Source organism: Saccostrea echinata, unplaced genomic scaffold (assembly GCF_033153115.1).
Source record: "Saccostrea echinata isolate AGI-Se365-2 ecotype Australia unplaced genomic scaffold, CSIRO_AGI_Sech_v1 ptg000041l, whole genome shotgun sequence".
Taxonomy (NCBI): Eukaryota; Metazoa; Mollusca; class Bivalvia; order Ostreida; family Ostreidae; genus Saccostrea; species Saccostrea echinata.
This window is the reverse complement of record NW_026889790.1, coordinates 5251210-5395388: the sequence shown is the minus strand read 5'-3', so window position 1 is coordinate 5395388 and position 144179 is coordinate 5251210. Positions and strand designations below refer to the sequence as shown.

At 34.7% G+C, this 144179-nt stretch overlaps 3 protein-coding genes and 1 pseudogene across 5 annotated transcripts; 2 read left to right on the top strand and 2 right to left on the bottom strand.

The window, feature by feature from the left end:
- The first annotated feature begins 32637 nt into the window (after window positions 1–32637).
- LOC133200864 (uncharacterized) lies at window positions 32638–38675 on the top strand (annotated as a pseudogene).
- A 7482-nt stretch (window positions 38676–46157) lies between these two features.
- On the bottom strand, window positions 46158–73744 carry LOC133200875 (rho-associated protein kinase 2-like). Of its 2 annotated transcripts, XM_061336695.1 has the most exons (38): window positions 73327–73744; window positions 72401–72482; window positions 71380–71480; window positions 70559–70618; window positions 70387–70464; window positions 68745–68920; window positions 68046–68130; window positions 67322–67469; window positions 66934–67072; window positions 66623–66714; window positions 65998–66157; window positions 65863–65887; window positions 65763–65780; window positions 64886–64900; window positions 64542–64633; window positions 63707–63815; window positions 63320–63478; window positions 62824–62904; window positions 62276–62441; window positions 61737–61843; window positions 61272–61422; window positions 60509–60669; window positions 59827–59949; window positions 59639–59700; window positions 58866–58935; window positions 58153–58256; window positions 56292–56478; window positions 56035–56128; window positions 55705–55799; window positions 55199–55330; window positions 54622–54844; window positions 50381–50552; window positions 49810–49888; window positions 49499–49564; window positions 48580–48712; window positions 47805–47870; window positions 47366–47498; window positions 46158–46512 (listed from the first exon to the last, which is right to left on the bottom strand). In XM_061336695.1, the coding sequence occupies exons 1-38, from the start codon at window positions 73420–73422 to the stop codon at window positions 46410–46412; spliced, it is 4143 nt and encodes a 1380-aa protein (XP_061192679.1). In that variant the 5' UTR covers window positions 73423–73744; the 3' UTR covers window positions 46158–46409. The 2 variants fall into 2 exon arrangements, with proteins under 2 accessions (XP_061192679.1, XP_061192680.1); XM_061336696.1 differs by lacking the exon at window positions 65763–65780.
- A 4298-nt stretch (window positions 73745–78042) lies between these two features.
- On the top strand, window positions 78043–117434 carry LOC133200874 (dedicator of cytokinesis protein 7-like). 2 transcript variants are annotated; one of them, XM_061336693.1, is made up of 46 exons: window positions 78043–78156; window positions 78497–78587; window positions 79619–79794; window positions 79884–80070; window positions 80277–80492; window positions 80853–80938; window positions 81048–81114; window positions 81386–81535; window positions 81823–81888; window positions 82039–82213; window positions 82383–82582; window positions 83056–83149; window positions 83307–83469; window positions 83893–84010; window positions 84667–84882; window positions 86111–86212; window positions 91338–91421; window positions 92278–92494; window positions 94181–94342; window positions 95305–95457; window positions 96237–96322; window positions 96609–96704; window positions 96901–97044; window positions 97661–97774; window positions 98013–98326; window positions 98593–98899; window positions 99245–99421; window positions 104151–104324; window positions 106479–106629; window positions 107446–107539; window positions 108378–108477; window positions 108694–108825; window positions 109254–109406; window positions 109711–109869; window positions 110587–110763; window positions 110900–111016; window positions 111794–111934; window positions 112869–113000; window positions 113326–113460; window positions 114594–114683; window positions 115033–115123; window positions 115234–115379; window positions 115465–115608; window positions 116111–116220; window positions 116342–116497; window positions 116744–117434. In XM_061336693.1, exons 1-46 carry the CDS (start codon window positions 78107–78109, stop codon window positions 116796–116798), a joined length of 6468 nt encoding a protein of 2155 aa, XP_061192677.1. In that variant the 5' UTR covers window positions 78043–78106; the 3' UTR covers window positions 116799–117434. The 2 variants fall into 2 exon arrangements, with proteins under 2 accessions (XP_061192677.1, XP_061192678.1); XM_061336694.1 differs by lacking the exon at window positions 104151–104324.
- A 4693-nt stretch (window positions 117435–122127) lies between these two features.
- LOC133200977 (turripeptide Ici9.2-like) lies at window positions 122128–125131 on the bottom strand. Its single transcript, XM_061336789.1, has 3 exons — window positions 125064–125131; window positions 124229–124352; window positions 122128–122249 (listed from the first exon to the last, which is right to left on the bottom strand). The coding sequence occupies exons 1-3, from the start codon at window positions 125104–125106 to the stop codon at window positions 122168–122170; spliced, it is 249 nt and encodes an 82-aa protein (XP_061192773.1). The 5' UTR covers window positions 125107–125131; the 3' UTR covers window positions 122128–122167.
- Window positions 125132–144179: the final 19048 nt, after the last annotated feature.

Below are 144179 nucleotides of genomic sequence, written 5' to 3'. Positions count from 1 at the left end.
AAATAGAATGAACCCTCAACCCTTCCCGAACCCGGAAGTTAAAGGGTCAACCCTGAGTTAACCCTGATTTTTAGGATCCATTCAGGGTTATCACTTTAAACTTCATATCTGGTGTTTATATTCGGGTTTTAAGATGACTACATGATGGTTAATTGAATGAACCCTCAACCCTTCCCGAACCCGGAAGTTAAAGGGTCAACCCTGACTTAACCCTGATTTTTGGGATTTATCCAGGGTTATCCCTTTAAACTTCATATCTGGTGTTCATATTCGGGTTCTAAGTTAGGGAGATGATGTTAAATAGAATGAACCCTCAACCCTTCCCGAACCCGGAAGTTAAAGGGTCAACCCTGAGTTAACCCTGATTTTTAGGATCCATTCAGGGTTATCACTTTAAACTTCATATCTGGTGTTTATATTCGGGTTTTAAGATAACTACATGATGGTTAATTGAATGAACCCTCAACCCTTCCCGAACCCGGAAGTTAAAGGGTCAACCCTGACTTAACCCTGATTTTTAGGATTTATCCAGGGTTATCCCTTTAAACTTCATATCTGGTGTTCATATTCGGGTTCTAAGTTAGGGAGATGATGTTAAATAGAATGAACCCTCAACCCTTCCCGAACCCGGAAGTTAAAGGGTCAACCCTGACTTAACCCTTATTTTAAGGATTTATCCAGGGTTATCCCTTTAACCTTCATATCCGATGTTCATATTCCAGTTGTAAGTAAAGGAGATGGTGTTGAATCGAATGAACCCTCAACCCTTCCCGAACCCGGAAGTTAAAGGGTCAACCCTGAGTTAACCCTGATTTTTAGGGTCCATTCAGAGTTATCCCTTTAAACTTCATATCTGGTGTTTATATTTGGGTTGTAATATAAGTAGATGATGTTTAATCGAATGAACGCTTAAACCTTCCCGAACCCGGAATTTAAATGGATGAGTCCGAGTTAACCCTTTCTTGCAGTGTTCATCCAGTTTTATCTCCATAAACCTCATATCTGTTGTTCCGATTGGGGTTGAATGATAGTTATACAAAGTCCATTTGCATGAGTTTTTAAATCTATCCAAACGCGGAAGTGTAAGGAATAACCTTGATGTAGCCCTTTTTTCAGTCTTTGTTTTCTTGTGAATACTTTGTTCATCATTCTTAACTTCATATGTATTGTTGATATTCTTAAGTAATAATAATAGATAATGTTCAATTAAATGAGCCCTAAGAAATCTTAAATCCTTATGTTTTCAGATGTCTTATGTCTTCATATCTGCTTATTGTAATTGATTTTTAATATAATTAATTATCATAACAATTCTCTCCAGAAGCATGAAGTTCAAATTGTCACACAGAGTAAACCCTTATTGTAGAGATCATTCAGGTAATTTACTATCACATAATATCTAACCCAGACTTTGGTACATTTTCCTCATCTTTAGTCTTTCATATCTTAAGAGAGAGAAACTATTTTTGCTTACTCTTTGTGGCTTCTAGGAGTCCCTATCGAGGTCTATTACTGACATAAATTTGGTGTTTCAATTTCCTTTACTGTTACTTCTATTCATGACATGACAAGAAAAGACAACTCAGAGAGATGAAAAAATCCACTTTAATCTTTGTACATTAAATTATCAAGACATCAGCGCGGGTTAAAAGCTAGTGCAGTCCACTAATTATTTCATCACATAAAGCTTTCGCTGTGTATTGCGTGGTCTGCTGTAGACGCACTCGCAGGCTTTGTGTATAGGATGCCATCCGCAACAGGTGTGAAATGCTTAGGTCAACACTTTGAGCGCGCGCCGACTTTGAATAGGGTAAGCGCATAGTTTCACAGACAGTGGAAAAAAGAAGACGTGAAAAAGGTAGGCAAAATACTTCATCGTTAGGTTATTAAGATATTATTTAAAAATGAATATTACTGTTGCGAAATTGAAGTAGTATATAATGTAAAATTAACATACACGTGGAATCTTTAGCGAGACACAAATTTAGCAATATTTTACATAAGCTATTTGCATTTTTTGGCTATTTATTTCTCCTTATAAATCATTTTGTATTTGATAAAACAGAAAAACATAAATAATCTTCATTACACAGGAATAATCCAAAAATCAAACAAATATTGGAGCTCTGCTCAGAGTTAAATAGCATTTTAGGTGAATTTTTCTAGGTCCCATTAAATGTACATTTTTCCTGTATTTCTTAAAAATACAAGAAATAAAGTGAAATTAGGCTTTCTTTTCCTTCGTCTAAGTTAACCGTGCAAATATAAAGCAACAGATTTCTATTCGATACGCAATCGACAAAAATAAGGACAGGTCTGGTGTCGCGACATGTCCAAATTGACTTAAGTCGTTCTTAATTTGTTTTCTGTTACTTTTTAAGTACAATCTTTGGTTTTAATTACAACCCATGTTTTCACCCTTTCGAGCTACCTGCACTTTAAGAACTCTCTCATCGTCTTATTGTCCGTTTTCTTAGCTTTCCAACGACACCAAACTTGTCTAAATCCGATAATAAATAAGAGAGTTATGAGCTTCGGAAAATTCCACTCTTTCCTTTACTTTGACTTCTATCCATGACTTTCACTTTCACTTTCATTTGACCTAGATAGTGCATGACCTAGATAGTGCATCTTCGCTTTTTGCCTATACCCTAACCCTAACCCTAACCCTGTATATCTTGGGTATTACTCGGGTTTATCATGGGTTAAACCCAGATATATCCTTGATTATACCTGGGTAATACCCAGGTATATCCTGGGTTATACCCGGGTATATCCTGGGTTTAACCCTTGATTATCCTGGGTTAAACCCGGGTATATCTTGGGTTAAACCCAGGTATAACCCGGGTTAAACCCGGGTATACCTAGGGTATACCCGAGTACACTGGTGTGCATACTCAGCATCATTTGAAGTTTACTTAAATGACCTTAATTTCAATCAATATGTTCTTATTGTGTAATTAAAAGGAATATATCCTAATTAACCATTGAAAATACACTTTAAATTACCAGGTACTATTGAAGAACACAAAAAAATATACATAAACTTTGTCCTCTTAAACACAAAAAATTCATTATACTTCCGTAAATTTTTAATGCAAAAATAAGGCAAGATTATGCATTACTTCCTTAAAAAAGATGCCGTTGCTTACTCAAACAATACATGATAATTAGCAATTAAAAAAATCAAATGAAATATTACCTTACATCAAGAAAATCACCCATTAAAAACACAACAGTATATAAACGTCCAAATCGAAAGAAATTCTGCAAGAAAACACCTACTTTCACAATGAAATGATTGACAATCACGTGATAAAATAGGCGGAGTCCCGCAATCCCGCACCCGCAACACGTCAAAGTGCCCTTACCCTAACCCTGACCCTAACCCTAACCCTGACCCTGACCCTAACCCTGACCCTAACCCTGACCCTGACCCTAACCCTAACCCTGATTTTTAGGATTTATCCAGGGTTATCCCTTTAAACTTCATATCTGGTGTTCATATTCGGGTTCTAAGTTAGGGAGATGATGTTAAATAGAATGAACCCTCAACCCTTCCCGAACCCGGAAGTTAAAGGGTCAACCCTGAGTTAACCCTGATTTTTAGGGTCCATTCAGGGTTATCACTTTAAACTTCATATCTGGTGTTTATATTCGGGTTTTAAGATGACTACATGATGGTTAATTGAATGAACCCTCAACCCTTCCCGAACCCGGAAGTTAAAGGGTCAACCCTGACTTAACCCTGATTTTTGGGATTTATCCAGGGTTATCCCTTTAAACTTCATATCTGGTGTTCATATTCGGGTTCTAAGTTAGGGAGATGATGTTAAATAGAATGAACCCTCAACCCTTCCCGAACCCGGAAGTTAAAGGGTCAACCCTGAGTTAACCCTGATTTTTAGGATCCATTCAGGGTTATCACTTTAAACTTCATATCTGGTGTTTATATTCGGGTTTTAAGATAACTACATGATGGTTAATTGAATGAACCCTCAACCCTTCCCGAACCCGGAAGTTAAAGGGTCAACCCTGACTTAACCCTGATTTTTAGGATTTATCCAGGGTTATCCCTTTAAACTTCATATCTGGTGTTCATATTCGGGTTCTAAGTTAGGGAGATGATGTTAAATAGAATGAACCCTCAACCCTTCCCGAACCCGGAAGTTAAAGGGTCAACCCTGAGTTAACCCTGATTTTTAGGGTCCATTCAGGGTTATCCCTTTAAACTTCATATCTGGTGTTTATATTTGGGTTGTAATATAAGTAGATGATGTTTAATCGAATGAACGCTTAAACCTTCCCGAACCCGGAATTTAAATGGATGAGTCCGAGTTAACCCTTTCTTGCAGTGTTCATCCAGTTTTATCTCCATAAACCTCATATCTGTTGTTCCGATTGGGGTTGAATGATAGTTATACAAAGTCCATTTGCATGAGTTTTTAAATCTATCCAAACGCGGAAGTGTAAGGAATAACCTTGATGTAGCCCTTTTTTCAGTCTTTGTTTTCTTGTTAATACTTTGTTCATCATTCTTAACTTCATATGTACTGTTGATATTCTTAAGTAATAATAATAGATAATGTTCAATTAAATGAGCCCTAAGAAATCTTAAATCCTTATGTTTTCAGATGTCTTATGTCTTCATATCTGCTTATTGTAATTGATTTTTAATATAATTAATTATCATAACAATTCTCTCCAGAAGCATGAAGTTTAAATTGTCACACAGAGTAAACCCTTATTGTAGAGATCATTCAGGTAATTTACTATCACATAATATCTGGAAAAAGAATTTTTGGACCCAATTTAACAGACAAGTCAATGCAACCTAAAAATCAAAATTAAATTGTAATCCGAATATTTAATTCATGCACCTTTGCATTTTTTTTTGGTTTAAAATAAACAACTCTTTCATATAACAATCATTTATTTATTATTTTTCAATCTGTGCTTTGATCATTTTTTAATATTCCTTATTAAAAAGTACACAGCAATAGATACAATTCAGTGATTATCTTACAATCTTGCTGTCAAATGACAGAATGATCTGACAAAATACGAGAAAAAAATCAATTATGTCCATAATACAAGAACTGAAACAATTCACATTGATTTAGGTCAATTTAAGCCATTCATTTTTAACCTTGTCATTAAACAACCCATCATGAATTACATGTTTCATGTCTGATTATCTGTTTCGGAAAAGCTACAGAACCTTTCTTGTGTACAGGTATCATGGCTATCCAGCACTCCCATCCTCTTTCGTAAAACAATTGAAACCCTAAAGAGCTGCTGAAATTCATAAGCTCGCTTTTAGAATATTCTGTTACAGGTTTCTTTAAAGTGCTTCTAATCTCACGTAAACTGCCATTCTCATTCGGAAAGAGTGTTATATGTCTAACTGGCATTCGTATTCCATTTAAATTCTTCAGTTCAATAACACATCCATCAATATCAAAAGTGTACTGAAGCCAAACATCTCTTTCTGCTTCGTCAACTGTCACGCTTCTTACGAATACCCGTTTATCTCTTTTTAAGAATAACATGGGTGACTCGCTCACAGGATAATACCTAGTCGCTAAGTTCATGTTCTCCATCACAGTTTCCGCAAAAGTCTGCTCATCTTCCTCGGTATTCATCTTTAAATAAAAAAAAGTTCCAGTCATATTGATTCAATTTTATATACATTTAAATAAAGCTAACTTTACTTATCTAACATAATAGAAGGTCTCTTTAATCAGCTATATTAAAATGGTACCCTTTGCAGAAGATGTAAAATCCAGAAAAAAAATTTATATGCTGAAAATTGTACTAACAATATTAAAAGATCCTACTTCACAACGTTGGAAAGCAAAAAAATATGCTCTCATACTCATTAAGTAAAATAAATATGAATAAAGAGTAAAAAACCTGTAGAAAACCAAAGTAAACCCATCGTATACCTGGGTTTCACAATAATATTCACCCTGAAAACATAAGGATGTAAGATTTCTTAGGGCTCATTTAATTGAACATTATCTATTATTATTACTTAAGAATATCAACAATACATATGAAGTTAAGAATGATGAACAAAGTATTAACAAGAAAACAAAGACTGAAAAAAGGGCTACATCAAGGTTATTCCTTACACTTCCGCGTTTGGATAGATTTAAAAACTCATGCAAATGGACTTTGTATAACTATCATTCAACCCCAATCGGAACAACAGATATGAGGTTTATGGAGATAAAACTGGATGAACACTGCAAGAAAGGGTTAACTCGGACTCATCCATTTAAAGTCCGGGTTCGGGAAGGTTTAAGCGTTCATTCGATTAATTGTAATTGATTTTTAATATAATTAATTATCATAACAATTCTCTCCAGAAGCATGAAGTTCAAATTGTCACACAGAGTAAACCCTTATTGTAGAGATCATTCAGGTAATTTACTAAATACATTATACAAAAATACATTTAAATAAAGCTAACTTTACTTATCTAACATAATAGAAGGTCTCTTTAATCAGTTATATTAAAATGGTACCCTTTGCAGAAGATGTAAAATCCAGAAAAAAATTTATATGCTGAAAATTGTACTAACAATATTAAAAGATCCTACTTCACAATGTTGGAAAGCAAAAAAATATGCTCTCATACTCATTAAGTAAAATAAATATGAATAAAGAGTAAAAAACCTGTAGAAAACCAAAGTAAACCCATCGTATACCTAGGTTTCACAATAATATTCACCCTGTATCACGGCCAAGTTTTCCCTGGGTTATACCCGGGTTTAACATGGGTTAAACCCGTGTATATCTTGGGTTATACTCGGGTTTATCATGGGTTAAACCCAGATATATCCTTGATTATACCTGGGTAATACCCAGGTATATCCTGGGTTATACCCGGGTATATCCTGGGTTATACCCGGGTATATCCTGGGTTTAACCCTTGATTATCCTGGGTTAAACCCGGGTATATCTTGGGTTAAACCCAGGTATAACCCGGGTTAAACCCGGGTATAACCCGGGTTAAACCCGGGTATACCCTGGGTTAAACCCGGGTATACCCTGGGTAAAACCCGGGTATACCCTGGGTTAAACCCGGGTATACCTAGGGTATACCCGAGTACACTGGTGTGCATACTCAGCATCATTTGAAGTTTACTTAAATGACCTAAATTTCAATCAATATGTTCTTATTGTGTAATTAAAAGGAATATATCCTAATTAACCATTGAAAATACACTTTAAATTACCAGGTACTATTGAAGAACACAAAAAAATATACATAAACTTTGTCCTCTTAAACACAAAAAATTCATTATACTTCCGTAAATTTTTAATGCAAAAATAAGGCAAGATTATGCATTACTTCCTTAAAAAAGATGCCGTTGCTTACTCAAACAATACATGATAATTAGCAATTAAAAAAATCAAATGAAATATTACCTTACATCAAAAAAATCACCCATTAAAAACACAACAGTATATAAACGTCCAAATCGAAAGAAATTCTGCAAGAAAACACCTACTTTCACAATGAAATGATTGACAATCACGTGATAAAATAGGCGGAGTCCCGCAATCCCGCACCCGCAACACGTCAAAGTGCCCTTACCCTAACCCTAACCCTAACCCTAACCCTGACCCTAATCCTGACCCTGACCCTAACCCTGATTTTTAGGATTTATCCAGGGTTATCCCTTTAAACTTCATATCTGGTGTTCATATTCGGGTTCTAAGTTAGGGAGATGATGTTAAATAGAATGAATCCTCAACCCTTCCCGAACCCGGAAGTTAAAGGGTCAACCCTGAGTTAACCCTGATTTTTAGGGTCCATTCAGGGTTATCCCTTTAAACTTCATATCTGGTGTTTATATTCGGGTTTTAAGATAACTACATGATGGTTAATTGAATGAACCCTCAACCCTTCCCGAACCCGGAAGTTAAAGGGTCAACCCTGACTTAACCCTGATTTTTGGAATTTATCCAGGGTTATCCCTTTATACTTTATATCTGGTGTTCATATTCGGGTTCTAAGTTAGGGAGATGATGTTAAATAGAATGAACCCTCAACCCTTCCCGAACCCGGAAGTTAAAGGGTCAACCCTGAGTTAACCCTGATTTTTAGGGTCCATTCAGGGTTATCACTTTAAACTTCATATCTAGTGTTTATATTCGGGTTTTAAGATGATTACATGATGGTTAATTGAATAAACCCTCAACCCTTCCCGAACCCGGAAGTTAAAGGGTCAACCCTGACTTAACCCTGATTTTTAGGATTTATCCAGGGTTATCCCTTTAAACTTCATATCTGGTGTTCATATTCGGGTTCTAAGTTAGGGAGATGATGTTAAATAGAATGAACCCTCAACCCTTCCCGAACCCGGAAGTTAAAGGGTCAACCCTGAGTTAACCCTGATTTTTAGGGTCCATTCAGGGTTATCCCTTTAAACTTCATATCTGGTGTTTATATTTGGGTTGTAATATAAGTAGATGATGTTTAATCGAATGAACGCTTAAACCTTCCCGAACCCGGAATTTAAATGGATGAGTCCGAGTTAACCCTTTCTTGCAGTGTTCATCCAGTTTTATCTCCATAAACCTCATATCTGTTGTTCCGATTGGGGTTGAATGATAGTTATACAAAGTCCATTTGCATGAGTTTTTAAATCTATCCAAACGCGGAAGTGTAAGGAATAACCTTGATGTAGCCCTTTTTTCAGTCTTTGTTTTCTTGTTAATACTTTGTTCATCATTCTTAACTTCATATGTACTGTTGATATTCTTAAGTAATAATAATAGATAATGTTCAATTAAATGAGCCCTAAGAAATCTTAAATCCTTATGTTTTCAGATGTCTTATGTCTTCATATCTGCTTATTGTAATTGATTTTTAATATAATTAATTATCATAACAATTCTCTCCAGAAGCATGAAGTTTAAATTGTCACACAGAGTAAACCCTTATTGTAGAGATCATTCAGGTAATTTACTATCACATAATATCTGGAAAAAGAATTTTTGGACCCAATTTAACAGACAAGTCAATGCAACCTAAAAATCAAAATTAAATTGTAATCCGAATATTTAATTCATGCACCTTTGCATTTTTTTTTTGGTTTAAAATAAACAACTCTTTCATATAACAATCATTTATTTATTATTTTTCAATCTGTGCTTTGATCATTTTTTAATATTCCTTATTAAAAAGTACACAGCAATAGATACAATTCAGTGATTATCTTACAATCTTGCTGTCAAATGACAGAATGATCTGACAAAATACGAGAAAAAAATCAATTATGTCCATAATACAAGAACTGAAACAATTCACATTGATTTAGGTCAATTTAAGCCATTCATTTTTAACCTTGTCATTAAACAACCCATCATGAATTACATGTTTCATGTCTGATTATCTGTTTCGGAAAAGCTACAGAACCTTTCTTGTGTACAGGTATCATGGCTATCCAGCACTCCCATCCTCTTTCGTAAAACAATTGAAACCCTAAAGAGCTGCTGAAATTCATAAGCTCGCTTTTAGAATATTCTGTTACAGGTTTCTTTAAAGTGCTTCTAATCTCACGTAAACTGCCATTCTCATTCGGAAAGAGTGTTATATGTCTAACTGGCATTCGTATTCCATTTAAATTCTTCAGTTCAATAACACATCCATCAATATCAAAAGTGTACTGAAGCCAAACATCTCTTTCTGCTTCGTCAACTGTCACGCTTCTTACGAATACCCGTTTATCTCTTTTTAAGAATAACATGGGTGACTCGCTCACAGGATAATACCTAGTCGCTAAGTTCATGTTCTCCATCACAGTTTCCGCAAAAGTCTGCTCATCTTCCTCGGTATTCATCTTTAAATAAAAAAAAGTTCCAGTCATATTGATTCAATTTTATATACATTTAAATAAAGCTAACTTTACTTATCTAACATAATAGAAGGTCTCTTTAATCAGCTATATTAAAATGGTACCCTTTGCAGAAGATGTAAAATCCAGAAAAAAAAATTTATATGCTGAAAATTGTACTAACAATATTAAAAGATCCTACTTCACAACGTTGGAAAGCAAAAAAATATGCTCTCATACTCATTAAGTAAAATAAATATGAATAAAGAGTAAAAAACCTGTAGAAAACCAAAGTAAACCCATCGTATACCTGGGTTTCACAATAATATTCACCCTGAAAACATAAGGATGTAAGATTTCTTAGGGCTCATTTAATTGAACATTATCTATTATTATTACTTAAGAATATCAACAATACATATGAAGTTAAGAATGATGAACAAAGTATTAACAAGAAAACAAAGACTGAAAAAAGGGCTACATCAAGGTTATTCCTTACACTTCCGCGTTTGGATAGATTTAAAAACTCATGCAAATGGACTTTGTATAACTATCATTCAACCCCAATCGGAACAACAGATATGAGGTTTATGGAGATAAAACTGGATGAACACTGCAAGAAAGGGTTAACTCGGACTCATCCATTTAAAGTCCGGGTTCGGGAAGGTTTAAGCGTTCATTCGATTAATTGTAATTGATTTTTAATATAATTAATTATCATAACAATTCTCTCCAGAAGCATGAAGTTCAAATTGTCACACAGAGTAAACCCTTATTGTAGAGATCATTCAGGTAATTTACTATCACATAATATCTGGAAAAAGAATTTTTGGACCCAATTTAACAGAAAAGTCAATGCAACCTGAAAATCAAAATTAAATTGTAATCCGAATATTTAATTCATGCACCTTTGCATTTTTTTGGGTTTAAAATAAACAACTATTTCATATAACAATCATTTATTTATTATTTTTCAATCTGTGCTTTGATCATTTTTTAATATTCCTTATTAAAAAGTACACAGCAATAGATACAATTCAGTGATTATCTTACAATCTTGCTGTCAAATGACAGAATGATCTGACAAAATACGAGAAAAAAAATCAATTATGTCCATAATACAAGAACTGAAACAATTCACATTGATTTAGGTCAATTTAAGCCATTCATTTTTAACCTTGTCATTAAACAACCCATCATGAATTACATGTTTCATGTCTGATTATCTGTTTCGGAAAAGCTACAGAACCTTTCTTGTGTACAGGTATCATGGCTATCCAGCACTCCCATCCTCTTTCGTAAAACAATTGAAACCCTAAAGAGCTGCTGAAATTCATAAGCTCGCTTTTAGAATATTCTGTTACAGGTTTCTTTAAAGTGCTTCTAATCTCACGTAAACTGCCATTCTCATTCGGAAAGAGTGTTATATGTCTAACTGGCATTCGTATTCCATTTAAATTCTTCAGTTCAATAACACATCCATCAATATCAAAAGTGTACTGAAGCCAAACATCTCTTTCTGCTTCGTCAACTGTCACGCTTCTTACGAATACCCGTTTATCTCTTTTTAAGAATAACATGGGTGACTCGCTCACAGGATAATACCTAGTCGCTAAGTTCATGTTCTCCATCACAGTTTCCGCAAAAGTCTGCTCATCTTCCTCGGTATTCATCTTTAAATAAAAAAAAGTTCCAGTCATATTGATTCAATTTTATATACATTTAAATAAAGCTAACTTTACTTATCTAACATAATAGAAGGTCTCTTTAATCAGTTATATTAAAATGGTACCCTTTGCAGAAGATGTAAAATCCAGAAAAAAATTTATATGCTGAAAATTGTACTAACAATATTAAAAGATCCTACTTCACAATGTTGGAAAGCAAAAAAATATGCTCTCATACTCATTAAGTAAAATAAATATGAATAAAGAGTAAAAAACCTGTAGAAAACCAAAGTAAACCCATCGTATACCTAGGTTTCACAATAATATTCACCCTGTATCACGGCCAAGTTTTCCCTGGGTTATACCCGGGTTTAACATGGGTTAAACCCGTGTATATCTTGGGTTATACTCGGGTTTATCATGGGTTAAACCCAGATATATCCTTGATTATACCTGGGTAATACCCAGGTATATCCTGGGTTATACCCGGGTATATCCTGGGTTATACCCGGGTATATCCTGGGTTTAACCCTTGATTATCCTGGGTTAAACCCGGGTATATCTTGGGTTAAACCCAGGTATAACCCGGGTTAAACCCGGGTATAACCCGGGTTAAACCCGGGTATACCCTGGGTTAAACCCGGGTATACCCTGGGTAAAACCCGGGTATACCCTGGGTTAAACCCGGGTATACCTAGGGTATACCCGAGTACACTGGTTTGCATACTCAGCATCATTTGAAGTTTACTTAAATGACCTAAATTTCAATCAATATGTTCTTATTGTGTAATTAAAAGGAATATATCCTAATTAACCATTGAAAATACACTTTAAATTACCAGGTACTATTGAAGAACACAAAAAAATATACATAAACTTTGTCCTCTTAAACACAAAAAATTCATTATACTTCCGTAAATTTTTAATGCAAAAATAAGGCAAGATTATGCATTACTTCCTTAAAAAAGATGCCGTTGCTTACTCAAACAATACATGATAATTAGCAATTAAAAAAAATCAAATGAAATATTACCTTACATCAAAAAAATCACCCATTAAAAACACAACAGTATATAAACGTCCAAATCGAAAGAAATTCTGCAAGAAAACACCTACTTTCACAATGAAATGATTGACAATCACGTGATAAAATAGGCGGAGTCCCGCAATCCCGCACCCGCAACACGTCAAAGTGCCCTTACCCTAACCCTAACCCTAACCCTAACCCTAACCCTGACTAACCCTAACCCTAACCCCACTAACCCTACTAACCCTAACCCCACTAACCCTAACCCTGACCCTAACCCCCAATAACACTAACCCCATTAACCCTAACCCCACTAACCCTAACCCCACTAACCCTACTAACCCTAACCCCACTAACCCTAACCCCATTAACCCTAACCCCACTAACCCCACTAACCCTAACCCCGCTAACCCCACTAACCCTAACCCCACTAACCCCACTTACCCCACTAACCCTAACCCTAACCCTTACCCTAACACTAACCCTAACCATAACCCCCACTAACCCTGACTTTAACCCCCTGCAAACACTTACTTTTTGTTTTTTGCCCATATCTTTTGACAGACTGCTCCGATGTCAATGTTCTTGGTGTCGTTGGAAAGGTCTTGAAGAGCTCTTTACGCTGATGTCATGAACTTGTCGGTTGAGAGAGCACAAAGTAGAATTACAGGCGATTTTCTTTCATATGCTTGCAAACGGCAGAAGATCTTTATTTCGTTATGCATTTTCAAGATCTTAGGCTTGGCCGAAAGCTCTTGACAACATCTATCCATAGCCATAACGCTCAGAACAATTAGCCACTTTTCTTGAGGCTTTCTAGAGCAGATATTGCCTAGGTGTACCCACGCTGCATACACAGACATCTTTCAACCCTCGCAACTTTTTTTTTCGTTTTAAACCTTTAACAACCATCTTCGGATCGTTGACAGAACCTGCCAAGACCTTTCTAATAACACCAAGCGTTTGAAAATCGCATGAAAACTAAGAGAAATACGAACCTGTCAATTTGGCGTCAATTTGCCACCCCTTCTGAGCACTTTTTGGTCATTTCAGAGAGAGAAGGATTGAGGTAGGGATTTCAAGACCTACTTGACCTTTCATGGGAAGAGGAGTTCCCTTTCGACCCAAACTTTCGACTTCCGCCGACGTCGCCTTCCGGTCCATCCGGCGTTACAGCACATTTTCTTCAAATGCCCATAGGTTGCATGCCCTTGGAGATATGAGGCTGAGCTTTGGTATATGCATTCCTTGAAGTCTTCTTAATCTTTTGCGTACTGGTTTAGGGCCTTTATCTCGCACCCTTTCCGCGCTATCAGCCGGAAAAGAACTTAGCGCGGAACGCAAGTTTACCTCGTCTCCGAGCATAACCGCTTTTCTGGGCACTTGAAAAGTACTCACCGAGACCTCCTCAGCAACGTCCAGGTTGTCTGGAGCTGACCACAAAAAACCGTCCAACCCCTCTCTCAGATTTTCTAAGACTTTTGTATATTTTCCGCATGTTGAGTCATTAATATCTTTAGAGGGAGAAAGTATTTCTGCTAACTCTTTGCAGCTTCTAGGAGTCCCTATCGAAGTGTATTACTGACATAAATTTGGTGTTTCAGTTTCCTTTACTGTTACTTCTATTCATGACATGAAAAGAAAAGACAAATCAGACAGATGAAAAAATCCGCTTTAATCTTTGTACATTTCAATTATCAAGACATCAGCGCGGGTTAAAAACTAGTGCAGTCCACTAATTATTTTATCACATAAAGCTTTCGCTGTGTATAGCGTGGTCCGCTGTAGACGCACTCGCAGGCTTTGTGTATGCCATCCGCAACAGGTGTGAAATGCTTAGGTCAACACTTTGAGCGCGCGCTGACTTTTAATAGGGTAAGCGCATAGTTTCACAGACGGTGGAAAAAAGAAGACGTGAAAAAGGTAGACAAAATACTTCATCGCTAGGTTATTAAGATATTATTTAAAAATGAATATTAATTGTTGCGAAATTGAAGTTGTATATAATGTAGAATTAACATACAAGTGGAATCTTTAGCGAGACACCAATTTATCAATTTTTTTTAACCCCAGGGTTACATAGATATTTGCCTTTTTGGGCTATTTTTTTTTTCTCTCCTTATAAATCATTTTGTATTTGATGAAACAGAAAAACATAAATAATCTTCATGACACAGGAATAATCGAAAAATCAAACAAATATTGGACCTCTGCTCAGAGGTCGATAGCATTTTAGGTATTTTAGGTATTTTTGTATGTCCCATTAAATATACATTTTTCTTGTATTTCTTAAAAACACAAGAAATAAAAGTGAAATTAGGCTTTCTTTTCCTTCGTCTAAGTTAACCGTGCAATTATAAAGCAACAAATTTCTATTCGATACGTAATCGACAAAGATAAGGACATGTCTGATGTCGCGACATGTCGAAATCACTAAAGGCCTTCTGAATTTGTTGCGACATGATTTTTCGACTGACCGAGTGTTGCGAACAATTAAGAACATGTTGAATTTTGTTTATTCAATGCATTTCCTATTTTGTTTCTATTATATAAGGACATAAAGTTCACAAATTGATTAAAGTTACATTTTACACTTTCTAAACCCCAAAGTGAAATTTATATTTCCCTTTTTGGCTAATTTTTGCTTATTATTCAATTTATATTTGAAAGTAGAAGAAAATCAACCTTTATTTAATATGAATAACCTGAAATTAGAGAAAATATTTCACAGCTTCCCTCCAAATGACCTCTGCTCAGAGGTAAGCAGCATTGAAGGTGAAATTTTCTAAGTCCTTACAAAATTCCATTTTTCTTGTATTTCTTAAAAATACAGGGAATTTAACTAAGATTAAGCTTGTTTTTTCTTCATCTAAGTTAACCGTACAAATGTAAAGCAAAAAAAACTTCAGCTTGATACGTAATCGACAAAAATAGGGGCCAATCAGGAGTCGCGACATCTCGAAATTACTTAAGTGGCCCTTGTTCAGTTGCGACATGATTTTTCGACTAACCGAGTGTTGTGGACAGTTAGAATCAAGCTATATTTAGTTCATTCAACACATATTCTACTTTGTTGCTATTATAACAGTGCATAAAGTTCACAAAATATTTCAGTTACATTTTACACTTTCTAACCTCAGGTTTAAGAAAATTCATTTATACTGTATTTTTTAAAGAATACATGTAAATAAAACAAAATGAAGTTTGTCTCTTCTTTGTCTAAGTTAACCGTATAGGTATAAATAAAAATATTCAAGTTCTGTACGTAATCAACAGAAATAAGGACAAATCAGGTGTCGCGACATGTCGAAATCACTAAAATCATTCTTCGGAGGTTGCGACATCATTTTTCAACTAACCAAGTATTGCAAACAATTAGAAATATGATATACCTTGTTAAGTTCTCACATACTATACCTTTTTTCAATTTAGATAGCAAATAAAATTCAGAAAATGATTAAGTTACATTTTACACTTTCTGACCCCAGGGTTATAATATACATTCTCTTTTTGGCTATTTATTCTTATTACTCATTTCATATTTTATATTACAGGTAAATCAGCCTTCATTGAATATGAATAACCAGAAAGAAAAAAAAAAGAAAGAAATATTTGACGGCTTCCCTCCAAATGACCTCTGCTCAGAGGTAAGTAGCATTGAAGTTGAATTTTTCCAAGTCCCAACAATAGACATTTTTCTTGTATTTCTCTTATATATAGGGAATTACAGTGAAATTAGACTTCAATTTCCTTCGACTTACTTAACCGTACAAATATAAAGCAAAAAACATTTATTTCATACGTAATCGACAAAAATTAGGACATATCTGCTGTCGCGACATGTCGAAATCACTTCAGTCATTCTTGAATTGTTGCGACTTGATTTTTCGACTAACCCAGTATTGCAAACAGTTAGAAACATGTTATATTTTGTAAATTCAAGACATATTCTACTTTGTTTCACTTCAATCAGTACTTAAAGTTACTAAAATGATTATGTTACATTTTACACTTTCTAACCCCAGATTTAAGAAAATCCATTTCTATAGAATTATTTGGACAAATACAGGAAAATGAAGTAAAATTAAGTTTCTTTCTTCCTTGTCTAAGTTAACCGTACAAGTATGAAAAAAAAAATTAAAGTTCTGTACGTAATCAACCAAAATAACTACAAATCAGGAGTCACAACATGTCGATATCACTTCAGTCAATCTTTTTTAGCCCCGACATGATTTTTGCGACTAACTGAGTATTGCAAACAAATAGATGCATGTTACATTTTACACTTTCGAACCCCAGGGTTAGATATTTATTTTTGTACATTTTCTGCATGTTCAGTCATTAATATCTTTTGAGGGAGAAAGTATTTCTACTAACTCTTTGCAGCTTCTAGGAGTCCCGATCGGGGTGTATCACTGACACAAGTGCGGTTTGTCGATTGCATGCCATTCTCCAGATATGGGAGGTTGAAAATGGTCCAAAATTCTCAATTTCTCACTTTCTAAGCACAATCTTTGGTGTAAATTAAATGCCACCTCTTCTTCCTTTTCCTTGCACCTGGGTTTAATGCCTCTGACTCAGTCATGTTGTCCGTCTTCTTAGCTTTCCAACGACACCAAACTCGTCTTAATCCGATGATAAATAAGAAAGTTATGAGCTTCGGAAAATTCCACTATTTCCTTTCCTATTACTTCTATCCCTGACTTTCACTTTCACTTTCATTTGACCTAGATAGTTCATGACCTAGATAGTTCATCTTCGTTTTGTACCTATACCCTAACCCTAACCCTAACCCTGACCCTGACCCTGACCCTAACCCTAACCCTAACCCTAACCCTAACCCTGACCCTAACCCTAACCCTAACCCTAACCCACCCTAACCCTAACCCTGACCCTGACCCTGACCCTAACCCTAACCCTAACCCTAAACCCTAACCCTAACCCTAACCCTGACCCTAACCCTAACCCTAACCCTGACCCTAACCCTGGGTAAAACCCGGGTATACCTAGGGTATACCCGAGTACACTGGTGTGCATACTCAGCATCATTTGAAGTTTACTTAAATGACCTTAATTTCAATCAATATGTTCTTATTGTGTAATTAAAAGGAATATATCCTAATTAACCATTGAAAATACACTTTAAATTACCAGGTACTATTGAAGAACACAAAAAAATATACATAAACTTTGTCCTCTTAAACACAAAAAATTCATTATACTTCCGTAAATTTTTAATGCAAAAATAAGGCAAGATTATGCATTACTTCCTTAAAAAAGATGCCGTTGCTTACTCAAACAATACATGATAATTAGCAATTAAAAAAATCAAATGAAATATTACCTTACATCAAAAAAATCACCCATTAAAAACACAACAGTATATAAACGTCCAAATCGAAAGAAATTCTGCAAGAAAACACCTACTTTCACAATGAAATGATTGACAATCACGTGATAAAATAGGCGGAGTCCCGCAATCCCGCACCCGCACCACGTCAAAGTGCCCTTACCCTAACCCCCACTAAATCTAACCCCCACTAACCCTAACCCTAACCCTTACCCTTACACTAACCCTAACCCCCACTAACCCTGACTTTAACCCCCTGCAAACACTTACTTTTCGTTTTTTGCTCGTATCTTCTGACAGACTGCTCTGATGTCAACATTCTTGGTGTCGTTGGAAAGGTCTTGAAGAGCTCTTTACGCTGATGTCATGCATTTGTCGTTCTGGAGAGCACAAAGTAGAATAACAGGCGATTTTCTTTTATATGCTTGCAAACGGTAGAAGATCTTTATTTCGTTATGGATTTTCAAGTTCTTGGGCTTGTCACAAACCTCTTGACAACGTCTATCCATAGCCATAACGCTCAGAACAATTAGCCACTTTTCTTGAGGCTTTCAAGAGCAGATATTGCCTAGGTGTACCCACGCTGCATACACAGACATCTTTCAACCCTCGCAACTTTCTTCGTTTTTAACCTTTAACAACCATCTTCGGATCGTAGACAGAACTTGCCAAGACCTTTTCAATGACACCAAGAATTTGAAAATAGCCTGAAAACTAAGAGAGATACGGACCTTTCAATTTGGCGTCAATTTGCCACCCCTTCTGAGCAGTTTTTGGTCATCTCAGAAACAAGGATTGAGGTAAGGATTTCTAGACCTACTTGACCTTTTATGGAAAGAGGAGTTCCCTTTCGTCCCAAATTTTCGACTACCGCCGACGTCGCCTTCCGGTCCATCCGGCGTTACAGCACATTTTCTTCATATGCCCATAGGTTGCAAGCCCTTGGAGCACTGAGGCTGAACTTTGGTGTGTGGATTCCTTGAGCTCTACACAACTTTTGAAATACAAATCATTTGGGGGTCTAGCTCGCACCGTTTTCCAGTTACAAGTCGAAAAAGAACTTGGTGCAAAACGGAAATTCGCCTTCATTCCCAGCCAAATCCCTTTTCTCGGCACTTGAATAGCTCTCATTGAGTCTTCCTCAGCAACGTCCAGGTTGTCGAGATCTGACCACGATAACCCGTCCAACCCCTCTTTCAAATTTTCGAAGACTTTGGTACATTTTCCTCATCTTTAGTCTTTCATATCTTAAGAGAGAGAAACTATTTTTGCTTACTCTTTGTGGCTTCTAGGAGTCCCTATCGAGGTCTATTACTGACATAAATTTGGTGTTTCAATTTCCTTTACTGTTACTTCTATTCATGGCATGAAAAGAAAAGACAAATCAGAGAGATGAAAAAATCCACTTTAATCTTTGTACATTAAATTATCAAGACATCAGCGCGGGTTAAAAACTAGTGCAGTCCACTAATTATTTCATCACATAAAGCTTTCGCTGTGTATAGCGTGGTCCGCTGTAGACGCACTCGCAGGCTTTGTGTATGCCATCTGCAACAGGTGTGAAATGCTTAGGTCAACACTTTGAGCGCGCGCTGACTTTGAATAGGGTATGCGCATAGTTTCACAGACAGTGGAAAAAAGAAGACGTGAAAAAGGTAGGCAAAATACTTCATCGCTAGGTTATTAAGATATTATTTAGAAATGAATATTATTGTTGCGAAATTGAAGTTGTATATAATGTAAAATTAACATACAAGTGGAATCTTTAGCGAGACACAAATTAGCAATTTTTTTTTAACCCCAGGGTTACATAAGATATTTGTCTTTTTTGGCTATTTTTTTTTCTCCCTATAAATCATTTTGTATTTGATAAAACAGAAAAACATAAATAATCTTCATTGCACAGGAATAATCAGAAAATCAAACAAATATTGGACCTCTGCTCAGATGTAAATAGCATTTTAGGTGAATTTTTCTATGTCCCATTAAATGTACATTTTTCTTGTATTTCTTAAAAATACAAGAAATAAAAGTGAAAATAGGCTTTCTTTTCCTTCGTCTAAGTTAACCGTACAAATATAAAGCAACAAATTTCTATTCGATAAGTAATTGACAAAAATAAGGACATGTCTGGTGTCGCGACATGTCCAAATCACTTAAGTCGTTCTTAATTTGTTGCGACATGAGTTTACGACTAACCGAGCATTGCGAACAATTAGTAACGTGTTATGTTTTGTAGAGTTCTCACATACTATACATTGTTGCAATTAAATTAGAACATTTCAATTTCAAGATATTTCAAGTTGAAAACGGTCAACAAATCTCATTCTGTTACTTTTTAAGTACAATCTTTGGTTTTAATTACAACCCATGTTTTCACCCTTTCTGGCTACCTGCACTTTAAAAACTCTCTCACAGTCTAATTGTCCGTTTTCTTATCTTTCCAACGACACCAAACTCATCTAAATCCGATAGTAAATAAGAGAGTTATAAGCTTCGGAAAATTCCATCATTTCCTTTACTATGACTTCTATCCATGACTTTCACTTTCACTTTCATTTGGTTTGACCTAATTCCGTCATGACCTAATTCCGTCATCTTCGTTTTGTGCCTATACCCTAACACTAACCCTAACCCAACCCTAACCCTAACCCTAACCAAACCCCTAACCCCTAACCCTAACCCTAACCAAACCCTAACCCTAACCCTAATCCTATACATTCCCTATACATTCTCATGTAAACTTTTGATCGCCTCTTGTGGCCTCATCCTATTTCTGGGATTTTGACAAAAAGAATCTACACTGTGTAAGGAAGATTTCACAAATAAGTTTAAACTTTTCTGACTTTGTGGTTCTTGAGAAAAGTTTTGAAATTTTCAGTCAGTCTTTTCTCTTCTTCAAGAGGGCTTGACCCTTCATTTAAACAAACTTTAATCTCCTTCACACAAGGATACCTCAAGGCAGTTTTGGTTAATTTGGTCCAGCAGTTCTTGAGAAGAATATGTTATTGTAAAAACTTTACGACAAAGACAACAACCATGACGGAGATTTTGATCAGAAAAGCTTACTTGAGTCTTTAGCTCAGGTGAGATAATTCTAAAGAAAGGTGGTGAGTGGGCTGGAGTTATGGATGACCCTGGAGCACTTGCCAAACAAAATAATCAAAACATAGCCCTTCCTAAATTTTGGATGCATAAGATAAGTTTATATGTTGGAAAACTTTTTCCAAGTACCATGAGATTTGGTACTCAGCAAAGGGAGGGACTAAATCTACACGAGGGAAAAGTTAAACAACATACAAAATATAACATGTTTTACAATTATTCATGATTTTGATATCGCCTGTTTCACTGAAACTCATTTAGACAATAGTATATTAAATGATGATCTTCAAATCGAAGGATTTAACTGTATTATTCGCAAAGACAGGAATTCATTTGGGGGCGGTGTGATGATTTATCTATCAAATGCTATTTCTGCCTGTCGTCGGGAAGATTTAGAACCTACAAATATTGAATGTATATGGATTGAAATAGAAAACCCTACCTCTAACTATCTTCTGTGCTGTATATACCGCCCACCACACATTGAAAATTTTTTCTGGAGAAATTTTTCCTGGTCCATAGATAAAGCAGTCGAATTATCCAATCGAATAATAATTGTTGGTTACATTAACACAGATTTTTTAAACATTCCTCCTTCACACCGTATACACGACATCATCAACAACAATAACCTCACAAATAGAATCCATGAACCAACGAGAGTCACGAATACCACGCGAACACTTATTGACCCCATTTTAACAACACAAAACATTGAAGCAAATGATTCAGGTGTTCTATATATAGACTCTTTTATAAGTGATCACAAAGCAACCTACATATCAATTTCACAAAACTACAATATCAATCTTGCATATAAATGTAAAATATGGCAGTATAAAAATGCAGACATTGAAAAATTAAATAATTTAATTGAATCTTGTGATTGGAATGAGCTTATCTGTAATGCAGAAAACATAAACTCCGCTACTGAGCTTTTTTCTTCAAAATATTTGTCATATGTTCGTGAATGTATACCTGAACAAACAATTACTATAAGACCTAAAGACGAACCTTGGTTTGATTCCCTATTAAGAAAATTTATTAGAATACGAAATAGATTGCGAAATAAAGCGTTGAAAACTAAAAATTACTCTGACTGGGCTATCGTAAAATTAGGAATAAAGTTAATAATATGAAAAAGCATACGTTGTCAAATTACAATGACAATATTGATATACAAATCAACGATGCAAATAAAAATAACAACAAATTATACTGGAAGCTAATGAAAGAAGCTTTCTGCACTAAACTTTCATCAGATATACCGCCCATTCACTACATATCCGAAAGTGGAAATCATGCAACAGCATTTTCTGATCTAGAAAAGGTTGAAATACTAAACAACTATTTCTCGTCTATTTCTAATATAGATGACAATGGCAATGAATTACCGAAAAAATATTCATTATGTAATGATAGGCGAAGTGATACTGTGATTCAAGAACATGAAATAACTGATATAATATCCATACTTCCTGTAAACAAAGCTATAGGACCAGATTGCATAAGTCATAAAATGTTGAAAGCAACAATCCAGACTATTTCAAAACCATTATGCATTGGCGGATCCAGAAGGGGGGTTCTGGGGGTTGGAAACCCCCCCCCTTAATTTTTGCAGAGAGAGAGAAAGAGAGAGAGATTTCTGTAATATAGATAATTTAACGTCTAATATTTTGAATAAAATAAGTAGTCAATCTCTGCCCTTTCCGCTCGCTAGATAAAGTGTCCCGTATTCCATCCTCCATACCTTCAGAACCTTGGCTCCGGGCCCCGACCACCCACAAGTAACATGCAAGATTTCACTTTGATATCATTGGAAGATTCCAGCGAACTTCAGCTATGCCATTTTTGGACCATCTTCTGAAGTAACTAACTTTAAAAAGTATGAATAAAAAGTCATGAAAGGGAGCATTCATAAGAGACTATTATGGTGATATTTTAATCTATGAAGAGAAAGGTGTAAAATGCCCCAGTAGTATGCGGGGGGAGAGGGTTCACTTTTTCTGAGAATAATCTTTTGCTGTAGTTTTAATATGCAAGTTTTGATTTGGATGCTCCCCCATTTTGTTGTTCAAAATACGCAATTCAAGCATTTTAAATCAAAAAAGTGCGGAAAAGTAAGAGGAACCCCCCTCCCCTTACCCCGAAATAGGATGTAAGAATGTGGCGCACAGTTGTTGGGGGTTTTTTTTGGTTTTGTTTTTTGTTGTTGTTTTTTTTGTTGTTGTTGTTGTTTTTTAGCTTGTCAACTCTGTTCGGAGGTTGGCTCTTTTGATAAACCATTGCTACGGACTTGAAGTGCCTGTGGCGTAATTCTAAACATGAATGTTGGGGGCACCGACCTGGAACCCCCCCCCCCTTTCAAAAATTGCTGGATCCGCCCCTGTTATGTAAACTATATAACAGGTCTCTAAAAGAAAACGTTTTCCCATACCACTGGAAACTAGCTCATGTACTGTCTCTTTTCAAAAAAGACGACCCGTCTTTAATATCAAACTATAAACCAGTATCATTACTAAGTTGCGTAAGTAAAATTATGGAAAGAATAAATTTTAAGCATGTGTATAATTATTTTCATACAAATGATTTGTTCTACAAATACCAGGCAGGTTTTCTACCTGGTCACTCAACCGTTTATCAATTGCTAGAAACATACCACAGTATTGCTAAAAGTATTGATGAGGGAAAATCATGTCGTATGATATTTTGTGATTTATCAAAGGCTTTCGATAGAGTATGGCACAAGGGTCTTCTTTTTAAACTACAAACGTATGGAATTTCTGGCAATCTTTTTGAATGGTTTCAAAGTTACCTGAACAATCGAACTCAAAAAGTAATGTACAAAGATACTTTGTCTTCTAGCAAGGCTATTAATGCCGGGGTACCCCAAGGCTCAGTCCTTGGTCCCTTGTTATTTCTAATATACATAAATGATGCTTCAGAAAACATGTTATCACTTTGTAGATTATTTGCAGATGACAATTCTATACAAAGTTCTTCGTCAAATGTTGCTAACATAGAATATAATATTAATCGCGATCTAGAAGTTTTAGATGAATGGTCTAAGAAATGGTTACTAAAAGTTAATCCTTCAAAAACTAAAGCTATATTCTTTACACTTAAAAAAAATTTGAGCTTCAAAAATTATATTTTCAACAATGTCAAATAGAGTATCCACGCATAAACATCTTGGACTACTTTTTTCACAAGACTTAAGTTGGTCTGAATATATTAATAGCATAGTAAAAACTGCGTATAAAAAACTTGGTCTTTTGAAAAAACTCAAATTCACTCTTGGACGTAACACACTTTCTAAAGTGAACATAGCTTTTGTTAGGCCTAACCTTGAATATGGATCCGTTGTCTGGGATGGTTATACACAATATGATATTGAAAAATTAGAAAAAGTTCAACTTACTGCCGCACGAATCATTACAGGTCTCCCCATTTTTGTTTCTAGTGAATCGCTCTATTCAGAAACGGGATGGAAACCTCTTGTAGAGAGAAGGAAGAAAGCTAAATTAACTACAATGTTTAAAACACATAATAACACTGTCCCTGATTACTTAAAAGAGATTTTTCCAAATACTCGAGGGAACATTTCATCTTACAATACTCGTAATACAGAAAACTACACCATTCCGAAATGTAGACTTGAAATCTTTAAAAAATCCTTTGTCCCAGACGTAATTAACAACTGGAATTCTCTCAATCTGGGAGTGAGGGAATTATTGAAGTCCATCAATCAATTTAAGAAAAGTATTTGTACACCATCCTCTAAACCTCCTTCTTATTTTTTTTTTATATGGAAAACGTTTTTTGAATATAATTCACACTAAATTAAGACATAATTGTATCCTAAATAGGACTTGTATCGGAGAAATATAATTTCTTCCCCAAAATGTACTTGCGGCCTAACTGAAGACATTTATCATTTTTTCTTTGTTTGCAAGAAATATGAACGTCCAAGAAATGACTTAATAAACACTATTCTTCAACTTAACCAGCAAAATATAATAGACATTCATTTTTTATTGTGTGGAAACGAATCTTTGTCTACCGATGTAAATATTCAAATTTTCTGTAGTGTCTAGACATTTATTCGAGAATCAGATAGATTCTAATTTAAAACAATGTCTTTGATTTCAATATGTATATGCAGAATGAAAATTTTAAATGTTTTAGCAAATATGAAAGCTTCTTGTTCAATAAACATTGTATCAGTGTATATGTAACAATAGAGCTCTGGTAGATTACTCAGAGTATGTGTCTTTATAATTTTCATATATATTACATGTACAACATAAAATTTCGTAAATTATCTCAATTTATTTATTATGACAATCATATTGTATTCATTGTTTGTATAATAAGGAGAGGATTTATTAAGTTGAAAGAACTTGTATCCAATCCTTTTGTATGTATTATTACAATAAAATATGTTCAAATCAAACTCTGTTTTTTATCGATTTTATAACACCTCTAGTGTGTTTCTTGTTATTTTAATTAAGATAATGATGATTAAATCATGCAATGTCCAATTCCATGTATGGTAATTATAAGTCGGTCTCTGAGGGGTATGTTTAGTCATCTGAAAGAGGATTCATCAGGAGAGGGTACATGTGCGTAGTTTTTAAACATGATTTAGATCATTTTTGCAGACTCCAAATATGAAGACAGTCATGTATTTGTAATAGATTTAGGCCCTAATACTCACTAAACACTTGTAACTTGTAGTTTTTTTCGTGACTTGGATGGGAGGAAAATGATCAAGGAATTCATTTACAGTTTTGCTATAAACTTGACAACCGACCAAAAAACTTTTTGATCTGGGTAAGGCCAAGAGGAGAAAAAAAATAAAACTTGGACAAGGATTGTACACAAAGAGTTTTCTGACTTTGACCTTTCATCTTTAAAATTAGAAAGAACATATACTCCGAACAAGTTTTTTTTATACTTGTTAGATTTTTTTACCATGACCTTTCATCTAGAAAATTGGTTCAATGTCACTTTTCAAGGATTTTACACAAGTAGGTATTTCTTACCTTAACCTTTACTTGAAAAAAAAGTTCCAGATCACTGAACACTCTCAACTCATGGCTACTCTATGGGTAAATTCTGAGCCGGGTAAGGCCAAGGGTAGAGAAAACATACTCTGAACAAGACCTTCGTATACAAAGAGATTTTCTAATCTTGACCTTTCAGCTAGAATCATCTAAAAAATATGGTTTATTGTCACTGTATACCCTTTACCCAAGAACACTCTTGAAGTTAAGCCCAACTGAGCAAAGGGGAGAGAAAATTTGCTCATAACAAGGCTTTTATTAGATGTTTTACCTTGACCTTTGCTTGGAAAATTGTTTCAAGGTCCCTGCTCACCCCTCTATCTATGAGTGAAGTTTTGGCCAAGTAGGGTCAAGAAGAGAAAAATTATACACCAGATAAAGATTTCTATAATCAAGTTCTTTTTAAAAAAGATGGGGCTGACATCAAAGCAATATCTACATTAACAACTTGATTGTTCCGTACAAAAATGGAAGAATACATAATTTTGAGAACCATCTCTACAATTTTATTTTGCAGTTAGCTATAGAGTGATCTGTCCTTTGATTTGAAAACAGTGTATGACAATATTTGTCTTTTAATTTAAGTACTAGGGTATTCTCAAAATTAAAATAGTTGGAAACTTTATTTGAATGTATTTTCCCCATTTAAGTAAGGGAAAATACAGCTGGTAATTTATATAAATCAAGAAAATTATGTTTGTGTACCTTGTCATTAAATATGTCAACAATCTGACAAAAGAAACATTACAAAAATATTTAAGGATTGAATTTAATAGCCAAAAGGATAAGACACAAGTTCTACAACTTAGATAGTCTTCTCCTTATTCAAAATTTTATAACATTGCCATAATAAAGTACAATTATTCTCAGTAACAATTAGTAGTGTCAAAGACTGTAAGCTCTTGATACCAGAATACAATTCTATATACAAAAATTAAGATTTTTTAGAAAATCTACCACATTCTTTTAAAAAAGTATGAATAACTTTAAAAATTTCTACATTTTGCTGATCAGAAAATGAATCTACACCCCATAACATCAAATGCACATCTATAATGTACAAACTGTTGAATGATAATAAATTACTCATTAGAGAATGTCTTGCTGTTGCATATTTTCTACAAACAAAAAACAAATGGTATGGATCCTCTATTTGTCCACATGAGCAATTTGGATTGTCTATTAAATTACAGCGAAATAGGTCAGAATTTAAAATACAATTATGTCTTAATCTTGTGTGAATAATATTCCAAAATCTCTTTCCAAAAGAGAAATACTTTGGAGGTTTTACAATATTGCTTGACAAAAATTTTTTAAAACATCTAATGGAAGTTGCCTCCCTTATGTTGAGTTTAATTGCATTCCACTTTCTAACTGTGTCCGGAATAAAAGATTTATTGAATAATTCTAATCTGCATTTTGGCAAGGAATAGTTGGAAGAATTTCGAGTAGAGTATTGTGAAATATTGCCTCTAATATCAGGTACTATATTTTGAATGTAAGTGGGTACTAAATTGTTGTGTATTTTGTACATTGTTACTAGATTAGTTCGATTTCTTCTATTTTCCAAAGGTTCCCATCCAGTTTCCAGATAAAGTGAATTTTTGGAAGCAATAAGTGTAAGACCTGTTATTATTCTAGCAGCAAATAATTGAACTTTCTCAAGCTTTTCAATATCTGCCTTTGTACATCCAGACCAAACTTCAACAGCATATTCCAGTTGTGGTCTGATAAAAGAAATATACATCTGGGATAAAATATCCCTTGACACAGTGAATTTTAGTTTTTTCAGTAAAGTTTTTTGTAAGCCTTCTTTACAATGTTATCAATATGTTCAGACCACCCCAAATTTGAAGACAATAGTATCCCAAGATGTGTGTGTTGTGTGACATATTCTAATTGACAGTTCTCAAAAATTAAATTTGGAAATTGTTGCACAGCTTTTAAATGAAAAAATACAGCTTTGGTTTTCTGTGGGTTGAATTTCAACAACCATTTCTTCGACCATTCATGTAATATTCTAAGATCATGATTAAGAATTTGCTCAATAAGAGTGATATTTTCTGAACATTGTTGTAAATTGTTGTTGTCATCAGCATATAATCTACAAACAGATATCATATTTTGAGCAACATCATTTACATATAGTAAAAATAAGAGTGGTCCAAGTACCGATCCCTGAGGGACTCCAGCTTTTACATAACCTATGGAAGAGAGCAGATTTCTGTACTTGACTTGTTGTGTTCTGTTGCTTAAATAACTTTCAAACCAATTTAGCATATTACCATTGATTCCATACATTTGAAGTTCATAAATTAAGCCTTTATGCCATACTCTATCAAATGCCTTGGATAAATCGCAAAACACCATACAACAGAATTTACCTTCATCAATACTCTTCACAATAGAATGGTATATTTCTAGAAGTTGATATACAGTAGAGTGCCCAGGTAAAAAGCCTGACTGATATTTATAAAAAAGATTTTTTGAATGTAGGTAATTGTACACATGTTTGAATATAATTCTTTCAAATATTTTACTTACACAACTCAACAAAGACACAAGTCTATAATTTGAAGTTATAGAGGGGTCATCCTTCTTAAATAGTGGAAGAACATATGCTAATTTCCAACATTCAGGAAATGTTTTTAATGGTAATGATTTATTAAATAATATACACAGTGGTTTTAATATAGTGTTTTTGCAGGACTTTAACATTTTGTGACTGATGCAACCTGGACCAACTGCTTTATTGACAGGAATTACTGAGATTATATCTGTAATCTCGTGTTCTTGTATTTGTATTTCTGGAAATTTATCATTACATCTAATTTCTATATTTGGAAGTTCATGGTCATTATCATCTAAAAATGTGATAGATGTAAAATACTTGTTTAAGAGTTCAATCTTGTCGGTGACTAGTATTGCAAATCTATATTTGTTATTGTCATTAATATACTGAATGGGTGGTATTTCACTCGTCGATTTAGTGTGAAAAAAGTCTTTCAATAATTTCCAGTATAATTTTTGATTATTCTTACTAGCATCCTTTAGATGAGAATCAATATTATCGTAATAATTAGTGATGGCATGTTTTTTCATGTTATTAACCTTATTTCGTATTTTACGAAAAATAATGCGATCAGATTCTCTTTTAGTTTTTTGTGCTTTTTTTCTGAGTCTATTGCGAATACGCATAGTTTTCTTTAGAAAAGAATCCATCCATGGTTTATCATTTGGCCTTATGGTTACAGTTTTTCTGGTATGCATTGGTGAATAATAGAATTAAACTTTTCTGTGAAGTTTTTTGTAGCAGTTTCCATATTTTCTGCATCATCAATAATGCTATTCCAGTCACTTTGTAATATGAGTGTATTTAGGAGTTCTAAATATGCATGCTTGTATTCCCATACTTTGCGTTTGTATGCCATATTAATGCTGCTGTTCTGATGAATATATAAATATATAAGTAGCCCTATGATCACTAAGTGTATGAGCAACATTCAAGGTAGCAGAATCATGTACATGTATATTTTCACTGATAATGATAGGATCTATGAGAGTGTCTGTGTTACAAGTGATTCTTGTAGGTTCATGTATGATGTTTGTTAATCTCCAGCTGTCCAAAATTGTACGAGCTTCATGTGATGTATTTAGTTTTAAGAAATCAACATTAAGGTCACCAAGTATTACAATATTATTAGAGATATCACTGGCTTTTTCAATAGACCAAGAGAACTTTTGCCAAAAGGTACTGCTAGTATGTGGTGGGCGGTAAATACAGCATATAAGAAGGTTTCCCTTTAATTGAGGTATTTCTATCCATAATATTTCAGTATCAGTTGGTTCTAAATCTATTCTGCGGCTTGCCTTAATAAAATTGGAGACAAAAATCATTACACCTCCACCATGGGAGTTTCGATCTTTTCTGAAAATACTCTTAAAACCTGAGGTTAGGGTTAGGATTACCTGTACATATGTTAAATATGTGTATTCAGGAACTTCATTTATTTCGTGAATTTTAGGAAATACCTGAAATTTCTGTTCTGCTTTAGGAAATACGTGTCATTACTGTTTTCAGTTAGGAAATACATGTATTTACTGAATTTTTCTTTTTTTTTTTTTTTAACAAATATTTACTGACTGTGTTTTTTGTGAGGTAATTTTAAGTATGAATCATAAAATATAAACAGAAGCACAATGTGTTCAATGATTACCTAACCAACTTAAACCCAGTGAGTAGAATTCAATAACTTGTACACTATAACAATGTTCTTGAATTGATTCACTTTCCAGTTAAAATGGTTGATGACAAGAGGAGGCTTTTCACTGAGAAGCGTTTTACTTGATATCATAATGATATTTCTGACAAACTTTGATTGCAAAAAGAAATACTGAGAAATTGTACACCCAAATTATTTTTAATAAATGTTTAAGACACCCCTTTTAAAACATAGTTTCAGCTTTTAACGGCTGATATAAGTTCTAAATGGTTTTATATGATTTTTTTCAGAGAAAATGTAAAAAAAAAATATTTTTATACTGTTAAAAATGCATAATATGATTATCTAATAAAACATGAAAAGAAGAGTCAGGAAAAACTTTTTTTTTTGGATTATTTATCAACTAAAATAAAATCCATTATTTGTGAATATGTTTTAAACCTATGGATAAAATCACCACGAATTAGAGGTGTCAAGGTTGCAAGAATGCCCCCTTCTAACATGCAGGTTTTAAATATGTGAAGGTCCAAGAGTGTTAAAATAACAATTGGATGAAAATGGCACAAAAATAAAATACATACTGATACGCTGCTTTCATTTTCTGGAATCGGTTGTCTATACCACAACATACTTTCACTGTGTGAAAGGGTCATCACACACATAAATGCTAGTACATGTATATGTTATTTTAATAAATATTTCAATTATAATTTTAGAAAAACTAAAATGCTTACTGATTGTTCTTCTCAAGTTTTATTGCATTCTCATCCTATGCCAGTACTATGCATTTATTATACATGTATATCTATAATACCTTCGTGCACGAAAATACGTACAATATAAGGAAATAACTTAATTGATATTTAGAAATTAATATAATTGTCTAATTTATCAAAATATCCGAATTATAGGGCGTTTAAATGCTATTCTGCACTTCATTAACATTTTTATCAAATAATTTGAATATTTTTTTAATATCATTTCCTCTGATTACTCGTGGATAAAATGGTTATTTTCTACGAAAAGTTCTGCTTTTGCAAAGAGCATTTTAATTTGTTATTTTGTACACAGATTATCTCTTTCTTGGAAACTGTCCAAGTTTTTTGTCAACTTCATAACCATTGTTTGTATGGGGTGTAACTCTAAGGCTAACTCTAATCCTAAGACTAAATAATTAGGAATATTAACATAATTTGGCTACTAATGTTTAAACAGTTTCAAACAAAAAATTGCCTTTAGTTTAACTTTAAAGAAGAATAGGCCTACATTGCAAAGCTAATTTTAGAAAATCAAATCACTATTAAAGTAAATATATCTACATACAGCCTGTAAGGATTGCTTATCGTTAATCTGAACGACAATTTATGTAGAACATTGATCGATGCGATAACAAAACTCCCAATGTTGGTCAGGTCAGTAATAATATATTCTTATAATGCCCTCACCACTTTACTTCCATTAGACTCTTTCATTTGTTCAAAGTTTAGGGTTTTTAAAAAGTTAACTGTATTTCTTTCCTGTAGATGTAGTTTTTGATGATAAATCACAAATTAAAATAGCTGAATCTGTAAATATTGATTCCGGCACAGTGAGTACTTTGTTTTAGATAAGATTGATATGATTACGCCTTGATAAAAAAAATTTTGTTCAAAATTTCAACAAAGTTGCAATTCTATTTCTCTATTTTCTATTATAAAATTCATTTTAGTAAGGATAAATACATTAGGAGTAAAGTATAGATATCATTTGTTTTTATACCTACATCAAAAGCTTATCTGAGTTTACCTGAGAGAGAACTAGAAAACATGAAATTTACTTTACAGTCAATCATGAAAGAAAAGGATACAATTTTGAGAATCATTTTGCAATGCTTCTCCCCCCCTCTCTCTCTCTCTCTCTCTCTCTCTCTCTCTCTCTCTTCAAAGAAACATTGTGCAAACAGAAAAAGTGTTGAAGTAAGTCATCTGCACTATTCTTGGATACATCTTTGCAAAAAAAATAATGATAGGCAAGCTTGTGCAATGTGATTTCCATGAAATAAAGAAATTGTTCATTGGTCCTCACCTTACCTTGGGTCCTCACCTAACCGTGTACTTTGACCTTCATCTAACCTTATTTATTCTTTGACCTCCATCTAACCTTGTTTTTTACCCTCATCTTACCGTTTTCTTGGCCCTCACATAACCTTGTTTGGCCCTCACCTAACTTTGCTCTTTGGTCCTCACTTGTTCTTTTTTCTCTAGCCTTACCTTGTCTATAATCCTATATCATAATTTATTACGAAGTCGTAACTTAAACTGTCTTTTACATTCATTATATTTTCTTGTCTTAGATTTTTCAGAATGACTCCTTTCTATATTACTCCTGCATTACTGATACTTTTGAGTGGTTTACATCAAGTAACAACGTCTGGAAGCTGTGAAAGTACAATTTTGGAGAAATTAAAGGACACATTGAACAGCTCGTCTTCTCATACATATCACATCACAGCAAAGGATGTTTTAAAAACCTTTTTCTTAAGAGTCAATGGACAAAGTAGATTTAATGCAACAAAAGAACGCAAATGTAAGGACAAGCAAATAACATATGAGCAGGTTTGTCTATTTTTGCTATATATTTTCTATGAAGTAATAAGAATGAGATGTAAATCTGGTTTTTAAAAATTCGAAATGCTATACAAATATGTATGAAGTTATCTTTAATATTTGATAAATAGCAAAATGATCTATAAAATTAATTTTTGGTGATTTGAAAGAATTTGCGTAAACGGATCATATTTTCCCCTTTTGAAAATTTTTTCATGATTGTCTAATGATGCACAAAATTGATATTTTTTTAAAAGGTAGTTCAAGAGATTCTGTCACGAGTTTGATTTCACAGGTCTTGTAAACAATGGTCGAAAAGAGATAACTTTTTTATTATTTTAACAGAACTCTCTGATGAGAGAATTAGTATACTGAGACTGTTAACTATGTTATTTCTAGTTTTTAGACAGAACAAGCAGACATTTGAGTAAGCGCACTGTATGTGGAAGCTCCTACTTCAGGATCAGCGTGGCAGCTCTCGCCATTTTTCTTCACCTAGATAGGTATGTTTGTGGGGAACATAACGAACCTTACCAAAGATATCTAGACCAAATCAGCCACCCGGATCTACTGCGCTCCCTCAGCCATCATACCCGTCACACCAGAAACAGGACGATAACCTCAGAGAGTCAGGTTCACATTCTGTTTCTGAACACTAGATTAGTCTTCTGTCATGACAAGAAAATATTGTATTTCTATAAAGTGTTTACTAGTGTTAAATCTAAAGCAAACTAGCATGGCGCGGCGCCATGCCCTTTTCTCTCAGCACCATGCTCTTTTTTCCTTGCAAAAATAATGCCCATTTTAGGGTCTGGATTTAATACTAGTTTACATACAAGATAATGTACCGTGGAAATCACATAGATGGTGCTTGTTTCTATTGCAGTGTCTAAATAATGTCAGACTGCAAAAAATGTTAAATGTGATTCGAGAGGAACAGCAGCATTTTCAACACCAACATTCCAAACGCTCCTTACCATTGGACAGTCCTACTTCTTCAGAGAATAAAGAAACACAGAAAATTCCTTCGACTCATTCGCCAATTATAACATCTTACTCGAGCAATATTAATTCAATGACTACGGCAGAATTCCCATTGCTATCAACCATTGATTTCTACCACAACAACACAGACATTCATTGCTTTCTTGCAAATTCCAATACCCATGTAGTCTGCTTTGGTTTTAATTCAAATTATACACTTACATCTTTTCGCTGTTCGAGACTAAGAGAGTCGGATGTGTATAAATGTGTGAAGTATAGACATGCTCAAATCAAACAAAACAAGAATGAAACCTTGACTCTTGTTTTGTTTTCTAAATTCAACAGGGAAAACTACGATGAGATGATCTCAAAGTTGGATTTAGCGTCCCCCCTTGAGTCCCTCCCATGGGTTATAAAATATCAGAATTATAAACCCCTCCGATTGCACATAAATCAAACTCTCACAATTGCTGAAGAAGTTGATATTCCAGACAGTATTGCAATACAGAACTTAGCAAATGATATACCCAAGGTCATGCCCACTGTAAAAGGTCGCCATCAGCACAAAGAAAGTAAAAATAGTACGCTACCCCAAACAGACGGCAGAGCAAGGAAACCCAATCAGCACGAAAGTCATAATCACGTGACACAAGAAGAAGCCCGGGCGGCTTTTTTAGTATTTGCAGTCATTAAAGGTAAAAGAAATCTTTAAAACGATCAGAAAAGGTGCAAAGGAAAGTCTTATTTTCTTTTTAAACTAAGTCTTCATTGTAAATATTCTACCTGTCTCTACAGAATATCTACTACAGCCGAGTGATTTACCTTGCCCCTCAGACGTGCTGCACCAGCTTTACTCCTACTTCAAAAACCCCCATTCTCAATATCTCACTGTTAATGGTTTGTTGAATTTAGAGTATTATTTCGGAAGAATAAATTTTTTCTTATGATTTTGATATGTGGATTAAATTAAATTTTGTTTTACTTTAATTTTAATCTTCTCATTTGAAGATTTGCAGAAGAAATTCCAGGCTTTATGGGATGGTACGTCTGTGTCGAATCCACATCAAACTCATTCTCACCAAAGGAGATCTCTTACTGAGGATACGCGACAGCATCAAAACAAAAACCATGACCATTATCCATCACAGAACGAACAAGAACTCCTCTCCAGAAGTGGACACCAGTTTGAGCATATTCACCATTACTCCAACCCTATTCCTGGGCATGGTCATCATGAGTACCAGCTACCGGGACATGGCTATCAGCAAACATCACGTGCTCATATAAATCTTTGTTCTCGTCTTTTTTCTTTCGGACACAATGACCGAAATGATCATCATGAAGAAAATACACACAGGATAAACTGGGTAAATAATGTTACAATCGGCTAGAGCTTACGTTATTTTAGACGTTGTTTCTTTTTTTAAAAATTCTTTTACCATGGGAATCTTTTAATTACTTTCACATCAAAGCAGTGTTTGTACTCGTGTTTATTTTAATATAGGGGATATCTTATGAGATTAACGTTATTAACATTTTATTGAAACACAACTGTAGAATCTTACAGCTGTGCCCTCCATCTATTTTGGTGGATCACGGACAATAATCGGTCTAAAAGACTTACAGGAAATGGCGCCAGCTCTTCTACTACTGCTGACGCGTGGTACTGGGGGTGTCTCAACTCACTCTGAAGTGACATACATGCAAAGTACATAAAATGTTCATAAATATAAAACAAGTAGAGCACTTCATTTCTCTGCAGGTTATTTTGAAAAGTTTCATGTTATAGCTTGGTATAAATATTAATTATCTCAAACATATCCAATGAACTAGAGACAATGTACAGTCTAACTATTTTTTAAATGTAAAGTGTGACTATTTTAAAATTAATGTCAAAGAATTCCTGACAGTGACTTCGCGGGGTTTATTTTAGAGTCAAGCGCATTTTTCAGGTTACGGTCTTGGGACTCTGTGTGTTGTATTCCTGAGCTTAGCCTCGGTCCTGGGAGCATTATTTATCAAGATCACAGGGACCAAGAAGAAGGCGTACCTATTATCTTTCCTCCTGTCCCTTTCTGTGGGGTGTCTGCTAGGAGACGCCGTTCTTCACCTTTTCCCGTCTGTCAGTCAAGTTTATATAGAAAAATGCCTTTTACGCACTATCATTATCCGAATCGACATCAGATGTAAACATTGCTCTCAAACGAAATAAATAGTTTTGCAAATTATGACATGATTTTGTTAAACAAATTCAGTTTTGTTTATTCTTATCAATAGGTATTGGGGAAACACGAACATGACAACTTTGGGAAACTTGTTATCCTCGTAGCCACCATGTACGGATTCTTCCTGATACAAATGATTGTCAGTCTGTCCACAGGAATCACGATCATTCCCAGGTACTGAGTCGGCAATATTTCAGCCATATTTCGGTGGTGTTTGGCTGTTTCACATATTTACATATAACTATGAACCTGTACGTCATGATATCGAGATATATTTCATGTCTTCCAGATATTTATGAAAGAAAGTCAGAAATCACAAGAGATTCAAGTCACTAAAAATGAAATATTGGAACTAGAAAATAAGGTAAGCTGAGAGAGAGAGAGAGAGAAAGATAAGTAGATAGATTTCCTTGAATCAATCATCATTACATTGCTTTTCACAACAATAGGCAAGAAAGAATGAAGCAGTGCTTAACAACACCCCTAGGGAGGATAATCGGATGGAGAGGCAGGAGTCCAATGAGAGTCAGAAGGACCTGACGATAGAGGAATGTCCATCCGAGTCCAATGTTTCCACGTACGACAAAGGTCGCATACTTTATATCAATCTGTTGAAGACTTTGACTTATAATAATGTTTGACACTGTAAGTAATTCTCTAGATTAAATCTCAACAGAAATCGTCCCCGCCGTATGGATGGTGATCATTGGTGACTGTGTACACAATTTTGCTGACGGTCTCGCCATTGGCGCCACGTTCACCCAGAGTTTAACAGAAGGATTGTCCACATCAATAGCAGTGCTCTGTCATGAGATACCACACGAACTAGGTCAGTAGCCCTGTTGTTGTGTCACGAGATACCACAAAAAATTGGTCAGTAGCCACCTTGTTGTGTCAGGATACCATGCGAACTAAGTCTGTAGTCCTCTTGTTGTGTCATGAGATACCACATGAACTAGGTCAGTAGCCCTCTTGTGTCATGAGATACCACACTATCTAGGTCAGTAGCCTCCTTTTTGTGTCACGAGATACCACACGAGCTAGGTCAGTAGCAGTCTTGTTAAGACAAGAGATACCACACGATCTAGGTCAGTAGCCCTCTTGTGTCATGAGATACCACACTATCTAGGTAAGTAGTCCCCTTGTTGTGTCAGGAGATACCACACGAGCTAGGTCAGTAGCCCCCTTTTTGTGTCATGAGATACCACACAAACTAGGTCAGTAGTCTTCTTGTTGTGTAATGAGACACGAGCTAGGTCAGTAGTCCTCTTGTTGTGTCATGAGATACCACACGAACTAGTTCAGCGGTCCCCTTATTGTGTCAAGACTCGTGAGATACCACACGATCTAGGCCAGTAGCCCTCTTGTTGACAATACGTTATGCGAGCAACATAACACATCTTCTCCAACAATTATGATGTCAAAGTAGACAACCATATCCCAAGTTTCATTTATATTCTTATACTCAAACTCTTTACTAAAATTAAGGTCTTTAAGTACTAAAAAAATCGAGATTGTTTACAAATTGTTTATGAATAAAAATATACACGAGAATGAAATTTTCGCGTAATTACGCGGATATAAAATTCTTGCGAATAAAAAGCGATTTTACAGTATTTAAAAGTTATAGTAGTTTGAGTATAAGAATATACATGTATATGGAAAAAAAAATACTTTTTACTGTACAAAATTAGAAGTAAAGCGATGTAGTGACGTGAAAAGCTGCGAATTATCTACCCCTACCTATTAATTTTGTTTCATCCTGTATACATTTATAAACTTAAATGTAAAAAAGAACCATTTGAATGATTGCAGACAGTTACATTTTATACGTAGGGGACGTTGCTATCTTGCTTGTCGTGGCTTCACGGAGTTCTTTGTTATATGTAGGGGATTTTGCCATCTTGCTTGTCCTGGTTTCACGGAGTTCATTTTGCCATCTTGCTTGTCGTGGTTTCACGGAGTTCTTTGTTATTTTTAGGGGATTTTGCCATCTTGCTTGCCGCTGGCTTCACCGTGAAGAGGGCGATTGCGGTAAACCTTCTCTCTAGCATCACCGCCTTCGTTGGGCTCTACATAGGAATCTCTGTGGGCGCGGAGTTCCGGATCTGGATTATTGCTGCTGGCGCCGGCATGTTTCTTTACATTTCTATGGTAACAATGGTATGGTTTTATTTATCAATACACTTATCACCTGTTAATTGTATTAAACTGTATTTCATTATATGGATGTGATCTACTATTAAACTAGTATAACCACCGGTACAATGTTAGAAGCTAAATAATACATACATACCTTTTTTCCATTTCACGCCCTGTATAGGTTCTCGGCCTTGGGCCTTCTGCCCTGTTGTTAGTACTCAACCCGATACAGATCATGATATAGAAAAAAAGGTATGTTTCCTCTATACATCATTGTGTATGAAGTACAAATATGAAATCTCGTTTCAGATTCCAGAGTTGGTCCGTATATTCAGAAACAATCCATGTAAAGAAATGTTCTTTTCCTTGAATTTGGGCTACATTTTTGGAGTTGTAGCAATGCTATTTCTAGCGATTTACGAAGAGGAAATAAAGATTACGTAATGGTTTCGATAAAGTTTTGACTAATCTTAGTAATGACTAAGATTCAGTAAATTTTACCTATTTATTATGTAATGTTTACGATTCTGTAAATTTGGCTTATTTATCGATGACTTTCAGCGTTTATATTATACGTTTTCTGGCATATGCATGTATAAACAAAAAGGATTTGAAAGCAAAAAAAACTTGAATTTTTTATTAAATGTGTACATGTATTTGGTGAGGCGAACAAATGGACCTAGTATGTAAAAGTTAAGCGACGTGTATTCATAAGCTAAGCGAATCCACTTCTTGACTTAGAAATTATTTTTTAAAAAGTATAAAGAAAAGATGATACAACCAAACTCAATAGAAGCCTTTTTCGTATCAATTAAGTAGAGAATCCCTTGTTCAAAGAAAAAAATGAATTCTTAAAAAAGAAAATGTTCAATATTTTTATGGTAAAACTTTGAGCCCTTTATGCTGAGATTTTAACCTGGCCCGGAGTGCATGACTACAAATAATGAATCCACAATAAATTAAGGTGCTCGCATTTTAATTCAACTTTTATAGATTGCGATGAAAAGAAGAATTTTCCTACATATATTTTTTGTAAAAAAAAAAAAAAAAAAAAAAAAAAAAAAAAAAATCCTGGAACTACTCTTGCGATCACAATACTGCCTCACAAGATGAATAAAAATTGGATATAGACAAATTAAAATGATCAATAACATACAGACTAGTCTTACTATTCTAAAGAGCCTTTTTTGTTTTGCGGACTCTTGATGTGACGATCCCTTATTTAGACCCATTAGTCGAACATCTTGTACATAATCCTCCTACGTGTTCATGTTCTTCCTCACCCTACAAGTATATAGTCCTGCTGGACACGTCATTACTGGTGATGTAAATATAGTTAATAATGAGGACCTTAAATCCCTTATTTTAAAAGGGCCAAAATTTAGGGAACCCCGTTCTTTCAACTGGCGTCATAATTTCATAAATATTATGAATTCTGTGGAAGATTACGTCAGGCGATGGGCCAAACACGAAAAAGAAGACCTTGACACTTTGTCAGAATGGATTAAGAGCATCAGATGGATGTTGAAATCTCGCATTAAGCGATTGCGGGGCTGTGTGAAAACTATTTATCCTTCTGTCTTTAATAATTCAAAAGTGAAAAAGGAATTAGATAGATTACATGATCAGTATGTACTGGTCCCTGCTGACAAAACAGGTATCAACATAGTCTTTGTTTGTAAGGCTCATTATATGAATTGTATTTTAGAGGAACTAGGTTTTAATTCTACGGGTGGAAATCCAACTTACACCCATACCTCCCTTTCTAAGGAGGAAATTCTTCAAAATCATATGTCAAATTTAGATAATTTTAATATTCCCAACAATCAAAATGAATTTGAATTACCATACCTTTACTGGATTCCTAAACTTCATTAAAAAACATTACAAACAAAGATACATAGCGGGTTCCAGTAAATGTTCTACCAAGCCTCTTTCTTTACTCCTCAATAAAATATTTACTGTAATGAAGGAGAAACTTTAGGAGAACTGTTGAACAGTATATTCGAGAAGTGGTGTAAATCAGATGTGGATACCTAAAAATCCAAAAAACTTTTGCAAAATTTGAAATCACAAAATTTTACTAAAATCAATAGCATCAAAACGTACGACTTTTCAACACTTTATACAACCATTCCCCACGATAAATTGAAGGCCAGGCTTTTTGACATCATAGATAGCTGCTTTTTCAATAAAAATGGAACTCATAAATATACTTACCTTGTCATTGGTCATGTACAAAATTATTTTGTTAAAAAGCACTCTGACTGTACACACAAGTACTCTGAAGTTGATTTATGCTTGAGTTTTTGATTGACAATATCTATGGAGTTTTTGGAGACCAGGTCTTCCAACAATCTGTTGGAATTCTCATGGGTACCAATTGCGCCCCCTCATTAGCAGACCTATTTTTGTATTCATATGAAGCACGAGAAGAAGAAAACACTTGCTGTGGCCTTCAACTCGACATTTCGATATATCGACGACGTATTATCAATTAACAATAGTTACTTTCATTCATACTCGATATATCCCAGTGAGCTTGAAATAAAAGATACCACAGATTCTGACACATTTGTTTCATATTTAGATATTTTACTAGAAAAAGACGTTAATGGTAACCTGACAACAAAGCTTCATGATAAACGTGATGACTTCAACTTTTCAATCGTCAACTTCCATTACTTATGTAGCAATATACCCTTGTCACCTGCATATGGGGTTTATGTCTCTCTGTTGGTTCGATACGCAAGAGCATGCTCTACGTATGAACAATTTCCAAAACGAGGCAAGTTATTGACAAACAATTGACGAAACAAGGATATCAACAGTCTCGTTTGAAGTCATCTTTTCGCAAGTTTTTCGGTCGATACAATGACCTTGTCAGCACATACAACCTACCATTAAGTCAAATGCTGACTGACGTTTTTCATACTAATTGTTAGGCCATTATTTTTTATACATTGAACTGTCTACGGATTTTTCCTGTTTTTGTTTCCCGATCATGTCAAGGAGCACTCGGCGGGTGTGATCGGTCGGCAGGGGATGCTCACTCCTCCATGGCACCTGATCCCACCTCTAAATTTTGAGGTCCGTGTTTGCTCTGTTCCAAATTTGTATCGCTTCATTGGACTTTCGAGATTGAATACTGTTCGTTATCTTCATATATCATTCTAGATCAGGGGGTCATGACTTATATAAGATAATATTTTTTAAAAAGCCAGAACTTGAAAACTGCAAACGGGGTTGTTTGCCTTTTGACTTATATTGCTTTGTACTACAGAAAAATCAGTGTTAATATTTCACATGTATTCCTGGGTGAAAGTCTTAACTCCTGTTGCGACATGCCCTAGTCCGAACGCTCTCCGTTTGATTAAACAATTTTGGATAAAATAACAACTTATTCACAAGTGCTGGGAAACATCTTCCATTGCTCTACCCGTGAGAATAAATAATCACAAAAAACACACTGACAGCTCAGGTAAATGCAACTGAGTAATGAAATGGAGAAATTCTCAAAACGTGAAATCTTAACAAAATGTAAACTTTGATTCCTATTGGGATCCCAAAATAACCTCTGAATATCATGATTTGATGAAATTCAAATCTTCAAAGGCTGCTTCCAAAGAGACATCGCGCATTTGATAAGCATTTTCACCTACTCTAGTAGTGATTTCTTAAACACATTTTTTTTTTTACCAAAAGATTGTCATATAATCTTAGTTTATAAATGTGTTAACTCAAATTACACAATAATGATTTGTAACATTAATAGTTCCGGTATATAATAAATATGAAAAGAATCGAGTTTGTATGGAGTATATAGTAAATATTGAAGTATCTATACCTAAACGATGACAAACTCAGGACCGTAGCAACAGTTTCAAAAGGGGGGGGGGGGCAACTTCCCAAAAAATCTGACAAGCAAAAAAAAAAACAAAACTAAACTGATCGAAATGGGGGGGGGGGGGGGGGGGCTAACTTCCCAAAATTATCTGACAAGAATTTTCCCTATGTATACCGATGTCAAACTTTCATCCCTAATCATGGCCCCACCAGATCTCGATTTAAACAAATTTAAATCTTCACTAGCAGGGGCGGCTTACATATTAAGGATAAATAACACGAACTCTTTTCAGAAATCAGCAATATTTTTCATAGATTTATATTCAAATAGGTACCCTGAATAATGTTTGTCGTTTAAAGTAGGAGAATTTTGCAAGATTTTGTCACAAGGTTAAAATTATGTGCAAAATTTTGTATAGAATTATATAGAAACCAAAACAATATCGCATATTTTAACACCAAAGAAAACCTACGATTTCTTTATATTTTAGGAATTTAGTATTTATGCCATTTTTATTCAAAATCAGTCAAAAAAATATATATCAATCCAGGCATCAGATTTTTTTTGTGTTATGTATCCTTAAGGTGGTATGGGATACCAAACGAAACTTCTCCTACATATTTATTTACTCAAATTAGGAGGATTTGAAATACCCCCACCTTTCAACATGTTAAATTGTAATTTTAATAATTTTTTTATTATTTTAATGAGAAATACAAAAATGATTATAATTTTTTTTCGAAAGCTTTAAATTATAGACAGGAGTTTACCAATATAAAGTGTATATAAAAACAACAATGACAAGAAATATGTCTTAGTATTTTTTTCATTTTCAACAAAAAATAAGAGTAAAAACTGGGAAAACTTCATTTCTTGAAAACGGACGGATAATATTTCATGAAAATCTACAATTAGAATATTTTTTTTGAATTAAAAGATCCTAACGGAAGACTTATCCTTCTTTATTATCCATGGGTTGAAAAAACCTGGGTGCTATTTCAGAAATAATGAGCATTTTTTCCCAAACTTAAAAAAAAAATCGCACTTTGTTGCAGTGATAGTTTTCTTTGAACTGTTTTGAAAACAAGATGTGTTTGTGAAACACTGATGCCCCCGTATGGCAACTTATAGCAAATGTTAAACTTTCTCAAATGCAAATCAAATATGTTGGTACCCAAAGTAAGGTCTTGTACCGAGGAATATACCTGTGAAATATGAAAGCCCTAGAAGCAACCATTGAATAGATATGAAAAAGGTTAAAGTTTTTCAAAAGTAAGTCAAAATCAAGGTCAAGTGGTCAAAATTAATGGTGCCTAAGGAAAGGCCTTCTCACAAGAAATACACATATGAAATATGAAAGCTGAAGAACTAATCCTTCAAAAGTTATGGCCAAGGTTAAAGTTTTCCAAAAGTAGGTCAAACTGCAAGGTCAAGGTCAAAGGGTCAAAGTTGTTGGTATCCAAAGGAAGGTCTTGTCACAAAGATTACATATGTGAAGTATGAAAGCCCTAGCACCAGCCGTTCAAAAGTTATGGCCAATGTTAAAGTTTTTCAAAAGTAGGTCAAACTCCAAGGTCAAGGTCAAAGGGTCAAAGTTGTTGGTATCCAAACGAAGGTCTTGTCACAAGGATTACACATGTGAAATTTGAAAGCCCTAGCACCAATTGTTCAAAAGTTATGGCCAAGGTTAAAGTTGGGAAAAATTTTGCAAAACTAGGTCAAACTCCAAGGTCAAAAGGTCAAATATGGTGGTACCCAAAGAAAGTCTTGTCACAAGGAATACACATGTGAAATATGAAAGCCATAGCTCCAACCAATCAAAAGTTATGGGCAATGTTAAAGTTTTTGCAGACAAACAGACAAACAGATAAACAGACAGACGGATGGACGGGGCAAAAACTATATACCCCCGAATCTTCGATACGGGGGCATAATAATGCATGGACAATTGCTTTCCAAGATGTGTATCATTCAGAGCAATTGCATTCATTTAAAAGTTTTGGGACTATATACAACAGCTAGCTGATTTGTGACCAAACAGTTACTTCTTGAATTAAATAACAAAGAAGACCAGCTCTGGTTAATGTGATAATTGATTGGTCATAATTCAGCACAACGTGCAGTAATCGCACTTATCCATGCCTCATCGCACACAAGGTGCTGTACAGTTACTCAAACAATTGAAACACAGCTTTTGCTTAAAAGTGTTCAAAAACAGCAATGTTTTACTATCTTTTACAGGGGTTTGCTTTTCAAATGTCCGTAGTACAATTGTACTTGCGATTTTTTTGGGGGGTGGGGGGGTCTATTTTTACTTAAAATGCCGACTTGTGAGAACTTGCATTGAAATAGCTTCAGAGTATTCTTTTTAATGGTGCATCTACAAATTTTGACCAGATAATAAGCACTCATGCAAATCAAAACAATACTTCAAACGGAAATAGGTCATAACGTGGAGGTATCCCATACTACCTTAAAATGACTTATAAAAACCAGAAGTCTCTGATGAGACTGTAGCTCTACTGGTCTGTACATATACATGTAACAAAGAAAAAGTAGCACTTGGATTTGAAACTTTCCAACCTGCAGCAATAAATAGAATTATGTATCTTAATATAGTGTACTTGTGTGCCAAGTTAAATTGAAATCAGATCAAAACTGTAGGAGGAGTAGCGTTTTAAAAGAAATTCACAGAAATTTCTATTTTTAGTAACCATGGCAACATCATTCATCCAAATCAAAAACTGATGCTTTGAATTATGTATCTTAGTGTAGTCTACTTGTGTGACAAGTTATATTGAAATCAGATCAAAACTGTAGGAGGAGTAGCGTTTTAAAGGAATTTCACAGAAATTTCTATTTTCAGTAACCATGGCAACACTGCTCATCGAAATTAAAAACCGATGCACTAAATTATGTATCTTAGTGTAGTCTACTTGTATGCCAAATCATATTGAAATCAGATCAAAATTGTGGAAGGAGTAGCATTTTAAATGAATTTCACAGAAATTTCTATTTTTAGTAACCATGGCAACATCGTTCATGGAAGTCAAAAACTGATGCACTAAATTATGTATCTTATTGGAGTCTACTTATGTGCCAAGTTGTACTGAAATCAGACCAAAACTGTAGGAGGAGTAGCGTTTTAAAGGAATTTCACAGAAATTTCTATTTTTAGTAACCATGGCAACACTGCTCATCCAAATCAAAAACCGATGCACTAGATTATGTATCTTAGTGTAGTCTACTTGTGTGCCAAGTTATATTGAAATCAGACCAAAACTGTAGGAGGAGTAGCGTTTTAAAGGAATTTCACAGAAATTTCTATTTTTAGTAACCATGGCAACACCGTTCATCCAAATCAAAAACTGATGCACTAAATTATGTATCTTAGTGTAGTCTACTTGTGCGCCAAGTTATATTGAAATCAGACCAAAACTGTAGGAGGAGTAGCGTTTTAAAGGAATTTCACAGAAATTTCTATTTTTAGTAACCATGGCAACACCGTTCATCAAAATCAAAAAACGATGCACTAAATTATGTATCTTAGTGTAGTCTACTTGTGCGCCAAGTTATATTGAAATCAGACCAAAACTGTAGGAGGAGTAGCATTTTGAAAAATTGTTTACAGACAGACGGACAGACAGACAGACAGACAGACAGACAGACAGACGGACGGACGCCGGACACCTTACTATCGCATAAGCTCTTCTGGTCTCTGACCAGTAGAGCTAAAAATGAAGATATTTAAAGTATTTTTTCCCCTTTACAATTCCCACGTTTGATCCCTGTGTGTGCCTCCAAGCTACCCCTGAGGGCCATGATTTGAGCAAGTTTACATCTACACTACCTGAAAATGCTTGCAATAACCAAGGCCCTGCAGCATCTTATACATGTATTTCAGAAATCTTAAGTACTTCAAGCCAGAATTTATACCATTTCATGAAACATTGATGACAGCTCAGATATATCAGCCATTTTCTTGACTGCTCTAGGTATTTGATGCTTTATTTTCCATTATCACTGTTTAAGGTATCCCTTCTCAATATATCAGCATAATAATAATAATAATCACATGGTAAAAATTGACATTTTTTATTTACATAATAATGATATAAATGTACATTTAAGCAGGTTCGGACAGCTAGAAACCTTGAACAATGTATGAACAGACGTGTCAAGGAATGTATAAGAATAACTGTTATAAATAAATAATAGCTACTATTTGTAATGGTTATGTGACTTTGATCAGAGTCACTAAATGTTTTCAGTTAACAGGTGAGCTAAGCAGGCCTGGGGTCAGGCAAGCTAGCCTGGGAGGGTTTGAGCTGCTATGATGGTCGACTGTTAGATGGAAGAGTTGAAGAGGAACGGGCGTTAGGCTGACGGCCCTGAATTCCAAATGAAGCGTACTGTCTTGTGCCTCGTGTAGGCCTGAAGAAAAAATAAAAAATAAGTACTTTATACATGCTCATGTACAGGTACGCCTCACAATTTCTTAAACATCATAATTATTTTCCAAATTTGCAAAATGATACCTTCCCTGAAAATAATATATGTAGCACAAACTTTAAAAACCCCTATTAAATCAAATGAGAATGTTATAGAATCTAGAATATACAGGTACATCATCAGAATTGTCTGAATTACACAGTCAAGTTGATGGGAATTTAAATTATGTCTCTGTTATCTATTATCTTTCTCTGCTGTTGGTTTATTCTGATATTATTGAGGAAAAGATTTGTCAAGAAAAAATTCTTGTTTATTCCAAAACTTTGGCCACCATTTGAACAATTTGTTTAAATCTACATTGCCTAAAGATGCTTGCAAAATAAAAATATGACTAATTATAACTCTGCTGTTCTTGAGAAGATTTTTTTTCCTTAACAGTCTCAAATAAAACTTTACTCTAATATTGAGGCACTACCCTTCCCAAGCGGCTATGATGTGAACTAACTTGAATTAACACTGTATCAAGAAGTTTTAAGTTTTGTATTTTCTGGCCTATCAGTTTTTGAGGAGGATATTTTTAAAGATGCCATCAAAGATTCCTTATTTTTTTATTATTCCCCCCTTGGAAGAGTGTGTGACCCTTTCATTGAATAAATATGAATCCCCTTCACTCAAATATGTGCTAAGATTGGTTGAATGGATAAGTGGTTCTTCAGGAGTTAAAAATGTGAAAAGTTTACCACTGACAGAGAACAAGCAACAGGCAAACATCCTTTGATCATCAGAGTTCACTTAAGCCTTTAGCTAAGATGAATTTATAATAAAAGTCACTAACCCCCCTGTTCCTGAGACGGCAAAGCCTTTCCCTTTAATCTTTTTACTGAGGTGTTGGATCCACATCTTCTGTTTTTCAGTGGTTTCTGCTAACAGCAGCATTTCCTTAGCCTGTATATTCTGATCAAAGTTCACTGAAAAACAAGACATTCCGATATCACAAGAAATAACTTTATCAAAGGCAAAGATTTACAAAACATATATCTGTTGTTAATTTATTTCATGACTTCAAGTTACCTTTAATTTAGACTTTGACAAAAATGTAATACAAGTTTGTTCTTTTTTATGTTCAATCATACATGAGAGATGAAAGACCAGGAACATTTTTCAGTTTGTCCAGAAAATTAACCTTGGTAAAGTATTGAGTCATCATTTGCTATTTTATACATTATCTTACAGTTCTTTTTTCTTACATTATTCTACAATTCTCATCTACTTACCTTTACAATATCCTACAAATTCTTCATTTTTATCTAAATGGTCTTTATGAACCTTTGTATGGCATCCTACAGTAAACCAACACAGTCAATCACAGATCATTCTAAATATCTCTGAAAATCATTTTTCTTAAAGAGGAACATTAAATGTTATATACAATTATGGACTTTTTAGTATACGCTGATATGTGGTTATCAGAACCTATGTAATATTGACCAAAGCCACAGAAGCTGATATCAACTGAGCTTGCAAAGTCAATATCACTTTCTGTATCTTCAGTCAATATAACTTGACATGGGTTCTATAACCCTATAATGACCATACACTGGTCCACAAGTTATATTTTCAATCCAAAATGATATGATATGTGTGGATTGGTATATGTAATAAACTCTTAAGTCCTTAAACTTTTTTGTTAGGGTATAAAATTCCCATAAAGCACAGACTGCTTTGGCTTTTTTAACTTTTATTATTTTAGCTGTCATATTCTCCATTATGCTAACCTGAGTTGGCTAAGAAAAACTTCAAGATTGATATAGGCATTTTTGCTTAAAGAAGAAACACTGAATCATGCTATGTCACATTCTGCAGACATGCCTTCACATCAATATCAGAAAGAGATGAATATCTTATGATGTCCTTTCAGCCAATGAAAATTGTGAAACTTATCTTCTTATACAATATTTATTAATAAATTTCTCTGCCAATAAAAACAATGAATTTTAAGGCTTATGGACGATGAAGCATGTGCCACACTGGTGTGTTAAGAATACTTACGTCTACACTCTAGAGCTTGTGGAGGATGAAGCATGTGCCACACTGGCTTGTTACAGGAATCACATGTGGTAGGAGTACGGTAATGAATCGGTACAAACTCGTGGCCTTTATGTTTCTCCACGGCAGACTTGTCCTACAATAAAATTCTTATGTTTGAACGAACAGAGTGAAGGATTATCAGTAGTCACTAGTGTTCTATCTTATAATTGTGATTTCAGTTACCAGGCAAACTTAAAACACAGATAAATCCTCTGCATACTTACACTGTACTTCTCTTCAACTTGTCACAAACTCCATTGTTCAAGCTGGTATAAAATTTGCTCTAAGATTGCCTTAGTGTATCATAACAGATACAAATCTGTAGTAACTGATGACATGTATGTACATCCTTTGAATGAAGTGACAAATCTGATGATTCTATTACTAACCCAGGGTTGTCCCTAAGAATTGAAGTAGCTTGGGACATTCAAAAAGTAGAAGAGGGTCTGGGGTTCCTCTCCTAACTTGAGGTTGACGAAGAATACTAGAGTAACCCGAGGATAACGTCATTATAGGCGGGGAAATTCCTCGGCCCCCGGGTCATGGGGACAACCCTGCTAACTTGAGGGAGATTATCACAACCTATTTCCTCTATAACTTACCTGAGGGAGATTATCATGACCTATTTCCTCTATAACTTACCTGAGGGAGATTATCATGACCTATTTCCTTTATAACTTACCTGAGGGAGATTATCGTGACCTATTTCCTCTATAACTTACCTGAGGGATTGTCATGACCTATTTCCTCCATAACTAACCTGAGGGAGATTAACATGACCTATTTCCTCTATAACTTACCTGAGGGAGATTATCATGACCTATTTCCTCTATAACTTACCAGAGAGAGATTATCATGACCTATTTCTTCTATAACTAACCTGAGGGAGATTATCATGACCTATTTCCTCGGGCCGTCGATTCTCCCCCTCTGTAGCATATAGCACCTATAACAGAGCACTTCATTATTTTCATGACATAACTCATGTTAACAATACAGGGAATAATTTAATTATTTACAGCATCAATTTATAATCAATTTGCAGCTATCAATATACTTTAAACAATCATAATTATAAAATTTATGAGTATATAATGTGAAGAAATGCACAATTTTAGTAGTAACAGAGATATTTCTTGTCAATTGTCCACTAACAATGAGACAAATATTTCTACATGACTACTACTGCACCTGAAATATCCTTGGAATATCTTTAGAGTCCGCTCTGTACACATCTCCTTGTGTGACCGGCCTCACATGGAACAAACATCTACAATAACATTTTTACTTTAAGAATTTTATACTCTACACAATTAAGTAATACACATTTACACCATACATCTAGATCCGAGACATTCTGTCTATCTCCCCAGTATATCTGACGTTTAATATTTACTCTATGTCTAGCACTAGAACTGGATCTGAGACATTCTGTCTACCTCCCCAGTATATCTGATATTTAATACTTACTCTATGTCTAACACTAGAACTGGATCTGAAACATTCTGTCTACCTCCCCAGTATATCTGAGATTTAATACTTACTCTATGTCTAGCACTAGAACTGGATCTGAAACATTCTACCTCCCCAGTATATCTGATATTTAATACTTACTCTATGTCTAACACTAGAACTGGATCTGAGACATTCTGTCTACCTCCCCAGTATATCTGATATTTAATACTTACTCTATGTCTAACACTAGAACTGGATCTGAGACATTCTGTCTACCTCCCCTGTACATCTGATATTTAATACTTACTCTATGTCTAACACTAGAACTGGATCTGAGACATTCTGTCGATCTGCCTCTGTGTTGTAGAATAACACTTTTTTACTGCTAACAACAACATACTGCTTCTTCCATCCATACTTCTTTATGTTTTGTTTGTTTGGCACTGATAACCATCCCTCCATATAAGTATCACTGGAGGCTGTAAACATAACAAGGAGAAATATCATTGCAGGCTGTAAATATAACAAGGGTAAGTACAGTACAGGCCACGAGTATTCCCCGAAAAACACGGGGTCCCGTAGACCGTAAGTCCACGCTTTAGCGTGGACCTCGATCAATGTCGGTGTCTTTGAAGTTAGGGTGTCTGCGCACCGTGTAACACGGTGTGTACGCGCGGTGTATCACTGTGTCCCATTACAATATCACGCAGAACTTATAATAAAAACTTTTCATTTCTTTATTTAATCAATAATATCAATTTCCTTTGAAATCAGATTTTTTCACTTTTTTTTTTAGATATTACTACTTGTTTACCGATATACAGATGTTTGAACAAATAAGATGCCATAAAATCTAAGATCAACGTGCTCTTGTCCAGCAAAATACAAACTCTTCAAAATGTGTATGTACATCCATGTAAGTCAAGTTTCAAAAACCTAACTATACAAGAGAAAAAAATATGTTCAATAGTCAGACTTTTATTACACTACGAAGGAATACACTTTCATAAATTAATTACCTGGTTGTCTTTTCTCTTGATTATAACTGTGTTCATTTTCATTTACAGTCATTTTCGTAACAAGATCTCTTTTACCATACGTATGCATTCATATGTGGTATTTATCAGATGCATGGTTTATTTTAAAAATCATTTTCTACGTACTAAAAAGAATTTTTTAAAAATATATGCATCTAAATAAATAAAATCAAAAAACCTGTCAGATACACACATGAACTCTGCTCTCTGATTACTGTGTATTACTCGGCAAATTATACTTTCGATTAAGGATTATTGCAATCTGTATTAAATCATGTAAAACATGGAGGTAAATATCACACACACACACAAAAAGCCGACTTTTGGTAACTCAAATCTGCTTTTCAACTACTGTACAAATATTACCTTATTCCGAGATTATTTTATGAAAAATGTGTCGTACGGTTTGCGAAAAAAAAAAATCAATTAGCGAATGTAGAGCGGGGATGTTTAGAACAAAGCTTCTCAATGACATGGTCAACGTATTATCATGGTGTTAAGGAAGAAAATGTGTAGTTATAACCAAAAAAAAAAAAAAATACCTCGCCTCTTTCAAGCTACATGCATTATGTTTGCTACCCCCCCCCCCCCCCCCCCCCCCCCGCAGCTTCTAGAAAGCGATATAATTCAGCTAATTAAAAATTAATCGAAAGTCTGTGGATTTCTATGTTACATTACTGTGAAATAAAACAGTCATTATTGTTTATATGTGTCTGAAAAAGGATAATTTACAAGTAAGTTTAAAATCAAGTCAAAGTACACGTGTAGTGGACTGGTGGTGTAACCCGGTAGATGAATTCAGCTGGAAGTCACTTTAGAGTGTTATACACATGATACCGTCAGGACGAAAGAATTTGAAAGGTGTGATAAACATACAGCGCCCCGACCCTCCGGCTGCATCCCAATATATTTTAAAGAAAGGTGTAAACTCGGAACTGACCATAAGAATGTTTCAAATCACAAGAGAAATACTTTCCGCGTGAACAAACTTTCAGGGCCATCTAGCGTTTGTGCGATTTTGATCAATTGACAGGTAGAGCACAAGGATTTTGTGTGTTACGGAGAACAAATTGATTGAACACATATTGTAAATGAGTTGAATATGAAACGAAGTTACAGAATTTAAATAGTATTATAGATTGGTTAATTGTGACTTTGGTAATATAAATAAAACGAAGAATTAAATTTATAAGAATCTCTCCTCTCTCTCTCATTGTTTCTTTACACGTTTTTCATTTAAATAAAAACTTATTATAAATACTTACACTGAAAAGATTTTAAAAGCATATATACTAGTTTATGAAAAGATAAAGACAATCGTCTGTTACGAGAAATACTCTTGGACATTATAAAAAGAAAGATTTTTTTTTAGATTTATGCGAAAGGATCTCTCTCTCTCTCTCTGGCATTGTTTCTTTAAACACTATTCAGTTAAAGAAAAATTTATTACCAGTACATACTTGCACTGAAAGGATTTTCAAAATACTAGTTTATGAAAATCTGTTACGAGAAATACGCATGATATTGTACACAAGGATTTCGTGTTTTTGCTGTCAATTCTCGCTTATAAATTCAGAATAATATAAGATTAACAAAATGAATGTGCTCTACTCAGGAATATATAATTAATGCTTTGATTGTATACTAAAACAACTGCAGCTCGGATCGTCTACTACATCTAATGCAGCTCGATGGATCATGCTATTTAGTCTTTCTTCGTTGCATGAGCACATGGAATAAAATTCTTCGAACATTAAAAATTTCAATCCAAATTATAATTTTAAAAAGTAACTAAATAACCTTATGAAATATGAACTTCTGGGCGCACGATAAATTCAAAACCATTTCTGCTACCGATATTTCATCCTACTACATATGTCATTAGTACGATTCAGAGCACAGTCAATGTCTTCTAGATTTTAAAACGATAATTATACATAAAAATCAAAGTGATTAATTGTTTTTAAATTTTAAAGTTTTTATCAGAACCAAACGATTTTCTCTGTAATGTTACCAACACAGTGCGGCACGGAGGGATTTTTCTACACACGGTGCGGCACGGTGTGCCTACCTGTGTATTTCAAATCGTGTACACGGTGTAACACAGAGCATTTCACACGGTGTGTTTTCCACCATGCGACGGGGAAAACTCATGGCCTGTACTGTGTCATTGTAGCCTCTTAATATATAAATGTAAGCGTAAACTTTAAAGAAGGCTGTAAATATTACGAATATCAAAAGAAGTTTATAACAAGGGTAAATGTCACTGAAGGCTCTAAATATGTACATGTAAGTGTAAATATCAAAGAAAGCTGTAAATATAACGAATATCAAAAGAAGGCTGTAACTATAACCCGTGTAAATGTCACTGGAGGCTATAAATATGTACATGTTGGTGTAAATATCAAAGAAAGCTGTGAAATAAGATATTCAACACATCATTGAAGCCTTTACTCGTTTATTGTTATGATTCTGGAGGCTGTAAACATACGGAAATAAACAATTTTAACTAAAATTAAATATGTGGCAGTCAGACAGGTTCGATCGCCAGTGGCCAGATAGCTCAGTTGGTAGAGAACCTGACTGGAGATTAAGAAAGCCCGGGTTTGAATCCCAGACCGTTCCGTTGCATTTGTCTGCTCTCCTGTTACAAACATATGGAATATGTGTTTGGAGTGAAAACCTCCACTAATTTTTGATATTTTTTTTTTCTCATCTTTTATTATGTTGACTCTTCCATAGCGACTTTTTTTCTAATTTACATGTACTGGTCAGACTACATGTACTGGTCAGTCTACATGTACTGGTCAGTACTGGTCAGACTACATGTACTGGTCAGTCTACATGTACTGTTCAGTCTACATGTACTGGTCAGTTGTATAATTTACATGTACTGGTCAGACTACATGTACTGGTCAGTCTACATGTACTGGTCAGACTACATGTACTGGTCAGTTGTATAACTTACATGTACTGGTCAGACTACATGTATTGGTCAGTCTACATGTACTGGTCAGTTGTATAATTTACATGTACTGGTCAGACTACATGTACTGGTCAGACTACATGTACTGGTCAGACTACATGTACTGGTCAGTCTACATGTACTGGTCAGACTACATGTACTGGTCAGTTGTATAATTTAAATGTACTGGTCGACTACATGTACTGGTCAGACTACATGTACTGGTCAGTAGTATAATTTACATGTACTGGTCAGACTACATGTACTGGTCAGACTACATGTACTGGTCAGACTACATGTACTGGTCAGTTGTATAATTTACATGTACTGGTCAGACTACATGTACTGGTCAGACTACATGTACTGGTCAGACTATGTACTGGTAAGACTAAGATATTTTTTTTTATGTTGACTCCTCCATAGCGACTTTTTATATAACTTACATGTACTGGTCAGTTCTATAACTTACATGTACTGGTCAGTTTCATAACTTAACGTACTGGTCAGTTGTATAACTTACATGTACTGGTCAGTTTTATAACTTACATGTACTGGTCAGACTAAGGTCCCCGTCCTCGAGATGAGAGCTATTTATAGACATGTTATCCATGACGGCCAGTTTCTGCCGGAGCTGCTCAATCTCGCTCTCCTTTGCGTCGAGTTCCATCTGTAACTTCCCCTTCTGTTGCCCCTCCTCAAAAAGCGCCGCCTGGGTCTCTGACAAATCTCGTGAATACTTTTCCACCATCTTGTTATACTTTTCCTTCTCCTGTTATAAAAAAAAAGATTCTCAATTATTAAAACAGTATAAAGTAAGACATCTAAGTTATAAGTATTTGTGCTTACAACAGCAATGTTTTATAAAGAACATCAAATATAAAATATACTCTAAAATTTTTGAATAAGAGTTTGTGTAGGAAAACACCTTTCACTTAAAACTAATTCATAATTCTAAGGTAATCAGGTGATTCACTGTATTCTAAGTGACCCAAAAATAATGAAAGAGACCATTCTATCTCATATCATATTGATACATACAGTAAATAAGTCACCCTACAATGTGTAACTAATAGAATCCAAAAGTCATTTTTGTCAAACTGATAGATAACTTATCGTATCTTACCATATGTAAATCCTGTTGAAGCCTTCTCATCTCTTTCTCTTTCTTCTTTATATTCTGCTCCGCAGCACTGTTTTTTGAGGATTTGGACTGGTATCCTTTTCGATTCATTATTTCTGCTAATTTATTGACTGCCTACAAAACAACAAATGTCAATGAAAATGGTGAAGATAACTCATAAATCCCGTCAGCCTAAGCCAGCTGGCTGTTTTAAAGAGAAACTGTAAGCATGTGTTTTAAACACTTACATGTACTAAGCACATGTAGTAAAATCACAGCTTTGTTATTGTGAAAGGAAATTTACTCACTCAATGATGGCTATTATGTTCTCTGTGTAGTAACATATAACTGATCTGCATATTTAGATCACAGTCAAGAGAGAAGTTCTTCAACTGTACATTGTCTTACCTGGATCAACTGTACATTGTCTTACCTGGATCAACTGTACATTGTGTTACCTGGATCAACTTGTACATTGTCTTACCTAGATCAACTGTACATTGACTTACCTGGATTTTCTTGAGTTTTTCTTCCTCCAAGATTTTCTTCAGTTTCTCAATTTCTGTATTTGAGCCACCAGACTGCGACTGAACTACCTGAAGTTCTAAATATAGACCACATTCATCAGACTGACAGGATCTTTTAGACCTAAATATCAGTCTTATTTATAAGACCAGAACTTTACATTTGTTGTTTCACACAAATTGTCTAAATTGTTACCTTCAGTTTCCCATCCTTGATATCAATAAATAATCCAATATTTCATTCACTTTTACACAAATTCAGTCATTGGACATCTTTTCTGATCATAACCTTGCTATTATCTGGCAGTAACTAACCTTCTTGAACTGTCTTTAACTTGTTTTCTATGTCCTCTTTCTCCGACCGCACCTCCTCAATTTCTTTTGTAAATTCTCGTTTGGACTCCTCCAACTGAAATACATGTAAATTAAAATAAAACAGTCTTTCAAGCTTGCATAGTGCATTACACTCATGAAACTAAAACAGAAAATTGGGTTGGATATAAAATACTCTAAGAAGTAAATTGAAATCAATAAGCATTACACCAGAGTTAATAGTTCACAAGATTCATTACCACAAGAATCATGTGTTCCTTTTTGCTGAGGTCCGTTTTATGGCGATTCATCAATTCCTTGATTTCCAGTTCCAGATACGTCTTTTCCTTTTCCACATCAGACAGCTGTTCCTCGGCTATAGACCGGGCCAGACCCTCAGAGTCAGCCTTCGCCAGGGACAGCTGTAGCTGAGCAGCCAGAGAATCCCTAAAATCAATATAACGATTCAGTCAACATGATAGAAAACCCTACAATCAACACAACAACTAAGTCAACATAAGGAAAACCCTACAATCAACACAACTATAAAGTCAACATTTTAAAAGAAAAATCCTTAAAATCAAAACAACTATTATGTTAACATTTAAAGGAAAACCCTAAAATCAACACAACTCAGCCAACATTTAAAATGAATTCCTAAAATCAACACACTACCTAGGTCAACATTTAAAGGGAATCCTTTTCATCAACAATAAAATACAGGGATACTTATAAACAAAAAACACTACTCTGACTAAACCTACATTATAGAAATTATGAGCCTACAAGTTTTAACATGTTCTAACGGAGAGAAGAATTTAATTACAATAATTCTTAAAGAATGTACATGTACTTATAAGAAATTATGTTTCAAACTTAAATAATGTATTGTTATAACCTAGTAGTGGGGCACTTGCTCCAAGATCAGGAGGTACCTATTCTAGGTCAGTATGTAATTGACTTTTAAACAGTGGCCAGTACTGTATATTTACCAATTTTCATTGAAAATCTTCTGCAGGACACTCTTGAGATCAGTTCGCAATTGACTTTTATACAGTGGTCAGTACTTACTTTTCGTGGTGGACACTCTCGAGGTCAGTGGTTAGTACTTACTTTTCGTGGTGGACACTCTCAAGGTCAGAGGTCAGTACTTACTTTTCGTGCTGGACACTCTCGAGGTCAGTGGTTAGTACTTACATTTCGTGGTGGACACTCTCAAGGTCAGAGGTCAGTACTTACTTTTCATGCTGGACACTCTCAAGGTCAGAGGTCAGTACTTACTTTTCTTGCTGAACACTCTCAAGGTCAGTGGTAAGTATTTATTTTTCCTGCTGCACACTCTCAAGGTCAGTGGTTAGTACTTACTTTTCGTGGTGGACACTCTCAAGGTAGGAGGTCAGTACTTACTTTTCATGCTGGACACTCTCAAGGTCAGTGGTCAGTACTTACTTTTCGTGCTGGACACTCTCGAGGTCAGTGGTCAGTACTTAATTTTTGTGCTGGACACTCTTGAGGTCAGTGGTTAGTACTTACTTTCCGTGCTGGACACTCTTGAGGTCAGTGGTTAGTACTTACTTTTCATGGTGGACACTCTCAAGGTCAGAAATCAGTACTTACTTTTCGTGCTGGACACTCTCGAGGTCAGTGGTTAGTACTTACTTTTCGTGGTGGACACTCTCAAGGTCAGTAGTTAGTACTTACTTTTCGTGGTGGACACTCTCAAGGTCAGAAATCAGTACTTACTTTTCGTGCTGGACACTCTCAAGGTCTGTGGTCAATACTTAATTTTTGTGCTGGACACTCTCGAGGTCAGTGGTTAGAACTTACTTTCCGTGCTGGACACTCTCGAGGTCAGTGGTTAGTACTTACTTTTCATGGTGGACACTCTCAAGGTCAGAGGTCAGTACTTACTTTTCGTGCTGGACACTCTCGAGGTCAGTGGTTAGTACTTACTTTTCGTGGTGGACACTCTCAAGGTCAGAGGTCAGTACTTACTTTTCATGCTGGACACTCTCAAGGTCAGTGGTTAGTACTTACATTTCGTGGTGGACACTCTCAAGGTCAGAGGTCAGTACTTACTTTTCGTGCTGGACACTCTCGAGGTCAGTGGTTAGTACTTACTTTTCGTGCTGGACACTCTCAAGGTCAGTGGTAACATCTTGATATTGTTTTCCCTTCTCCTCCACGTCTTCCTTCAACTCTTTTACTTGAGTTCTGTACAACGACTGAAAAAATCAAAACAGGCTGTACAGTGACTTATGCAGGAAAGATCCTTCTATTTTAGAGAATTAAAAGTACAGATATAACTTACAGAGATTACAGGTATAGATATAACTTACAGAGAATTACATGTATAGATATAACTTACAGAGAATTACAGGTATAGATATAACTTACAGAGAATTACACGTATAGATATAACTTAGAGAGAATTACACGTATAGATATAACTTACAGAGAATTACATGTATAGATATAACTTACAGAGAATTACATGTATAGATATAACTTACAGAGAATTACACGTATAGACATAACTTACAGAGAATTACACGTATAGACATAACTTACAGAGAATTACATGTATAGATATAACTTACAGAGAATTACATGTATAGATATAACTTACAGAGAATTACATGTATAGATATAATTTACAGAGAATTACATGTATAGATATAACTTACAGAGAATTACAGGTATAGATATAACTTACAGAGAATTACACGTATAGATATAACTTACAGAGAATTACACGTATATAGATATAACTTACAGAGAATTACATGTATAGATATAACTTACAGAAAATTACACGTATAGATATAACTTACAGAGAAATACTGTTCTGCCTCAAGCTGATCTTGTAATTCCTTCATCTGGAGATCATTTATAGACAGATCTCTGTAAAAATAGGCACATTTTTCAAGTCAAATGTCAGTTATTTATTTTTATAATACCCTAGCCTTGCTTTTATAAAACCTATATCAGAGAAACATCTTTATCTTTATTAATAAAATACATGTACTTTTATGAAAAATAATTATGCATATAAAGTATCATCATCAGTATGAGAATTAGCATCAATGTGAAACTCCCTCAAATTTTAATATCTAAGACCCCTGATTAAACACACACTACAGTTATAACAATCATTCTCTGACGTTGCATAATATTAATTTTAATAAGCAGGAACTTTTTACTTGTACTTTTGACAGACTCACAATTTGCCAGAATAAAATTCTTGAGAGTAAATTGTTCTTAAATTAGAAAATTTACTTAAGTGATATTTCCAGTATCCTAAAACACATTTGTAAACTGTTAGTATTTATTCAACACTTAACAGCAGACACAGGAGATGACAGGTCAAGGTTAATACTACAAATTACCTGATCAGAGATTCACAAAAATTACAATATATGTCTTGCCAATAAAAACACTATTGTATTCACACGAAAATAAGATCTTGCGATATATTACAGTGATCTACAGAATTTACTCCCAGAAATGACATTACCATAATATGCATTTCCCTGAACTTCATACATGTACATGTATATGCATAGCTTTACCCACTCCTGAATGTATACAAATAAACTGTACATACTCTCTAACTTTACGTAATTCCTCCTCTAAATTTCTCTTCTCTTCCTTCAGGTCATCAATTTCCTACAATAGAAATTAAACAATTCAATACTTTCTGATTATTAAATCTGAAATCTTAAATACATGTACATGTATAAGAATTTAACTTTTACTGCAATTCACAAACATGATGACATATTGTTTAGTTACCTTGTTCAGCCGTTTCTCCATGGTTTTGTAGCGAGTCAGATCATGAGTCTGGCTCTTAAAGTCGCCCTGCATCAGATTTCTTCTCTGGATTTCTTGCTCTACTTGTAGGGAATAATTTTTGGACTGAAAATTAAAAAGTTATAAGCTTACTCAAAAAACGATTTAAAAACCCATTTGTGAAAACACTTCCCTCCATTGCTGTGTAGTAAAACAATATGTTTGAGGAATATCTATCAACCAATAAAGTCTTTATTTAATAAAATGTATGGATATACCTTCATTTTCAAGATTTGATTTAAAATCTTTTTAAACCTTCACCTTTTTCATTTTTTCATTATTTTATCATCAAAGTTGCATTCTTACATCTCAGATCATTATGAAAATAAAGTGAACAAGCACTAAATGACAGGGTTTCCAACAGAAAATAAACAAACACAGAACAAATGAATCATAACAGTTAAATTTGACCAAATCACGGTTTCATCAAACAAGAACCTAGTTATAAAAAAATAAAGTTAAAAATTAATGAAACTTTTGAAATTTTACTTTTCAACATAACTCCACTGACTTACCTCAATCATGTAAGTGAATTGTTTTCTCTAGAATGATCAATTATTAAATAGCTTCCTACAGACACAGTGCTTATCTTATTCACTGTAACTACTAATGATGTAGTAAGTACCTTTTCTTTTTCATTTTTTAGCTCGCCCTGAACGGCTGTCACTTGTTGTGTCATCTGTAACAGATCCACCTTGAGCTCAGATTTTTCCTTCTCTGCCTGTAGTAATTGGTTTTCCACAGTAACCCGCGTCGCTTTCTCCTGGTCAAGCTTTACTTGGATGTCTGCAATAAACAAAATCTCCATCAAATGGGAGCCATTTATTTCATGTTAGAGAGTAATTGTTATTCTATCTACATTGCCTGAACACTCTTTACTTTTAATTTGACTAATTCCTGCTATTCTTTAGAACAAGTACAAGTATTTTAATGTAGAAATAATAATGAATAATGAGGCATGAACCAAAATCGTCATCACAAATTCCCCAAATCGTCATCACAAATTCACCAAATCATCATCACATTGATGACTGATTCACAATTTCTTCAATCATAATCATGTCTTACCATTGATGGCTGATTCACAATTTCCCAATCATAATCAAGTCTTACCATTGATGGCTGATTCACAAATTCCCCAATCATAATCATGTCTTACCATTGATGGCTGATTCACAAATTCCCCAATCATAATCATGTCTTACCATTGATGGCTGATTCACAATTTCCCAATCATAATCATGTCTTACCATTGATGACTGATTCACAAATTCCCCAATCATAATCATATCTTACCATTGATGGCTGATTCACAAATTCCCCAATCATAATCATATCTTACCATTGATGGCTGATTCACAAATTCCCCAATCATAATCATGTCTTACCGTTGATGGCTGATGTCCTTGCCTCCTCCTTGGACAATAGAATGTCTTTTTTATCGGCATTAAACCTTTTGATGGTCTCCTGATGGTTGCCGATTTCAGTCTCTAGTTTTCTTTTATACGTCTCTAACTCCAGTTCTACGTGGCTCTTACTCTGTTTAAAGTACAAGAATAGTTACCTTGTACTCTTAAAACTACTAAAAAAAATCTTGTTTCTGATACATTCAAAGTCTTAAAATTTAAATTCTTGGACAATCAAATCTTTAAATTTTCAATGATTGACAGCTCATGTGTTCTTGCAGTCATGATTATATTGAGAACCCAGCTCATCAAATTTTTAAAGCGTTCTTTATTTAAGAATTTTAAGAATGGGCAGATTTTAAAAGTCAATTTTCAATGTTATTTCTCAGCACAATTTTAAAAATTTCAAATGTTTTTCTCCCCTGATTTGAACATTTGATAATTCACCTTCTCTAATCGAATCACCGAGTCTTTAACTCTCTGAAGTTCAAACGTCAGCTCCTTTTCCCGATCTTCAGATTTTCTTTTTTCCGACATTAATAATGAGATTCGATCTACAGAAATAAATATAAAGATGAGGATCTTGCAACCACTTTTATTTTTCGTGATAAACTCATGTTTTCACCAATAAATTTTCTGTAAATGGCCTAATTCTTCTGTTGAAAAAGCTGTATAAAATCACAAAAAATTCTATCTTTGAGGACACTTTTTATAACTAGCCTCATGGTTAGTGTTTATGTCAGTAAGGTGATACATATATATGAGGACACCTATAGTAACTTACATGATAACTCTGATGTTTGTGAGGACACATACAGTAACTTACCTGATAATTCTGATGTGTGTGAGGACAACTACAGTAACTTACCTGATAATTCTGATGCAAGGACACATACAGTAACTTACCTGATAATGCTGATGTGTGTGAGGACAACTACAGTTACCTGATAATTCTGATGTGTGTGAGGACATCTACAGTAACTTACTGGATAATTCTGATGTTTGCGAGGACACTTGTTGATTACTGCTCCGTTCATGTTCCAAAGTTGACTGTAATTCTAGCACTTCTTTCTGTAAGGACTGTTTAGCACTCAGGACTTCATTGTATTTCATATTAAGCTCAGTGTAACTCTGTTCTGATATATTGTATCTCTGAAAAAAATAAAATATTAAGTCAAAATTAAATTATACATAGGTTTTTTTTCACATTACTTACTTATGGTAATTCTTAGATTATTTATTGTAACTCAATTACAATGTTATGCTTAGACAATGTATTTTTATTGTAAGTTCTGTAATTTTATAACAATGTAATATTTAGTTAAAATTATCTAATTCTCATTGTGATTATTATTTCTGTGTTATGATGTAATGCTTACAGTTATCCTTATTCAGTGTAATTCTTAAAGTGATTCTAATTCAATCCATTTTTCAGCATTTACATCTATTTTAAAACTTTTTTAATGTGATACATTGTTAAGTAGTTCTTAATCAATGTCATTCTTAGAGTACCTACATGTATTGTAACCCTTACCTGTTGTAATTCAGCACATGATTTCTTGTATTTATTGGCACTTTCTGTCTCTGTTTTTATTTTTTCATTTAAATCTGATATCTGTTGAAAAAGAATAAACATCAAATAATAAGTCATCAAATCTCTTTCTTTGATATGCTAGAAGACAATAACAATACAAATTGCCAAATCTTAATGTCTTACATCTTTTTTTTAATTTTCCTTCAGAAAATGTGAATAAATAGTTTGTATAAATTCCACATAGCCATTTTATTTTAATAGACTGAAAACTTATAACCACTCTCTGTACATTGTAGATTTTTTTTCATTGACCTGTTGACTGTTGATTGAAGCAGTCCCACTAAGGGCTTACCACTATTTCTCATTGTAGATTTTTTTTTATTGACCTGTTGACTGCTGATTGAAGTAGTCCCACTACGGACTTACCACTTTCTCTATATTGTAGATTTTTTTGTTGACCTGTTGACCACTGATTAAAGTCCCACTAAGGACTTACCACTTTTTCTAGACTGTAGATTTTTTCATTGACCTGCTGACTGCTGTTTGAAGCTTCCTTACGAGATTTTATTTCAGCCTCCAACTGTTTTTCCTTATCCTTCAGCATGGACTGCAGGTTTTTCTTCAGTTCCAGCTCCATGTTCAACTTTCTCTGGTTCTGTAACACAGAAATAAATTATAAGCTTTCTTGTCTTCAGACTTCTATATCTCTTGTATCTCCATTGACAAAATTTTAATGATCTTACAGTGACTTACCTCCTGTAAATAACATTTGATCTTACCTCCTGTAAATAACATTTGATCTTACCTCCTGTAAATCAAGTTTGATCTTAACTCCTGTAAATCAAGTTTGATCTTAACTCCTGTAAATAACATTTGATCTTACCTCTTGTAAATCACGTTTGAGGAAGACTAGATTTTTCTCCAGCTCTTGGCAATCTTTCCTAAGGCGGGGTTCCTCCATATTTAGTCTCTCCAGATCAGACTGAGCCATTCTAAAACACACAATCCCAAGCTATTTTGTAACATAGAAACTTATACTATAATAATAAGCTATTTTTTTTTTCTATATCACAAAATCACATAGATAATTGGTTTTTAATAACATGGAATCATAAGGTATTCTATTTTCTAAAACACAGAATCATTAGCTATTTAGTTTTCTAAAACACAGAATCATTAGCTATTTTGTTTCAACAATGCAAAATTATAAGTTATTTTGTTTTCTATGACAACAAAACATAAGCTATTTTATTGCGAAAGCTCAAAGGGTTTTCGAGATATCGCGCAGAGACGAAAGTGTTACAGACAGACAGAAATACAGACAGACGGACGGACAGACAGACCCAAATTAATATCCCCCACTTTCAGTGAAAGTGGGGGACAACAACATCTGGATTAGACAAGTTTCACTGTATCTACTTTCAAATTAATATCCCCCACTTTCAGTGAAAGTGGGGGACAACAACATCTGGATTAGACAAGTTTCACTGTATCTACTTTCATTTTACCTGTATCTACTTTCTTTTTACCTGTATCTACTTTCTGTTTACCTGTATCTATTTTCTGTTTACCAGTATCTACTTTTTGTTTACCTGTATCTACTTTCTTTTTGCCTGTATCTATTTTCTGTTTACCTGTATCTACTTTCTTTTAACCTGTATCTACTTGCTCTTTACCTATATCTTCTTTCTGTTTATCTGTATCTATTTTCTGTTTACCTGTATCTATTTTCTAATTCCTCTTTAGCTGCTTTCAGTGAGCGGATCTGTTCCTCCATTTGTTTGAACCTCTTGTCTCCCTCTCCTCCTCCCTGTCAGATAAACAAACATCAATACACTACCCTCCCTGTCAGATAAACACAAACATCAGTACCCTATCATCAAAGTTCACTTGAATACTTTAAATTTAGACCTAATTTTTGCTCTATCCTTCCTGTCTGATATTCAAAAGTAGACTTTAACTAATTTAATCACATTGTACATGCATCTTTAATTGTTACTTTTGATTTTTTTTTACAGAAAACAGATGATTTTACCACATTAATTAGCATGTCTGTACTTACATCCATAGATGAAACCTGAAAATGTAACAAAAATAAAATTTAAGCAGGGATGATGAGATATGAATGTTATAAAACCCTGCACACACAGACTTCAATAATCCAATCTTCTAACTCTACATAAGCATGCTATATTCCAGATACCTATTACATCATCAATGCATTCAGCTAACAATTAAATCCTGAACATTTCAAACTAAAGAACTACAGATGTATACTTCATCATTCCAATCTACGGTCACAGCATCCCAAACAGAGTTTGACAAAGTCATAAAAAGGTGGAGACATGAAATGTGATTCAGTGTTTTCATCAATATTTCCCTCCTCATAACAGATTAACCATCAATGTGCATATCATCACCCAGTGCAAGGTGAATTTAACATACTGTAAATGTACTTTCTGCCACAGATTCATAATTCCACAGAATCACAATTTCTGTTCAATCAAAGGGTGGAAATTTACGTGGATTTCATTGCCATTGCATGTCTTCAATGTTCACAAAGTGTGCTGTGACAAATTTCTATGGGAAATTTGTGACTGTGTACATAGTCTAAATTAATCCCATGCAGAAGTACCTCTACAGCATGCTACTGAAACAATTGTCAAAAACGGAGACTGTTGTCCAAATTTTTCTAATTTCATACATTCTTACTTTGAGTTGATTTATTTAAAAGAATGTCAATCTTGCTTCTTATTACTTTAGCTGACTGTACATATTCTGAGTTCATTTACAAGTACAGGTATATAAACATGTTTATTGTGACTCAGTTCGCCCATGCCTATCCAAAAGACACAGAATTAACACTGGGTGACAATTTGCCAGTAACCCAAAAGAAAGTGCTACGTGTGATCTAGTCTATATACAAGGCATTCACTTACTGATTTCGTCTGGTGACTCTGGAAAGTAAATATCCAATATTGTAACATGTTCTAAACACATACTTACTATTGATGACTTTTTACGTAAATCAATACTTACACTAGGACCAGATTCAGATAGTAGCCTGAAAAACAGAAAACCAAACATGATCCCCAGAATATGTATACATATATATAAGTTTCTAGAAATGATTACACTTAAATGATGTTCAGTGATATTTATGCATATACATACTGGTATTCTTTGTTGTATGTAAAGCCGATGAATGGAAGATGGTTTCCAGCGAAAGCTTTGGGAACAGCAAAGGATTCATCTGGGGTATCGTCTTTTTCTATGTCTTCAAAATTACTGGTGTCTACATCACTAGAGAGCTCGGGAACAACTGGGGGTGCAGCTAAAATACACAGGTAAAATAAAGTTACTGGTGTCTACATCACTAAAAAGCTCGGAAACAAAGGTGTTGCGGCCAATAAAAATAAATAAAGAAAACAGAACTTATAGAAAGCAGAAATTTACAGGGCAAAGCAAGAAAACATCTAGGAGTGCAGTTCAGAGACATCAGGCAGCATGCATGCTACATGTGATTCATCTGTTTATTCCAGCAATATGAAAGACTAGAGATAAATGCCAAATAGGAAAAATATAATTTTTATATTTGAATACATTCAGTAAAAAGAAATTAAAGTGTATGAAAAGATATTTCAACTTAAGCACAGGGTAAATCAATAATGGACCACTGAATCATGAGATTCAGCTTTCAGTTAATAGAGGATTGCTATGTGTTATTACGGTAACCTTGTCTTAATGTATTCCAAGTCAAAATAAAGGATAACAAAGCTATGATATTATGTGTTACTACCTTGTCTCAGTGTATCCCACGTCCAGTCTGTGTTTCTGAAGAACTGATGTGTCTTTATTTCTTCTATTCCATTTCTTCCCAATCTCTCCGTCCTACAAAATTAATGAAAAATAACAAAAATCCCAAAAATTACACTTATACTTGATGATTCATTAATTGGAAGAAGGTGATTATTCTCAGATTTAATACTAAAGATCTTATTTAAAGCAGATAAAACTGATGATTAGTAATAAAATATTCAGTTACTGGTGATGAGTGAAAAAAATATTCAGTGTCTGGTGATTCATGATAAAACATTCATTGTCCCTGACCTGTCAGTAAGAAAGGCACAAATCAAACTTTTGGCTTCTTTTGAAATCTCAATATCTGTTGGGAAGCTAAGTGAGTTTTTGTGATCCATGATTTTTCCATATGTTCCTACCAGGGAATCTGCATAGAATGGGGTGTCACCTAGGAAACAAAGCAACATACGATTTTACGTTTTAACTCACTCTTACACATACATGGTCATGCAAATGCATTAATACAGGATAAACCACTGAAAGTTATTCAACATTAACTAAAAATTTGTAAAGCATATTCTTAAACAATTCAGTTTTTAAATGTTGCCATGACAATCCTCTCATACTTAGTGATAAGGTAACAACAGGTAATTAGGTCAGTTCAAGTGCACCTGTCACAGGTGAGTGTGTTACTTACCCACCAACATCTCAAAGAGAAACACCCCCACCGACCACCAATCACACTCCCTCCCATAAAAATTAGGTCGTCCCTGGGACTGAAGAACCTCGGGTGAGATGTAGTCCGGAGTCCCCACCGCTGTATCAGATCTTACCATTCCACTGTTCTGTAAAAAATCAATGAAAAATAAGTATGCAGGCAAAATTAATGTCAAGATAATGTAAGCAATAAATCAACTATATGAGGGTGTACCTCATCATGTATAAATCTTTTTAAGTTAAACTGCACTTGATGAGCATTATTCAATTTGTATTCATACAATCCATTTCTTTGATGACATTATATTTACATCCACTAAATATTATCGCCTATATTTCTTAAGAAAACCATGGTTGTTAATCAGTCAGTAAAAGGTTGTTAATCAGTCAGTAAACACTGCTAAGCAAGCCACCTGTATAGATTCCTTGTGCAGTGTGGCTCTTCCATCAATAAAACAAACAATGATGTACATTTCAATAATATAATATTTAACATACTTAATCTTACTTTATATGATTATTTATACAGAGGTAAATATAAATAATAAAATGTCTTTCTTTGGTTGTTAGTACGGGAATTAACATTGCAGCTATTGAGAAAAAATTACCGCGTAAACGGGTTGTGTACCTTTTTCTGCAACAGCTGCAACATTAATCCCCATATTTTAACAAAACAAAGCATTTTATTGTTTAAATTGACTCACTTTATCCATTCTCATACATGTCCCAAAATCTGCCAGCTTTAGATGACCCCCACTGTCCAGAAGCATGTTGTCGGGCTTCACGTCCCTAAAAACATTAAGCAATTAACATATTATCGAGCTTTACATCACTAGAAACATAACAAAATTAACATATTTTCAATCCCTAAAAACATAAAAGCAATTTACATCAGATATACATGTGTAAACACATTACACTCTGAATATCATGTGTAAACCCCAGGTTAGCATTACAAGGAAAGAATAAATTTCTTGAACACTATAATACAAAATTATCAGTTATTGTCCTTACTTCATGTATCAAATTTAGTGTGTAGTCTCATACATTTATATTTACATTTCCAAATATTTTTCCTTAAGATTCTTTGCAAATTAGAAAAAGTTCATGTTCTCATGAACTACCGTGAGATGAGTAAGAATATTTCCATTGTGATGTGATTGAAGTAAAAAAATAGTGCATACTTTTTTTTTCAAAAATGATTGTTGAATGACAAAAATATGTGGCAAGTCATCAGAAATATAATGTAAATATAGGATATGAATTTAATTTTTGAGAATTCATGAGGTACATGAACATGAACTACAATGCTTCACACCTGCATATTTATCATGAAGTGCTACCGCTTCAACTAAATTAAATTCATCTCTTAAATATATCCCCTTATAACTGGGCAGCCTTACCTGTGAACAAAGCCCATGGAGTGAATTGCATCGAGAGCCAGGACTACTTCAGCACAGTAAAACTTTGCCCATTTCTCAGGCACATCATAATTACTCATAAGGTTAACTAAGTCACCACCTGGCATATAATCCATCACCATGTACAAGTATTTGGCATCTTGAAAGGCAAAGTGGAGCTACAACACAAAGTCAGTATAGTAATGTAGTAGTTCAACATCAGATTTATATTGCTAGATGAAATGTGGAACTAAAACACAGTCATGATAAAAACAATAAATAAATGATAGCTAGAGAGAGACTCCATAAAGACCACATCCCCAAAAAAAGGTGATGCAGCTTCAATACCAGTTCTATACAGTCAGACAAAATGTGGAACCCTGTCATTATAGTCAAAACTTGTCAAAGGGAACGTGAACTAAAACAAAGAAACATCCACGAGAGAAAGTTGACCTAAAACACCAGTGTGTACAGGGTTCTCATTAACGCAAGAATCTGCGTCCTAGACGCAGCAAAATTATTTGGGACGCAAGGTTCTTAAAAACGATGCGTCTGCAGACTCATGAGTGGACGTGTCCTCGTCAGCGAGAAAATTCGGGTGCTTTCGAAAACCGGAGATTTCAGATGTTAGGATTTGTCAAAGAAATATTTAATCGAAACCTTCCTGTAACTATCATAAAGTTTATCCTAGAAACAACTTTTCTTGTATCTATTTCTATTTTTTTTTTAAACAGGGATTGATTATAAGATATTTCATGTTTATTAGTCCATAGTCATAATAGTGTCGCATGCCAAACTCCGATAGCTGTAAACGCAAAGTAGCTTTTTTTTAAAAAAAAAAAAACACTTTTGAATTTTGGGTTTTATCTAGAAACCATAATTACTGCTTGTATACACAATGCGGCTTGATTATCTTGTGAATTTCACCCAGTGCAGACGACCGACAGGATTAGTTACGCCTCATTGCACAAGACACCTGTGATTGTATACAGTCAACTTTAGGGTACTAATTGATTATGCAACAGCTAATTTTAGCTTTATTTTTTATGGTAATTGATTATGCATGTATTTTAGAGTATGGCTTGGATGCATCACCAGTTTACATATTTGAATATGTTAATATTTCGTAAACAAACTGTTAAAATAATGAAAGATTTTTTTGATGTTTGGATGGAAGGATACTGCAATAACTCAGTTGGGACTCAACATAATTTTTCTGGGACGCATCAAATTTAGCTGGGATGCAACCTTGTCAGAAATCTTGAGTCCTGGGACTCAAATTAGCAAAATCCTAGTGAGAAGCCTGTGTGTAGAAGAGAAAGTTGTCCTACTGTAGACAGAGAACAAAGACTCAAACTCATAACAATGACATAATGAACATCTAAAACTTACAATTCAATACTTATTATTACATTTATGTATGCCTGTTCAAATGACACGATCACACCACCACACTTTATTGCAAAATTGAGAGAGCAGCCATTACTGTTCCAGTATTATTTTATTTTCTTTATGATGTTGTTCTTGTATACAGTTCATCATTTGTGACGTCAAAATAAAAATCATCACTGTAAGTTTCTGACCTCCCTATCCATGTTATGGCATCACTTTATAAGAAAAATAAATAGGGAATGTAAATGTTTACCTGTACAATCCATTGGCTATTAGCATTAGCCATTATTTCTCTTTCTTCCCAGTAAAATGCTGAGTCTGATCTTTTAATCTACAGAACAAAATGGTCACGAATTTTATTAATAAATATAAGTCAGAGAAGAAACTGAAAGTTGACCAATATCTATACTATTAATATATCTCACCATTTCAGTCTTACTAAGGAGTTTCATTGCATACACCCGTCTAGTTGATTTGTGTCGAACCTAAAAAATAAATTACATCCATCTTCAGTAAGCAAGGCTTTAAGTTTAACTTAATAAATAGCAGGGCTCTACATTAACTTTTTTCCTATTTGTCCATTTGGACAAGTGACCGAGTCAATTACTTGTCCGAACTTCAAATACACTTGTCCAAAATTTTTAATAAAGATCTAATACTGTCAACTTGAAAACTAAAACAAAGTCCTTTAGTTACATGTGCTTGATTGATTCGTGATGTTATTGATAAATACAACAAACACATAAAACAAAATTTTATCTAGGCTTTCTGTCCTGACAACAACATTCAATGTTTCCAAGTGAAACTGTCAATATCAAACAAAATCCAAACTTCGTAACGACATAAGTTCTATGCCTTTGCAGTAGTATGCAATTAGTGAACTTCGATCCTGATCGATTGTGAACTCAATTACATAGCGATCCATATCGGAATCGAAGTTCAATTTTTATATACTGTTTCCGTCTATAAACTTTAAACAGTCATTCTTTATATTATTTGAAGACTTCTTTACATCTAAATGTACTTGTCCAATCGGATAAGTCCCAGCAATATTCATTTGTCCGTAATTTTTTTTCACTGGTCCCGAACAAGCGGACAAGTGTTAACGTCAAGCTCTGAATAATTCATCATGTTACCTTTAAATCATGATGAGACATTTTTGTTATGACTATATCTGTATATGATAATGAAATGTTGAGGATAGAAATATTATAAAGTTTTAAAACAATCTGTGGGGTTTTTTTACCAGCTGAACTTCTCCAAAGGCTCCTCGCCCAATAACCTTGACCACTTCAAAATCGGCATGTTTCATACGACAACTATTCACAAAATCCACAGGTTTCCCATCTGAAATTAATTGTTAGTCGAGATAAAACATAAGTGTCTAATGAAGCCATTAATAAAGATATGAATTGTAATAATTGCTTTGAGTTATGTGTTAACAATTGTATGGTTTACAATTTACACAATAAAGTAAGCTTTACATATATTATTCCATTATAATACTTAATAGTAAGAAAACTAAAATACCTCTCTCAACTTAAAATGTTTTGCTCACCATTAGTTAACATAATTATAGATTTATATTCCTGAAAATACACTAGCTGTAGTCATTTATGAATTTATCTAAATGCTATATTTTTTATTCTTTTGGACCAAATGAGTGACCATTTATCAGACTTTGGAATTAATTTTTGGGGAAAATAAATAATATACATGTAAATAATCTGTCCTCCAATGGTTCTGAGCTGCATATTTCCCATCTTGCCAGTTAGTGTTCCATGGTCTTAAGTACTATGATAATTTCACAATTTGTTCTTGAACTTCACAAGGAGCTTTAAAAATTATGAAGTTGTGTCACTGCTTTTCCACTTAATTTTACAAGTGACAGTTCTCTACTTACATTTTACAAATGACAGTTCTCTACTTACATTTTACAAGTGACAGTTCTCTACTTACACTTTACAAGTAACAGTTCTCTACTTATATTTTACAAGCAACAGTTCTCTACTTCTAATTTACAAGCGACAGTTCTCTACTTACATTTTACAAGTGACAGTTCTCTACTTATATTTTACAAGCAACAGTTCTCTACTTCTAATTTACAAGCGACAGTTCTCTACTTACATTTTACAAGCGACAGTTCTCTACTTACATTTTACAAGTGACAGTTCTCTACTTACATTTTACAAGCTAGAGTTCTCTACTTACATTTTACAAGTGACAGCTCTCTACTTATATTTTACAAGTGACAGTTCTCTACTTACATTTTACAAGAAATTGATCGACACTTTTGTTTCTTCGGATGGCAGGATGATCCAAGTCACAGACAAGGGCAGATAACCCATCCTGGAGTAAAAACAAATATAAGTAAATTTCAACAAGGAAATTTGTTCACTTTATAAATAAAAGTAAGTTAATTTTGTATGGTAAATAAGTAATGATTCATAAGTGATTCTCCTGTTAAAAGTTTAATTCTCTCCTGGATATACTGTAGATGTGTTCTGTCACACTACATGACAAATTTTAAATGTACTGATTTACAGGAAAACAGGAGCATACAACCTCTATAATTAATATTTCAAAGACATGCAAGTATAGTTAGAATAATCTAACTGTGTCTCGGGACAGGCCCTCACCACATTAAACCGGGTCCGTAGGACATTTATCATTTTAACGATAGAACATTCTATCTAATGCAAGTAGAGTATGTCCTTGTCTAAGAAAGAAAAAAATTCATTTCTTAGATTGTAAAACTAAAAGATGAGATACCCAGGCTTATTCTCTGAAATAGAGTACATCACTTTCTCTCTGGTACTTCTTCAACATAAACACTATGATGGAAATACCCATACCCTTCTTTAAACCCCCATCACAATCACATACTATTTTTCTAATACAAAGATTAGCACCACTCTTGTAATTTAATCAGCCACATAAACATAGGATTTGTTAAATAATAAGTTATTATATTCTAAACCTCAAGCTTCTTTACTGGGGTGAAAATGTGATTTATCATTAATAATTTTGTTTACAGTAATAATTTAGAGTCCCCACCCCTTCAGAAGGATTCAAACATGAATGACACTACCTGTAATCTCCTAGTTTTTACATGTCTCCCACCAAAATTGACTCTTCCCTGCACCCTCTCTGTACCCCCCTCCCCTGGAACTTTAAATATTCTACGCCTTACCAGGAGACTGTTGATGTTCAAATCCGAGCTGGGATCCTTCAGACGTTCTTCTATCTTCCCCAGTCGAATTCTGTACTCCGGGTCAAAGTTGGACATTTTAGCGTCCGTCTCAGACTAATTACTCAAATGAGACAGTTACATAATAAAAATACAAGTTCCAAAGACTGTCCCCTCCTCCATTCAGCATGCTGATCCGGAGGGTCAACAACCACACACTTCCGCATGCATTCCTTAATGTTTACAAAAATCAAATCATTTGCAAAATGTTCTTTAACAGAAATGAATGAGTTAAGAAATACGTAGGTATCAAAATGCTCCCTCTTTCGGCTAAATTTACTTTCGACAAACACCTGTCAAACTAGTTTTAGTGTGTAACCGCCATTAAAATTGCAACAATATGGCCTCCCCGACTCGATTACTTATTTCCGGTTTATTTAAATGTATGATGCTGGCGACTGCGTTCGTTCTAGTGCTAGATTCTCCATTAACTGCATAAATTTAAGCCAATTGTTTTTAAATCTTTAAAGCACTACACGTAAATATGAAATTGCATTAAAAGAGCGCGAACCAGAGGGGCGGTCTTTAGGAATATTTAAATGATTTGCATTCTTAGCGGATCTAGAGTGGCGAGCGTTTATAAACAAGCGATAGGCCTACTTTGTCGTGTTTCATTTATCTTGTGCGACTGCGTCATTTATTTTTATTAACCGAATTCAACAAACACTTCGATTACTCCCCCCACCCCTAACCCCACCCCACCCCCACACACACAAACAAATTAAAAATTTTGGAGTTTGGACAATGGCCCCCTCCTTTTTTTGCGTGTCAAAAGATTTCTCAGGTCAACTGTAAATCATTTTTCTTACCATTTTGAACACGTTTCTTTTATATATATATATATACATCGAATCTCTCCAAATTATTTGGCTATGTGAGCTTATCACTGGTAAATTTAGAGGCCCCCCCCCCTTGTGTCCAAAATATACATAAGATATAATAAATCTTTTTTTTCTTTTTTTTTTTGGTGTGGCCGTGGGCCACTACCCCGACCCCAAACTGGTCGCCCCTCCCTTTCAAGATTCCTGGATCCGCCACTGCTTATGTTTGTTTGATTTGAACTGTGATTTCCCCTCCCAACATACCACTACCCCCACAAAAGATATAAGAAATTTAATTTTTTAATCTTCCTTTTTGGAAATGATTAAAATTTAAGTTTCCCGTGTTGAATATACTAGCGCCTGGGTTTGTTTTTTGCTTGGTATATATACAAGTGCTCTAAATTAATGCAACTCACTATATAATTAACCCCCTCCCGAAGAGCCGAGGGGGGATTATTGGATGTACATACATGTACAAGGGTATAAATCGCCCACACATTAATTCCTCTCTTATTCTAAAACAAAATCAAGAATATTTTAACTTTTATGTAATATGAACAAAGCCAGATTATAGAGATTTGAATTGATAGGGAAATGTTTAACAGCTGGGCATTCATTTGACGTACTCCGCCTGAATTGTGGTGTATTTATAACAAAATAAAAACCATGTACAGGAACCTCTCAGTACAAAATACTTTTTGTGTTCTGTAAATGAACGAAAAAGTATATATGTGTTCAAATCATGAATCTAAGGAACGAAACATTTTACACATTCTTTATAAATGCAGTGTACTCCTTAGTACGATGGAGTCACTGGGTTTTATATTTTAGGGAAAGATATATTTTTCATACCGGGAAATATTTCTCATATCACTAAACATACACTCAGCAATTTCCTTATATGGTATACACTTTGAAGCAATCAAATTATATCGTCGTTCTTTTCCAAAAGGACCCAAAATAGTTTTTTAGGCTATGATCCCCCTCCCCCGAACCAGCCTATAAACTACAAAAGCAGCAGAAATACACGTGTATACATGACTGTCATATACGAGAATAACTACATACAGTCCCGCGACTTTCCGCAAAATTTCTTAATTAAGCTGATCTACTCATCATTCTTGCTATGGAAGGCAATGTAAATATAATAACAAAATGGCTAGTCCACAATTCTGTCCGAGAATTGATTTGAATAATTATTAAATAGGGATTTTTTTTGTATTGACAACCTGCATCCCATTCCCATATTTTGTTGCAGCATGGTCGAACCCTCCTACTTTCATGTATCCAATTTAAGGAAAAAATATCGGAAGAGTCCCTAGCCCCTCCCCCTTTTCTTAAATGATTTTCGAGTCTGGACTTTTACCTTTTTAGCTCACCTGAACTGTAAAACTTTGCGTGAACTTTTCTGATCACATTTTATATGTCGTCCGGCTGTAAACTTTTCTTCTCCAGAATTACCGGGTCAATTTCAACCAAACTTGCCAAAAAGAAAAAAAAAATATCCATGAGTGAAGAGGATTCAAATCTTTTCCAATGAAGGACCACTCCTTTTTTCAAGGGGAAATAATTAAGAAATAGTAAAAATTTGGTGGTATTTTTTAATTTTTTTTTTAATCTTCTTTTCAAGAACCACTGGGCCAAAAAGTTGAAACTTATGTGAAAACTTCTTTACATAGTGTAGATTCAAGGTTGTTCAAATCATGACCCCAGAGGTTGGATGGGTCACAATGGGGGATCAAAGTTTTACATAGGAATATGTAGGAAAAAATCTTTTATAAAAATCGTCTTCTCAATAACAGCAAAGCCATGATTAGTCATATTGTTATGAAAGCATCCTCAGGTAGTATAGAATCAATTTTGTTCAAATCATGACCCCTGGAGGTGGCTGGGGCCACAATGGGTGATCAAAGATTTACATAATAATAAAAATTATAGAAAAAAATATGCTGATTGACTCAGGTGAGCATTTTGTCCCTTGGGTCTCTTGCTTTTTAAATCTTATTTTATTTGTTTATTTTTTTTAAGTATTGGTAGTTGTTTTTATCTCATCTGAGCTGAAAGCTCAAGGCGCCTTTGTGATCACATTTTGTCCTTCGTCCGTCTGTCCGTCCGTATGTAAACTTTTTTTACACCTTTAATTTAGCTTCTTCCCAAGAACCACTGCATGGACCAATTTCAACCAAACTTGCCACAAAGCATCCTTGGGTAAAGGGGATTCAAGTTTGTTCAAAAGAAGGGCAATGCTTACTTTCAAGGGGAGATAATTAAGAATTAAGGAAGCTCTAAACACTGCACACAAAAGAGTTCTACACTAGTTTTATGCAGTTAAAATGATCTGCCCTTGGAAGTAAGATAGAAAAATTGGCTATTTACAGTTAATTACACAATTTGTAATAGATTAAAATATTCGTAGCATTGTATAAGACCAAGAATAAGTAATTGAATTCATTATTTCCATTAATTTCCCAATGTAAGTAAACAACAGTGATTTCTGCTCACGAATAGTCCATTGTCTCTGAACATTTTTCCCGCAGAAATAAGGCAGGTACCCTATGTTGAAAAAGAACTAAATAATCTCTCAATATGCACACCTTTATTTTCTCCTAGTCCAAAAAGCACTTTTTGTTGGTGTGTAGAGCTTCCTTAAGGAAAATTTAATAACATCTTCTTCTAAAGAACAACTGGGCTAGAAAAGATGAAACTTATGTGAAAGCTTCATTACATAGTTGAGATTTAAATTTGTTCAAATCATGACCCCCAGGATATGGGGGGGGGGAGGTGGGGGTAGGGGCACAGTGGACTATCACAGTTTTATATGGGCATATAGGGAAAAATCTTTTTTAAAAATTGTACTTCTTAAGAACAGAAAAACTATTATTAGTCACATTTATATGGAAGCATTCTAAGAAAGTGTAGATTCAAATTTGTTCAAATCATATGACACCCGGGTGTAGGGTGGGGCCTAATGGTTGATCAAAGTTTTACCACTAATGTATGAAAGAAAAAATTATCTAAATATTTTCCCAAGAACAGCAAAGTCATGATAAGTCATATTTATATGAAAGCATCCTCAGATAATGTAGATTGAAGATTGAAGTATGTTCATAACATGGCCCCTGGGACAGAGCCACTGTGGGGTCACAATGGGCGTTCAAAGTATTACATTGGATAATATTTTTAAAAAACTTCTTTTCAAAAGCAGCACAATTTAAATCCATGATTAGTCACAAATATATGTAAGCATCATCAGGTAGTGTAGACCCCCAGGCGTTAGGTGGGGCAACAATGGGCGATCAAAAATTAACGTAGGAATATCGTACAGGAAAAATCGTCTTCTCAAGAACAGCAAAGCCATGATTAGACATATTTATTAATATAGATGCATTCAAAGACAGTGTAGATAATTATTCAAGTTTATTCAAACCACATCCCCCCCTCGGATGTAAGATGTAGGATCGACCACAATAGGCAATCAAAATTGGGAATATGTTAGGGGAGGGGGAGGGGGGATCTCAGGCGAGCGGCGTGGCCCATGAGCCTTTTTTATTTATTTGTTTTGTTTTTATCATTATTATTTTTTATTTTCCTGTTTTGATTTGTGTGTGTGTGTGTGTGGGTGTGTGAGGGTGTGTGTACACGTGTGTATGTTTTGTTTTTATTTTGTTTTTTTTAATGAAAGATGGAACACCTGTAATCGAAATAATATTGATTAGATCTAATGCAAAAATAAATAATTTAAATAAATAAATAACACACAAAAGAGGAAAAGGGTGCATTTAAGTATCTGTACATTGTCGGGCGCTTGTGAGCAATTTTGCAAGCCGACCATACAGGACGCGCGCATTAGATCCGCCGGTGTTGATGAAGTAAGGAAGTGAGTAATTCGGCAGACGGCAAACATGTCGGCTGCGCCGAATCAACAAAGAGCTTTTGCTCAAAAGCTGAATAAGTAAGTGTACATTTAGAGAAACATGATTTCCATGAAATAGTGTTACATGTTTTCTTGTAGATCAAAGTGGACAGATAGTTTGGCAAATAACTAGAATTTCCTCTGCTTATCGGGTTACTTTGGTTTCATATTTCATCCAAGAATTTTTACCTTCAACAGTAAATAATCAGATAGCTCGGAAACATAATGATATAACCGGATCATTGGAATTTAATTTTAAAAATATAGAATAAATTAGTACCTATGTAGATTTTTTATACTGTTTTTAAGACTGCATGTGTTTACCATGTTTACAAACAAAACACAGCATCATCTATCAAGGCTATCTTTATTTTTGTAGACAAGGAGCTGCCGAGGTCAGGAAGGCGGTTTCTTCTACAATCTACTCGACTTCGGATCTCACGAGATGTGCCAGTGGTCTCAATCTCACTGTAAGTCTACCCCTTTGTAAAATAATGGAACACAAAAATTTTAACCACTCCCTAAATCCATTAGGTTGATTTCCTATTTTTTATTATGCAATAGGTAACGTTAAATCTTTTGTATGTAGATACCTTAATATATTGACTGTTTCATGATAACTGCGGTACTGCTCTTTTGCAAGGCAAAATGATATATTTTGGTGAAATATGATGTAAAAGCAATTGTTTAAAATACGTCATTTAATTATCTGTCAACAAAAACTCCACCAAACGTTATTAATTTGCCCTGCAAAAGAGTAGAACCGCAGTTATCGTGAAAGGGCTAATTGTCTTTGTGTTGTTTCTGGTTCTAATACATGTACTACAATGTAACATATTAGTAATTATCCTCAGACTCATAGGTCCATGAGTAATGTTACCCTAATTCGATCGCGTGTGTTTTGTAAATAAATTTAAAATACAGTTAGTTATGAATATTTTTTTCTTTCAGTAAAGTATAGAATTGATTTTTTAGAAAAATAATGCCTTTATTGACCGTTTACATCTCGTTCAAAGTACTGATGTTTACCTGGCGCTGTTTTTAAAAATATGTCCTAGGGTTATGACCTCAGTGAAAATGTCATTTTAAAGGTCAAGAATTTCAAATCGGATATGTGACTTCTGTTTACATAATGTAAAAAAAGCAAACAGTAGCACCAATACACTTGAGATAGGTCCTAAGAAAAAAATTGTATGGAACTTTCTTGTCAAACATATGCAGTAATAGGGTATTTGTGCTAAGTGAGGTGAAATTTTGTTTATGATTATATTTTTTACCTGTTTTGACCTTATCATTGTCTGCAGTTGTAAAATATGACAAATGCAATTTAAAATAAAATTAAATTTTTCTAACAATGTTTGGTGCAGCATGGGATATAATCTTGCGAGATATTTGAGGGAAATGAAAGGGGCACAGATATAGTAGATTTTATGAGGATTTTGTCATTAATACTAGAATGTTAATACATCAATAATTACATGAGGAGTCTGCTTTTCTTTAGGTGCCCCTCACTGATGTAGTAGATCCCCCAGACTATGAGGAGTTTGTTCTCCAGAATTCTTGTACCGTAGAGCGTGACCCCTTCAGGGATCTTATTTTGTATCCTGAGGATGATGTTGATGTTCACAGCGTTCCTAGGAAATGTCGGACTGTCAATCCCATTGTACCAGAACTCGGGTAATGAACTAACAAATATACACTAGCCAGTTGATATATAGACAAGTTTGTAGTTGATCAAATGTTACATTTCTTTTTTGATTCCTTAGTCCTGACGCTGATGAGTTTGTGTTTGACCTGGCTCGGCGATATACTGCGGACTACACGGTTATCACGCGTCGCTATCACCGGTACAGCTCTAGCGTGTGTAGTAAGGAGAAGCTGACGGGACAGGAAGCCACCGTCCCACAGGAGTATGAGGTCGACATGGAGGAAGGACAAGAGGACAATTCAGAGGTTTGTATCAATAACAGTTATTACAGGTGACCGCTAGGGGTATACAATATTACGGATATATAAATAGATTGCGATATGAACCACTTGACGCACTGTGACAATAGATCGTGATATTAAAATAAGATACTAATATTTAATGATATTTATGAAAATATATAAAATTCTGCTACACAATTCAAAGTCACATCTCTTTTCTTAATTTTAAGGATGGTGTGAACAAGCGACAGTCCATCCATATGAATTCTGTCCCACGGGGCAGTTGGGCCAGCAGTATCTTTGACCTGAAATCCTCCCAGGGAGATCAGCTCCTCCCACACTTGTTTGACCAGGTGTCCTACGAACAGATCGATGCAGACAACAAGAAATGTCGCCAGGAGAATCGTGAGGACACACTGTTTAGCTTGTTTCCTGGAGAAGATGAGGTATCTGTACATCAAAATTCCCGAGTCAATAATTCTTTACCGAAGGGAATAGTGCATATCCCTAAAAGTTTCAGGGAATTTTTATTCCTCTCAAAGTTTTAAAGAACAAATGTTATACAGCTTGGGATAGTATGAATATCTGTAAGATAATTCTAAAGATAAGGAAGCAAATTTAGGAATATCTGTAAGATAATTCTTACTCTAAGGAAGCAAATTTTGCCCCTTTTCCCAGTATATTTCAATTCTAGAACTCTTGAATGTAGCAGTGTTAATGTACTGATATGTTCAGTGTTATTAGTCCATTACTGGCAGAATTTGACTTAATTATGTCTTTACCTGTACCTTTGTGCCATTACATAGGAGGATCTGATAGAAAGAAGACCACCACCGCCCTTCCCACAGGAACACTTTGGTCATAGAATCATTGTTAAGTGTCTGCAACTCAAGTAAGATATTTCAAAACGCATTCAGAACAAAATTATCTGGCATTATTTAAAATGTGCCTTGTTTTGGCTTATTACATTTCTTTAATATTTTATTCTTATTTTGCATTAGAATGGAATTGGAATTCGAACCATTGTTTGCTACAATGGCTTTGTATGATGCCAGAGAAAAGAAAAAGGTATGTTTTGACTTCACAAATTTAACTGTATCATGTTAAGTATGCATGCGATAATTACAAAGTTCTGTATCATGTTATATATGTATTTGATTATTACAAATGTAACTATATCATGTTATGTATGTATGACCAAGTGTGATACGTCAAGTACTGTGCATGCAGACAATTTGAGTAAAATTTCCTTATAGAAAATAAGGTGTTGGCTGTGTAGAAATGTAAGGGTAATAAGATCATGTCTTGAGAAACATAAACATGTGCCTTGTGACTTCAGATATCTGAGAACTTTTACTTTGACGTGAATCAAGATGAACAGAAGAAGATGATAATGATGCACATCCACCAGGCTGACGTGTCCACCATGAGTCGAGCGGCATGTTTCAGTATCACATATCCCTCTCCTGACGTCTTCCTTGTTATCAGGGTAAGTAACAATGGAATACATAGTAACTCTGAACAGACTGAATAGATTAGGATCTTAACAACTAATTTGTAACACATCAGAATTTGAAATCTTTACTCTTGTTGTACATGAAGTAATTTTTACAAAAAATGCTAGGGTGTATAATGTGTTTGTGTATAAGTTACAGTGTATATGTTTGTACATGTGCTATGTTTGATTATTCCCACATTTGGAGAAAGTGTAAACTGTTTGTGTATAAATTGTAGTGTATATGTATATACATGTGCTATGTTTGATTATTCCCACAGTTGGAGAAAGTGTTACAGCAGGGAGATATAAGTGAATGTGCAGAACCTTACATGAAAGAGGACAAGGTATCCACCTTTGTTATGATATTGGAAATTTCTGTATAAATCATGAAGCCCACTTAAGTTTGAATTGATATCTCCCAACTCTTGCTAACCAGCATTTTTAAATAAACATAATGTGGCGTAAGGATTAATCAATTCACCCAATTTTATTAGGCAAAAGAGGACCGTTTGAGGTCAAATGCTGCACAGTTTTGTGATCGGCTTGGAAAGTACAGAATGCCATTTGCTTGGACTGCTATCTATTTAATGAACATTGTTACTGGGGCAACAGGAGGTCAGGACTCAGAGAAAACTTGTGAACAAGAACCTTCTAGATCTGCCAGTCTAGGTAAGAACAGTATGTCTGTAGGTAAAAATGAAAATCTATTTATTCAAAAGTTTATCAAAAACTAAATTTCTGTGTTTAGTCTTTGTGGGAATTTTTTAAAGTTTAAGAATAAATACTTGTGGTAGTATTTTTAATCTGAAGAACAGGATCTTTCTTATTCTATTTATAGACAGGAGATCTGTCTCAGGGGTCCCGGGTCAGTTTGACAGTTTCCGCAGAAGAAATAAAGATGAGTTTTCCTCCACTAGACGAGGATCAATGGAGCGGGGTCGAAGTGAACGGAGAGGACTGTACTCAGGAGATGATTATGGTCCGAGTCTGGATAATTTTAGACCCGTCACTCTGACCGTGTCCAGCTTCTTTAAACAGGTAATAGCTGATATTAATATACAGTTGTATATATATAGATAGGATAAGAACTGATATTAATGTACAGTTGTATATATAGATAGGGTAAGAGCTGATATTAATATACAGTTGTATATATAGATAGGGTTGTATATATAGATAGGGTAAGAGCTGATATTAATATACAGTTGTATATATAGATAGGGTAAGAGCTGATATTAATATACAGTTGTATATATAGATAGGGTAAGAGCTGATATTAATATATTTGTAGATAGGGTAAAGGTAAAAACACTATAGGATGACTATAACAGATAAGTGAGCTTTCTTTGAGCTACAGATGGTACATATAAATTACATTAAATTAACATGTACATTAGGGCAGGGAATATTTATGTTTACTGTCTAGTTTTAATCATTTTGTTAACTACGATATATGTCTAGGACCGTTTCTATTTCTAAGCCTCAAAATCTCTGATGAATTCTATTTTCAGGAAGGAGATAAACTGAGTGATGAAGACCTGTATAAATTTCTGGCTGATTTAAAACGACCTTCAAGTGTTCTCAAAAGAGTCAAGTGCATCCCTGGTAAATTTCACCATCTGACAGTGTATCAGTGTATAGACTGCAGTAGATAGCAATATTTCTTATAGAAAACTACTAATAATGCCTAGAGTGATTTAATTACATGTATCTGCTCAATTTATGATTGGCTTTATCATTTTCTTACATTAAACTTAAACAGGTACCTTAAAGCTTGATATATCTCCCTGCCCTGAAGAACCCCGCTACATGTTGACCCCAGAACTCTACAAAGTGGAGCCTTACCCAGACGACAAAACTCGACCCACAAGAGAGATCCTTGAGTTTCCTTCTCGTGAAATTTACAACCCTAACACATCATACAGGTCTGATTAACTTAACTAGCATTGTAGTATATATGTCAAATTATTTGGGTCACCTAAGCCACTCAGGTGACCTATTGCTATTTGTATTTTATATTGTGTTCATTTAGGTATCTTCATTACATGTGAATTTCTTGGAGACAAGTTACATAAATAAGATAATGATTATAGGAGGAAAATTTTTATCACACAAGTAATTGCAGTTTCAGGTGGGGCCAAAGTGGCCATAGCTTAAGAAACTCATACTTGAGTGAACATAATGGCTCATTGGCCTCTTAGTGATGTCTAGAGTTTCAAGTTTTTTAATAGCATGGATGTACAATTGTATATGTAGATAAATCTTAGGAATATTTTACTCTTGGATGGGAAAAAACTGTGTGTGGGTTGTGAAATGTGATTACTTTTACACCTATATAATTATTGTAGGAATCTGTTGTACATCTATCCAAGAAGTTTGAACTTCAGTAACAGACAAGGATCTGCCAGGAATCTGGCTGTCAAAGTCCAGTTCATGTCAGGGGAGGAGGAGGGATGTGCTCTCAAGGTAATCTATAGAGCAAAGCTTTAAGGAAGCTCTAAACACTGCACACTGAAGAGCTCTAATTGTTGGGTAGTTTTATGCAATTAGAATCAGCTGCCCTTAAAGGTAAGATAAAATAAATGGAAATCTACAGTTAATGAGATAATAGTATTATTAGCATTTTGTTAGACCAACATAAAGTAATTGAATACAATATTAACATGTAGATAAAATTGTGTGTAGGTAAACAACAGTTATTTTTATTCACTCTCTGAACTTTTTTCCTGGGGGAATATGGCAGGTACCCTTTGTTGAAAGTGAGCTAGATAAATTCAATATGTACACCTCAAATCACACACATCAAAATAATCTCAAAGTCCAAAAAAAAATGTTTTTCAGTAATGTTGGAGCTTCCTTAAGATACAGTTAAGATTTCAGTGAACTTATTTTTTTAGGGATCAAAGTCCTACAGTGTTGTTCAAACAAGTTATTTCTTGCTTATAAAAGGTGTTGAAGTGTAATGCATGTACATGTGTGATGCATGTGAAAGTACATTGTTTACATATAAAAGTATGATACAATAAATCATGCTGAAAGACTGTTGTTCTAATGTTTGTGAACTGTATTATCTCTTTATCATTCCATATTAGTGTCAGTGAACGTTGTTATGTTTTTTTAAGGCCATATTTGGGAAATCAAACTGTCCAGAGTTGTCCAAAGAAGCGTACACTTCGGTGACCTACCACAATAAATCACCAGACTTCTACGAGGAGATAAAGATCAAACTCCCGGCTAAACTGACTGATGCCCACCATCTTCTCTTTACCTTCTACCACATCAGCTGTCAGACCAAGAAAAACGAGTCTGGTCCTGTCGAAGTTCCCGTGGGATACACGGTAAAAAAAATCAAGAAGGGGCATAGGTTTCTTATTTTGTGGTGACCTCTGTTTATTGGTTTAAGATTAAGTAGATTGTAGGCTTAGCTACATCAAATGAATTGTACTTTATCATTACAAATAAACAGTACAATGATATTTTAGATTAACACTTTATAATAGGGATGTCAACGAGTACCCGGTTAACCGGGTACTCGATCGAATGTCCGAGTATCGAATACTAAAAATGGTATTCGGTTACTCGGAAGTGTATTTTTTCTTATTTCAAAGTACATATTTTTATCAAAAATTATCAAAAAAATAACTTAAAACTGCATACGGTTATTACTGTGTCGTCATGTACACCTGTAAATCACCCATTATTGCCTGTGGCTGTGTATATACAGTAATTAGTGACCTGCTGTTCTCACCTATTGTGGTCCTTAATTTTTGAATGGCTTCAATGATTGCTTTCAGTGAACATCGATTAAGTATGGTCTATTATCTTCAAATCATTTTAAAATTATTTAGTTAATATTTGGCAGCGAAATCGGACATGCATAGAAATGCCGCTACCTACTTCAAAAGAAAAATTTAGAAATAATTAAAGATTCAAAAAAATGTTGAAAGTCAGTTTGTGTAGTAAGTTTATACAGGGGAAACAACCAGCTTAGACTAGCGATCCAAACAACGTCCGTTCCTTCCCTTTGGCTAGTCTTATCATCACTAACCTGCGTAAAAGACTGTTCTCCTTTTGCGTTGATGAAATAGATCCTAAACAAGAACTGTAAATCATTTGTAATTTTTGATGTATTAATTGTGTCTTTTGTGTTTATTTGATAAATAAATTTAGTACCCAAAAATCAATCCCATTGGACTCGATGTTTATATGTATAAATTTATTAACGTGATAAAAACAGCTTTGTGGTTTAACAGAGCTTAACGTGGCTAAAAAAAAATAACACACTTGTATTTACATTTTTATATGTACTGAGTACCCGGGTACTCGATCGGAAAAACTTCCGAGTAACCGATTATCAAATATTGACCGATTTGACATCCCTACTTTATAATTAAAACATCTTCAATATACTGTTCTACACAATAAATACAGAAATTGATTAATAACATGCATATCAAAGTGACTGAAACATTTTTGAATTGATAAATATTAAACTTGAGAATTCCATTTAAGAAGGTTGTGACTAATGTTAACTTGGCTGTGACAAGTCTGATACTGTTGTTTCAGTGGCTCCCCCTTTGTCGGGAAGGGAAGCTAATGATTGATGACTTCTCAATTCCTGTATCCGTGGACAAACTTCCTCCCAGCTACTCCATCCTGTTCCCTGATGTAAGTATACACCTTATTGTGTGTCTATAGAAAAACATCCTCCCAGCTATTCCATTCTGTTCCCTGATGTAAGTATACACCTTATTGTGTGTCTATAGACAAACTTCCTCCCAGCTATTCCATTCTGTTCCCTGATATAAGTATACACCTTATTGTGTGTCTATAGACAAACTTCCTCTCAGCTACTCCATTCCCTGATGTAAGTAGTCCCTGTATCTGTAGACAAACTTCCAGCTACTCCATTCTTTTCCCTGATGTAAGTAGTCCCTCTATCTATAGACAAACTTCCTTGCAGCTACTCTGTTCCCTGATGTAAGTAGTCCCTCTATCTATAGACAAACTTCATCCCAGCTACTCTGTTCCCTGATGTAAGTAGTCCCTGTATCTGTAGACAAACTTCCTCCCAGCTACTCCATTCTGTTCCCTGATGTAAGTAGTCCCTGTATCTATAGACAAACTTCCAGCTACTCCATTCTGTTCCCTGATGTAAGTAGTCCCTGTATCTATAGACAAACTTCCAGCTACTCCATTCTTTTCCCTGATGTAAGTAGTCCCTGTATCTATAGACAAACTTCCACCTACTCCATTCTTTTCCCTGATGTAAGTAGTCCCTGTATCTATAGACAAACTTCCAGCTACTCCATTCTGTTCCCTGATGTAAGTAGTCCCTGTATCTATAGACAAACTTCCAGCTACTCCATTCTTTTCCCTGATGTAAGTAGTCCCTGTATCTATAGACAAACTTCCAGCTACTCCATTCTGTTCCCTGATGTAAGTAGTCCCTGTATCTATAGACAAACTTCCAGCTACTCCATTCTGTTCCCTGATGTAAGTAGTCCCTGTATCTATAGACAAACTTCCAGCTACTCCATTCTGTTCCCTGATGTAAGTAGTCCCTGTATCTATAGACAAACTTCCAGCTACTCCATTCTGTTCCCTGTTGTAAGTACTCACCTTAGTGTGTAATGAGATACTCTTTATGACTTGAATTATTCATAGTGGTAAGGGGAACCTCTTGGAGGTATTATAGTAGTAGAGGATCCTGTTGGAGGTATTTATAAATAGTAATAAGGGGATCCCTTGGAGGTATTATAAGGGGATCCTCTTGGAAGTATTTTATTGTATACAGAGTTATTTTCACCCCATCTTATTTTTGCCCTTTTGTACCAGCAAACACTTTTGCCCTGTTTTGAATTTGCATTGACACAGTTCTGTTTAAGAGATAATGCTGTTTTCTTTGAATTCGCCTGTTTCAAATTTGCCCAATTGCGACTAGGGCGAAAATAAAACGGGGGCGAAAATTTCCCTGTATACAGTAGTAGTAGGGGATCCTCTTGGAGGTATAGTTGTAGGGGTCCTGTTGGGGGTATTTATAGTAGTAAGGGGATCCTCTTGGAGATCTATATATTAGGTGGGGATCCCCATGGAGATATTTATAGTAGTGAGGGCATCCTGTAAGATGCATTTGAAATTGTTGTCGCAGACATTCGTATTTCAAATACATAGGACATGTTGAAGTGATTTGGCAGTCCCAACTACTTTTATTTATGTTTTTAACCTCATCATCTTGAATCCTTAGATATCTCAAAGTTTAATCTAGCTGCAATAATGTAGCCCTCTCCGATTTTTTTAATCTGATATTTTCAGGAGAGGGCTACAATTCCACTGCATCTCCATAATGGTGCAAACATATTTTTTAGATATGGGCAACTGCAGGCAAAATAAATTGTTTTTGCATTTAACTTACTTCCAATAAGACGGAATTTTTATTCACTATCAACATCATAGCCCAAGTAAAATAAATCTGCGTGTTTTCCAGTTGTTCTCCTCAGCTGCCATGACAGTTCTCGCGTGATGTAAGGAGACTTGCGCTTGAAATTTAGAATCACTTGATAATGTAAATGTCGGTGTTGATAAATGTTTGTGTTGTATGATATCACTATACATCGATAAATAAAAACATTCCATGTGATATTTTTTTCATAAACAGTGATATTTATGCTTATAATAAGGGAAATCCATACAGATCCGCTCCCCTAGATCCCGAATTCTCATTGGCTGTCCCAAAATAAAATCGATCAAGGTCAGTAGCATGGCTGATAAATTCAAGTTGTGATGTTGACATACACGAAAAATAACCGATATACGGATTGTTCTGTATATTTTTGGATCAATTCATGTCCTGCATAACAAAAAAAAAATCGGGGGAGGGCTACATTAAGCAGCTAAGTTTAATCTAGGTCCAGTCAAGTTCTAGATAATGAGGTTTGACTGTGTATACATAGAGCAGGATCCTCTTGGAGATATTAATACAGTGAAACCTGTCTAATCCAACATGCATTTGGTATAGGCAGTGTGTCAGATTACACAGTGTAAAGACTATAGATTAATAGTAAAATAAGATTGAAATGAAGGTCAGAATTCACAGTGAAACAGATTACACAGGTGTCTGATGAGACAGTTTTCACTGTAGAAGTAAGGGGATTCTCTTAGAGGTACATGTATTTACAGTAGGTAGAGGATCCCCTTGAGATATTTACAGTAGGTAGAGGATCCCCTTGGAGATATTTACAGTAGGTAGGCCTCTTGGAGGTATTTATAGTAGGGAGGGCATCCTTTTGGAGATATTTATGGTAGTGAGGGTATCCTCTTGGAAGTATTTATAGTAGGGAGGGCATCCTCTTGAAAATATTTATAGTAGTGAGGGTATCCTATAGGAGGACCAGTTAAATCTGTTGTCTATTGTCAGTACACAGATACAGATGTCCAGGATTCCAACCCATGATTTTTAACATTTTGGAAGTTCATGTGTTGTATTTACAAAGGAATGTGAATTATGTGCATTCCATATAAAATTTTACATTTACCAGCTAAGGGTTACCCCCACATCCCAACAGAAGCAGATCTCAAGACAGGTTAGGAAGACAAGTAGCAGTTAAATTACTTTGTAATCTTTGTTCATTTTCTACTGTTAATTCTTTGTTTATCTATAATTACTTTATGAGTTAGCATGTCTGTATTTTGATATGTACTGTTATGCATATTAGGAATATCTTTATGATCGTCCTGTAAGTAATTATCAGGCTATATTAACACAAATTATCAGAGCCAGACAGGCCACTAGAATGGATTTATAACCAGGATTTATACACATTTCAGTTACAGTAAAGAAAATATGTTAATTTTGTATCCTTTTTTATTCAAGCACAGGCACATTGGAGATATACATGTACATGTGTTACTCTATTTTAAAAATGAAAATCCCTGATATAAAATTTGGTCAAAGGCTTTATAACACAAATCTTTTAAATGATCGATTTATTCAAAATCTAGAAGTCTACAAGCATTTATCTACTGATGTGCAAGCATACGTTTGTATGGTTTTAATATCATACTATTCCAGTAAAATTTATTTGATGAAGGTGGAATGCCCATTTAATTTTTGTTTACGATAAATGGTACTATTAAAAAGTAAGATATACATTATGCTTTTCTCTCTTTGATTGGAGGCAGAGAAAATTCTAGAAGAATATGTGGAATTAATATTATGTTGAATCAGAGACTTAAATAACTATGTGATTTATGAAGTAGTGATGTTATAATTAAAAGCAATATAATGCTTATACAATTGTGACAAATGATTACAAGAATTGATTATGGATATTTTGTTTCTTGTAAAGAAAAACATGAAAGACATTGTTGCGGCCCAAATTCCCTCAATCCCCAACCCCTCTTTTCTCGTACTAGAAATACCCATGGAAATAAGTGAAGATTGCATCAATAATCACTTACTCATAACAGACCAACATTATTATAGCTGTTTTGTTTGTTTTTGCTGGTGCGGGGGATGTGTTGGCTAAAAACTTTTTTTTCTCAGTAGTGGTGATTTTTCTTTTGGGTGTCTAAAAATTAGTGGCATTCCACCCCCTTCATATAGATTTTACTGGAATAGCCTTCATTCAGGCCATTTGTTTGGGTTGAAGTATTAAGGTTTTACCTAGATTTTTACATGTATACTGAAAGTGTTTAACATCACAAATCTATAGATTCAGAAAGAACAAGGAAACTGTTTGTTTATATTACAGTATTATAACACTGTATATTAAGTACATGTATGTATCAGAGACCACAGGGGAAGGATATGGCTATAGGTGGAGTGTTAGGTTTTTACATACAGCATAATAGCTTAGTAATATTTCCTTGTTGTATAATACATACATTCATGAAGCTAGAAGATTTCCTTATAGTTTAATAACTGTTCAAAAAAAATTGTAAATTGTCAAAATTATATGGATGTTTACCAAAAGATGTTGATAGAAATTGGTGAATCATGGCAGAATGGGGCATAAGATGTTTACTTACAGAAAGATTAGAGAGTGTTGAATTCCATGGACCTTTTTATCAAACATAAATATTAAATTACTATAGCAATTGTAGCAGTTCATATATTGTAACCTAATATTCAGAGAAACTTATTAACAATTTTTGAAATAAGTGGCTTTTTTTTGGACATTCACAATTATTTTTTGCTTCATATTGTATTCTTATAAAATGCTTTGGTTTCATTATCTCATAAATAAAACTATTTCATTTTAACAATAAAATGCTTTCTTTGATTGTAAGTATGGGAATTAATGCCGCAGCTGTTGCAGAAAAAATACATATCCCACTTAAACGGGTTGTGTAATTTTTTTCTGCAATAGCTATGACATTAATTCCTGTACTAACAAACGAATAAATAAAGACGTTTTATTGTTTATATTTATATCTGTATAAAAAAAACATATAAAGTAAAAATAAATGTGTTAAATATTGTGTATTAGATGTGTATGTCATTGTATGCATAATTGATGGAAGAGCCGTTGCTCAAGAAATCTATGCAGGTGGTTTGCTAAGTACCATTTACCAACTGGTAAATGGCAATGGTTTTGATAAGAAATAAAAGAAATAATATTCAGTGGATGTAAATATAGTAATATGAAGGAATTAAGATTAATTTCAGTAGAGTTTATGAAAGCTAGTGTTTGTTTGAATGATTGAGTATTGGGGCTTGATTTTCTTGAAGAAAACGTTTTCCGTCCATTATTATGCTCTGTATTTATAGTAGTCTACTTTTCCTTTACAGACAAGCCTGCCTAACATGAAATGGGTGGATCACAAAGGGGTGTTTAATGTCAGTCTGAGGTCGGTGTCATCTGTCCACACCCAGGTAAGAAACAGAAGCTGAAAACAAAAGTCAAAATCTTTCACTTTCAGTTGGAAATAGTGGAGAAAATGTTTATTGTTGGTTGTAATCCCCCCCCCCCTCCCCCCCCCCCCCCCCCCCCCCCCCCCCCCCGAAATTTGAGATAAACTCGGATCTTTTAATAAATGTTTCTTTAAAAATCTAAGCATGCTAAGTAAGGGATGAATCCTTTTAACTGATCCCTTGTGTTATTTAGTAGCTCATAACTTGTATATTACCACTAGGTCAACTTGTATATTACCACTAGGATCTAGGATGACAAGCTCAAGAAGTTCCTGTATAATTGTCAATATTTAAGGAATCACTGTCTAGTTTGTTGGGTATGCCAAGGCATTAATGTTAGTTGGAAACCTGGGATAATTTGCATAGCAGTCAAGGATTGTTATGCATAAATTATTCCACGTTTCCAGCTGTCATTGATGTCCTTGGCATACCCAACAAACAAGACAGTGATTACTTATATTTTCATTTATACATGTATGTGAAATAAAAGTTTAATTATAAATAAAAAACGCTGTCTAAAAGATTTAAAATACATGTACACGAGGCATTTTATGTTAATTTCCATAGTCCCCGCCCTATGACATCAGACACAAAGACAGCCTCGAGAGATTGACATGCATATTAGGCATTTGACCTTTCACCTGGCCAAATTTACGTTCAGTTGTAGTTATTGAGAAATCAACATACATGTACCTAACTTTCAGAGAGTTATCACAGAGAAAACAATTAGCAATGTAAATTTATTTTTATATTACCACTAGGATGACAAGCTCGAGAAGTTCCTGTATAATTGTTGTCATTTGTATATTACCACTAGGATGACAAGCTCGAGAAGTTCCTGTATAATTGCCGTATGACCTTGGAACAGAAACTCCCTGTCAGGAAAACAGAGGCTCAGTTTGAGAATGATCTGAGACAAAGCATACAAGAGGTTCCCAAGGCCCGGGGGGAGAATCTCATCCAATTCCTCCCCCTCATACTGGACAGGCTGCTGTACCTCATGGTCAGACCCCCTATACTAGGGGGACAGCAAGGTAACCGTTATATTAAGTAGCAGGTAACACTATATAGAATATGATTTAAAAGATTACATGTACTTATTTATAGGACCAGAGCAAAAAATATATAGAATCAAAATATGGGCTGCTGGATTTGAGATATGTAGTGCTGTATAGAGGGTTATTTTTGCCCTTTCGTACTTTCAAACAATTTCACTCCATTTTGAATTCGCCCAGGCACAGTTTCTGTAACAGAAATATATATGCCTTTTACTTTGAATTCGCCCCTTTTAAATTTGCCCAATTGTAACAAGAACGAAAGGGGCAAAAATAAGATGGGGCCAAAATTTTCCCTGTATATATAGTATTGGTAGTGATGTTAATGAGTATTGGAGTACTCAACTATAACTTGGCCATACCGAGTATTGACTTAATATTTTTTACTTGATTACTCATCAAATTGCATAATCAATATTTATCACAAGCTTTTATTGTTTTGAAATTAATTATTCTGGCCCAATTCTCCTCTAAAGAGCCATGGGCACAATTGCATTGTTGTTTTGTCTACAATTTTAAATTTCTAATTTTATTCAAAAATAACTTCAGTTTAATGAATTTAACTTACATAAAAAATTCTTAAAATTTGAAGACAATGACTTCTCCTTAACATCACGTCAAACATCTATTCTGTTTGTAAACATGGGAACAAGCCCTGTTATTGTTAATGTGTATGTTCAGTTTATTTACTCTGCACACATCACTGAGCACGGAATTACAATACTGGGGAGCTAGTTTTGTTTTCTCCTACTTCTGGATTATACTGCACGTGTACATAATTTGGCATATTCAAAATTTAGCGCATCACTGGGTATGGAGTTGTTGGTGAAATCATGAATTAGCACTATACATGTCCGTGCCGTATATTGTATTTATAAATTATTTCTTACCGGTATTCATGAATTAGCACATCATTGTCTGTGCCAAAGCCGCTAAAATATGAAGCCCACTTTTTTAAGTACACGTACAGTAGTTTTAATGTTATTCATTAATACACAACAAATTTTACTATTTCCTTAATTATTAATCATCAATCAAACCTGTTCCAAAATTCATAGTTTTAATAATTTCCAAATGAAAGAAGTTTTTAAACACGCTTTTATAATATTTCAGTTTGAATTGCTCTAGCAAAATACATGTATATGTCATAGTATAATTATTCTGAAAATTCTAGAAAATATTAACTTCAAATCTGTGTCCAAGCCCCTTTAGCTGTTTACCAGTCACAGGACAATAATTTAGCATGAGTTAGACATGTTTTAATGTCCTCCAGTGATAGATCAATTAAATGTATCGGTATATTGAGAAGAAATGACAAGCCTTAGCATTCATAGGAATTGATAAGGTGTATTTAAATAAAATGTGCCGTAAAATAAATTATCTCTACAGTTTAGTAACATTATGTTGTATGTTACAGTAGTTTGTTTAAATATTGAGTGTATAAGCAGTCTGAAAAGGATTGACAGTTGAACTGACATGAGAAAAATAATTTTAATGAATACTTGACTAACTTTCGATTAAAGCCCACAATTATTCGACTAGCCTATCCAAGTGAAATTGACATCCCTAATATATATATACGTATATATGCATGTATAAACAGAAGTTTGTATTATATTACTTTCCAGGTGTTGATGTGGATTTCATATTTTCTTTTATTTGTAGCTAACATTGGACAGCCAGCTTTTGAGGGGGTTATTTTGGTCGTGAAGAGAGTTCACGAGTTACTCTCTGAGAAAAATGACCGTAATGGCCGCAATTTGACCCTGGCTACCTATGTCCACTACTCTTGTAGTCTGCCTCACCCTGGACCACTACATCACTGTTGTAAGTATCTAAACGTGTCATTAAAAACATTTATCTTAGCTGCAAATTTCTAAAAATAATATTTCACTGAAATTGTCATAATTTTATTATGATGAATTTCAAAGACTTTTATTTAAGAATTCATTATTTCAAAGAATATGTGATAAATGAAAGTACATGTATCTCAAACACTGCATCATTGCAACTGGTTTCTGAAACAGTATACTGTAAAATCAGAAATATTTATTTTTAAATGGCTGTACATTGAATAGAGTTACTTTTGAATCAATGAAATTTAATTCCCATGAAACAATTATAGATCAGAAATCTGTGATATTTTATCCCAACAAAAATTCTGCTTCCAAATTATCTTTTGGATATGAAATGTCTGTAATTAAACCACCACATCACTGCAGTAGGCTTTCAAAACACTACATCATTACCGTTAGTTTTCAGAACACTATATCATTAAAGTACACTGTCTAAAACAGTCTAAGTACTACAGATAGTCTATAAAACACTACTGTTTAAATGGTTATTTTGTCCCATGTTATTTTCGCCCTTTTGCACTTGTGAACAATTTTGCCCCTTTTAAATTTGTCCAGTCACAGTTCTGTTTATGAAATAATATTTTGTTCTTTAGATTCGCCCCGTTTTAAATTCGCCCACTTGTGATTAGGGTGAAAGGTGCGAAAATAAAATGGGGGCAAAATTTTCCCTGTATACAGTATGTCATTAAAGTACTCTATCTAAAACACTACATCATTACAGATAGTCTCCAAAACACTGTATCATTAAAGTTTAAAGTACACTGTCCAGAACAAAACACCATTACAGTAATTGTCTAAAGTAAAACATCTCTGCAGTAAGCATTAAACACTACATCACTGTGGTTATTATCTTAACTGATACATCATTATGGCAAACATCAACAATGTGCATGTTCAAGTAAGTTTTATAAGAATTTCCCCCCATTTTTTCAGCCACAGAACCATCCCTGGTATCTGGATACAACACACTCGGTCGTCCGTCTTCACTTCCTGTCTCAAATAAATCCTTCCAGAGAAGCACTAGTAACCCTGACCTAAACGCACTCACTCCCACTTCACCAGACAATGAGATATCAGCCATTCTGGGTATGTGTACTATCACCTCACTAGACAATGAGATATCAGCCATTCTGGGTATGTACACTCTCATCTCAACAGACAATGAGATATCAGCCATTCTGGGTATGTATACTATCACCTCACTAGACAATGAGATATCAGCCATTCTGGGTATGTACACTCTCATCTCAACAGACAATGAGATATCAGCCATTCTGGGTATGTACACTCCCACTTCACCAGACAACAAGATGTCAGCCATTCTGGGTATGTACACTCCCACTTCACCAGACAACAAGATGTCAGCCATTCTGGGTATGTATACTCCCACCTCACTAGACAATGAGATATCAGCAACTCTGGGTATCTATACTCAATCATCATCATTAGACAATGAGACACAGCCATTATGGGTATGTATACTCACTCACACCTCACTAGACAATGAGGTATCAGCCATTCTGGTATGTATACTCTCTTCTCACCCTACAATGAGATATCAGTTATTCTGGGTATGTATACTAACTCCTACCTCACTAAACAAAGAGATATCAGGAATTCTGGGTATTTAGGTTGTAGGGTTGCTGTAGTTCAATACATGGAAAAGAGAGTATCTTACAATATATTATATATCATGTTCTACCATTATAGCAAATAATATACGGAGAGCTTAGAATGTGTGTTATGTATATATGTGTGTTATGTATATATGTATTTACTACATACATGTGTATGTTTAATATATATTACAATAACTATTGTAAGAATTATTCTTTTTGGTTGAACCTCTTACCTGTTGTCTGTAGGAGGCACCAAGTTCTTAGACAGGACAGGAAGCATGAGAGCAGATGAATTCAACCAACCTCAGATGATGAAAAACAGGGGCAAGAAGGTCAGATGGATTTCATTTCATTTAATTTAAAAAGAAAAAGCAGATATACATCCTTCCTTCTAATTTTTGCTGAGTACACAAAATGATACAGAATTTGGACAAAAATGGAATTGTGTTTAAATATTTTTAAAGTCAGTTCAATAGAATTTACATGGCATTAAATGAAGAAATTTAATATGGGCAAAATGTGTGTACAATTACTTTCTTGTATTTATAGAATGTCATATGTTTGTCATGTGACCTGTGAAATGTCACATGTTTGTCATGTGACCTTTGTTATTTACAGCTTGTCCATGAAGAGCTTGTTCTGCAGTGGTTAGTTCTTAGTGGACAGAACAGAGACCATGCATTTGCCTATTCCTGGTTCCTCTTTGAACTCATTGTAAGTCTTCTGATTTATACAGAGAGTCCTGTGTGTGAACATTGCACATAATATTCAGTATCCAATCAGGATTTTGTGAAGAAAATAATTTTAATACTGCCATACATCGAAAAATCTTTCTTGATAAAAATTTCTCATAACAGAATGACATACATGTAAAAGGTATTTCTGTTTTCACACTTCGTCATTTTTGTAGATAAAAAGTATGGCTGAACATCTGAACAAGACACAGAAGCTGGATGTGCCTCGTCAGATGAGATTTAATGATAAGCCTTTTGTGGAGGATATAGAGGCTTTGATGAACCTAGTCAACAAAGAGATCACAGACAAGTACATAAAGGTAAAAGTTCATAGGTCAACAAGGAAATCACAGACAAGTACATAAAGGTAAAAGTTCATAGGTCAACAAAGAAATCACAGACAAGTACATAAAGGTAAAAGTTCAATAGGTCAACAAGGAAATCACAGACAAGTACATAAAGGTAAAAGTTCATAGGTCAACAAAGAAATCACAGACAAGTACATAAAGGTAAAAGTTCAATAGGTCAACAAGGAAGTCACAGAAAAGTACATAAAGGTAAAAGTTCATAGGTCAACAAGGAAATCACAGACAAGTACAATAAGGTTAAAGTTCATACTCATCTGATAAACATGAAAATCACTGACAAGTACCTAAAGATAAAAGTTCATAGGTCAACAAGGAAATCACATGAAGGTAAAAGTTGATAGGTCAACATGGAAATCACAGATAAGTACATAAAGATAAAAGTTTATAGGTCAACAAGGAAGTCACAGGCAAGCATATTAAGGATAAAAGTTCAGGGGTTAGAGTGAAATGCTTATATGTACAGACATTATAATTTTCCCTCTGTGTATATATATTATACGTTTACATATAACATACTTGTAATAAGTAAGACTCATTGTATTTAGTGTTTGAATATTTTAATCCTCAGGAGCCACAGATAATTCGGAGTCTTAATACCAGTCTGGCCTTCTTCCTGCATGACCTTCTGAGCTTCATGGATCGAGGTTTTGTCTTCAACCTCATCGCCAATTACTGTGGGGCAGTCAGTATTCTGTCTTTTATGTTGATTTTTTATCTATACCTTGTTTAGAATTAATGAAAGAGAGAATTGTTAGCCAGAGAATAAATCACTCTTAGTATTCCAAATACAATGTATAAATATGTTGTTCATTAGTTTGTGTTCATGTGTATACATATACGTATTTTAGGAGCTGGTGATAGATTCTGTGACATACATTGTATATAACCTTCATTTATAGTATGTACTTGTGTGTTGACAGATAGCAGAGAAGATCCAGACTTTATCTGATTCCACCACTCTAATGTTACTCAGGCTTGACTTCCTACGAATTGTATGCAGCCATGAGCATTACTTTCCTCTAAATCTCCCATTTGGGACTCCCCTGACTCCCACCTCTGGTAAAGCGGCCAGCCCTACCCCGAGTATCCAGAGCACAAATTCAATGTCGTCATACACGTCTACATCGACACTGACGGATCGCGGCCAGTTCTACGAGCTCACGCTACAGTTCAGACAGCAACACTTCCTTGTGGGTCTTATTCTCTCAGATCTCAAGGTCGCACTCGATACACAGTGAGTTAAAAACCATCCTTATCATTATTTATTGAAAAACAATTGCATGCTGTCCTGTGTTTCATAGAGAGATAGTGACAATTGTGTAATGAATTTTCCACAAATATTTGTTAATTTTTGACATTCAGGAAAAGTAATAAAAAGAGAAATTTACCATTGCTTTCACTAAACTTTTGTGTCCTGTACTGAGCTAGAAATTGTACTTATATAATATGTCATGGAAGGTTACATATCTAAAGAGCTTCAATTAATTTTTTTTTCCATAGTAATCCAATAATACACCAAAGAGCCATCAATGTAGTTCGTAATTTACTGTACAACCATGACTTGGACCTTCGTTACATGGACTCAGAAATGAAGGCTCGGTTAGCGGCCCTGTACATGCCGATCATTGGGATTGTGATCGAGGCCCTCCCTCAGCTGAGTGACCCCGGCCTTGACCTTCGGAGACACACATGTCCGGAGGAAGAGGAGGCAGATAAGATCAGTCACAGTGTTGCCTTGGAGATAGCTGGAGCATCTGTTTTTGCTGGAAGAGTTCAGGAATATCCTGGTGGTCTTGATGAGCCAAAGGTATGGGGCTAATTAGTGATAGTTTGTGCATTTTAATGAGTACAGATTTAAAAGTGAGAATCTTGGTTTGAAGGTTTTCTATTGTGTAGAAGTTGTATAAAAAGAACAAGGCAAAAGTTCTAATACTTGGCAAACACATTTTCTATGTGTTAGTTAACCTAACATTTAACATATGTGGTTAATAGTTTTAACAATTAAGGAATTCAGTGTAAAGAATAGAATGTTACAAAACCTCTCCACAAAAAAAGTTGGATTCAGTAAATATGTTGTTTCTTTTTTACCCTTATCTGTATCAGTTTGGATGGTCATCAGTAAGCTTTTGATCTCACCCTTGTATCTTAACAGAACAAAAAGAGTCCCCTGACGACTGAGTGCACTCGTAACTTATTGATCTGTTTTCTGTGGGTGATAAAGAATGCAGATGAGTCTGTTCTCCGTCAGTGGTGGAATGAGCTCAATGTGAATGTACTCGCCCAGATTCTGGATGTCCTATACTTCTGCATTTCAAACTTTGAGTACAAGGTAAGTGTCACTTTTGACCATCTTTTCAGATCACTGTCTACAAAATAACAGTATATTGGAAGGATGTTTTACATGCTTTGACAATTTTTAAATACCAAGTAGTAAAGAAATTAAACATTGAAAAAAAAAAATCATTGCCCTAGCTTTTTTTAATTGGAAATCCAATAATATGAATTAAATTACAATTCTAAGACCCGTATCAGATGAAATGATAAATGAAGCATGTCAGATAGTTTTGTTTCCTCGTCTTCTTCTTGTAACAAAGCTGATAGCATTCAGGTCTTTATTTCAAAACTGTTAGAGAAAACAAAGAGAAGTACAGTAAAACTACTTAAAGCAGACTGACAAGGACCAACAATTTTGATTCATTAGAAACATAATTTGTTATATATCTGTTCAATTCACAACAGGTTTTAAAACCATGAGGAATAAAAATAACTTAGCTGTAATCCAATATATGTGTGTTTGCAATAAGCATGTTATACTTAGCATTGAATGTGAAGGTTGGAGGAAACAAAACTCTGAATCAGCTTCTAAAGAGATACAGTGTACAGTGTTTGTCATTTATATGTTGTCAAAGGCTTTTGTGTAGAATACCCAGTGAATGTGATGATCATTGTTGTAAAACTGATTGATTTATTATGTGTAAATCTGGGAATAGCAGAATTTTATGATTTGTGGTGCATGCTTGGTGGAGGAAGATGTTGGCTACCTAAACAACCCAATTCCGTATTTGTGTATCTTTTTATAACACCTGCCCTGGCTTTTATTTTTTGTGTGTATAAATATATAACGTGAGAAAGACGTAAGGTCATCAAAGTCAAAAAATGATAAAGATGAATGTTTAATTATCTTAACTTTGTTAAAGTTGAGATTTAGATAACTGTAAAGCGATGTTAATAATCTAAAGTAACATTCAGGGGAAAAAAAAAACAGTCAAGTCTGTGTAAAGTCTGAAGTAATTTAAGTTTTATACCAACATGAACTTTCAAATTGTTGCATTTCAGTTGTTAATTTGTGTAAATCAGTAGCATTTTATAAAATTTTGCAGTCATTATTATCTAATGGTTTCCATAGAGTACTGCTGTGATTTTTAGATGTGTTGCTAAGTGGTGTTGGAAGAACTTAACTGAATGCCTTTACTTGAGGTCCTTCCCTTTTACCAATACCAATTAAGAGTTACTTTCCGATTGGCAAATCTCAAGGAAAAATGAGATGTATCCCTATCTAATCAATTGTCAAAGCCATGTCACATTTATTTTTTGCTTAGTACATGAGATCTACTTTTTCAAGTCAGTTTCTTGTGCAATGGAACATTTCTGTATTAAAATTAATAAAACAGTTTTTGTTCACTCTTTACAATTTATTAAATAAAAGTGTTTCAGTAGTGTTAATCAAATTGTAGGATCTAATTAAAATGATGAAAAATCTCTTCTTTGTTAGCCTCCTACCAATATCTCCACTTGCCTGTCTGTGTGTCCGTCACCTTTGTTTTCCAAAAAAGCTCTATTTTTGAAGGATTTGGATTGAGGTTTGGTACATTGTCAATGAAAAAGAATTGCAGAGAAAATCAAAATTTTGTTGGATTTTGACCCCCTATTGTTGGATTTTGAGCCTTTTGATGGATTCTGACCCTCTTTGTTGGTGCTTTGTGACAATTTTCTCTAGTGTACTTTAAGATATAGCTTTTTCACATATTTGGTATACTGAAGTGCATAAAGTAGTTGCAAATCAAGTTTGATTTTTATGAGTTTAATTAGATTTGGCCTTTTTTTTTAGTTATAACCCCTCAGGGTCTGGATATTGATAAAAATACTTCATTTTCTAGAATTTTATTTTTGATTATACATTGAGTTTTTGGATATAGATTGGTGCATTAGTGCTTTAGCAGAGTTACAGAGCAGATGTAATATTTATGGGATTAATGACCTTTAATTCACCAGAAAATTTAATGTAATGTTTACCAGATTTTTTAAAATTTAATCTTTTAGATAAAAGATCAAGATTTTGAATAGTGCTCTGCATAGCAAACTTGCATTTCAGGGAGTTTCAATGGATACGTCTATTCCTGGTAGAATTATGGTATTTTTGACTGCAGACAGAAAATTCTGTTCTTTTAAATCATTTTATAGTTTTTTAGTTTTTCAGATATAATATTTTATGCTTCTGTGTACAGAAGAATTGCTGATGATTTATTTTCGTTGAATTCACTCTGAGTGAATTACTGTGTTTAAAATCGATGAAAGCTTTGTTTCTCTGAATATGTTAGGTTGTTGGAATTTTATTGCTTATCATCAGACTTGAAAAAAAAACCTCTCATATAAAGGACAGTAGAATATTAAGACAGGCTTCTGTAGATTATTTGACATTTAATATGGCCTTCTGTGGACATGCTTTTAGTATTGAACAGTTTGGTTACCATCTACATTACTTCCCCAGACTTCTCAAAATAATAATATCAGGTATGAACCTTTAAGAATGTATGCCTTGGTAAGAGTTGTGGGGGTTGATAGGGGACATGTATTGCTTTAGCAGTACACTCAGAATCCTTCTTTATCCATTCTATTAGCAAACCTTTCTCAATATTTGGCCCCTGTATTGATTTAACATGAAGGTCAGGCCAGTATTTCATCTAACACATGCATCCACACTGTTAACCAAGTACTAATTAAAAACAGTTTAATCAAGAAGCCATTGATTGTTCCTCACTTTTAGCACTAACAGTAATGCTAGGAGAAAACATCAAATACATTATTGTCTTCAGTTTCACTATTGTTAAAGATATTGACATCCTTTTTTTAATCTTAGATTTCATTTCAGTGTTATTTGAACTCTCTACTTATGTACAGTAGTTGGCCATAATTTAGTTCCCTAAATGGCCGCCGCCGTGAAATGTTGGGCAAGCCTGTTGTAATGTAAAACTTAAATAGCATGCAAACAACAACACGCACTTACCTTAAATTACTAGTATTTCATTATATATCCTTTTGCTTTAATTGCGGCTCTGATTCTCTTTGGAACTTTGATACAGACTTTTTATATAATGCAAAGGAAGTGATGCCCAGATTTCAGTCACTACTCTTTCAAGATCTGACTTGTTGTTAATTTCATTTATGCGGCGTTTGATGCGGATTTTCAAAACTCTCCACACATTTTCTATTATATTCATATCTGGGCTTTGTGCAGGCCAAGGTAAAATGGGAATATTGTTGTCTGCTTTCCAGGCATTACATTGTCTTGATACGTGGCAAGGAGCATTATCTTCTTGGAATATCCAAGGGTGATTTCCAAAGTTTTTTGTTACCACTGGCCACAAATATCTATCCAAAGTTTCAATATAGATATTGAAATTCATGTTTCCATTTATAAGTGTTATTGTTCCGACACCATTATAGGTGATACAGCCCCAGAACATAGCAGAGATTGTACCTTGCTTCTCTCTGTCCTTAAACATTCCTGTGCATTCTCCCATTAAACGTTCGTTAGATTTTCTCCACACATTTTTTTGTCCTCTCCAATTACCACTTTTGTTTCATCACAAAAAATTACTTTAGACCAGTTATTTTCTACTGTCCAACACAATTTCTCTCTACAAAAACTGGTCCGCTGAGATCTGTTTTCTCTCCTTATCGTGATTTTCTTAGAAACAACATGTCTTTTATAATTATTTTCAAACAATCTTCTTCTAACAGTCCTTGAAGAAATATTTTCAACAGAATTGTTGTTAAATTTATCTGTGAGGTCTTCCAAAGTCTGCCTTCGGTTGTTCCGTACCATCCGAAAAAGTCGACGATCAGCTCTGTTGTCAGTTTTTCTCCGCCTGCCAGTTCTTGGAAGGTTTTCTTCATTTCCCCTTTCTTTCACTCGTTTTATAAATTTATTTACAGTCCTCGCATTAACTCCAGTGATTTTCGAGATTTTATGGCCAGAATAACCTTTCTCAGATAAACTTACGATAATTTTTCTCACCTCTGGTGTCAAATCTTTTCCACGGCGACCCATTTTGTTAGCAGACGATTATCAACAAACAAAACGGAAATAGAATTAGGAAAATAAATTTAAAACCAAATTCGATATTGGTGCTTATATCCGGATGCAGAAAGGTAAGATTTTTTAACGTATTGAGAAACTATGGACAAAATATCATCGGCAAAAAGATTCACGAAAACATCAGCGGCCATTTTGGGAACTAAATTATGGCCAACTACTGTAGATGTATTTGAATTCTAAAAACAATGTATTGGTAACAGTGATAAATATAATTTGCATAAAATTTTATTTTATCATAAAATCTAGGTATATATTTTTGTACTTAATTAAATATACTCTGTATTGATTTTTTTTTACTCTAGTAGAATTTTTATAATTGGATGAAATCAATATATCATCAGGAAGTTAATGTCAATGAATTTGACTTCTGTGCATGACTGTAGTTAAGCTAGAAAGTAAGCATGAATTAGAAAGAATTATTAATTCAGAAAAGATGTAGGAGTTGTTTTTAGGATGAATTAATAAGTAATAACATGTTCCTAACAACTCAGTGGATGTTAATACTTGGCATGGCTCAGAATGTTTAATTACCCAGGTCCAGATAATACAAAGTTTTATTGAGCATGGTAAAGAGTAATCTGCCCCTGACTACACAGCTTTTGGTTTTTGTTTGATTGGCGTGTTTTAAGTGTGGAATGCTGTGCTTGGCCTCGCGCACACCTCTGCCTTTATTATACAGCCAAAGTGGTTAAAGCCATTCAGATTATCGGCACACCTAGCTGAAACCTTGTTTGATGCCCCTCGCCCTAAGAGCGCTAGTCTGCCTCGATCATACGAGTTATTATGGGAAGGCTTCCAGAGGAAATCACAGGACTTGCTTCAGCGCCAGAGAAGCAAAGAGGATACAACACAGGTATACAGTTCTTATTGCAAGCAGCTCATTGATTCCAACTAAAGCAAATCCCTACATTACTTTCCTGGTCAAACAGAGTCTTCCAGGTTACTCCCTCTGCTTTTATTACCCCTTTAATAAACATGATTAGACTACTGCAGAAACCCACCCCCAAAGCAAGCATGCTTCATCCTCTGGTGAACTTTTGTTGCTAGAAGTGATTTTAGGGGATCATCTATTCACTCCACACTAAGTCTCTATCCCCTTGGACATAAAAAACTACTACTTCAATCCCACTGAAATTCCCATTGCAGCTAACCCCCAAATTCAAGCTTGTTGGCATACAAAAATTTTCCCAGATGCTGTTGCTTGCTCTGTCGTTGTTAAGGCCCTGGTACTGTGTACTGAACAGTGTCTTCAGTTTCTCTTCTGGCAAACCCAACATCCTCCTTTTCACCAGATGTACTAAAACAGCAAGCCACATCAAACAATAGCAAACTACTGCAGACACCGAGATCACTGCTATACCTCAAATCATTCTGTCAATTTAATCATCACCTTCTCGCATGAAGACCCCAGGATGGACTTTTTTTCAATTCATTTATTTTCCTCCCTTTTAGAATGCAAACAATCTTTTGTTTCCATTATTGAGAGTATATGATCTTTTCAAATGCTTTCTAATTATAGCACACAAAACAGAGTTGAATTCACATATATATGCAAATGGTTAAAGGCAGTATTTAAGTTTTTCAAAGAGCACAGTGAAGGTAGAGGAAACTTTCATATGCTGCTTATCACTGATTCACTGGATAATGCCTCTGACAAGTCATTCAGTGTTACAATACTCATCATAAATATGCACTGGATAATGTCTCTGACAAGCATTCAGTGTTACCAGGTAGATGCTAGGGTGTCAGTAGATATATTTTCACTAAATATGATTTCATCACTTGTTTTTTTTTTATAACAGATAAATTATTTAGGGGTATCTCGTTCTCTCTGATCAGATGCTGATGGTGCTTTTGAACAGTGCTTTGAACAGTCACTTGTGTAAATCACAAGAAAGAAAAAAAATTAAGAAGTTTGCCGGTGTTTTTGAAGCCTTCAAGTCCATGCAAGTCTGGTGAATTTTCCCCTAACTGATAGAGTATAAAATAAAATCAGGAAATTATACCCAGTAAAATGTTGGACTTTTTCCAAATAAATCTTTAATAAACATAGTATATCATATCACTATTAAGGTGTAGTAAATTTAAGCATGTAATTGGTTCGGGTTTGTCTAAGATCATGTTTTAGATCGGGATCAGGATTTTAAAACATCTTCATTAGCCAAATTTGCTAATTTTGAGCTTTGGTTATATTGAATAAAAATGTGTGTTGGTTCATTGAATTTTGATATATCCAAAGTAGACTGTACATGCCCTTTTTGTTTCTGTTTTCAGAAGGAATAATAAGATTTTATTTAATTTATATTAACAGTTATCTGCTCTAGACTTAAAATTTGTGGACTCTTCTCCTTTTAAACCCCCTTCAATTATATAATAATGACGTCAAGGCTTGATTGAAATGCACCACATGTTAGCATAGGGTTTATCATCTCTCTGTTTCTCGTACAAAATTTTGCATTGCTTATGATGTTCCAAAAGAATTATAATTTATAACTAAAATGCAAACAATTTCAGGATAGTCTTTTATCCCATTGAAAGTTATGTCTCTTATCAGAGGGTCAGTGAAAATTAAGATTTCTAAATCAAATTGTGACATTTTAAGCAGAATTTTTGCATAATTTGGATGTAGTTATGAGATGAGTTGGACTATTGTGCAGGTATCCTATTGTTTGTCCCTTAGTGAATGTTAGCTGCATCACACATATATACTAAGTATTGATTATCAGTCCTTGTGTACATGTTTCCTTCTCCAGGAGATGGTGTTTCCACAATTTGTTTGCATTTTGTCTCGTCTAAGACATCATATCTTGTAAACCATTTTTAGTTGGTATTTTTTTATAATATTTTATTACACACTGCCAGCAGATGGAATTTCAATATGTGACTCAAGAAGAGAGCATGAGATGGTGACTGTCAACATATAAATGCTCTATTCTGGTAATGTTATTTAGTGTTTTCCACACTTGTGTAAGTTATTGTTTTGATGCCTTGAATTGTGTGTACTCAGGGTAAGAAGAGCCTGGCCCAGTGTTCTAAACAGACCATACAGAAGAGTGTGGATATGAAATCTCGTCTGGAGGAAGCCATACTGGGTAATCTGAACGCTCGTACAGAGATGATGATGAGACGACGACAAACATCCTACAGTCAGATGTCAGGTGAGTTGTAATTAGTCAGATGGCAGGTGAGTTGTAAACAGTCAGATGGCAGGTGAGTTGTCAACAATCAGATGTCAGGTGAGTTGTAAACAGTCAGGTGAATTGTAAACAGTCAGATGTCAGGTGAATTGTAAACAGTCAGATGTCAGGTGAGTTGTAAACAGTCAGGTCAGTTGAGTTGTAAATAGTGAGATGTCAGGTGAGTTGTAAACAGTCAGATGTCAGGTGAGTTGTAAACAGTCAGAAGTCAGGTGAGTTGTAAACAGTCAGATGTCAGGTGAGTTGTTAACAGTCAGATGTCAGGTCAATTGTAAACAGTCAGATATCAGGTGAGTTTTAAACAGTCAGGTCAGGTGAGTTGTAAATAGTGAGATGTCAGGTGAGTTGTAACAGTCAGGTGTCAGGTGAGTTGTAAACAGTCAGATGTCAGGTGAGTTGTAAACAGTCAGATGTCAACTGAATTGTAAACAGTTAGATACAAGTTAATGGTAAACAATCAGATGTCAGGAGTTGTAAACTCAGATGTAAGGTGAGCTGTGAACAGTCAGATATAAGGTTGATTATAGAATAAAGAACTTCCACATTTTAACTTGTTCAACTAATCTTCTGAGGTACTTCTATTATATGTATTGCCATCGTGTGTCTCTTGTATCCAAAAATAGTCAGATTTGATTTGTGTAAAGTATCATTAAAACCTTTGTCAGATACAGGCAAGTCTCATGAATTTGAAATTATTGAAAAAGAGGGTATATTTGTGATGATTGTTGACACCATAATTAGGGGAATGTTAGTGATTATTGGTGTCATTGTTTACAGGGGATGGTGGTCAGATGAACTCCCAGGGAGACAGACTTCTGAGATGGAGGAAAGATCAGATAAATTACAAACCATCAATGGATCAGATGGAAAGGTACAAATTTTGTTAAAGACAGAGTGGTTTGGCCAAAAAAATTAATCAATAGTTTTTCAGGCACCGCCACATCAGGTCAAAATGCCTCATTGATCAATTTTGTGACATATTGAAAAGGGAAATAACTCAATTTTCTATTTTTCCAAGGTAAAAAAGAAAATTGAGTTATTCCCCTTCTCATAAATGCTAATAGATAGACGTTTTTATAACATAACAATGTATTTCTTGTTAATACGTAATTTTATGAATTAACTTTTTAACAAATGTTTGGAATAAGATTATTTAAAGTTGAATACATATTATTATTAATGTAAGAGAACAAAAAAGTCACAATCAGTTGATATCATCATTTTGTTGAAATGAAAAAAAGGTGTAACACCTACTTCAAAAAAAAAAAAAATTAATTAAAAAAAAAAAAATAAAGATCCTGTCTGCCTCATTAAATTTTTGAAATTTTTGGCCTGAGAAACTATTAATTAATTTTTATTGGCCTTTTTTGGTGTTTTTTTCTGGTTTCAGATTAAAATAAGGATGCAACATAAGAATTGTCCTAAAAAGAGAGTGATTTTGGCACTTCAAAACACATTGGTGTGTAAAAATGATCATGCACACTTTCTATGGGGAAAAAAGTAAAGAAATAAACATTATTACTGTTGATATGTTGATTGTGTTTTATTTGAAATCGCTTGACATTTTGTCAGTTTTATGTTGGTCAGTCCTTGTTGAGTGATGATCAATCTTTGATGAGTGATGATCAGTCCTTGTTGAGTGATGATCAATCTTTGTTGAGTGATAGTTAGTCACAGTTGAAGCCCTAATGATGATGATTTATTTTCAGTGTGAAGCCTCGTGATGTGGAGGCAGATGCTCATATTGAGGGAAGTCTGGCGGCCGAGATCAGCATGGTGGCACTGGATACACTGGAACTTATCATACAGGTCAGGGATTAGTATACAGGTCAAGGTCAAACTAATTAGATCAGAGACTTTAACAAATCAAGACCTCGTGTCTCCCTTCTTCTGGGATTGAATTTACTCATGTGTTGTGTCCTTGACAGTTACAGGTCAAAATGAAACTTAAAACACATGTTTTATGATTGGGAAAAGTTTTGGGGTTTATCTGCAATCTTTATAATAACAGTATTTCTGTTACAGATAGCTAGAAACATGGAGTATGCCCCACTACAGAGTAATGCTTTACGGATTTTACTACACAGCTTAAGTCTGAATCAGTCCACTTCTGTCCTCAAGAACATGTTTGCCACACAACGGGCACTGGTTACCAGGGTAAGATTAATGTATAAAAAAGACTTAAGACACAAAAAGTAAGGCTTTTATTTGATAGACTAGAATTTAAGTTGTTTCTCTTATCCTGCTTGTTTCTATTACATGATACTATTACATGTTATGATTGTTTTGTTTTGGTTTCTGGACATGCTGTTTGTATGATATGATATCATTACTGTATATGGGGATGTTTTTGCCTTGTGTTATTTTTTCTCTTCCACACTTGCAAACAATTTTGCCTAGTCACAGTTCTGTTTAAGAAATTATATGTTCTTTGAATTCACCCTGTTTCAAATTCGCCTATCTATGAGTAGGGCAACAGGGGTGAAAATAAAACGGAGGCGAAATTTCCCTTTATACAGTATTTGTTCTAGTTTTATCTCACAGACTGGTGTTTGTATTACATGATATGATTTATATTGTTCTAGTTTCTGGACATGCTGTTTGTTGAGGAGACAGAACAATGTGCTGATCTCTGCCTTCGACTCCTCAGACACTGCAGCTCCTTGATCTCACAGACTCGCTCCCAGGCCAGCGCTTCTCTCTACATGTTGATGAGGCAGAACTATGACCTTGACAATGTAAGTCAGTGTTTGTGTCTCCTTTGTCCTGTATATCTGTCACTTCTAAAATAACCTGTACAAAGTTACAAAAAGTGACTCACGATCTCTTTTTATAGAAACAGTTCAAATATATTTTTTCTATTATCAAGGAATTACACAGATGAAAGGCATTTATACAAATATTTAGCTGCCCAATATTGCTTCAGTTTGCATTTTAAAATTTTGCATCAGTATCACTCTTAGTCTAGCCTTCATTAGATAGTCAAAATTACAAATGTTTGTTATTAGATATGTAACTGAAAACTTATTTGTAAACTTATAGAACTTTGCTAGAGTGAAGATGCAGGTGACAATGTCACTGAGTAAACTGGTTGGACAAAATCAGAACTTCAGTGAGGAATCCCTCCGTCGATCTCTGAAAACAATTCTGACCTACGCTGAGGAAGATGCAGATCTGGCAGAGACACCCTTCACTGAACAGGTGAGATATCTCTATGTGTTAGTGAGATATCTGAATGTGTTAGTAAGATATCTCAATGTGTTAGTGAAATATCTCAATGTGTTAGCGAGATATCTCGATGTGTTAGTAAGATATCTCAATGTGTTAGTGAAATATCTCAATGTGTTAGTGAGATATCTTTATGTGATAGTGAGATATCTTTTGTTAGTATCTTTGTCTTAGTAAGCTATCTTACTGTGTTAGATATCTCAGTGCATTAAAAATCTTATTTAACAGGTGAGGTATTTTAATATGTTGGATGTCTGATTTAACATTTATATGTGATATCTAACCTGATTAGGGATCTGAATTAGAAGACGAGAGATCTCAAAGGGTTCGAGATCTTGATTAAACACTTGAGATGTTGATTAACACTTGAGATCTTGATTAACGGGAAAGAGATCTCCATGGCTTAGAAATCTTAGTTAATGGGAAAACAATGTGAATTATCAAGTTAGAGATTTGACAGATTTAGTGATGGAAAGAGATTTTATTCAGGAGAATCAGAGTAAATGAGAGCTAGAGGTTATAACTGAAGATTTCCTACAATTTTACTTTCATGACATCAACATTATGAGTTGTAAGAACTCACTGGGCAAATATTGTATTAATGTAATTCCTTTTTCTGGTGGTTCTTCATATAGTTCTTGGGACAGCTCTTCTACATTTTAAGTGATGATAATGTGATATAATCTTCAGGTTAAGGACCTAGTGTTCAATCTCCACATGATTCTGTCCGACACAGTGAAGATGAAGGAATTCCAGGAAGACCCCGAGATGTTGTTAGATCTGATGTACCGCATTGCCAAAGGTTACCAGAACTCGCCCGACCTCCGACTCACCTGGCTTCAGAACATGGCCAGCAAGCACAGCGAGGTAAAAATTACATGTCTACAGTGGTAAAACACAGCTCTCTCTAGTGTAACTTCTTATTTTACAGATTGCTGCTAACAAAATAAAATAGAGTATTAGTGCTGTACTAATGTGTTCCAATGGTTTTCTTCTTAAATAGAGAAACAACCATGCAGAGGCTGCCCATTGTCTGGTTCATGCTGCTGGTCTGATTGCAGAGTATCTTTATATGATAGAAGACAAACCATATCTACCTGTCGGGGCAGTTGACTTCCAGGTGAGTGCATGTGTACCTCTGATAGATAAAAGACAGGGTTTCTTCATTTTTAGCTCACTTTAACATAGTCGAGATGAGCTTATGCTATACCCTTGGTGTTGGCGTCCCGGTTAAAGTTTTAGGAGTAAGTCACTACAGTAAAACTCGGTTATAACGAAGTCACTGGGACCTGTGAAATTACTTCGCTATATCCTTAATTCGTTATATCCGTATAAGGAACTCGTTAAATTTATATAGCTGGGGATCCAAGAAACCTTTGCTATATCTGTGAATTCGCAATATCCGTGTTCGTACTAAACAAGTTTTACTGTATTAGTTCTACCTGGAACACACTTGCATGAATAATGAACATAAGGCTGGGTCTGACCTACATTAACTGGATGAGTGACCAGGTTAGAGTTTGGAGCTGGTCCATTCCCAAGTAACTATAAGTCCTACTTAAACCAGACTTGCATGGAAATTGATCACAGGATGCTCACTAACTATAAAAAATTTGGTGTGAGATTTTCTTTACTTAAAGACAACATTTGTCAAGGTGAACTTCGTAATCTTTGATTACCTATGTTTATATTTTGTGACATCTACATTCATTTGGTATAAATGATTTCTAGTATCCAGATTGGTAGGCATGAATCATATTGCTAGATATAAATCCTCACCTGCCTGACATAGAAATACATGTATAGCCAGCAGTTATTGGTCACATTTAAACCAATGAAAGTATGACATTTCAGTCCAAGTGATGATAATTTTTTTATATATACATGTATATTTCAGAAAATCACAGTGAACGTTCTGGAGGAGAGTGCTGTGTCGGATGATGTTGTGTCCCCTGAGGAGGGAGTGTGCACAGGGAAATACTTCACAGAGAGTGGACTAGTAGGGATTCTAGAAGCTGCAGCTATGGAGTTTAACATGGTAAGATAAACATACCTCAGTGTACAGGGAAATACTTCACAGAGAGTGGAGTGGTAGGGATTCTAGAAGCTGCAGCTATGGAGTTTAACATGATAAGATATACATATCTCAGTGTACAGGGAAATACTTCACAGAGAGTTGACTAATAGGGATTCTGGAAGCTGCAGCTATGGAGTTTAACATAGTAAGATATACGTTTCTCAGTGTAAATGGAAATTCTTCACAGAAAGTGGACAGGTAGGGATTCTAGAAGCTGCAGCTATGGAGTTTAACATGGTAAGATATACATATCTCAGTGTACAGGGAAATACTTCACAGAGAGTGGACTGGTAGGGATTCTAGAAGCCGCAGCTATGGAATTTAACATGGTAAGATATAAATATTTCAGAGAGAGAAATACTTCACAGAGAGTGGACTAGTAGGAATTCAAGAAGCTGCAGCTATGGAATTTAACATGGTAAGATATACATATCTCATTGTACAGGGAAATACTTCACAGAGAGTGGACTGGTAGGGATTCTGGAAGCTGTTGCTATGGAGTTTAATATGGTGAGATATCATATATATATATACAACTATTAGTGTATCTTATGACACAGGCTGACAGGCTCAATCATAGGGTTCCCTGTATAGAGATGTACATGTATATAAAACAATTTATGTCTGTTATGATACAGACCGAAGGCTGAACCATAGAGTCAATATATGTTATAAATGATACCTAGTTTAGGTCTGATGTTATACTGAGTAATGGAGACAATAGAAGAGAGGTACCATTTAAACCCTGGCTGCCTACAATTTTTGTAGACTTCTGGTAACATATACCATATACATGTAAGGTATATTTCAAAGATACATGTCTGTATCTGTGTCTGTTTTCAAGATAGAGTGTGCATATATACTCAATGACACTGATTAGTTTTGTTTATTGTAGGCTGGGATGTATGAACATGTCAATGAAGTCTACAAAATCCTGATTCCAATCCACGAGTCAGCCAGAGACTATAAAAAGCTGAGTGCTATACACAACAAGCTCCATGATGCCTTCAACAACATCACACGACAGGCAAGTCTTTGTTCTTTGTTGTAAAGATTTAATAACACTCAACAGGCAAGTCTCTGTTCTTTGTTGTAAAGATTCAACAACATCACTTGACAGGCAAGTCTCAGTTCTTTATTGTAAAGATTTAACAACACTCAACAGGCAAGTCTCTGTTCTTTGTTGTAAAGATTCATGACCATTCATGCTATGCTGTTCTTATTTAATATGTTTTGCCAAAAGGGGGATGGTGTATGAAGGACATTCTTATAGTTGATGTTTGATTCGGACAGTTTGCAGTACTATTATTCCCCAATTTTAATGATGACAATATTTTCTTTTATATTGATAGGAGGGGAAAAGGATGTTTGGGACATACTTTAGGGTCGGATTTTATGGTCACAAATTTGGAGATTTGGATGGAGATGAATTTGTTTACAAAGAGCCACCAATCACCAAACTGCCAGAGGTTGCTCACAGGCTGGAGGTAAGTGACTACACAAAAAACAAAAGCAGTATGTTATCTGTCTATAAGATACTGTCATCTATTTGTAATATGAAGATTGAACATCTCATGGAATTACATCTTCAGAGGTAATTAATGGTAAAAAACGTGAACAAATGTATAACTAATCCAAGTGTGAGTAAACTGTAAATCATGTTGTAAGAGAAAGTTTTTTATACCCCCCGCAAACGAAGTTTAGGGGGGGTATATTGGAATCAGCATGTCCGTCTGTCTGTAGACGAGACTTTGTCCAGACCATTTCTTGGAAACTGTTGCAAGGATTTGTCTGAAAATTTGTACACTCATTATTCGCCATATGAAGGTATGCACCTGGTATTTTCATCATGATTGGATAATTTTTTTGCATTTTACAGGTGTTTTTTTTTTTTCATTTTATTATGTGGTTTTGTCCGGATCTGTTCCCATAGACTATTGCATAGATTTGTATGAAAATTTGTAAACTTATTATTTACCATATGAAGATGTGCATCTGGTATTTTCAACATAATTTGTTAATTTTTCTGCATTTTACAGGTGTTTTTTTTCATTTTTATTTGACTTGGTCATTCGGGTTCATGTCTAAGGTTTGAGACATATATAGAATCTAGAACATCTGTACAAAAATGTGAACTTCAGCTTAAAACTACTCATTTATAGAACTAAAAAAAAATCACAAAGTATTAAAAAACAGTTTTCACATTACACAGCAGATAGTGTAAATCCATTTGTCCCTTGGGAGTAATGAATGGACATGCACCCAGTTAAAGATTAATTAATGAGTTCAGTGTGGGAAGCTGTTAGGGCATCTCTGCTCAAGCAGTTCTTATCTATATCTCCTGGGAATTGGGCAGAAAGAAATAAAGATCTGATCTCTGTTGTCTAAGTCTCTTAATTGTAATATATGTCTGTCAAAATACATAGTTACTGGAACCAGCCTTTTATTTTTAAAATGAGTTTGATATAAAGGTATTAAGATCAATTTGATGTTGTATAATTAATCATGATTTTTTTTTTTCAACAATCAATTTGCGGGGGGTATTTGTCCCTTTTGGACAGTTCTAGTTTGTTTACTCAATTGTCAGTGGTAGATAAAATCTGGTTTGATTTCTTTACAGAACTTCTACAGTGATAGATTTGGAGAAGGTGTGGTCCACATAGTCAAAGACTCCAACCCTGTGGACAAAGAAAATCTGGACCCAACTAAGGTGAAACTTTGATTGGAGAAATACATTTACTAATAACAGAGAAAACCCCCCCACATTTTTTAACTGTCGGTGTATCTTACCTGGGGAATTGGTTTTGTCAGGCAAAGATTTTTGAAAGGAGTTAGTCTGTTACCTGCGAATATTTCTTACCACAAGTCATTTAAATAAAGAATTTTTCCTCAGTCACAAAAAATTATGGTGACAGGTTAATATCAAACTAACAAAGTTGTCGCAAATAATTGGTTTACAGTATGCATTTTTCAGCTAACACTTCTCACTAAGATGTAAAGCGTGCATAGGGTAAATGTATACACTATGTAGTTTTAAGTTTTATTTGTGTTTGTTCTAGGCCTACATTCAGATAACTTATGTGGAGCCCTATTTTGACCTGTATGAATACAGAACAAAAGTGACCTACTTTGAAAGAAATAACAACATTAGTAAGTCTTAAAATTTATGTACAATCACACTTTTAATTTGAATATTTTGCATTTTTAGTGTAAAGAGGAAAAGTGGGCATCTATACAAAGTTTTATTTATATAATTGTAGAGAGGTTTGTTTTTGCTACACCCTTTACACAAGATGGCCGTGCTCATGGAGAAATTCATGAACAACACAAGAGGAAAACTATTCTGACAACCAGCCACATGTTTCCCTACGTGAAAACGAGGCTTCAGGTCATCAGTCATGATCAGGTACACTCAATTCTATCTCTTCAAACTCTTTCAGCATTCTGAAAAATCATTAAACATGTACATAATCTTTATCTATTGACTCTAGGTCCTATTGACCCCTATTGAGGTGGCAATAGAAGATATACAGAAGAAAACTAAGGAGCTAGCCGTTGCCTTAGCTCAGGAACCACCTGACACCAAAATACTTCAGATGGTACTACAGGGTTGTATAGGAACCACTGTCAATCAGGTTTGTAGCTATACTTAGTAACATGAACCACCCGATGGTAGGGACAACTATCAGTTAGGCAGGTCATAAATAGTAATAAAGGCACCACTTGATACCACCACTTCAGATGTTGTCAAGGCATTTACTCAGACATGATTTTTTTTTGCAATACAATGTATAGATTCATGGTGTACCCTTATTCTCTGTTGCAAATCAAACCCAAATGTTCCTTATAAATATGTCACATCCTCTCTAATTGATCAAATGTTGCGCAAAAAAATTCCCTATTTGTTCACCTACATGTACAAAAATTGTACATGTATACACTTTTATATCTAACTACATGTACATTGTACATGTATATATAGCAGTAGTATTTTAGAAGGTGTACATGTATTTTATTGAATGTCAGGTGGTTGAAATAGTGTAAAGATGTTACTGATAATCAGAAAACTTTTTCACAATTTCATGTACATCCAGTTTATGATCTTACTATCTGAAATTTGAATTTGTGATGTTTTAGGGTCCAGTAGAGGTGGCTGTGGTTTTTCTGAAGGACAGTCCAGAAAATAAAGCACAAGATGTTCGCCACAGAAACAAACTTCGTCTCTCCTTCAAGGATTTCCTCAAAAAGTAAGTTACAGGCATACAGAAATGATTGTTAAAGGTCTTTCTGAATGCGCAGTCACTGAATGAAATGTTGTTAACATTGTTTTCTAGCTGTAATCATTTAGAGTTGTTTCTATTTGTGTAGATGCAGTGATGCCCTTCATAAGAATAAAACCCTGATTTCGAGTGATCAGAAGGAATATCAGCGTGAGTTAGAACGAAACTACCACAATGTTCGAGACAAACTACTGCCCTACATCTCCTCCAACCTGGCCACTCTTAGATCTAAGCACCATAGACGGTCAGTAATAACTTGTCATTATCAATCTATTAAATCTAGATATGGAATATACTCTCAGATCTAAGCACCATAGACGGTCAGTACTAACATGTCATTATCAATCTATTGATAAGACGAGTTATTGACCAATTTTTTTTGTTTTTGGAAATGTATTTAACCTTAATGTATGTGAATGACAAATGCTTTATAGACAATGTTAAACTTTCTGTATTGGATTTATAACTTTGATGTTAATACCATTTTCAGAGGGAACAAAGATTCACCCAGTAAACACAAATCATCTGGATCTTCGAAAACATAGCAACATGGACCATGCGTGATTTAAACGAATCAAAAGAAACTTTCTGTCAAAAATGTTAACCAGATGCTAAATGGAAAGGTGCAAGATTGACTTTTGTAATGAAAAGCAGACTGCAAGACAAATATCTTAAGATTTACTTGAAGGAAATCATGCTTATTATTCTATTATATGAGATCTGAGTCGTGTTTTTTATGTTATAGTTGTTAAATTACTTACTCAAAGAAATCCAAGTTTATGCATGCTTACATTTATTTCTGTGTTAAGGAGACTTTACCTGTGTATTATCTGTCAGCTGGACTTGCTTTTTACATGGAAACCTTCAAAGTTGTAAGATATTATGTGTACATTTTATAAAAGTCTTCTGTATATAATCAAGATATCTGAGTTTTAGGAAAAGTTGTATTTCAGAAAAATCCTGGGGAAACATTTAAATGGTTATGCTCTCATACTGTGATTGTATCTTGATATTTTTTTTTTAACTTACAATTTGGACTCTGTAAAGAACTTGGGTAAGTTTAACCATCATGCCTCCCCTATTTATAGTGCAATATTGTTAAAGATTTCTAAACTTTGTTTGATTGATGCTTTTGTATTAAAAAAACATTCACCATTAAATTATTGTGATGAAAAATTGAAGGTTGTTGATGGAACTGAAACATAGGACTGTTTATATACAATGATGGAACACCAGAAATAAGCCGAAATAGGACTGTATACATACAATGGGTGGATCACCAGAAATAAGCTGAAACATAGGACTTTATATTATACAATGATGGAACACTAATGCATTTCAATTTCAAATGATAGTATTTTTCCTTTGGCTACTTCATAACATTGAAGGCCATTTGCATTTTGATCAGAAAATGATTTTTAACTTTTACAAGAAACAATCCAGTGTTTAAAGCTCTGAGCTAAAAAATAAAAATACGAGATTGAGTGTAGATGAACATGATATTTGTTATTTACGTTCAAATTAAAATTTTCACTGATGTTGAACATGAATAACCCCACGTTTCTATAGCTAAATTGACTTTAAACTGTGTCTGATATTTAAATGCGGAGTCGGTAAATAAATCGGTTATTGATTTAAATTTATAATATCTATGCAACGTGATTGATTTAAATTGTGTAATTTACAGGAAAGTCCTATCTTTAGATAAACTAATAAAACAAATAGAAAGATCCTTTTAATTTTAGTTAGTCTGAACTTATCAAAAATACGCCATATATGACTTAAAGAAATTATTTACAATTACAAGGCATACAGATTTGATTGAATAGTTGAAGATATTTACATAAGATGGAGTTTTCTATGATTCCTTTAAACGAAATTCTAAGTTTACAATAAACTTTACAAACTCATGGACTACAGTTGGTCAGGGCACAGACATAAATAACAATATTGAGGAGGAGTAATATTATGCTGGGTCAATTCATTTGATCTCTTATTTTTTAGTTTTTTTATGACAGATAAGATGTTTATTGCACTTAATGTGCATTTAATTGATTTCACCTCATCCACATCACACATATGAATATTACAAGGGTACTTGTATACAAATTGTATGTTTTTTGGGGGTATCCAATAATTCAACATCTAGATAAGTATTAAAGCAATCATTTCAGAACATCATTTAGCTGGGAATAAGGACAATTATCTTCTTAGGGATTGTTAAGTATAGAGATAAACCTGGATATTTCCCACAACTTGCATGTATTTACATGTGATAAATCCTTAAAATCTTGTATATAGCTATAATGATCCTGGTTATTGTAGCAGTTTGTATTTGATGTGCTCGTAGTTGTTGCAGTGATTGTTGATATGAATAAAGAACGTCCAGAGGGTACCCCGACATCTGTTGACAATTGCCGAGAATCTCCCATGATATTTCTCTCAATGGCTCAGTCACATTATCCGGAGAAAAGTTAATAAGAAGTTGTAGTTCAAAAAAGAGCAATCATTGCATTCTCTGCGTTTGTTTGTTTGTAACACAAGAACTCTAGCATGTGTAACATTACCAAGGGAGGAATGAAGAGAAGAGGTTGTAGATCGTGTTGAACACACTGTTCTAATCTCACTTCATTTAAATAACATACATTCTTCAAAAGTTTAATATCCTGTGTCACAACTGGTCTCATTTGTTTAGGCAGGTTCTTAGGATGTATGCGTACATTTCTATTATAGATGAAGTATTCATGTTCAAACCTTCTCCTTGTCATCTTTAGAACAGATAAAGCTTTCATGTGCCTAGAAGTTTTGTAATAATACATTGCAATGTATAATAAATCGGAATCAAAACCAAACTTGACTGCCAACTTCAGCAGCTGAAGGGAAATTTTGTCAGCGATGTACTTAACTCTGTTCACTTTGATGCTCGTGTACATGTTTAACATAAAAGCGGTGCACTTTAGTACGAAGACAGTTCGTTTCTGTAACATAGATACATGATTCTGAGTCAAAGGTAAATGGATGAACTGTTCAACTATCTTTAAGAGATGCATACACGAGCTGAAGCATTTGTAAAGGGGAAAAATATTTGTATATAGAATGTATAAATATTACGTAATAGACGCTATCCGTAAATCGGCAGCTACCCGGTAGCTGCCATGTATTAGCAGCTCCAGCGGAGCTGCCCCTAAAATGTATATATAGGGCGTGCACACATGAGTGAGTGACAGAGTTAGTTACGGAGTTACAGAGTTGTGAGTTAGATATTATGTTGTACTTGTGATTAATAGAAACATGTAATAAACTTGTAAACTGATTACTGGAATTTTTACTTTACGCTACCAAAGGAGGAAAAACATAATTATAAATTCATATGGGATATTGAGGATTTTAATAAAGTCTAAAGAGGATTTGAAATAGCAAAAAGGACCGCACGCTCGGTCCCGCTACACATTGAATTGGATATGCATCATTTTGATAAATCTCCAACAACAGCTCTAACAAAACGTCAAACTCAGTCGCCAATAAAAGTTCATCTGTAGAAACAGTGAGTCTCGGATTATCAAGTACAGGTGTGAGAAGTGGACTGATGGAGGGGCTGTGTAGGAGGGATTTCAAACCAACTTGTACAATGAGTACAGCGTCTTGAATAAGGTCCTTTGTGAATTGCCATAAATTTCAGTTAGAAACATGTTGTTTTCTGGGATGAAAAAGTTTGGACATATCCCCTGGTACACCCATTTTAGAATAAGTTTAAAACAAACCCAAAAACCGTCCAGAAGACTTTGTGGACTCCAGTAGGGTATTATGCTTTGTAGAAGTACCCACAAAACTGCTGTCTTCATGTGATAGGAACACAGCAATTCTACCTCATCACCCAACCTGGGGGAAAATAACTTCCTTTAGGAAAAATTTTAATAATCCATACATTAGGAACTGGCAATGATTCATTGTGTACACAAGTTTTAACTCAGCGAAACGGAAAGAAATTCTCCATTCATTGTTTTCATGATTTCCTAGTTTGTGTCCTATTGCTGCAAAGTGGCAACCATTTTTGACAATTTCATCTACAACACGAGGATTGGGCCACGAGTGACATCTTTCTATCCAGGAAGCGGCGGATGGAGGCCAAAAGTCGCTGGCAAATCAAGATGCATAATCGTATTCTACCTTACCAACTTTAACTCCACTGCTACATGGCCCATGTTCAAAAGAACCAGGATATTGCATGTTTATTTTTCTGTACACAGAACTAGATATATAGAACTTGTCTTTTGTTATTTATTCTGAAGATAGGACGTGTGATTAACTGTAATATATAGAACTTGTCTTTTATTATTTATTCTGAAGATAGGACGTGTGATTAACTGTAATATATAGAACTTGTCTTTTATTATTTATTCTGAAGATAGGACGTGTGATTAACTGTAATATATAGAACTTGTCTTTTATTATTTATTCTGAAGATAGGACGTATGATTAACTGTAATGTATAGAAATTGTCTTTTATTCTGACACAGGGTGATTGTTCGTGATTTCTGAAGATTGGACGTGTGATTAACTGTAATAAAGTATACCCTGGTGGACTACCTGAACTGTCAGCAAGAATCAGGTATTGTCCCCTTTCACAGATAACTATTTACATTTACATTTCTAACTATTTTTTTTTGGTAGCTCTTTGTAATGCATTGACTTGTGCACTTGATATCGAATTTCTTTTGATAACTTTTTTTTCTGACGTGGCAGATGCATACAAATGAAGGAGACGTGTGCTGAAGCAAAATGCATTGAACCGTGAACAAAGCTGAAGCTTATATAGCGGTTGGAAAAGGACAGTCTTGAGAGGACTTATATGGTGGATAAGAAAACTCTCTTCCTTTTACGAATCGTATTCAGCTTTAATGAGAATTTGAAACGTGGGATCATCAATGCCATGGCATACCCAACTAGACAGTGATTCCTTGAGTCACTTGTTGCTAGGGTGAGGGGAAAATATCAATGTGGGTTCAACATTTTTCATGTGTTTCACAGATACATTTTGTTCTTATATATCTTTCGACCAATCACATTAAGCCTTTCAGTGAGAAACAACCCGGAACATGAGCATCGAGGTGTCAAGTCTTCCTATCTATTTACGTTTTATGGCAACTTACGAAAGCCCAGTTTGATTGGTGCTTCTCAATGAGAGAATTTAAGCAAGCCTGTAAAATATAGAATGAAGTTTGTCATTGGTCCTACGACAACGTGTGGACTTGGACCCTTGGCCTTGTAACTATAACTTATTTTGAACGAATATCTTCATTTGGGCCTTGTGATCAATATCTTGCATCTATAGCAATTCTTCCAAACATCTACAAAAACTTCCAAGAAAGGAGTCAGAAATCGGTGGAAACATTATTTTCTATCTGCTCTGTATGGAGTTTTGATATTTTTGAGTAAATGTCAACTTTTGACAAATGAAATCATGGTGCAGAGCGATATATACTGAAACGTTGACATGATAACCCCAATGGTGCTTTCTAGATCATAGTGGCTCCTTATCTAGCTCTATTGAATAGCTGCTAGATGTCAGATTTTGGTTAGAAATATATCAGTTTTCATTCATTTTCGGAAGAAAGTTTGCCAAGCTCAAGTGAATATATATGAGCAAATATTTCATTAAGATTGAGAAGCCCTCCACCCAGTTTAGTAACAATCTCATTTGATGCGAAACAGTTACGAAAATGGTGATTCAGTACTATAGTATAAGATATTAATTGTTACTAGCCTTTCCTATATCATATACGTATAGCTTCTAACTAGCATATCGCTAAAGGCCGCATGTCTTACGTACAACTAGCTACCACGATATTGAGGCAAAAAAAAATAAACACATAGTTTTAAAGTTTCAACTGTAGAATGTCATTTTAATTATCAATCAGCGTGACACGGCTATTGGTTGAAGATCACCATCGCTAGCACACATACCATTGTGAACTTTAGTGACTTGTGTTTTGTGCCTGGAATATACATGTACAAAACAGCAATAAATCAAACATATATTTGTTACAAAACATTTTTAAAATAGGTAGTAATTAGTAAACAGATTTATCGAATCAAGGAAGAAATACTTTTGCAATAAATTATTTGTTTTGATATCTTAATATAAAGGGATAGGATCATAGGCACTTAAGAAAGCCAGTTTACCTCGAGAAAACTTGTCTGTCAAAAACAGTAATCACTATTTCATTAGTCTTAACCTCCAAGAACATTGGAGTTGGTGACCCCAAAAAGTATTTTGAGCTTGTCTTATCTATACATTACCTTGTCTACCTGCAGTTACCTTGTCTAAGTACAGTTACCTTGTCTGCCTACAGTTACCTTGTCTACCAACAGTTATCTTGTCTTAGTACAGTTACCTTGTCTACCTACAGTTACCTTGTCTACCTACATTACCTTGTCTACCTACATTACCTTGTTTCCTACAGTTACCTTTTTTACTTACATTACCTTGTCTACCTACAGTTACCTTGTCTACCTACAGTTACCTTGTCTATCTACAGTTACCTTGACTACCTACAGTTACCTTGTCTAACTAGATTACCTTGTCTACCTACATTACCTTGTTTACCTAGATTACCTTATCTACCTACAGTTACCTTGTCTACCCACATTACCTTGTCTACCTACATTAACCTTGTCTATCTTAATTACCTTGTCTACCTACAGTTACCTTGTCTAACTAGATTACCTTGTCTACCTAGATTACCCTGTCTACCTACTTTATCATGTCTTCCTACAGTACCTTGTCTACCTACAGTTACCTTTTTTCTAGCTACATTAACATGTCTACCAACAGTCACCTTGACTACCTACAGTCACCTTGTCTACCAGCAGTAACCTTGTCTACATAAATTACCTTGTCTACCCACAGTATCTTGTCTACCTACAGTTACCTTATCTACCAACAGTTACCTTGTCTACCAACAGTTACCATGTCTACCTACATTACCTTGTCCACCTACAGTTACCTTGTCTACCTACATTACCTTGTCTACCTACATTAACTTGTCGACCTACAGTTACCTTGTCTACCTACAGTTACCTTGTCTACCTACATTAACCTTGTCTACCTAGATTACCTTGTCTACCTACAGTTACAGTAAGATTAGCTCATCTCGTCTTCGTCGAAGTGAAAAAAAAATCAAAATTTGTTCAAAACATGACACAGTTGGCACCTCTTTGCAATTGGTAAAAATTAAACTTTAATACTAGTATATGGTAAAAAAATCTTTTTGAGTTATTTTTCCAAGCTTAACAAGGTTGCGTTTTGTCACAATATGTAGATTTATTATGTACTTTGTATTCAAATCTGGTAAAGTCGTAGTTTAATTTTGGCTAGGTTTGAACTAAATTATAGAAATTAAAAAAAATCTCTTTAGAATTTTCAAAACCTTATTTAAGAATGTTTATTGAAAGCAGATGGTATAAATCTTTAAAAGTTTCCATTTTTTCGACCAACACGAACAAGAAATCGCTCTACTCAAAAAATTAATTGCTATTTCAAAAATAACGATATATATTTTTTTATTTAACAATAATCCATATCTCTTTTTAGCTTACCTGAGCTATCAGCTCAAAATAGCTCTTCTGATCATTGTTCACATTTTGTCTGTCTACCTGTCTCTCTTTATATGTATATAAATATAAGATAAGTTTAAATTATTTAAAACGTCTGAAGAAAACAATGAAAGCGCTTACGTTTTAACAAGAAGTGTTGCCTTTTTATTTTACTTTTATATATATATATATATATATATATATATATATATATATATATATATATATATATATATATATATATATATATATATATATATATATATATATATATATATATCTATCTATCTATCTATCTATCTATCTATCTGGGGGGGGTATGTGTGTGAGGGTGTGTGTTACACGTAATACGTATATATGATCATAAAAAGTTACATACAGGCAGTTGGTTGCATGTAGTTCACACTCGTTACTGTAGGTGTGGCCGTCCGAGCCACACAATGGAAGGTAATTCATAGGGCAGAAAAGCTGGCAACTGACGGCGCGTTCTACATTAAAACAGTCTGAAAGAGAAAAATAGCCATAGTTCGTAGGACAAAACAGCGGGCACCTCACGGCGCGTTCCACATTAAAAGTCTTAAAGAGGAAAACTAGGTACAGTTTTTAGAACAGAACAGCCTGCAACTAACTACGCGCCTGAACGGCTGAGGAAGCTAGCTCTTAATCTCCCTTTTGATGTAAGTTGAAAACATTATTTGCATGTATTTTCCCAGTTTAAGCAGCAGTGCATAAGCGTTTTGGAGACACTCCTATATCCCGCCACTCCCAGTCGACCAAAACTGTCAAATATAGATCTGCATCTTGAGGGAAGGTGAGGGAGGGGAGGAGATGGTGCCACACATTTAGACACACTTTTTAATTATTTTTCTCCCCCGGCCCCCTTTTATTTTACATGTTTAAAAAACTTTCTATTCATTAGAAAGTTTTCGTTAATGAGATCTTGTAGTGTTTTCAAGTTAACGTTATAAAGGAGTTTATTTGGTTTAACGAACTGCTTTAGGGAAGCAATATATTGGATACAAGGTTCACAAACCAAGGTCATAGATCGAAACTGTGTATTCGGTATTCCTGAAAATATGTACTATAAAATCATGAGCTGAAAAATAAATCTGTTGTGTCAAAAGTCATTTTAACAGAATTAATTTCAGTAATTTCAGTAAGGTTTTCTGTCCCTAATTACATATGAACTGAAATAAAATTAATATATAACTTACTTGCAAATGCAAATAGAGTGACGAAAAAGATTAGAAACTTCATTCTTGACGATGAGTGCGTGTATAGTGAATCAGTATTTTTTTTCTAAATGATCGACTTTGTCTACATAACCATAATGTTTCTTTCGCACGCTTATCAGTACAGCCAAGAACTATTCACAATGTCACATTGAACAACACTTTGGTCGTTTGACCTTGTACTAGACTGACAATCTTTTTTCAACAGATCCGAGGGATTGTTGAATTCAGGCACGTAGTATTGGGGGGGGGGGGATGGGGGCACAGGTTGCCCCAATATTTTTTGTACTATTAATTTAATTTGAAACTGTTCATTAAAAGTCCCCCCACCCTTCCCCCAACACACACACGACATGCACAAACCCTCACACACACACACTTTTTATCGCATTATCATGTAAATTTTGAATTTATTAGGGGGAGGTAAATGCAAAATTTACATGTTGTACCTTCCCCTAGTAAATTCAAAATTTACAACATGATAGCATCATATAGTGAAATTCTCCCATAGTAATATATTTTGATTTTTTTCTTGTCGAAAAAGTTGGACCCCCCCCTCCCCGTATTAGGATTTTCGAGTAAGTCTAATACGTACATTAGTTTCTTCGTTTGTTAGGTAATTGACTGTTCTTTACATATTGTTCCATTACGTAGACCAGAAATATTGCGCTTCCCGATCACACCCTTTTAAGGAATACTTATTTTTTTTCCTTTAAATTGATTTTGAAGGCGAGGGCCTTAAAGGGTGGATGGATGAGGATTTCCATCTGTGTAGATGTGTGTGTGTGTGGTTTTTTTTTTTTTTTGTTTTGTTTTGTTTTTTTTGTATTTTTTTGGTGTTGATTTGAAATATTTGTTGTCCTCTCAGTAAGTAGAATTTCCTAGTTGTTTTATTTGTCCCGTAAATAAACTTTTCCGATTTCAAAAGGGAAAGGATTGGCCCGCCTTTAACCCCAAGTTTATCAAATACAACAGTTCACCAAGCCGTCAAATGTTTGTTATCTACTGAATTATACCATTTCAATGTAAAAGGAAGCTATTGTTTCTTGATAGAAAACTTCACATTAGGTATGATAAAGGTGGCAAGGAGAACTTGACCCGCAATTTACACACTTTGTACCTCTCAAAATCACTCTCTTCATAACCTTTAATACTGCATTTTATCATATAATTCGTTTCAACGAAATCACGTGTAGCACATTACTGAGAACACATTTCAAAATAGATATACCCAAAGTTACAACTTCAGCACGAAAGATAAAAGAAACGCCACCCAGTGAGAGAGAATTCGAACTGACACGTCTTAAATGTTCAAGGAAGGTAGGATTTGCTAATTATTATTTATATTAATCATTATTGTACTTTACGATACAAAAAAGTACATCAGACTCATAGGAACTCGAGGGGGGGGGGTCATAATGTTGGATGACCTTTTCTTTACTTGTACTTTTATTTTTTATTTTATTTTTTTTTTTTGCTTGTCAAGAGTTTTCTAGGTTGGAAATTTTTTATTGACCGGGATAGACTCCCCCTGAAAAAAATTCCTGGATCCGCGCCTGAAATCTGACACATGTTCATGTATCTTAGATAAACTTACTTAATAATTCCAGTGACGGATCCAGAAATCTTGAAAAGGGGGGGACCAGTTTGGGGTCTGGGTAGGAGCCCAAGGCCACACCCAAAAAAATTGATTTATTAAATCTTATGTATATTTTGGACACAAAAGGGCGCCCTGGGCCCCCTCTAAATCCGCCAGTGAATTCAGTGGCCATCTATGCGTATCCTTGAGTACTATAAAATTCCCGTGACATATTAAGAGCGCAATGTAGTTTTTAACTTTGTTTACTTATTCCCTGTATAATTGAAGAATTACAATATTTGAAGGACCTTTATGTGACTTGTTGATGATTTTTAGATGCCGTACGCCTCTTGTAAACAATGTTTGACGAAATACCACCTAAAAATGTTTGACAATTTTTCCTCGAAGAACACAAGGATTTTCATCATTTGATATACTGGTTTATTCAATGTATGTTGTTTTTTTTGCTCAAGAACATCTGATGGTATTATGGTTGTAAAGACCCAATTTTTTTTTTTACCGTACGGTTACCTGAAGAATAGGAGTGGTCTAATCAGTATTGATGTTATTTTATTGGATGGTCCTAAGCTCTCTAGAGGCCAATAATCAGTATACATATTGAAATACACAGCAAGTCAGTCCATTGTCATCAGAAATTAGAATCAACACTATACGTACACATGTGTTTGATTTTGAGTAAAATAAAATTATTCTAACTTTTATGTTTTCAATTCAATATTTTTATGGACTTCATTACTTGTAAGAAATCAATTACATTAAAAAAACAGAACAAAACAAAACAAAAAAAAAAAAAACAAACAAAAAAAAAACAAACAAAAAACCCGAGGCCTACTACAAATATCACAAGTATACTGTTGATAAATTTAATTAGAAAGTATACACTATGAAAATATCTTTATTTATTGTGAGGACGTTAGCCATCAGGAAATTAGAAATTTTTATTCAAATAAATTCCTAATTTTCTGATGTTTCCAGCTCTAGGCACGTGGAGGCCTCCTCACTGTAGAACCCCCTTTTTGTTTTTTTTAAATCTACATCACTTAAAACGGCAGTCACTAAAACGTGTTCACTTTCTGTCACTCAGCTGCTTCAGAAAACGGTGCCATATCTAGTCACAGTAATTGAATGTACGACGTGGTCCTAAAATCTTCTTCATCTTCCCGCTAGCTAGGATACTGGTAGGTACCTGTAGAGTGAATATCTTGAAGTAGAAATATGTCTATAAGACATGAATGCCCCGCCCAGGGACCATAAATAATGCGACTTGAAAAGAAATGCATCTTGCTTAATTATTCAAGATTAGGGTAAATGAGGAATAGTAAGGTCAAGGTCACAGGGAAAATTAACGTCAGAAAATTATGACACAGCTGAATAGATGTCACAATTTGTATTAGTGAATGAAGTTTGATGAAAATACCTTGAATAGTTTCTTTGAAACTGAGATTTAAACATAGCAAATAGTAAAATTAAGGTCATAGAGAAGGTCAAGGTAAAAAAATGGACACAGTTGATAAGTTCTCACCAATATATATCAGTATATGTGCTTATATAGAAATATCTTGTATAGTTTCTTTGAAATTAAGCTAACATAATTATAAGAATAGTAAAATCAAGGTCGTAAAAAAGGTCAAGGTCCAGAAATGTTGATACAGTTGAATTGGACTCACCAATGTGTATCTGCATATGAAGTTGGATGAATGTATCTTGAATAGTTTCTTTGAAACTGAGCTAAATGCAAATTTAAAAAAAAGTGGGGTCAAGGTCAAAGGTAAGGTCAAGGTCCAAAAATGTTTATGCAGTTGAATAGCTCTCATGAATATGTATCAGCTCATAAGGTTTAATATCTTGAACAGTTTCTTTAAAACTGAGCTAAACGCAAAGTGTGACGGACAGACAGACGGAAGGATGGAAGTTAGACTTGATATGACCGGCCATATTCATGGTGGGGCATAAAAACGATGTACTAGTATTCGGAATTTCAAAGAATTGACACATAGACAAGAACAATTTCCTGGAAACATTAAAAAATGAGTGTTCATTAGTTATGTAATTTTTTTTTTCAAAATTGCATTTTGAACTTTTAAATTTATTATTTTCAACTTTAAAATTAACCTTCAAAGTTGGCTAAAACAGTATTTTCTCCGTTGATGCACCTATTATTGCATGACATTTGGCCAAGAAGTTCTTCAGGGCGTGCCTGTTCCGAAATAAATATATGATATTTTGATAGATTGTGATAGATTGTAAGGAATAATTTAAAATAGGATTTTTTAGGGGCATCTCTGCCCTACGGTCAAAATTCACAAAAGCTACCAAAAAAAAAAAAAAAAAAAAAAAAAAAAAAAAAAAAAAAAAAAAAAAAGATGTGTTTGTGAAACACTGATGCCCCCGTATGGCAACTAATAGCAAAGGTTAAACTTTCTCAAATGCAAATCAAATATGTTGGTACCCAAAGTAAGGTCTTGTCTCTCTAGGAATATACCTGTGAAATATGAAAGCCCTAGCAGAAACCATTGAATAGATATGGAAAAGGTTAAAGTTTTTCAAAAGTAAGTCAAACATCAAGGTCAAGGTCAAATGGTCAAAATTAATAGTGCCCAAGGAAAGGCCTTCTCACAAGAAATATACAGGTGAAATATGAAAGCCGAAGCACCAATCGTTCAAAAGTTATGACCAAGGTTAAAGTTTTTCAAAAGTAGATCAAACTCCAAGGTCAAGGTCAATGGATTATAATTGTTGGTATCCAAAGGAGAGTCTTGTCACAAGAATTACATATGTGAAGTATGAAAGCCCTAGCACCAATCGTTCAAAAGTTATGGCCAAGGTTAAAGTTTTCAAAATTTAAGTCAAACTTCAAGGTCAAGGTTAAAGGGTCAAAGTTGTAGGTATCCAAAAGAAGGTCTTGTCAAAAGGATTACATATGTGAAGTTTGAAAGCCCTAGCACCAGCTGTTAAAAAGTTATGACCAAGGTTAAAGTTTTTCAAAAGTAGGTCAAACTATAAGGTCAAGGTCAAAGGGTTAAAGTTGTTGATATCCAAAGGAAGGTCTTGTCCCAAGGATTACATATGTGAAGTATGAAAGCCCTAGCACCAATTGTTCAAAAGTTATGGCCATGGTTAAAGTTGGGTAAAATTTTGCAAAACTTGGTCAAACTCCAAGGTCAAGGTCAAAAGGTCAAATATGGTGGTACCCAAAGAAAGGTCTTGTCACAAGAAATACACATGTGAAATATGAAAGCCATAGCTCAAACCAATCAAAAGTTATGGGCAATGTTAAAGTTTTTGCGGACAAACAGACAAACAGCTAGACAGACAGACGGACGGACAGGGCAAAAAATATATACCCCCGAATCTTCAATACGGGGGCATAAAAAAGGAGGTCTGTTTTTGACAACCAATGGGTTTATTTATTCCACCTATTCCACCAACCCGGGTTCGATTCTGGTTCGCCGAGCTGCGTGAAAACCTGGATTACATTTATACCATTTATTGCCATAGCTTGAATAACGAGAATGGTATATCACCGGTCACAGTGGTCAAACCTAAGACGTAAACATTGGTGGTAACTGTTCCTTTGCCAAGCGCCCGGCATTAGAAGTGAAAGTCACTGCTCTTTTGGATGAGACTTTATATAACAAAAGGCCCATGGGCCACATCGCTCACCTGAGCACTGTGGCTAGGAAAACCCCCCCAGAAATTAGTTCAGTATTAAAAAGTATAAATGCATAAGTGGTCCCGACTTACCCCTAAAAAAGGGGGGGGGTATGATTTGAACAAACTTGAATTAACACAAAGGATGCTTACACATTTCTTTGCCGAACTATGGCTATTTTCCTATAGGTTAAAACTGTTTGAACTGTCCCACCCTATCCCCAGGGGTCATGATTTAAACAAATCTGAATCTACACAACCTGAGGATACTTCCATATAAATATGACCAATCATGGCTTTGCTGTTCTTAAGAAGAAGACTTTTAAAGAGTTTTCTTATATATTTCTATGTAAAACTTTGCTCGTCCATAATATTATAGCCCCACCCTACCCCCGGGGATCATGATTTGAACAAACTTCCACATAAGTTTCATCTTTCCTGGCCTAGTGGTTCATGAGAAGAAGATTTTTAAAAGATTAATTTTTCACTAATTTGTAATTATCTCCCCCTTGAAAGAGGGAGTGGCCCTTCATTGGAACAAATTTGAATCCTCTTTACCTAAGGATACTTTGTGCCAAGTTTGGTTGAAATTGGCCGAGTGGTTCTGAGGAGAAGATGGAATTGTGAAAAGTTTACAACGACAACGACAAGGACAGACAACGGACAAATTTCGATCAGAAAAGCTCACTTGAGCCTTCGGCTTTTTATTTATTTACAATGAGATAAAGGAGAAATCATTTTTCTTTGCCAGAGGGCAGGCAATATATTTTTCTCGGTCAAAATCGAGGCGAGATCCCCGCTTCAGAAAACTACCCCTAACCCCTTGAAAATCAAACAATCAGGGCTTTTCTCTTACAGTTTGAATTTGATATCTGCCAGCGTAACTAACTTACATAATACATTACTTTATTTCCGAGCATTTCAAATATACAGTTATGGTATCTCTCTGTTATATTAACGTGCAGAAAATATTGCTCTTCATCATCTCATTTTGAAGTTTTCCAAAGGTCATAGATCATTACGTAACCTAATTAAATGGCACAATAATATCTAGATGAAGTAAAATTACTTGCTCTACTTAGCATGCTTTTCTTGTACAAAAATGTACAAAATACACATATGATGTGTTGATGTTCTAAAAAATATCATTCTTCGTCATATCATTTTTACTGTCTTCCTTGGAAGACAGTATACGGAGTATTTCAGTCTTCGGACTCTTCACTTCCTCTCTTATGTGAAAATTGGTAGAGAAAATGCATGATGTGAAAGTTTTCAGTTATTTCATTGGTTGAAATCTTGTTAAAAGCAAGGGAGCTAATTTTCTGGTGATCTGATTTTCGTACGACTTAACAATTTTATAAGATTTTCAATCTTTAAAAAATTAACAAAACGAATAAAAGAAAATTGCAATAAATGAAACTGACACTTAAACTTTTTATAGCAACTATTATAAAGTTTTTCTGTATTTTCATGGTTAACAGAATCTGATTTTTTAATGAAAACATTGAAATTTTTATCCTTTTTTTTTCTTCGTTTATATGGTAGGGCTAATGTCTCAGTGTAAAAAGGTGGGCCAAGAACTACACTTAAAAATAATACGGTCTGATAAGTGTATGTCAGTTAACTGTTTAAGGTTGTTGGTTGACGGCAAAGTTTTTTTGAAAATACTATACTTGTTAAGAGATTTATCTTATGTAAAGCATTTTTTGTTGGTGTATTCAGTCTCTTTTTTTATCAAACAATACAGAGTCTCTAAAAATAGAAAAAAAAAGTCCTGTGACATTTATACAAGCATGCTTCCTCCAACTTTTTCTTGAGTTTATTATAGAAATTTCTTGAATGTAATACAAAATTGAATCACTACTCGCTTTTTCTGGGTTTTGTTTTGTTTTGTTATACCCGCACTTTCTAAAGAAAGATCGGGTATATTGTTGTTAACCTGGTCCGTCAGTCCGTCCGTACCTCTGTCACACTTTCTTCTTAATCTAACTACTCCTACAATTTAAGTAGAATTCAATTAATCATTTAGAATATGATAGGTGTTGTCCTGTAGATGTGCAATAAGGTTTTGGAATGTTCAATTTAACCCTAGAGGCAAAACGAGATTCCAAAAATGACGTTTTTCCTACAAAACCTGGTTCCCAGAACTTCTCCTACATTTTACACAGTAGCCGAATCATCTTTTTGAAGATGATTGGTGGTGTCCTGAAGATGTGCAATAAGGTTTCGGAATTTTCATTTTCACCCTGGGGTCAAATAGGGGTAGAAAATGATGTTTTTCTGCCAACCCCTGGTTCCAAGAACTCCTCTTACATTTTATGCAGTAGCCTAATCATCTTTTAGAAGATGATTGGTGGTATCCTATAGATGTGCAATAAGGTTTTGGAATTTTCATTTTCACCCTAGGGGTCGAAAAATGACTTTTTTAATACAAAAAGACCCTGGTTCCCAGAACTCCTCTTACATTTTATGCAGTAGCCTAATCATCTTTTGGAAGATGATTGGTGGTATCCTGTAGATGTGCAATACGGTTTCGGAATTTTCATTTTCACCCTGGGGGTCAAATTCCAATGTTTTACTTAGAGGAAATAAAAAAATCGATGTTTAACTGCAGAGTGAGATATTGGACCTGTCGATGAGATATTGGACCGCGTACGTCACATTGTGGTCGGGTTCAGCTAATTCTTACTGTTAAATCACTTGTTTTCGTGGGTGTTTAAATTTTCGTTCTTTTCTTGGTATTAAGAGACCCACGATTTCATGTCCTCCACGAAATGTAAAATTTTAAATGTGTAACAATGCCGCACTTCTTCAACCACGAAATCAAATCCCCCTGTACCAATATTTTTTTTTAGTATTTGCATTCGTTGGTGTTCGACAATGACAGAATGACCGAGTTTAACCGTATTGCGGGTAAATGAAATTTACATCCTGGAAGCCAGCACAAGATACATGTATGTCCAAAAAATTAATAAATAAATTTAAAAAAAATTAACAAAACATTTATTGACTGTTTCTCGGGCAAAATGCGTTTTGTCGACCCCTCGAACCAAACTATTTGCCTCCGGCCTTACGGCTTCCGGCTCTTGGGTCCGACAAAACACATGTTGCCCTCGAACACGGTCAATAAATGTATAATATAACATCCCAATTTACATATGAATTGATGTTAGAATACTCATTTTGAATATTTATTATTTTAAGTTATTATTTTTGTTTTCAAGCCATGTTAAAGAGATATGACTATAGACATTTCATAAGATACCACAGAGTCTGACACATCTGTTTCATATTTGGATATTTTACTTAAAAAAGACATAAATGGTAACCTAACAACAAAGCTTTATGAAAAACGTGATGACTTCAATTTTTCAATCGTAAACTTTCCTTACTTATGTAGCAATATACCCTTATCACCTGCATACGAATTTGTCTCCCAGTTGATTCGATACGAAAGGGCATGCTCTACGTACGAACAATTTCTGAAACGAGGCAAGTTATTGATAAACAAGTTGATAAAACAAGAATATCAAAAATCCCGTTTTAAGTCATCATTTCCTATGGTCGATACAATGACCTTGCCAGCAAATACAATCTATCATTAATAATTGCAATTAGGCCATTATTGACAAACTGAATTGTCTACGGATTTTTCCGTTTTACCCGATCATGACAAGGAGCACACGGCGGGTGTGAACGGTTGGCAGGAGTTGCTCACTCCTCCATGGCACCTGATCCCACTTCTGATGTTTTTGAGGTCCATGTTTGCTCTGCTCTGATTTGTATTGTTTGAATGGACTTTTGAGCTTGAATACTGTTCGTTTTCTCCACATTTCATTATAGTGTATTGCGATTACATTACTAAATTTTGTCTTTCTCCTTGTCCCCATTTTGCAGTTTTATATATTGTGAATAATTATGAAATATATTATGATATATATTTTTTATAATTCAATTTAATTGCATTTATTGTTGAAATATTCCTATCAAATTTGGTCATAAAATTACGTTAAATAAAAATGTTACGACAAAAGTCTACGTAATTTTTGAATAACCCTCTTAGTTACATGGCTCTATCCGGATTCCATAGAGGTAAAATAACGGTAAAATTTTAATTTTTTTTTAAGATGATGGCTGTTTCTCTTTATGCCTCGACGGAAGAAACAACGAACAGAAATAGAGTTTGCCGTTTGATTCTGGGGCCATGTACTCATCAACTCCAAGATGTTCTAAGAAACCGAGTACCGCCTCACAACTTTTCTTTTACAATAAAAAAGTGCATTCAAAACCTACCTCGTCTAACGGTTGCTCAAAGGAATATTATTTTACCGAGTACTGGAACATACACAGGAAATTACAAAGATCTTGATATATCTTTATTATACATTCTTCTTAGGAATATTTCATCGATTCCACCACATACAAATTCATGGGGAAACGATCCGCATCCCAGTGACAAATCTTTGTCTGCAAACATTGAGTGGATTCGTATTTTTAGAAATGAATGTGCACACTCTACAGACACTACTCTGTCAAACACAGAATTTACCTCAATTTGGTCAAAAATCAAAGACATAGTCATTGAAATTGACGGGTACCTTAATAATTCTAGAAAATATGAAATGGAAGTAGACTTCCTTCGTCATGAAACAATGGATCCTACACTTGCAAAAATCGTCAACGACCAGCTACAAAAACAAGCGATCGAAGATCAGATGACGAGGGAAATAGTAGAAAGGCTTGAAAGTAAGACATATACAGTTAGTATTGTTAATTATGAGTGTAAAATATTTTATTGCGATCATATTTTATGACTTTCACTTACAGAACAAATGACGAAAAATATCCAGTCTATATCACACAATGTGAGAGGTAAGTACAAAGAATCTCCATTTTGAAGCCAGAACATGAAGCAAATCTTCAAATTTCTTGCAAGCCTCTGCAGGACAAACTAGCTACGTGTATTGTTTAAAGAATATATCTCTGTTTCAGTCTTGCAAGAAATCGAAATACAAAATTGGGAGGTAGAAGACACGGTTTTTCACGAGAATCACAATTTCCCCAATGTATGGAAGAAAGTTACTTCCCTTCCCTTTGCAGTGCTTACTGGTATACCCGGGTCTGGAAAGTCGGCGACAGCTCGACACATAGCACTAAAACTTCAGAGGAGGGGATACGAGCTTGTCCCTGTGACAGAGATTAGAGAAATATATTTGTATTACAACGTTCAAAAGGCACAGGTATTTGTTGTGGATGACGTGGTAGGGGTGTTTGGAATGCAAAAAAACAAATTTCACGAATTATTAGATTACGAGAGAATTATTAGAAATCCTCACAATACGAAAACTACGGTGCTAACCACTTGCCGATATCGGTGTTTAATGAGTTACTCTCTACTAAGTCTTTCATTACAACGGACAGCAATGTCATCGATCTGGACGATGAGGAGAATTCATTAACAGCCGACGATAAAATAAAGATGCTCAACAAACATCACATTGCTCCATTTTCGGCGGAAGCTCTTTCCAATACTTCGCCAATGTTTCCCTTTCTTTGTAAGCTATATTCAACAGACAAGAGTATACAGAAATTAGGTATCTCCTTTTTTAAGAGGCCGCTACAGTGTCTTTTTTCTGAAATAGAAAAAATGAAGCTTCACAATAGTTTGCAGTATTGCGCACTTGTTTTGTGCATGCTTTGCAATAACAGGCTGTCTCGACAAATACTAGATGATGCTCAGATTGTACCACAGTCTAGCAGAAAATTAATCTTTAAGAACTGTGACGTCGCCAGAAGTACAGACCATGATCAAATTGAAAAAGCTCTTCGTCAAATGGAGGGAACATATACAACGAAATCAACTGATCATTTCAAATTCATTCACTACTCTATCTTTGAAGTAGTTGCATATAGCTATGGAAAATCCTTTCCAGAACATATCTTACAATTCTTGTCATGTGGATACATAACAGCAAAAGTAGCCGTTTGTTCAGGAAAACCTAAGCAACCAAATCATCTTCCTGGCAACGTTATAGGCACAGAACAAGCTTGCAAACTATGTATGAGAAATAATGAAATAGGAACAAAAGAGACACTCGATAAGGAGTGGCGCGTTCTTCTGCACCCTGATATGATACCTGCTCTGGCGAAAAGGTTGTATAAAGAAATCGAGAGTCTTGAACTTTACGATGTTTTCTCTTGTGAGACGCTGAAAAATAAACAGGTTGCGGAAGCATTCATTACTTTACTGGAACAAAAATCATATCAGGAAATCAAACGTATCTTCCTAGCAAAACAAAATAATATAAGTCAATTATTGAGTCAGCGGGAAATTTCTTTCCAAGACAGAACAGGAATTCGTGCAGGAAGTTTTACCGGTGCAAGACTTTTGAATGATGAACGTATTGTTAAATTCAATACATTGTCAGATATCCATATGAAGTACAATGTAAGAATAATAAATTGGATAGTGTACTTTGGTCATTATCACATCTTACGGTATTTAAGAGAAAGGGTCCCTCGTGAAGAGGGATCCATTAAAGAACTTTTTAATTCAGAATGCAACCTTTCTCTCCTGGAGAGATTTCATTCTGAGATATCATTGGGTCCTAATGGCGGGCGAACATCAGAAGTAGCGGTGGGCCCTCTCTGGTTGTTAGTGCTTGGGTCTTCTGGGGGTTGTGTTGAAACGGTGAAATGCATACTTCAATTTGTTCCCCAAAACTGTATAAATCACATGCCACAGCTAACAGGTTATGTTCGAGGTACTTCGCGACTCTGTACACCGTTGACAGCAGCATGTTGGTATGGTCATAAAGAAGTAGCAAGATTGCTGATCAAGGCAGGTGCTGGAATAGACGTATCAGATGGAAGATACGGCACACCTCTGATGAATGCAATACGAGAGTGTCAAGAACCAGTTGTTGAAACTCTACTACGAGGCGGTGTCGACTGCAACATATGCGATTCTTTCAGTAGATCACCCATCTATATGGCTATGTACATAGGGCATTCTGATGTTGCCTCTCTACTGTACAAAGCTGGGGCAGATATATTGTTGGAGGACTGTGATGGGGTCTCCGCGGCATTACTGGCGATTTGGACAAAACAATTCGACTTACTCACAACAATAATCAGGAAAGGACACAAATCTTGCAGGCTTGCAACAAACAAGCAACTATTTGAACTCATAAAGGACAATAGATGCTTGAAAAGAAATAAATTTTCCAAAGATGACCTAACTCATATGAATCATAAATCTCTGGTTTTGCCAAGGAGTATTTTCAAATTGATTGAAATGAAAAAAACTGATATAAAAATTGAACATAAACAAAGTTACTGGATGCGTATTATTACTTCCAAAAGACACATGCTAAGTCTTGACAAACTGCTAATGAGTAAACTAGTAACAGCAGATTATGTAAACAAACTAAGGCTCATTCGAATTCTTTTAGATAGTGGAGTAAATCTTCACACCAAGATCAGATTCAGTGAATACAATTCTCGTATTGACAATATTGGTGTGTCTATCTTAGAGAGAACAAGACGATTAATGACTGAGGCTCTTTCTGATTGGCAAGCAAGAGAATATAGAAAGACGTTGCTGTCAATCAAAGAACGCATTAGACGCTATTCATTCTAAGTGAAAGAAATATTCATTGTTTAATTACTAAGTAATTGACCATAACATTTTCACAATTGTCGATATTTTACCAACTAATGGACGGCACTTACTAGTATTGAGACATGTACAATAGACTCGAGCAATTGAAGGAACGGGTTATCTAAAAATACTTATTAGGAAACGGATCTCAACCTTAATCCATGAATGAAAAGAAGGATCTTTATCTGAATCAACCTATGAACAAATGGATCTTCAACTGAATCAATCAATAAAGAAATGAACTTCCGGATCTTTATCTGAATCAACCAATGAACAAATGGATCTTCTTCAACTGAATCAATCAATAAAGAAATAAACTTTCGGATCTTTATCTGAATCAACCAATGAACAAATGGATCTTCTTCAAATGAATCAATCAATAAAGAAATGAACTTCCGGATCTTTATCTGAATTAACCAATAAAGAAACGGATTTTTAACTGAGGAACTTGTCCTTTTTGTAAAAAAAAAAAAAAAAAAAAAAAAAAAAAAAAAAAAAAAAATCCAATGAAGAAGACGATCTTTTTTGTGAATTAACCAAGGAATAAACGAATCTCTATCTGAATCAACAAATGTATAAATAGATCTTTATCTAAAACTCCCGATTAAGAAACTAGCCAATGAGCGGAGAGATCATCATCTGAATCAACCAGGAACAAAGGAATCTTTATCTGAACCAATCGATGAGAAATAGATATTTATCTGAATCAACCAATAACAAAATAGATCTTTATCTGAATAAACAAATGAATATACGGATCTTGTCCTCAATTCTACTACATTTATTATTATTATTATTACATATATCAAAGAAATGCCGCGAACATTATTCTCCAATAAATCACGAAAGTCATCAAAAAATTATCAGATCAGAAACACATATCAAACCTGTACAGTTGAAAGGAATATTTCACTGTAGAATCTAATACTTATTTAGACCATATTGATGTGTCGTCTTCCGCAGTCTACAGAGTGTGTATTGCCTAAAACAGCTTATAAATGTCGGTTTTTAAAGCTAAGTGGGCTGTTCCACGGACCTCTCCACAACATTTCCACTACGTGATTTTATTGATAAAGCAATGAATTAGACAACTCATTTTGTTATTTTCATTCATTAAAATTAATCAATATATATTACAAACAAATTTATAAATAATCAAGGGATATTTTTAACCCAACAAAAGCTCAAATCGTCTGGTAACCTAACGACAAAGCTTTATGATAAACGTGATGACTTCAACTTTTTAATCGTCAACTTTCCTTACTTAAGTAGCAATATACCCTTATCACCTGCATATTGGATTTATGTCTCTCAGTTGATTCGATACGCAAGAGCATGCTGTACTTATGAACAATTTCTAAAACGAGGCAAGCTATTGACAAACAAGTTGATGAAACAAGGATATCAACAGTCTCGTTTGAAGTCATCATTTCGCAATTAAGTTTTATGGTCGATACAATAACCTTGTCAGCAGACACAACCGATCATTGAGTCAAATGCTGACTGACGTTTTTCATACTAATTGTTAGGCCATTATTTTTACACTGAGCTGTCTACGGATTTTTCCGGTTTTTTTCCCGATTATGACAAGGAGCACACGGCGGATGTGACCGGTCGGCAGGGGATGCTCACTCCTCCATGGCATCTGATCCCACCTCTAAATTTTGAAGTCCTTTTTTGCTCTGCTCTAGTATTGTTTCATTGGACTTTCGATATTGAATACTGCTCGTTATCTTCATATTTCATTCTATGCAATCGATACACAGGTAAACAACAAATTGACCCTCTGGTGTTGAATGGAACCGCGAAATCGCGATATGGTGACCTAGCTTATTCGTTTCTACATAGAGGAAATGATCAGCCGTATTTTAGAGTTGTTAGTAGAAAAGAAATAAAGTCCTTGATGTCGCGAATGACGCATGATAACCTCCTCATTCTCGAAATGTTGTTTGAAATATAAAAGGCGTTTCTAACGCCTCGGCTTTTATATTTCAAACAACAATTCTAAACCAAGGAGGTTATCCTGCAACATTCAAGAAAACGCGAAATTTATTTCTTAAATAATAACTAAAGTGTTGCAAGGAACGCATGTGTCGCCTGCTTTGTAGCTTCATTAAATATATAATAAATCTAAGAGTGGTCAGATATTTATTCACTACCGTGACTATAACAGTATAGTTCATGTATTTGCAAAAAAGAAAAGAAAATCCACGGATAGTATCGATAAGACTGCGATAGAATCTAACAATTAAAGAAAATTTGGTTCCCGGGCCAACCCTCAAATGAAAAATTAAAATTTTAGAAATAATTATTGAACATTTTTTTCATACATGATTCCGACAATTCTTACTTTTAATAGATCTACACGATCCATTTTGGAATACCGATCCCGACATTATTATGTCTGACAGAAAAATAAGTTTTGTACGGCAGATTATTTCAATGTCTGAGTCATTTAGTCAGCTTATGACTCGATGTTTGACCATTGATATTTTGAGTTTAAAGTCATGTAATGATTTCATTAATTGTTATATTTAATGAAAGTTGTAGACAAATTCAGTTTTGGTTATATATCATCGAAGCGATTAACATTAGAAAGTTAACGTGTCAGCCTTCTTGAGTTAACGTGTCAGCCTTAATTCTTGTGCGAAGGTGGTGTATTCAGATGCTAGTGAACATGCATTTGGGGGTTATGTGGTTGCTTGCAGGCATGGGATATCTTACGGAATGTTTTTATGAGATGTTAAAGTTTAACCTGGCGAGAGTTGGTTGCGGTTCCGAGAGTTTTGATTTCTTTATATCATGAAATTGATGGGAAAAGAGTAAAATGGTAAACGGACAATAAAATTATTGTTAGCATTATTTGTATAAGCAGCATAAAAGAGGAATTTAAAAAAAACGTTACTTTGGTCATTTACAAACATTGTTAAGTTAACGGTGTGCAGTTGAAGATGGAAGGATTCCAAGGTCTCGACCAAAAAGCAGATTTTAATAGTCAGCTGATGACATTTCAACATTTAAATCATGTTTGTGATATGACCCTTTACTAAATGGACTTCAAGTATTTCTGGAAAAGATGAGAATGTTGTGTCATAAAAGTGTATTTTTAAGGTATAGTGGGGGTCTTTGCTCCATGTTTTGTTGACCAAAAAATGTACATTTTTTTTCGCAAACTTTGAGGATAAACTTTGAAAAATATGGAGCGAAGACCCACTCATATCGAAAAATTGTGTTTAAGTATGAGAAAATTAACCTTTTTGCCCTCTTTAGTGTGTGTATGATATTTCATAGGCAAATAATTTCAATCTCAGTGAGACTTTTGCAAATTGTGAGATTTTACATAAAGAATACTTAATTTTAGATGAAATATCAAAGAAAATTTTGTTATAATTGAGATTTAATTTTTCACCTCATGTTTGTCGTACTATAGCATTTCGCTCGCCTTGTTCACCCATCTTCTTTACTGGGTGAAGGTAAATTCAAAATTTACAGCATGATATCCGGATGGAATGATATTTGACTGCTTTATTAAAGGTATTGTTTATTTACCAACACAGAAAGAATTTTGTTTGTAGTAAAAGTTTGGAAATGTTGACTGAAATATTTCAATGTTATGTTTGAAAATGATTTTCGTAAAATTAGAATATTAACAGTGTATTTTACTTTTTAAATGTGTTTTTGCAGGGATATGAAAATGATGTAGCCATTCTTCCGGAATCGGTAAAGGAAACAAGAGGCCCATGGGCCACAATGCTCATCTGAGTAACTTTGGGCTTGCTGTTCTTCACCAGATTTTCCTCCTTGTAATACCTATTGTTGCCCCGCCCTACCCCGGGGGTCATGATTTGAACAATTTAGAATCTACACTACCCCAGGCGATGCTTCCACATAAGTTTCAGCTTTTCTGGCCCAGTGGTTCTTGAAAAGAAGATTTTTTAAAGATCATTTCTATATATTTCAATGTAAAAATTGGATTCCCTATTGTGACCCCGCCCTACCCCCGGGGGTCATGATTTGAACAATTTAGAATCTAAACTACCCCAGGTTGCTTCCATATAAGTTACAGCCTTTTTTACCAAGTGGTTCTTGAGAAGAAGATTTAAAAAAAATCCTATATATTTCAATTATAAAAATTGGATTCCCTACTATGCCCTACCCTCGAGGGTCATGATTTGAACAATTTAGAATCTACACTACCCCAGGATGCTTCCACATAAGTTTCAGCTTTTCTGGCCCAGTGGTTCTTGAGAAGAAGATTTTAAAGATTTTTCAATATATTTCAATGTAAAACTTTGATTCCCTATTGTGGACCAAACCTACCCCGGGGGTCATGATTTGTACAATTTAGAATCAACACTACCCCAGAAAGCTTCCAGAAAAATTCCACCTTTTCTGGCCCAGTGGTTTTTGAAAAGAAGATTTTTCCTATATATTTAAATGTAAAAATTGGATTCCCTATTGGAGCACCGCCCTACCCTCGGGGGTCATGATTTGATCAATTTAGAATCTAGACTATTCGAGGATGCTTCCACATAAGTTTCAGCTTTTCTGGCCCAGTGGTTCTTGAGAACAAGATTTTTTTCCTGTATGCTTCAATGTAAAACTTGGTTTCCTATTGTATCCTATCCCCGGGGGCAATGATTTAAACAATTTAGAATCTACACTGTCCCAGTAAGCTTCCACATCAGTTTCAGCTTTTCTGGTCGAATGGTTCTTGAGAAGAAGATTTTTAAAAATTTTTTCCTGTATGTTTCAATGTAAAACTTGGATTCCCTATTACCGCCCTACCCACTCTCTACCATCCGCTCATACATTCACCTCTGTCGTTGGCTCGCGTATATCACAGTGATAAGCACGAGAAATAGTGCGTTTGTTTTAATTCATTATAATTATGGTCTTTTAAGGTAGATATTTACTAAGCAGATCTAGATATATTAGTTTAATTTAAAATGATCCTAGTAATATATATTTCTTTTTACCTTATGTCAAAAATCTTGACGCGAGCCCATTGCAGAGGTGTCTAAGAGAGGAACGAACGACAACTCTGCATAGGAGATTGCGCCCAACCCCCGGGGATCATGATTTGATCAATTTAGAATCTACACTATCCCAGAATGTTTCCACTTAAGTTGCAGCTTTTCTGGCCCAGTGGTTCTTGAAAAGAAGCTTTTTAAAGATTTTTCCTATAAATTTCAACGTAAAAATTGGATTCCCCATTGTGGCCCCGCTCTACCCCTGGGGGTCATGATTTGAACAATTTAGAATCCACACTATCCCAGGATGCTTCCACATAAGTTTCAGCTTTTCTGGCCCAGTGGTTCTTGAGAAAAAAGATTTTTAAAGATTTTTCCAGTATGCTTCAATGTTTCAAACATTGTTTTTCCAGTATGCTTCAAACTTGGTTTCCTATTGTGGCCCCACCCTTCCCCCGGGGGCAATGATTTGAATAATTTAGAATCTACACTACCCCAGGATGCTCGACATAAGTTTCAGCTTTTCTGGCCCAGTGGTTCTTTAGAAGATTTTTAGCTCACCTGAGCCGAAGGCTCAAGTGAGCTTTTCTGATCACATTTTGTCTGTAGTCCGTCTGTCTGTCTGTCCGTCCGTCCGTCTGTAAACTTTTCACATTTTCGACTTCTTCTCAAGACCCACTGGGCCAATTTCAACCAAACTTGCCACAAAACATCCTTGGGTGAAGGGGGTTCAAGTTTGTTCAAATGAAGGGCCACGCCCTCTTTCAAGGGGGAGATAATGAAGAATTAGTGAAAAATTAGTAGCATCTTTTAAAAATCTTCTTCTCAAGAACCACAAAGCCAGGGAAGATGAAACTCATGTGGAAGCATCCTCAGGTAGTGTAGATTCAAGTTTGTTCAAATCATGACCCCCGGGGGTAGGGCGGGGCCACAGTGGAGGATCAAAGTTTTACATAGAAATATATAGGAAAAACCTTTAAAAATCTTCTTCTCAAGAACAGCAAAGCCATGATGAGTCATATTTATATGGAAGCATCCTCAGGTAGTGTAGATTCAAGTTTGTTCAAATCATGACCCCCGGGCCTAGGGCGGGACCACAATGGAGGATCAAAGTTTTACATAGAAATATATAGGAAAAACCTTTAAAAATCTTCTTCTCAATAACAGCAAAGCCCTAATTGGTCATATTTATATGGCAGCATCCTCAAGTA

Coding starts and splice junctions, on each gene's coding strand:
- LOC133200875 (XM_061336695.1), bottom strand. CDS start 73,422: ATGTCCAACTTTGACCCGGAGTACAGAATTCGACTGGGGAAGATAGAA. Junction 63,816..64,541: donor GAATTAGAAAATAGATACAG/GTAAACAGAAAA, acceptor TGTGTGTTTTAG/AATGGCTCAGTCTGATCTGG. Junction 55,331..55,704: donor AAAAACTCAAGAAAATCCAG/GTAAGTCAATGT, acceptor GTTGTTTTGTAG/GCAGTCAATAAATTAGCAGA.
- LOC133200874 (XM_061336693.1), top strand. CDS start 78,107: ATGTCGGCTGCGCCGAATCAACAAAGAGCTTTTGCTCAAAAGCTGAAT. Junction 94,343..95,304: donor TGGACCACTACATCACTGTT/GTAAGTATCTAA, acceptor CCATTTTTTCAG/CCACAGAACCATCCCTGGTA. Junction 97,045..97,660: donor TCACAGACAAGTACATAAAG/GTAAAAGTTCAT, acceptor TTTAATCCTCAG/GAGCCACAGATAATTCGGAG.
- LOC133200977 (XM_061336789.1), bottom strand. CDS start 125,106: ATGAAGTTTCTAATCTTTTTCGTCACTCTATTTGCATTTGCAA. Junction 124,353..125,063: donor CACTCTATTTGCATTTGCAA/GTAAGTTATATA, acceptor TTTCTCTTTCAG/ACTGTTTTAATGTAGAACGC. Junction 122,250..124,228: donor CTACATGCAACCAACTGCCT/GTATGTAACTTT, acceptor TGTATATTCCAG/GCACAAAACACAAGTCACTA.